The 144,179-nt window shown below is 41.7% G+C and overlaps 4 protein-coding genes and 1 long non-coding RNA gene across 6 annotated transcripts; 3 read left to right on the plus strand and 2 right to left on the minus strand.

Annotated features, from left to right (window-relative positions):
- Positions 1-22,066: 22,066 nt before the first annotated feature.
- On the plus strand, positions 22,067-52,329 carry LOC135557426 (5'-3' exoribonuclease 2-like). The gene is made up of 30 exons (XM_064990681.1): positions 22,067-22,279; positions 23,127-23,254; positions 23,571-23,682; positions 23,823-23,934; positions 24,072-24,130; positions 24,352-24,441; positions 24,928-25,000; positions 25,213-25,263; positions 26,410-26,567; positions 26,783-26,857; positions 27,064-27,197; positions 27,309-27,366; positions 27,642-27,749; positions 28,031-28,075; positions 28,464-28,607; positions 31,916-32,004; positions 34,571-34,706; positions 36,432-36,539; positions 36,666-36,755; positions 40,591-40,663; positions 40,834-40,917; positions 41,240-41,337; positions 42,710-42,789; positions 42,884-42,940; positions 43,673-43,741; positions 44,128-44,262; positions 44,980-45,098; positions 48,504-48,567; positions 51,760-51,943; positions 52,100-52,329. The coding sequence occupies exons 1-30, from the start codon at positions 22,205-22,207 to the stop codon at positions 52,160-52,162; spliced, it is 2,871 nt and encodes a 956-aa protein (XP_064846753.1). The 5' UTR covers positions 22,067-22,204; the 3' UTR covers positions 52,163-52,329.
- Positions 52,330-53,325: 996 nt separating this feature from the next.
- LOC135557427 (homeobox protein Nkx-2.4-like) lies at positions 53,326-55,189 on the minus strand. Its single transcript, XM_064990682.1, has 2 exons — positions 54,672-55,189; positions 53,326-54,493 (listed from the first exon to the last, which is right to left on the minus strand). The coding sequence occupies exons 1-2, from the start codon at positions 55,036-55,038 to the stop codon at positions 53,826-53,828; spliced, it is 1,035 nt and encodes a 344-aa protein (XP_064846754.1). The 5' UTR covers positions 55,039-55,189; the 3' UTR covers positions 53,326-53,825.
- Positions 55,190-55,309: 120 nt separating this feature from the next.
- On the plus strand, positions 55,310-64,993 carry LOC135557428 (uncharacterized). Of its 2 annotated transcripts, none has more exons than XR_010458210.1 (2): positions 55,310-55,607; positions 64,505-64,993. It is a non-coding gene; the product is annotated as an uncharacterized LOC135557428 (long non-coding RNA). The 2 variants fall into 2 exon arrangements; XR_010458209.1 differs by lacking the exon at positions 55,310-55,607 and adding an exon at positions 55,628-57,511.
- A 3,719-nt stretch (positions 64,994-68,712) lies between these two features.
- On the minus strand, positions 68,713-69,997 carry LOC135557169 (homeobox protein Nkx-2.2a-like). The gene is made up of 2 exons (XM_064990378.1): positions 69,754-69,997; positions 68,713-69,263 (listed from the first exon to the last, which is right to left on the minus strand). The coding sequence occupies exons 1-2, from the start codon at positions 69,995-69,997 to the stop codon at positions 68,713-68,715; spliced, it is 795 nt and encodes a 264-aa protein (XP_064846450.1).
- Positions 69,998-83,937: 13,940 nt separating this feature from the next.
- On the plus strand, positions 83,938-89,292 carry LOC135557429 (paired box protein Pax-1-like). The gene is made up of 5 exons (XM_064990683.1): positions 83,938-84,217; positions 84,750-85,376; positions 86,325-86,458; positions 86,633-86,837; positions 88,703-89,292. The coding sequence occupies exons 1-5, from the start codon at positions 84,214-84,216 to the stop codon at positions 88,789-88,791; spliced, it is 1,059 nt and encodes a 352-aa protein (XP_064846755.1). The 5' UTR covers positions 83,938-84,213; the 3' UTR covers positions 88,792-89,292.
- The last annotated feature ends 54,887 nt before the right edge of the window (positions 89,293-144,179 follow it).

Below are 144,179 nucleotides of genomic sequence, written 5' to 3' on the forward strand. Positions count from 1 at the left end.
TCGTGAGATAAGAGGAATAATAAACTGTGGTTGTGGAACGCTTTCAAGCAATGTGTCCATGATCACACTGCGGTCTCAAACGTTACATTCCCAGACTGCACAGCACAATGTACGTAAAAGGGGACTAGTAGAAGACCACGTTCAAAGAGCAACCTGTACACCCGGTCTCCGAAGCGACACAGCCGCGTTAACCCATGTTGGACCTTGTGCCCATACTTAGTTGACTTTCGAAACATAAATCGCAGAAACCTGGGATAAATGGGTGCAGAAAGGACATTACAGTGTTGAATACTTGAATATAGAACATAACGATTCCACTGGGCCTAATGCTCCAAGGCCACCTGACTGGAGCTGAATGTGCAGGGCACACAGACGGGGGAAGAAAAGGGCCATTACAGCTTCGATAGATAGGCAGCTGAAAGACCGTTATTGTGACAGACAGAGCGAACTTATCTGAGGCCTGAATGGATCCCATCGACTGCTGTAGAAAAGCAGCTAGGCACACAAAAGTTAATCAAGTGGATCGCACTACTATGCACAGATATTCATGAGTACACACAATGTGAAAGTAGGACTCGCATGCGCAAGCAGATACACAAGAACTCTCACCATGTATTGTGATCAGTTCTGCTTACTATTTTTTCTTGTTTCTGTTATTTTATGAAGTCTTTTACTTCCTGTAAAACGTCTGCTTAGCAGTCTGCTATTCTGTTTAATTCATATAATACGGCATATTATTTGGGGAATCAGTCACATTTTCCGACTTTACGATGTGGATTCCAACTAAAGCAAGATTCCTAAGGCAGAACCAAGATTCCTATCCCTATTCATTTAGGTGTGTGGCCTCACTCGAGTGGGGTTGTTGCTTGTAATCTTCTATGTGATTTCACAGTTTGGACTGAGCCCTAAGCTCCTCCACAAACACATCCGAGAGAGGACATCTGGGCAGCCCGAGATCTGTTGACTCTGTGCCGTATATTGACTGATTCATTATGAGACTGTTTCAGCAAGTCATCAACACTATACCCACCTCACATAGGAGATTTACAATCATGACCTTAGACAAATCAAATCTGCCCGTCCTCAGGGAGAGCATCAGTGACAATCCTCTGCTGGTTCAACACTCTACCAGGTGGGGGCAGTCTTGACCAAGGTTAGCCTATATGACTGCATTGACAATAACCACAGGCTCGTCTGGTATAAGGGAAAGGGATAAGGAGAGGGGGATACCAAGTCCGTTGTACAACTGAATGCATTCAACTGAAATGTGTCTTCCGCATTTAACCCAACCCCTCTGAATCAGAGAGGTGCGTGGATATATATATATATATATAAAGGCCAGAGTAGACAATCTTGTGAGCAGCAAAGCTCCTGCTTTTGTTGCTGAAAACCCCAACCTTGCCAGTGGCCGTGTAGTTCCCACACACCACCCTCTTTAAATGACTTGTCATTATTCATTATTGTTGGTAGTCAACCTTGTTTCAATTCGCACTGTAGAGGCCCAAATAGAAACTTAAATTAAAGGGATTTGCTCTCCGCCTCACAAGTCCCAAGGTCACAGTATTGAACGGACTCAATGGGGAAAATGTAAGCCATACTTTTTTCTAGGTCAGTAGTAACGGACTTCCCAATAGGCAGAAGTGGCAATTGCCTCAGGCCTCACATCATCGAGCGGCGTCATGAGCGGGGCATAACCTCCCTCCCCCCCAGGCAGAGGACATGTATGTGTAGCCCATAATTACAACATCCAAACAGTGTACTGTGCACCCACAAACTTTCCTTGATTTCGCAAGTGGCTGGAACTATCTCAACGGAGAAAGCATCTGAGCGAGCGAAACAGCGCCCCTCTGTCTTACTATATGTAGACCATGTATCTGATGCTTTCTGGCCAAAAAGACTATGGCATGTCATACTCTTTTTGGCCAGATAGCATTTTGAAACATCTACATTTTAAAAAGCCTAATAAATCCATGTAATATAGCCTACACCATTACAATAAATCCATTATTTCTTTTAGACGTGTCTAAAGAAACATGAAATGAAGAAAATGTAGTCTGTTTCAGAAGAACAGAATAGCATACTCTGAGTTATCCTTATGTTATCCAGTTGACACAATCTCAATCGCACTCCACACTGCCCTTTTCCACCTGGACAAAAGGAACACCTATGTGAGAATGCTGTTCATTGACAGTTCAGCGTTCAACACCATAGTGCCCACAAAGCTCATCACTAAGCTAAGGACCCTGGGACTAAACACCTCCCTCTGCAACTGGATCCTGGACTTCCTGACGGGCCACCCCCCCAGGTGGTAAGAATAGGCAACAACAGGTCTGCCACGCCGATCCTTAACACTGGGGCCCCTCAGGGGTGTGTACTTAGTACCCTCCTGTACTCCCTGTTCACCCACGACTGCGTGGCCAAACACGACTCCAACACCATCATTAAGTTTTCTGACGACACAACAGTGTAGGCCTGATCACAGACAACGATGAGACAGCCTATAGGGAGGAGGTCAGAGAACTGGCAGTGTGGTGCCAGGACAACAACCTCTCCCTCAATGTGAGCAAGACAAATGAGCTGATCGTGGACTACAGGAAAAGGCGGGCCGAACAGGCCCCCATTAACATCGACAGGGCTGTAGTGGAGCGGGTCGAGAGTTTCAAGTTCCTTGGTGTCCACATCACCAACGAACTATCATGGTCCATACACACCAAGACACTCGTGAAGAGGGTACGACAAAACCTCTTCCCCCTCAGGAGACTGAAAAGATTTGGCATGGGTCCCCAGATCCTCAAAAAGTTCTACAGCTGCACTATCAAGCGGTGATGGTTGCATCACCGCCTGGTATGGCAACTTCTCGGCATCTGACCTTAAGGCGCTACAGAGAGTAGTGTGTACGGCCTAGTACATCACTGGGGCCAAGCTTCCTGCAATCCAGGACCCATATAATAGGCGGTGTCAGGGGAATGCCCATAAAATTGTCAGAGACTCCAGTCACCCAAGTCATAAACTGTTTTCTCTGCGGTACCGGAGCGCCAAGTCTAGGACCAAGAGGCTCCTTAACAGCTTCTACCCTCAAGCTATAAGACTGCTGAGCAATTAATCAAATTGACTATTTGCATTGACCCCCCCTACTCGCTGTTTATTATCTATGCATAGTCACTTCACCCCTAACTACATGTACACATTACCTCAACTAACCTGTACCTCCGCAAACAGACTCAGTACCGGTACCCCCTGTATACAGCCTCGCTATTGTTATGTTATTGTGTTACTTTTTATCATTTTTTATAATTTTTTACTTTAGTTTATTTGATAAATATTTTCTTAACTCTTCTTGAACTGCACTGTTAAGGGCTTGTAAGTAAGCATTTCACGGTGAGGTCTACACTTGTTGTATTCGGTGAATGTGACAAATAAAGTTTAATTTGATGTTAGGTCCTGATCTGGCTATGCCATATGCCTGTAGGCTACACTATTTAATTTAGCAGACAAGATTTGCTTTATATTATTTTATAGTATGAAGAATACAATTGAACATATCTGAATAAAATATAAAGGATGTTTTCTCCAAACGATTTGGAGAAGTGCGCACATGCGGCTATTCTGTACTGATAGGTTAACAAGGAAACAGGTCCTCCTAAATGCTTTATTTAGAGTTATGTCACTTTAGTTGTGAAACAAACATTGTGCTATATACTTTACTTTATATACTTTTTAATACATTCTAAGGCTGCATGATGCAACTGTATTGAGGATTTGAAGAAGTTGCATGAAAGGCATGAGCTCTGCTTTGTGGGATGTGATAGATCCCAAATTAACACAACCACTAGCATCAAAACAACTTTTTTAGGTAATGAGGCTGTCGCAACAGATTAGAACATTTTAGCTGAAAATATTGATAAATGATTAGGCTATTCCTTCACATTATAAGCACAGTAATGCGCACATGGCAGTAGGCTATAAGCGCAAATGTTCCATTAGCAGGAATACACCATTCTCAAAAGTGACCACAAATGCGATTATGCATGTAATGCTATTCAGACTACTCTTGATTTAATCTTATCTTTACATATACTAAATAATATATGTGTGACATTTTTGGGATTTAGAATGGACCATTACCATGCACCTGTCTGGAAACACAGGCAGGGGAAAAAAATACTTGTAATCTATGCACTTAAATAGCGAATGGAGCACGCTATTCCCAAGGTACATTTTCATGCCAGCCAGGTAGGCTATACTCCTGTTGTAAAGAGAAGCAATGTGCTTAATATTAGGAAAGTTGAGAAAATAAATATAGGAGCCAGTTGAAAGCTGATGGGGTCCACCTCTTTTTAATAGAGACCATCAATGTTTACTCACACAATTGTGTTGCCTGTAGAAATGTTGAGCAACAGGAGCTCATGTGCTCCCATTAAGTGTTCGATTTTTCGATTACGTTTGCATTGATGTCAGAGTGATTAGAGGGACAAAATAGTGCTGCGTACCAGGCAGTTAGCAAGTTTGGTAGGCTACTAATGACCATCAGCAGCATCAGTGTGGTGGTAATACGGTCACCGTAACAGCCCTAGTCTTTACTATAAAACCCTTTTCCACCTTTTTTTTATGGGGGGCCCTCAGACTGGCCACGGCCTGGGGCCTCCAAATCACTATGTCCGCCCCTGGTAGTTGTACATCAAATGAGAAGCTTTAGTGAGCAGCTGAGACCCCACAGTGCTCTAGTGTGTTATTGTGATATATCCTCTGTTTGTGGGAAACTGCCCTGTTTGGAGCAAAGACAAACTAAAGCATAGGAACTGCTTCTCTGATCATAATTACTGGAGCTCTACTACTCTATGTATTTATATTAGTCATTAGGAAATAAATAAAGCCTCTTCATAACATTACCAGGCATGACAACATCTACTAGGTGAGATATTTGAGGAAAATGTACATACAGTATCAGAAGATTTGATCACCCATTGAAGCTCAGTAATTAACTTTACTGTGAACATTAAGGGATAGCCAAGTTCACTGAAACTACAGTACACATTTGGTGAAAGGGGAAGTTTAGTATTCAGTTCAATGCTATATGATAATATTGAGACAATCAGATCCTCTATCAATGCATACATCTAGAGAGCAGGGCACTAAGCACTGAGGAAAGAGAACATCCAGATGTGATGCACCTAGTAGGTCTCCTCTTTCTGTGGGACAAACAGTGAGACACTATCCTCTGTGCTTCAGACAGTCCTCCAGACAGTCACACAGGCCCTATTGTTGGTTATCGGCCAAGGGACCCAAGATGTGACCCAAAGATGATAACTCACATTTTGTTATCAGTACATGTTAACAGTGATATCAAAAGGGCACCCAGGACATCCATGGTATATATTCAAACATGAAAACAAGGGGATCTGTCATGTATCTTTTCATCATGCTTAATTGAAAAGGGTGGTTTGTAATGCCGCTCTGAAACACTCTCGGTGGGACGTAAAGCAGTTTAATTGGGCTAAATTGATCTGAATTGAAAGCACTCTGTTAAAAGCAAGGGAGGCCACTGGCAGTGGGCCTAGTGTGCCCAGTAATACGAACGCGTGAGGGCCCTTACCTGCCCATTAGTATGGAAATGCAGAGGATGAGCTGTGAGTATAAAGCATTTTAATAACAAACATGTTTCCCCCAGTTAGCCTTTTAACTGGAGTGTGATTCAATTATTTTCAAAGGAGTGTTTGGCATGCATTTGCAGTGCAGCATATAACTCTGTTCTGATCCCATTCTCAATGTCTGCCCCCTAAATGGCACCCTATACCCTATGTAGTGCATTACTTTTGACCAGGGCCCATAGGGCTGTGTTCAAATGAGCCCTGGGCAAAGTAGTACACTACGAAGGGCAAAGGGTGCCATTTGGAACATTCACCATCAATCACCCAGGCAGTCTGATAAGAGGATGCATGTGAAAAGGCAGACGGGACGGCTCGACCCTCCCCGATGCTGGTCCAAACAGCAATGTTTAGTTGCCAGTGCTCAGCACCTATGAGACATGAGTATGTTGTGAATTCATATAGCTACGGTTTTAACACATTTATGCAGTGAATATATTGAAATAGGTTGTTTGCTAGCATGTGCTCAAGGATCTCATCCTGCACAACAATGAAAACGTTATTTCAGGATTAGCGCTTAGCCTCCTAATTTACAATAGTCTTACCACATGTTGAATGTCACCGTAATTTCGTCTTACTTGAATGTAACCCCTGATACTATGTACAAGTAGCTGTTGGTGCCTCTGCAAAGAAAGCGTTATATGTTTGTGACAGATGTTGCTCAGTCAAATAAGTTTTAGTCTTTGCTTACTGTTCTCCAGGGAGGACCAGCAAGCGGCGCTGGATGGATGCTAAAATACAACCGGCAGAGAGTACTGTTCAAATTTGCTGAGTGTCAATGAGATAGAGGCTGATCTGTTATGCAGAGTATTTACTATTATTAGGACCAGACACAGCACAAGTGCCATTATTCTAGAAATCACTTCACACTAATATTATCAAGATATGCAACAAACTATTTCAGATATTTAACACATTTTACCTGGCCAGGAAAAAGCAAGCAAGGTTTTAGAGTACAATCGATGTGTCAACGCAAGAAGCCTTGAGCCTTTTCACAACCGTACTGCTCAGCGTCGAAAGCAGAGCGTTTATTCAGATAATGGGTCTTCCTTTTGTCGTCACAGAGATGGATAAATGGAGGGATTAAAGAATGTTAAGGTGAAAGGCAATGAGACATTATAGGTTTGTATTCCGCTACTAAGAGAGGAATGTGCAGCAGCTTGGTTCATCAGCACTGTAGGAACCCATGAAGCCACTCCAATGTATTCATTTCCATCAGGGCATTGCCAGAAATTGAATTCATGTTATAGTATAATTTAAATAATTTGGTGGGTGCTTATATTTGTCCTATTCCTGGGTACATCTTACCAACCTTCATATAAATACTGTAGGTGAAAGATAAACATGATTTATGAACAGCAACACGTTGGGTGTGTTTCCTGTTGAAGAGACAGCGGTGAATGGCAAAGCCATCACAAATCTTATGTCAATTCCATCCACATGATTGCTACTCTTTAACCTTGGTCATAGTAACACTTGTAAGTCGAGCTGCCATTTGAGAACACCATTGAGAGGATTCAGACGCAAAATACACATGGGACAACTGTCTGTCTATATGATCAAAACAACATATCCCTGTGGATTGAATCCTGTGTTCGTCAAACTGCCGTCTCTACTCAAAAGCTGGAGATCTTTAAAATAAAACGGAAATACTTGAGAAAGTAGACCGAGGGGCCAGGCTAGCTTTGATGTAAATACTGGTAAATTCACTTTGTGCTGCAGCACATTTAAGGGTTGACTCATTGAGAATATGAACAGAAATTCCCACTCTTCTCTATTTGCAATGAACTTGTAATACCATCCTTGCACTTACTGTATCAATTTAAAACTTTACACTGGTATGCTGGCTTTGGCTTCTTGGTATGCCACATTTTCTTCCATGTAGAGTCTGGCTACACTTTTAAAACTGCTACACATTGAGGCCAAGGGGCTGATTTGATACAGTTTCTCTCTGGACGTTTTATTGTACAGTAGTTCAAGTAGATCTTTGTAATGATGGTCTTGCATATCGGAAATCTCGTCTTTCCTCCTGCAGACCTAAACCATCCTCTGCTGCTGCAACCTATTGTACAGGTAACTGTGGCTAAAAGAAGGTGTAACAATGTACGCTTGAAAGTCAGGAAGCAAGTTTAGGGAGTGATAACATTTTATAAATGAACAGAACATGAACAGCGCACCGACATGATACAGGAACAATGACGACTGGGGAAGAAACCAAAGGGAGTGACATCAAGGAGGTGATGGAGTCCAGGTGAGTGTCATTATGCGCCTTACGCTGGTGATAGGTGTGCATCCTAACGAGCAGCCTGGTGACCTAGAGGCCGGAGAGGGAGCACACGTATAATTCCTCCTACAGATGTAGGATGTTAATTTGAAAAATAATCCGGCAGAAACTAATCCTGAAAATGATCCTGCAGCAACAGGAAATTTGAATTATTATGTGGGTTATATGCATAACAAGACTTCAAAAGCTTTTTTAAATCTCAAATACACTACATGTTTTAAATGTTCTGCCTTGCAGGAAAGTTCTTCTCAACAGGGTGATCAAATTAAGATCTGTATTAAGATCTGTTTGATCCCTCAAACATGATAACCAAGAAGAAACGGTATGAAAAGTATAGTGCGATGTAAAATATAGGTTGCACAGGTACAGAGGATGATCAAGGTGTACTTTTTTCTTTCTCCAAAGACATGTTTTGTTCTAGTAGTTGTTCAAAGTAGACTATAACTGTGTATGTGTCATGTAATGGAACATCGCCACTGGTTCTCTTTATCTTGGCGGAGCAATGAGCAGAAACCGATTCATAGAGGCTTGGATGTGTAGACATCTCGAAGGAGCTCGGGGCTCAAGGCCCCATCGGAACCTTGAAGACATAAATTCATTTTTTGTACTATCTGAATTCACACTGAGCTTTTCATGTGCAGGCATCCCAGCTCACAAATCTGCTAATCAAAAGAAGCAAGAAGAGAGAAATAGTTCAATGAAAAACAGCTTTGAATAACGTGCTCAACAAAATATCTAAACAGACAGTACTGTATGTAAAAAATGTACAATAAAAATATAGAATTTATGTCTTAAAGTTGTATTGTCAATATGGTTGTGTATTTAAATGCCACTTTAAACATGTACATGACATTGCAACAAAATTTTCCCATGGGGACAGTAAAGTCAGTATAAAGTATAGGAAGACTCACTGACTTGTTACTTTGATTACACATTCACTTACTTTGTTCACATTTTATTCTGTATTGAATAGTAAGTACTGTGTAGTGTGTATGTGGCATGTGATATTATTGCAGTATAATATGTCAACAAGTTAAATGGATTAACAAAGGTAATGTTGAGAGTTGCTTGAAATAAAATCTGTTCTATTTTATTTCCAATGTGTACATTTCTACCGGAACTGCTACTGGAAACCAATTGTATGCATTGTATTTGGCATAGAGGCCTCAAATTTGGGCCATGTCTGCTCGTGGATTCAAATCAGTGACCTTTCGGTTACTGGCCCAACACTCTTAACTGCTAAGCTACCTGGCTGTGAAATACAAATACCTGTGTGTCATCAAGTGTTGTGCTGAAAGCATCAACGTTTTTCTCTTTTCTTTTCTTGCCTTTGCAACAAAAGTCTATTTAACTGCACGAAAACTTTGACATAACATATGGTTTTGAGATGGATCACTTTTCAAAGTGTGCAGGTAAACAAAGCTTTACGTATCTTTACAATATGAGTCTAGAATATATAACATGCATCGCCAGTATAATTTTCCACAGGTTGCATTGGGTACCCAATTCTAGGAGCCTGTTTTAGACTTGTTTAAGCCCAGTGATTTTATTTTAAAATATATATTTCTATGAATTCTATGAATATATCAGTGGGATACCATCAGTGGGATACCATAAAACACCATTATCACGCACAGTATTTCTTGTTTTGGAGCATAATATTTCTATATGTAGCAAAACCTCTGCTGGCCCCTAATACTATCGGACACTAACAGATTATGTTATCCATATTAGTTTCAACATCTAACAAGCCTGGCCCAGTGAAATATAAATGCTATGTTCGAGAACACTGAGTCTGAAATGCCTGCAATGATTTGCAGCATATTCCCACATTCATTTCTGTGTGTCCGTCTCAGACACTCTGATCATTGGCTAAATCTTACTCAAATTCCCCACAAAATGAAACAGCGTAAATGTTTATGGAAATTGAGAATTGGAGTAGGATAGTGTTTTCCATCAATAGTCTTGAAATCAGTCCATTGCTTTCTGAAGTGGAACAGCTGATAGACTTTTTCTCCTGAAGGGGATCATGCAGAATAGAGAAGCTCCCATTTTCTTTCTAAAATGCTTTTGTAGCTATTCTCCTGGTGCAACACATTGTTATTGTTATAATCAATTTGGAATTGGCCCTAGATACAGAGGAACAGTGTGCTGCAATTTCACCTAGGCTATACCACAAAATCTTGAATTATAATTTTACAACCATTTTGTTTGTCTGGGTTATAGTTGTTTTGGTCTGTCATTTTGGTCTGTTTCTCATGTCTCAAATGCCTTAATCGTGACAAAATGACAAATTTGATTTGTATATGTTAGGAGTTGACGGCATGATGCAAAGTACAGGATGTGTCTTATAACAGATGTATTGCATTCAGAATAAGGCATACAAAAATAAGCACTATTATAACCATGTTACAGTGCCTTCAGAAAGTATTCATACCCCTTGACTTTTTACACATTTTGTTGTGTTACAGCCTGAATTCAAAATGGATTAAATTTTAAAAATTCTCAACCGTCTACACACAATAACCCATAATAAATGTAAATACATTTTTAGAAATGTTAGCAAATGTACTGAAAATTAAATACAGAAATATATTTAATTGATATAAGTATTCAAGCCTCTGAGTCAATACTTTGTAGAAGCACCTTCAGCGGTGATTTCAGCTTTGAGTTGTATCGGGTATGTCTGTATCAGCTTTACACATCTGGATTTGGAGATTTTCTCCCATTCTTCCTTGCAGATTTTCTCAAGCTCTGTTAAACTAGATGGGGAGCGGCGGGGAACAGCAATTTTCAAGTCTTTCCACAAATGTTCAATGGGATTCAAGTCTGGGCTTTGGCTGGGCCACTCAAGGACTGTCACATTCTTGTACTGAAGCCATTCCAGATTTGCTTTGGCTGTATTCTTGGGGTCATTGTCCTGTTGGAACGTTAATCATTGCCCCTTGTCTAAGGTTGTTTGTACTCTGAAGCAGTTTTCATTAAGGATGTGCCTGTGTTTGGCTCCATTCATTGTTCCCTTTATCGTTACCAGTCTCCCAGTCCCTGAAAAGCATCCACATAGCATGATGCTGCCACCACTATGCCTCACGGCGATGAGCTGTGACTGGTTTTCTCCAGACATAACGCTTTGCATTCAGGCCAAAGAGTAAAAGGTTTGTCTCATCAGACCACAGAATCTTTAGCCTTATGTTCTCAGTCTTTCACATGTCTTTTGTGTTCTGTCATGTGCCTTTTTCCCAGGAGTGACACCCATAAAACCCTGCTTTGTGAAGTGCTGTAATGACTGTTGTCCTTCTGGCATATTCTCCCATCTCAGCCAAGGAACTCTGAAGTCCTGTCAGAGTGGTCATTGGGTTCTTGGTCACCTCCCTGACCAAGGCCATTCTTTCCTGGTTGCTCAGTTTGGTTGGAGGTCCAGCTCTAGGCAGAGTCTGGGTAGTTCCATATTTATTTCATTTCCCAATGATGGGGAGCACTGTGCTTTTGGAAACTTTCTGTTTCAAATATTTTTATTGAACACACACAAGAATGGTGTATAGGTATAAAAGACAAGTATACCATTCTTATCTAAACATAAAAGAGCAGACAGGAACAACAAGACCCAGAGTTCTGTGTACAAAACAAATATTACAAAACAAGACATACAGAACAAGGACATGTGGAAAGAAAGAGGGTAGATGTCACCCCCTCACTGCGCGGGTGGCAGGACCAGCACATGCTGCCCAAAGGTAGATTAAAATATTACAATTGAGAGTGCGTTAATAAGTACAAATTCACAGCGCCGACTCGTCCAAGTAGGAGAGGAAAGGCAGCCAGATTTGATCAAATGTTGATAATTTATTGTTAAGAATATATCTAATTCTTTCTAAGTGTACAGTGTTTGCCAATTCACTGAGCCATAATTTGGTAGAGGGCGCTTCCCTCCTTGTCCAAAACAACAAGATTATTTTTTTTGCCGCAATGAGACTGTAAGAGATTAGTTGTTTTGGGGGGGGGGGGGGGTTGGTTAATCCGTTTAGGGAATCAGACACTCCCAGGATTATCAGAAGCGGGTCTGGGTCTAATGAAGTCTCCAAAACTTCAGAGAGGATGCCAAAAATTCCACCCCAATAACCATGCAAGCTAGAGCATAGGGCAAGGCAGTGGAGTAGTGTACCCTGAGCAGCCTGACATTTATCACACATAGGGGATGAATCAGGAAATATCCTATGCAGTTTAGTTTGGAATAGTGTAATCTGTGTAATAACTTGAACTGTATGAGACGATGTCTGGAATTAATGGAGCATGTGTGGATATTCTCCAAGCTCTTTTTCCTGTCTGACACCGAAATGTCAGTCCCTAGTTCTTCCTCCCATTTTGCCTTAATGGCATCTGTAGAAGTTGTGCTAACAGATTGAAAAGCATCATATAGATGCAATATCAGTTTGTCTGAGGTGGGGGCATATTTTTATGCATGGAAGGTTTAGCATTCCCACACGTTGGGAGGTGTTTTCTAACATAGTCTCTAATTTTGTAGGTATCTGAAAAAATTACTTCTGGGAAAATTATAAGTTTCCCTCAGCAACTCAAAGGAAGCAAAGGTCCCTTCTATATACATATACATACACACATACACACACATATATATATATAACATAGTAAGTACTGTGTAGTGTGTATGTGGCATGTGATATTATTGCAGTATAATATGTCAACAAGTTAAATGGATTAACAAAGGTAATGTTGAGAGTTGCTTGAAATAATATCAGTTCAATTTTATTTCCAATGTATATATATATACACACACACACACACACACACACACACATACTGTACATACACACCCACACAAAAAAATGCATATATAAAAATATATATTAAAAAAATATATGTATATGTATGGATGCAGATATACATATGCGCATGTACACATACAAACATTCATACCCCAGAATAACAATCTACACTGATTTAAAATATACACATACTAAAATGCTAAGAGAAAATAATAATAAAGTACAAATAATAATTATATGTACGCACACCTACACAGACACAAGCACTACAGAGGGCTGGTGGGAATCTAGTCGGGAGAGCGGCCCACGGCTAGACAAAGGCAGAACTGCACAAAACTTCAATTTGCTAACCAGGTGTCTGCGTCTGCCCCTTCCCAACCATCACCTCCAGTCCCCTGCAAGCAATAAATAAATTGTATGGTAATAAGAATAATGTAAGGATTGAAAAATAAATAACGAAACAAAAATGGGGGAATATAAGTATATCCATCCGAAAGTGTCAATGATCAAACCTGGAATGCCTCCCAAATATGCATCGCTCTGAACACAGCCGGGATGAAAGTGAACTTAACGTTAAATGAGAGCTCTGACCGCCATCCATTGGTCGGCTCAGCGTCTTACATGTTCTGTAGCCCTTGCTGAGTCCATTTAATACGGTTTCACCCGTTGTGGTATAGTATGGATTCGAGTCCATGAGCAGACCCTAACACGCAATGACAAGGCACTCTAACCTGTACGTTGGATTGGCATATATTCCCGGATAAACTTCTCTGCGTCCAAAACTGAGGAGAGCCAAATCTTCTCGCCGGAAGGCGGGGTAATTCTTAGTCGTGCAGGGAAGAGCAAGGCTGGAAGAAGATGGAGTGTGTAGAGTTTGGTCATGACATCTCTGTAGCCGGCGCGATGCTTTGCCACATCGGGCGCATAATGTGACAGGTTTATGTGACAGTTTGCCCCTCATTCGAGCTTCATGCAGGATAAGATCCTTGGTCTTGAAACTGTGACAGCAGATGATTACTGGGGGGCGAGGATGTTGGCCTGGTCCAGGCACTGGGACAAGGGAGCGATGTGCACGGTCCAGTTGGCTATCCGAAGCGAAAACATCCGATCCCATTGCATCCTTCAATAGCTTGGTGAAGAAGTCGGTGGGGTGAGAGCCCGCCTCCACCCCCTCTGCCAGACCAACAACACGAAGGTTATTACGTCTGGATCGGCCCTCCAGGTCAACCACTTTCACAGAAAGCCTCTGCACACTATCCTGCAATGATGTGCATAGCTTCTCTAACTCGTCGATCCTACCAGCGCTGAATTCAGAAGTTTTCTCAAGGTCCACAATACTCTGGCCATGCGAAGCAACCGTTCAAATGGTGCTCTCGATTTTGGTGTCCAGTTCAGCAATAGTAGCCTTAAGATCCTCAGCTATAGCAACATGTAGCTCCCCCAAAGCCCGGGTAAGTGTCATGTTGTTGCCTGTGCCTTCCGCCATGTCTGTCTCGTTGTTTAGTGGGGAGTAAGATGCTAGCTCCGCCCCCTGCTTTTGGAAACTTTCAACACTCTAGAAATGTTTTTATACCCTTCCCCAGATATACACCTCATCACAATTATATCTCAGAGATCTACAGACAGTTCCTTATGGTATAGTTTCTGCTCTGACATAAGTGCATGTGACACCAAAGAGCCTTCTAGAGTTCCATTGTTAAAATAGTCATGGACACGAGGGAAGGAGGATGACTGGCGCCTGGGAGGAACAGGCAACTCGGCCACGAATCCTACAAAGGAGGGTTCATACCAGGACAGCCTACTCCAAGCCAGTGGAGATTTACCGATTCACCACGCCCCACAGCGCCACCTGGAGGAAGGTGCAGTGCCTCAACATCCTGCACAGCGGCATTCATGGCAAAATGGATGGGCTGAAGAGGGAATGGCTGTGCATCTTGCCCTGTCGTGCCTTTACAAGCCCTACTAGACCTCAGCTCTGATCAGCAAAGGGATTCTACTGCCCTAACTACCACCTTGAGGCAGAGCTTTGGTATTAGAGGAGACCCCAGCGAGAGTATGCAGAAGAAGCTATCAGGCTGATCAAGATGTACTGGCCCTACATGCCTTCCTCTGGGCCTTGACACCAGAGAGGCTCCAACAGCATGTGCGTCTGGCCACATGGAAGAAGGCCCCGGATAAAGCAGGAAGACCAGAAAATGTCTTGGCCCTGAGAGTCGGGTTACCCCAAGGACACAGCAGATAGAAACATAGGTGGAGATAAACAGTGACTGCAATAAGGTGGTCTGTCAAGACAAGGTGTAACACCGGCAGCGGACTCAAAGATGGTCCACTTTGAGAGGTCAACGCCAGTCTGAGGTTCTGTTTCCACCGTGGGCAGAAAGTCCACATCGCTTGCCACCATGACGCCCCACCTCAGCCGTTGCCTGCTCCTGAGACGACGGGAAACACCAGTGGGGTGATGACGTGAGGGAAACATCATCCCAGTCCCCTGACCCCTTGTTGAACCGGCAATCGAGTTGGTCGTTTGGGCCAGACACAGGACCTCTACCTTCCATGCAGCATCAGCGGTGAGGCCTGCCAGGCATTGATTGACACTGGTTCCACAATATCCCTTGTTCGGGCCTGGTGTTCTTCCAGACACAGTGGGCCCTTCCCTTCCGGGTTGGACCCCTATCTTGGTAGGTCTTCACACGGTGGCAGGGGAGCTCGTTGACATGAATGGCCGGAGGTCCTTAGCGGTAATTTCTTATCCTTGTCTCATTGGAGCATGAGTCCTGGTTGGCCTATATCCAAGATGACTGCATCCTAGGGTTGATTTATTCAATCAAGCAAGGGCATGCCTAGATGTTGGAACACAGAAACTCCAGATGAAAGATGTGATGGAACTTTGGAACAAGGGAAGAAGACAATGGCAGCTGTAGGTGACCCGGCAGGAATTGGTGACAGACAGCCCCACAAAGATCCTTCCCCAACAGGTGACCAGAGGCACGGTGGACATACCTTCGATAGCTACCCGGCAAGCTGTGCAGGAACTAAAGATCAGAAGGGCTGGAGCCTGAGTAGCAGGATAAGTTGGAAGCACTGCTTGCAGAGTTTGCGGAGGACTTTGCAGCACGAGACGAAGACTGCCGGAGAACCAGTCTGGTACAGAATTCTATCGATACTGGCAACACAGCACCTATTTGTTTGCGGCCCCATTACTTGCCACTGGCACAGAAGATCCGGGATATGGCGCAGACAGGGTTCATCAAACCATTCAACAGCTTTTGGGAGGGCCCCGTAGTCAAGAAAAAGGACGGGTCATGGCACTTCTGTGCGGACTACAGGCAGCTGAACTATGGGACCAGGATGGATTTCTATCCCCTCCCATGCATAAATGATGCACTGGACTACATCCCAGTGTCATGGTAGTTCAATTCCCTTGATCCAGTGGTGTAAAGTACTTAAGTAAAAAATACTCTAAAGTACTACATAAGTAGTTTTTTGGGGTATCCGTACTTTACTATTTATATTTTAACAACTTTTACTTTGACTTCACGACATTCCTAAAGAAAATGATGTACTTTTTACTCTATACATTTTCACCGACACCAAAAAGTTCTTGTTACATTTCGAATCTTTAGCTGGACAAAAAATGGTCCAATTCGCACACTTATCAATAGAATATCCCTGGTCAACCCTACTGCCTCTGATCTGGCAGACTCACTAAATCAAATCAAATCAAATTTTATTTGTCACATACACATGGTTAGCAGATGTTAATGCGAATGTAGCGAAATGCTTGTGCTTCTAGTTCCGACAATGCAGTAATAACCAACAAGTAATCTAACTAACAATTCCAAAACTAATTTCTTATACAGTGTAAGGGGATAAAGAATATGTACATAAAGATATGAATGAGTGATGGTGTAGAGCCGCATAGGCAAGATACAGTAGATGGTATCGAGTACAGTATATACATATGAGATGAGTATGTAAACAAAGTGGCATAGTTAAAGTGGCTAGTGATACATGTATTACATAAGGATGCAGTAGATGATATAGAGTACAGTATATACGTATACATATGAGATGAATAATGCAGGGTATGTAAACATTATATTAGGTAGCATTGTTTAAAGTGGCTAGTGAAATATTTTACATAATTTCCCATCAATTCCCATTATTAAAGTGGCTGGAGTTGAGTCAGTGTGTTAGCAGCAGCCACTCAATGTTAGTGGTTGCTGTTTAACAGTCTGATGGCCTTGAGATAGAAGCTGTTTTTCAGTATCTCGGTCCCCGCTTTGATGCACCTGTACTGACCTCGCCTTCTGGATGATAGCAGGGTGAACAGGCAGTGGCTCGGGTGGGTGTTGTCCTTGATGATCTTTATGGCCTTCCTGTAACATTGGGTGGTGTAGGTGTCCTGGAGGGCAGGTAATTTGCCCCCGGTGATGCGTTGTGCAGACCTCACTACCCTCTGGAGAGCCTTACGGTTGTGGGCGGAGCAGTTGCCGTACCAGGCGGTGATACAGCCCGCCAGGATGCTCTCGATTGTGCATCTGTAGAAGTTTGTGAGTGCTTTTGGTGACAAGCCGAATTTCTTCAGCCTCCTGAGGTTGAAGAGGCGCTGCTGCGCCTTCTTCACAATGTTGTCTGTGTGAGTGGACCAATTCAGTTTGTCTGTGATGTGTATGCCGAGGAACTTAAAACTTACTACCCTCTCCACTACTGTTCCATCGATGTGGATAGGGGGGTGTTCCCTCTGCTGTTTCCTGAAGTCCACAATCATCTCCTTAGTTTTGTTGACGTTGAGTGTGAGGTTATTGTCCTGACACCACACTCCGAGGGCCCTCACCTCCTCCTTGTAGGCCGTCTCGTCGTTGTTGGTAATCAAGCCTACCACTGTTGTGTCGTCCGCAAACTTGATGATTGAGTTGGAGGCGTGCGTGGCCGCGCAGTCGTGGGTGAACAGGGAGTACAGGAGAGGGCTCAGAACGCACCCTTGTGGGGCCCCGGTGTTAAGGATCAGCGGGGTGGAGATGTTGTTGCCTACCCTCACCACCTGGGGGCAGCCCGTCAGAAAGTCCAGTACCCAGTTGCACAGGGCGGGGTCGAGACCCAGGATCTCGAGCTTGATGACGAGCTTGGAGGGTACTATGGTGTTAAATGCCGAGCTGTAGTCGATGAACAGCATTCTCACATAGGTATTCCTCTTGTCCAGATGGGTTAGGGCAGTGTGCAGTGTGGTTGAGATTGCGTCGTCTGTGGACCTATTTGGGCGGTAAGCAAATTAGAGTGGGTCTAGGGTGTCAGGTAGGGTGGAGGTGATATGGTCCTTGACTAGTCTCTCAAAGCACTTCATGATGACGGAAGTGAGTGCTACGGGCGGTAGTCGTTTAGCTCAGTTACCTTAGCTTTCTTGGGAACAGGAACAATGGTGGCCCTCTTGAAGCATGTGGGAACAGCAGACTGGTATAGGGATTGATTGAATATGTCAGTAAACACACCAGCCAGCTGGTCTGCGCATGCTCTGAGTGCGCGGCTGGGGATGCCGTCTGGGCCTGCAGCCATGTGAGGGTTAACACGTTTAAATGTTTTACTCACCTCGGCTGCAGTGAAGGAGAGTCCGCATGTTTTCGTTGCAGGCCGTGTCAGTGGCACTGTATTGTCCTCAAAGCGGGCAAAAAAGTTATTTAGTCTGCCTGGGAGCAAGACATCCTGGTCCGTGACTGGGCTTGATTTCTTCTTGTAGTCCGTGATTGACTGTAGACCCTGCCACATACCTCTTGTGTCTGAGCCGTTGAATTGAGATTCTACTTTGTCTCTATACTGACACTTAGCTTGTTTGATAGCCTTGCGGAGGGAATAGCTGCACTGTTTGTATTCAGTCATGTTACCAGTCACCTTGCCCTGATTAAAAGCAGTGGTTCGCACTTTCAGTTTCACGCGAATGCTGCCATCAATCCACGGTTTCTGGTTTAGAAATGTTTTAATCGTTGCTATGGGAACGACATCTTCAATGCACGCTCTAATGAACTCGCACACCGAATCAGCGTATTCGTCAATGTTGTTGTCTGACGCAATACGAAACATGTCCCAGTCCACGTGATGGAAGCAGTCTTGGAGTGTGGAATCAGCTTGGTCGGACCAGCGTTGGACAGACCTCAGCGTGGGAGCTTCTTGTTTTCTTATCAAGGCTCCAGTCCTGGAATACCTCAACACTCAGCACCCATTCATCGTGGACACAGATGCCAACAATGTATTCATTGGGGCTGTTCTTTCACAGGAGTGGATGAGGAAGGGTAGTGGCCTTCTACAGTCAGAGCCTCAACCGTACTGAGTGCAACTACTGTGTCCAACTACTGTGTCACCCGGCGAGAGTTGTTGGCTATGGTCAATGCACTCCATTTCCGACCCGAGCTCTACTGGACCCAGTTTCTCCTTCATACAGACCATGCCTCACTCACCTGGCTCCTCAACTTCCAAGAACCACAGTGCCAGGTGGATCCCTGGATAGAAGAGCTACAGGAGTATCACTGCCAGTTGCAACACTGGTCTGGTCATCTCCACACAAACACTGATGTGTTGTCAGTCATGGGAAGAGGAAGACTGGAAGCACTGCCCACGCTTGGAACAAAATTTGGGTCTCCTGCCCACAGTGGTGGCAATTCAAGTGGCAGACAGGAGCTCAGCACCCTTAGAGACCTGGAATGACCAAGACCTGAAGTGGAAGCAGGACAACTGGGAAGGGCTGGTTGGAGACCTACCAGTGGCCTACATGAAACAGTGTCTCACCCCTGTGCCCCGAAGCCAAGGCCTACTACTCCCAGTGGGACGACCTTGCCATTCACAATGGTGTGCTGTTTCGAAGATGGAGTAAACTAGCAGGCAACTCAGTGGTGTGGCAGCGGCTCGTGCCTCGTTCCATGTGTGCCCATGCCCTCAGAGCTATCCATGGGTCGGTTTGGGAAGTCTGCTTTGGGTACACAAAATACCCTCCAATGCCTCTGAGGGAAAATCTACTAGGCTGGCTGTCGTCAAGACACAGAACAGTATGTGCAGACCTGCGACACCTGTACTGCCCACAAAGGACCAACTGGATGCTCCCATGCCCCGTTGCAGCAATATCAGGTGGGGGCCCCCATGGAGCGGGTTGGGGTGGACATCCTGGATCCTTTCCCCATGACGGAGGAGGGCAACCAATATGTACTTGTGGCCATGGACTACTTTACCAAGCGACCAGAGGCCTACAAGGTCCCCGGCCAGGGCACCACAACTACTGCCAACAAGCTGGTGGATATGTTCTGCCGATTTGAAGCACCGGAAGAACTCAACAGCAATCGGAGGAGAAATGTTGAAGCTAAGGTGTTCAACAAAGTCTGTAAGACGCTGGGGGTACATAAGACAAGGACCACCTCTGTCTCCCCAAAGCAATGGGCTCGTTGAACGGTTTAATCAGAATTAATTGAACGGTTTAATTAAACAGTGCAGGATCCACTGGCAGACTTGTCCTTTGGAAGACCACCGGAGCCCGAGATTCCAAGAGCCACAGGCTTGGAGTACCTCCTCCACCTTCAGCAGCATCTGGACTCTCTTTACAGCATAGCTTGTTGGAAGCAGGAATCAAGCAAAAGAGCCCAACACTCATGAACCAGTGGGAAGGCCCATGCACAGTTCTGGAACGATTTTCTGACGTTGGTTACTCCTCCTCCCAGCCCTGGACCATTGGACAATGCAGCGGTTTCCTCACCCGAGTGGCAAGGTCAGAATGGGACCCCCCGAGGCCACCGTCGCGGAAGGCATCCGTCTTGAGGTAAGGATGGCAGCCCCCAAGACAACCTGGACGTCGCCATTACCAGCTAAATATTGTAATCAGATTACAGATACTTTTGAAAAACTAGATGATTCTTCTTAGATTACTTTTACATTTAGAAAGGACCTTCAATTCAGCATTGAAAAAAGGCGCAAGTATAAGTTTGTTCCACCTGAGCAAGTCTGACCACAAGTCAGAGACCACTATGATGACACACCAAACACGTTTGATGGATCCTTTTTGTCTTATTCTAATTCCTATTAGGGGGAAAGTAACTGAAAGTAATATAATTACGTTACTGAGTTTGGGTAATCCAAAAGTTAAATTAGCCTACTGATTAACATTTTTGACAGGTAACTAGTATAGGAAGTAACCTACCCAACCCTGGCCATTGTTATGTGAATGCAAGTTGAAAAGTACTCTGGGCCTTGCCTTGGATCCAAGTTAGCGCAGGTCCTCCGGAGCCATGGCCCAGTGAGACACGGGTGCCAGCCCATGTAGATGGAAACAGAAAAGTCTGAGCCTTTTGGGTAAAACACAGGGGTAAATCCTCAAAGGAAATGTTTCATGAGTGTACCATAATTCAGAGGCACCTGTCCTCTACCCTTTTACAGCCATAGAGATAGATAGAGGACTCTAGTGCCCAAAAGTCTGTTTTAGCATGGGCAGAGCCATTGAGGATTTTCACCATTTTGAGGTAGTCATCAGGGTGGGAAGGATTAAATGATTCCTTCCAGGTCATCAGGAGGTATGGCCCAATGCATCATGAACAAACATTCCAGTTGTATTTATTTAACTAGGCAAGTCAGTTAAGAACAGATTCTTATTTACAATGAGGGCCTACACCAGCCAAACCTGGGCCAATTGTAAGCCGCCCTATGGGACTCCCAATCACTGTAGTGATGCCTCAAGCACTGAGATGCAGTGCCTTAGACTGCTGCGCCTCTCGGGAACCCCATGACTGAAGCACAGGAGGCCGATGGTACATTGGGGAGGACGGGCTCCTATGGCTGGAACGGAATCAATGGAATGGTATCGAACACACCAAACACATGGTTTCCATGTGTTTGATACTGTTCCATTGACTCCATTCCATCCATTATTATGAGCCATCCTCCCCCACAGCAGCCTTCTGTAAACTGCAGGTGGCAGTAAATCACCAACCTTAGCTTTAATACCTGTTCAAACAACACACACAGGGTGACAGTATGCACCCTTTAAGTTTCATTAGTAGAACTCACTGAGAAACTCAGATTAGCTCATTGCCAACAAGCTGGTAAAACCCAAAACTAAAAGTACAGCTATCATGCTTGTAAACTAATTATAGTGTTCAAAAACCATACTAATACAAGTTCAAATTTGGAGGGGCGTTAGTGTTGTAAATACAACATTTCCACTTGGTTCCGAACGCAACATTTGAACGTTTCAACATGTAATACCTCAGCATTCTCCTCTTTATGGTTTGAATCTCTGAGGTATTTTGAATTCGCGATGGCGGCGCTATTCGATTCCTCACATGTGCAAAATGGCTCCCGGAAGATAAACCCTATAACCCGGAAATCAACCGTGATCAGTAGTTTATTTGGAAACGCGTAGCTAGCAAAACAGTTAGCTATTCCTCCAGCCGTCGTTTTTAACCAAGACGTTTTAAACATATGTAATATTTTATAGCTGTGTGTAGCGTATTGTGAAACTACGGGAGATGGGAGTCCCCGCATTTTTTCGTTGGTTGAGTCGGAAATATTCTACGATTGTTGTCCATTGTACTGAGGAGAGGGTACGTCTTTGTTTGTAGCCAGTTACCTGATTGGTAGCGCCAGCTAGTGTTGCGCATTTTTAAGGCCGTGTAATAATTATGCTATTTATTCCTGTAAACTGTTTGTTAGCGCAGGTACGAACATTACTGCACTTGAGATATAACATTACCTAACTAGCTATTAAATCTCCTAACTATATCAGTAGTGTAACATTAACATAGCCATTTTTAGATTGAATGAACAATGTATGGGATGCACGCAACTAACGTTAGCAAGCCAGCGCACCAGCTATGCTCCTTGCAATTTAGATGGCTACACATGCACATCATTATCACAGGGCCAGTCTTGCCTTGGGCTAAGATGGCCAACTCCATCGTAAATTGTGGAGTTTAACGGTGACTGGAGCTCCGACGTTACATACAAGGAAGTTTATCAAAAACTGACCTCAGCACCCCCAAAAAAATGACACATTACACAGAACAATGTCGTGTGTAAATTCTTTGGGCAATAAAATACGTTTTCATATTCACTTAATTTTGTTACTTCGGAGCTCCAGTCCGCCCAAACAAGTCGCCACTCAATTTCATCGTAAAACGTTGTTTAATTGTCTAGGGCTGAGAGAGCCCGGGGCCGAGAATAATTCATTGTGAAACGACTATTGAGTGACAAACTCGCGAGTCGAGTTGGCTTTCCATTGGTTTGCAAACAAAACTGAAACTAGACGGCCCATCGATGTTATGACTAGAGAACGTTTGACAGTCTTATGCATGGCGCAGCCAACTATTGTTACATAAATAAGGTTATCATTAGTTGTGTCATTGCAAGAATGTTTAATTAATTTTGGTTCCATCTTCCCTTTACTCACAGTCCAAGGAATGCAACGGTGTACGGATTCCTGTTGATACCAGCAAACCGAATCCAAATGAAGTGGAGTTTGACAATTTGTACTTGGACATGAATGGGATCATTCACCCCTGTACACATCCTGAAGACAAGTGAGTCCTCACAGAACATAGCATTGCCCCATATTCCCTTTATATCAATCAATCTTACAAATGTATTTATGAAGTCCTTCTTACATCAGCTGATGTCACAAAGTGCTGTACAGAAACGTTATAATACACTTTATAGTGTATTACTTTTGACCAGGTCCCATAGAGCGCCGGTCAAAGGTAGTGCAGTATATATACACTGTGCCATTTGGAATACACTCAATAGCTATGAATCTCTATGGTAGTACTCTTGTGTATTACATTGAGTTGTGATGTTGTTCTAGTATTAACCCCCTAAAACCCCACTTCACTTTCACAGGGCTGCCCCCAAAAATGAAGATGAAATGATGGTTGCCATCTTTGAATACATGGATCGTCTCTTCAACATTGTGCGGCCCAGAAGGGTTCTTTACATGGCTATTGATGGAGTGGTAAGTTCTGCTGCTTTCTTTTCATGGGAGAGAACCTTTTTTTCTATTAACCCCTTTTAAATATCCTACAGTTTTGTTCAAACAATATGTTGGCCAATGACCTGTGCAGCAGTTGTGACATTCTGTTTATCTCTGAACAGGCCCCTCGTGCCAAAATGAACCAGCAGCGGTCCAGGCGATTCCGCGCCTCCAAGGAAGGAATGGAACTGGTTGAGGAGAAATCCCGCATCCGAGAGGAGATCCTCGGGAGAGGTGCATATATTTTCAGAAAACTGTCTATACTTATCGTTCCATTCGAATTTAGACTAAGCACATTTAATGAGAAATATTTGCCATAACAGAATTACATACTAAATATATGACACAACTTTTTAATCTTTACCTTTTAGGAGGGTATCTTCCACCTGATGAAATCAAGGAGAGATTTGACAGTAACTGTATCACCCCAGTAAGTATTTGAGGCTTTTCTTGTATAATAACAATATTTTCTAAGGCTGTGTTACTGTCACCAATATTTTGCAGTGTAAAATGTCTTCATGACGGTGCACTAAAGTTGAGATCTCTGATTGCAGAGGAACTTGCCCTGGGTACTTTTTGACACATTTTTGTCAGGCTGCTAAATTGTGAATTACTGTTTGGAAATTCATTATTCATTTGAATATTCTCTAGGGCACAGAGTTCATGGACAACCTTGCAAAGTGTCTCCGTTACTACATTGCAGACAGACTCAGTAATGACCCTGGATGGCGTAACATTACAGTAAGTATTATTGCAAAAAAGGTGATAGCATCTCAGAAAAAGAACACAACAAATTCTAATGCATTTGTGGTCTTTAATTTATTTAAAAGCTGACACATTTTGGCCTCAAGCTGAAACGTTTTAAGTGTTATGTTGGTCAGTTCTTCAGCTCAGACATGTTAAGGCCTTAGAACAGGGGCTGCCCAATCCTCTTCCTGGAGATCTACAGTCCTGTGGGTTTTCAGTCCAGCCCTAATTTAATACATCTGATTCTACCAATTAGCTTTTGAACAAGACCTTAACTAGCTGAGTCAGATATGCTAAATTAGGGTTGGACTGAAATTGTACAGGACCGTAGATCTCCAGGAAGAGGGTTGGGCAGCCCTGCCTTAGAACATTCCTCAATATGTGCTTATTGGAAATTAAACCAAGGTCAAGTCTGACATGGTCATATGCATTGAATATTGCTATCATTGTTCATATGGAAACATTCTTTATTCGTTTTAGGTCATATTGTCTGACGCCAGTGTCCCTGGTGAGGGGGAGCATAAGATCATGGACTATATCAGGCGACAGAGAGGTATGAGCCATTTATGGTCATTTTCAATATGTGGTTATTTGCCCTTCTTTTTAAAGGTAATTTGTGACATTGTGATTTCTGACAGGCATATTACAAGGTCTCAAATGGCCTTCTGTCTTAGTGCAACTTTTTATTTCAAGCTCTGCAATCACACATGCTAACTATATGTAATGACTCATAATCCATCCATTTATCTTTTTTGTTTCTCACAGCTCAGCCTCACCATGACCCCAACACACACCACTGTCTTTGTGGAGCTGACGGTAAGCTTTGCACCACAAGGGTCTCTTAAGTATTGAAGAGTAACCAACAATGGGAGAAAGTTGAGCATCTATCGCAAGAGCTTTCCCCAAAGCTGTGTTTTATATATATCCTGCAACTTGTAGTTATGAGAGAGCATGATGGGTAAAGACACAAAAGCAAATTAGATGCCACAATTACTGTTAAGACTCTTGTCAAACCAACTTGAAGGTATGTAGATGCAGTGATTCATATTCAGGTTTTGTTGAGTAGTTGTCAATAATTGTAGGGGATACATTATCTTATTGAGCCTGACGGGCTCAAGGCCTGTGGTTGACAGTGATGGCGTACTTGCTTTGTTTTTCTAAGACTACGTTTGAGACGTCTATAAATTAAGTTCATGAGAGTGTATATTAACAGGTTCCTGGTTTCCAGTCCTTAAAAACAGTTAGCAATACTACTTGCAACTCTCCAACCTTGTACGTTGTTAGACGATAGAGCGTCACGGTTTTCTGCAGGCCTTATTGTTCTGCTATATTAATGGCCAGTTAGTTTTGAATGGGTGCACTTACACAGGACATGATAGATAAAAGCTTCAGCATTCCATGGTTCATGATGCACTTGGTGAGCAAAGGAGGGATTTTGTTGTATGTAATTAGCTTGAAGAGGAGATTGATACATTCAGGCTGTGTCACAAATGGCATCCTAGGCCTTACACTAGTGCACTACTTTTGACCAGGGTCAGTGGGGCTCTGGTCAAATGTTGTGTACTTTCTAGGGAAACGGCGCCATTTTGGGCGCAGCGCTCTTCCCCCTCCCCCCAAATGGATAAATCATGGTATTGTACGTGCATATTAGCATTTGTAGATGATAATGCAGGCATGGCTCATAATATAGACTAGGTCATTTAATTAACATAATGCCGTAGAAACCTGAGTTAATTGTCCCGGATGACAAAGCATGTATAAAATGCAGTACTTCAGAGCTATTTTCAGCCTTTCAATGTATTCAAGGTTTTCTGTTTGCACAACAATACTGATGAAGGGTCGAAACACGTGGGTTTTTACATTTTAACAATAGACGCTCTTTCACCAACTGCCACTGTTATCCAAGAGTTGCTGAATGTCCTCTTCTATTCTGTTTGCATATTTTATTTTGGATTTCCCTAGCTGACCTTATCATGCTGGGCCTTGCCACTCACGAGCCCAATTTCACCATCATCCGAGAGGAGTTCAAGCCCAACCAGCCCAGGCCCTGTGCTATGTGTGGACAGAAAGGCCATGAGATCAAGGACTGCCAGGGAGTGGCCAGGGAGAAACAGGGAGAGGTACATTGACATTATAGCTATGCCTCCAAGGGCCAGTTTCACAGACGTAGATTAGGCCCAGTCCAGGACTAAAAATCATTTTCAATGGAGCTTCTCCATTGAGTTTGATTTTTGGTCCAGCACTATGCGTTCAGTAAACCTCTCCTAAAAAGGTCAACATTCCGTTTTCTCTACGGCGATCAACAGCGTTGACCAATGTTGTGTTCTTATTGCAGCATGATGAGTTTGCAGACGCTATGCCGGCTTCTGAACAGGAGTTCATATTCATCAGGCTGTGCGTTTTGCGTGAGGTACGTTCTGTCATATCTTCTTGAATTTAAACAAATACTGCTAGTTGTGTTTTTGGACATGTAGCTAGTAATTCTCTGATCCGTTGTGTTATTGGTTGTATGTGTGAAATACGTCCTTGACTTCAGATCAAACATTGATAAGTTGTTGAGGCATGAGTCTCCCCGGTTTTAGATCTGCGTTTCAAGGTTTGTTTCCTTTTCCGTAGTACCTGGAGCGAGAGTTGACAATGGCCAGTCTGCCCTTTCCCTTTGACTTTGAGAGGACTGTCGACGACTGGGTCTTCATGTGCTTCTTCGTTGGCAACGATTTCCTGCCTCATTTACCGTCCTTAGAGATTAGGTAAGCCTGACTGAACTGAGATGATGCTTACGGTCTTGAAAACACCTTGACGACAATGAATTCTTGCTCTTTCCAAACATTTCAGTTGATGATACTTTTCGTGTCTTTCAGAGAGGGTGCGATAGATCGACTGGTGGGCATCTACAAAGACGTTGTGCACAAGACTGGGGTAAGTGTTTTCAGTGTAGGCTTAGGTATGTCCCCTAAAAGAAAAGTATTTGGTTCAGTTTCCCAAACACCGATTTTTATTTTGTATTATTTTTATTTATTTTTTAGTCCTGGACTAAAAATCATGCTCAATTGGAATTCTCCCTTGAAAAAGGTTTTTGGTCCAGGACTAGGCTTAAGTTGTCTAGGACACATGCCCTTAACAGCTGTCCTGACTTTCCTCCTTGCCCAGGTATTTGTTCATAGCCTTAACTTGGTCTTTGTCCCTCCTCACAGGGCTACATCACAGAGAATGGCTTTGTCAAGTTGGAGAGTGTTGAGTTGATCATGCAGGCAATCGGTGTGGCTGAGGACAACATCTTCAAGAAGCGCAAAGAGGATGATGTAAGACTAAGGAGGATCAGTAGCTTTCAGCAGGGAAAGTACTGCTCAATAGATTATATTCTTCTCTGGCTAAACAGTGGGCTGGGAGATTTTCCATATGATTTGCATTAACCACTGCATGGGTATTTGATTTTAAAATGGCTCGTTCAGGTAGGTATTTGACAGCGTCGTTATTTAAGATAATGTGGTTGATGCAAAAGTCAGGGAATTAGTCATTGTGAACTGAAAGCCATGTCCTTTTCCAGCTTCACTGTTTGTCACTAATGGGGTTTGTCTTGCAGGAGGGATTCAAGCGAAGGAATAAGGAGAAAAAGAAGAGGATGAAGGTGAGTGGAAAGATGTACCCATGTTATGGCTATTTGTTTGACGAGATGTTTTGAATTAAGCCCTCAGTCCTCACATTTTCCGTGTTTCTTTGAACGGACTATACAATTTCATTCGTTTCAATGGGCAATCACACGCACTGTATTTTTCATTTATTCTGAAACTGTCTATGTTGTAGCTCTGTATTGAAGATGGGAACTGTTTGAAATGTTCCCTCAATAGATGTGCACAACTCTGGGCCTTGAGGGCTACTGCATTGTATGCTAGTTCTTTATTTGGACCTGGGAAACCAAAAGTCTGCGAGATTTGGAAACGAGAAACCAGGAAACAAGTGGGGAAACTTACGTTGTTAATTGCCAGTATGTGTGTGTGTGAATTTGTGTTCCCTAGGCTCAGCAGCAGGGCCCATCCTACCTGACCAGCGGTCAGTTTGCCCCCCAGGCCCTTGGCGGCAGAGGCAGACCTGAGGTGGTTCAGAATGCCCGGCACCAAGCCTTTGATATGCGGATGCAGGGCAGGGACCAGCACAACAGGGTATGATGAGGGCTGATCATGGGGATATTGCTTCTGGTTAACTTGGTGCAGAAGGAAGACTCCTATTATTTACTAGCCACTAATGAGATGTTAGGGCGCAGCAGGCGATTATGGGATGTTTGTACAACTCTGTGGTTAGTGTCTGCTCTGAGATTGGGGGGTTCATTTCCCAACCGAGTCATACCAAGACCACTGCTTGGCACTTGACCCCCCCCCCCCCCCATTTGATTTTGTTAGTTACTCTCACTCATCATATGAGCATGGTGTAAGTCATGGCAAAAGGTGTAGAATTGCAGGAAATTAGCTTTAAAACTGCTTCATTTCTCTGCCCTATTGCAAAATGTGTGAAATTGCACAACATTAACTTTACAGTTGCAGTTTGTAGTGATTTGAAGACTACCAGAATGTATGGCTTGTATTGATCACATGCAGCACAGGAATTGTGTCCATGTTAAATTGTCTGTGTATATACAGTAAATGAGGGTTCTAGTGGCTCTGTTATGGTGTGAGGTACATTTTCCTAAGGTCCACTCAACCCCTTAGCGTGCAATGTTAAACGGCAATAAATACACCGCCATTTTGAGTGATCATGGTGAAGCACTTCTATCCTGATGGGAGTGGCCTCTTCCAGGATGACAATACCCTCATCCACATGGCATGAGTGGTCATTGAATGGTTTGATAAGCATGATAACATTGTATGCCATGGCCGTCTTGGTCATCAAATCTCAACCTAATTGAACACTTGTGGGCGATTCTGGAGCAGTGCCCGAGACAGCGTTTTCCATCAACAAAACACCAAATTATGCAATTTCTCATGAAAGAATGTCGTTACATCCCTCCAATAGATTTCCAGATACTTGTAGAATCTGCCAAGGCGCATTGAAGCTGTTGTGGTGGCCCAACGCCATATTAGGACACCATGTTGCATTTCCTTTATTTTGACAGTACCCTGTATGTATCCAGGGCTCTAAAGTGTGACCATTTTTGGTCTCATATGCTCCTAAATGTTTTGGTGTGTGACCAACACCCCCCCCCCCCCCCCCCACAACTTTTTGTAAATTTGTGCATGAAGCAGAAATAACGCGACTTGAGTTCCACCATCAGCTTGAAGACTGTCCCCTTTTTGGTCAAGGTCAGTCTCTGCAGCAGGAGGGAGAGCAGAGGGGTGGTGACCATCAGATTCAATCAGTCCAGTAAAAATGTATACATTCAAATAATTGAATGTATGCTCACCTGGGTGTACCTCACAAGTAATACAACTAATCTATTACCAGTGTGATCATAAACCTTAAGTTTAGCAGTATCATTTTAATATGGTCTGAGAAGAACAACATTGGCAACACAGGGCTATTCAAGCATAGTGGTAATGGATTGGGCCTATAGCCTACTGTACAAACCACATTGATACAGAACTGTTTATAATTGATTAGGCCAGACAAAGATGGTTTACTGTTTTAAACAGATATAGATTTTTGTCTGAAAAGGTGAGTTGAGTGAGCCAAGTTTTGTTGTTGTTGTATTTATCTGAACTCTCACATTAGTTCCCCTTTTGCTGCCCTAGCATTTAGTTTGATACGGCGGGGGTTATTCTAAGCCTCGCTGTCTGCATGTCCGACCTCGGAAACAATGTTTCACTTTCGAATTTCGATCTCTGTAGTACCTAGAGTGAACTGTGCCCAGGTAAATGGGTTGACTAGCCCTCCGCTATCGTGTCGTGCTGATTGGCATTTACCTGGGACTGTATTCAGGATACAGCCCTGCCTCTTGTCCCTGGCTGCTTAAATATTTGTTACATTGTATTCTTGAATTAGAATAAAAGCGTCTGCTAAATGAGATCTTTTTTCTTAAGTGACTTGCATAGACTAGGCCTTTACTTTGTAGATGGACAATCATTCAAGGTCTGTCATGTAGCATTGGAAAAAGTGCATTGAAATCCAGCCATTGTGTGGCATCTACAGAATACATTTATTTATTTAACATACGCAATTAGAAACGTCAATCCACTGAAGCAAATTTGAGCCCAGTCGGCCTATACAGTCAATCACTCAACGCATCCTCATCCGGCTGCCATGAAAAGCCCCCACCTTGGAGCCAGTTACCGCATCATTGTGGAGCTCCTGATCGGCACGTGCCACTGGCAATGCATTTTGCAGGATATGCGGGCTGTGTTTGGCAGCGCATGATGACAAAAGACTAAATTCATTTGAAGTTGTCTGTCGACCTGCTACAGGCAGAACCGGTAAAATGTAATTTATGAATCGCAAATCACCATGCAGCTGACACACTTCGATGTCATCGCTCATTTTGATTTCAATCTGGTTGTCCAATACTATCTGCTTTGCTAATGAATGCCCTGATCTCTGGTCAGTCATTTGGTTTGTTGACATTGTTTTTGGGTATTAATTGCTTCTAATAGGACATAAAATTAAGCATTTAATTGTGGATTTAACCAACTTTGTTTATAAAGAGGGACATCCTACATTTAACCTGGACACACGCATAGTAGGAATTTCCACCGCCTCAGCCATGCTGGCATGCTAGAGCAATGAAACATCTGCACGTACAGGTTCCAAGCGGGTGTCACTGTTCAATCTGAGGCCCTGAATGTTAACAAGCGTGTGATCTGAAGTGGTTTGGTCCTTTACTCTTGGGTATCAGCTTGGGAAATCCTCGAGTGGACAGTGCATCAATTGGCAAAAATAAAAGGTTGAGGGGCATCCGTTAAACTGTAAATCAAGTTTGTCTGGCCTAATTGTTACATAGGCTTACGTTTGTCATGTTACGAAAAAATCTGAGCAGTAGGTCATTACTACCAATTAAGAATTTTTATTTTCGAGCCCTGTATGTGCAGCATGTTACGTCTGAGTGTGGTAGCCATTTTCTATTGATGCCAGTCTTTACAAGTAATTTATTAAAGTTATGAATGTACATTGTAAGAAGCTGTTACAGTGCCTCCATTCACTCTGCTTTTGCTACATAAATGCATGAGAACAATAGCCCGAGTTTGCACATGATTGCGGTGTTCACAAGGGAAGCGTGGCAAAGGGGAAGGTCTTCACTCCCTACTTGAGGTGGTTTTATTTCAATAGGATCAGGTATGAGCTCTCAAACAAAGGAGAATATCAGTCCCAACCGCTCTTGCTTCCTCCGATGGTGGAGAAATTGTCCACGCGCTTTCATTTTTAAGTTGCTTCGTGGGTTACTTCTTGTCAGACTGAAAGATGACGTGGGTATATTTATTTCTAAGGATATGTCTTCCTTGTATGCTATCTCCTGACTGTCTTCTCCGTCTTGTATCTTGTCCAGGCAGGGACCAGTGATGGGCAGGATGGCCGGGGTGTGAAGCGGAAAGCCGAGGACAGCGACAGCGAACCAGATCCTGAAGATAACGTCAGGTAAACGCCTGTCAACCATCCAGGCAGGCATCTCAGCTAGGGAGATGGTGTGATTTATGCCTCTCCACTGCAGGGGCCCCTCTGTGGTTTCTTACCACATCCAACCACCCTCTCCTAGTCCATGCAAGTGATTAATATGGAAAGAAGGAATATTCTCAAATTCCTGATGCGCTCGCCAAAGCTGTTAAATCCATTGGGCTAAATTGGTATTCATGGAGGCTTTCCTGTTACTAGGCTGCTCTCCTTGTGGGCCAGTGTGGAGGATGGACTAGACAGATGCTGCTCATCCTTGATTATGTGTGCAGAATGGCACTGCATCGCCAATCTACTAGTATGTCGAAACCATTACACTACTACTTAAAGAAGCAAACTAGTTTGTCTCCCAAGCCTTCATAGAAATGGACTACTATGGTAATTACCAGATCCTGTATGTAAGATGAGGAAATGGTGCTCTATGTTACTCGGCATAGTGACAAACGATGCAAAGCCTGAGAATGGTTTTATTGATGAGCAGGCCCAAGGCTTTCATCCTTACTTGTTAGAAGGCTTTGTCACCTATACAATAGGAGTCGACAACAGTTAAGTAAAATTATATACTGTGCCTCTGGAAAGTATTCAGACCCTTGAATTTTTACACATTTTGGTACGTTACAGCCTTATTCTAAAATTGAGGAGGAAAACAATTGATTCAATCTATACTACCCCATAATGACAAAGCAAAAACAGTTTATTTGACATTTTTATTAATTTATAATAAAAAAAATTTTACATTTACATAAGTTTTCAGACCCTTTACTCATTACTTTGTTGAAGCACCTTTGCCAGTGATTACAGCAACGATTTTTCTTGGGTTTGGTGCTACAAGCTTGGAACTTGTATTTGGGGAGTTTCTCCCCTTCTCTGCAGATCCCCTCAAGCTCTGTCAGATTGGATAGGGAGCGTTGCTCCACAGCTATTTTCAGGTCACTCCAGAGATGTTAGATCGGGTTCAAGTCCAGGCTCTGGCTTGGCTGCTCAAGGACAATCCGAGACTTGTTACAAAGCCACTCCTGTGATGTCTTGGCTGTTTGCGTAGGGTCGTTGTCCTGTTGGAAGGTGAACTTTTGCCCCAGTTGGAGGTTCTGAGCGCTCTGGAGCAGGTTTTCATCAAAGATCTCTACTTTGCTCTTTTCATCTTTGCCTCGATTCTGGCTAGTCTCCCAGTCCCTGTCGCTGAAAAACATTCCCACAGCATGATGCTGCCACCACCATGCTTCACTGTAGGGATGGTGCCTGGTTTCCTCCAGACTTGGCATTCAGGCTAAAGAGTTCAATCTTAATTTCATCAGACCAGAGAATCTTGTTTCACATGATCTGAGAGTCTTTGGGTGCCTTTTGGCAAACTCCAAGCGGGCTGTCATGTGCCTTTTACTGAAGAGTGCCTTCTGTCTGGCCACTCGCCCAAAAAGGCCTGATTGGTGGCGTGCTGCGGAGATGGTTGTCCTTATGGAAGATTCTCCACAGAGGAGCTCTGATTGTCCATCAGGCTCTTGGTCACCTCCCTGATCAAGGCCTTTCTCCCCGGATTGCTCAGTTCCATTTAAGAATGATGGGTGCCACTGTTCTTGGGGACTTTCAATGCTGCAACAGGTATTTCTGTTGGTTTTTCTCATTTCAAATTTTTCCAAAACTTGTTTTCGCTTTGTCATTATGGGGTATTGTACAGGGTTGCAGTTTTGCTAGCAGGAGTTTCAGGCAGGGCCCAGTTAATACAATAGTTAATGCAGGACTGAGTTAATACAATAGTTAATGCAATGTTTCCAGTTCCTTGCAGACAGGCCATGCGTAGCCAATGTGATTTATAGGATATTCATATTCATCAGGATATTTTCTTCCTGTAGGCTGCAATGTTTTGATTTGTTGGCTTTATGTAAGTTGTTTTTTGCAAGTTACTTTTAGATTTGTTTAATTTTCATTTACAATTTTGATTAACCACATTACCTTTTTATTTTGAGATATAAAGACTTTATTATACCTGAGAAATGTGCATATGAAAACCATAACTGGCATGCAGATCAGTGGAAATTGTAGAGTAAATTGCCACTCCACACTGAAAAGGTTGCTGATCGCTGGTGTAGCCTATTACCGGCAAAGTCAGGAGCGTAACGGCAGCGAAGGTCAGTGGGAGGAGGAGGGTCGGGAAAAGATGTATAATCTCTCTCTCTCTAAAAAGAAAAATCAGTTTAGGCTAAATTGATCTCTGGCTTCCTATTTTTTAGAAATGCATCGTCATTTTTAATGTCAGTGCTTAAAGCAGAAAAGCTCTGCCTACATATAGTGGATTTTATTCAAACATAGTGTGTGTGTGTTTCTCTCTCAATGTTTAAGAATCGATTGGCCGAAAGAACAGATGCCTCTCGGTTGACCAAGATTTATTTATTGGGGCGCAGCCCAATGATAATTATGTTCCGGCACCCTGACACAAATCGTCCTGTGGCTGAATCTAGTTGCCTAACCCCCACAATGGAACATGAACACCACTCCATGTGCATGAATGGTGAAATGAATACGACTGTCCCTGTGTTAGGTTGTGGGAGGATGGCTGGAAGCAGCGATACTACAAGACCAAGTTTGACGTTGACGCGACTGATGATGATTTTCGCAAAAAGGTGGTCATGTCCTACGTGGAGGGTCTCTGCTGGGTCCTGAGGTACTACTACCAGGTACAACACTAACTCAAACCAACGTTTATTTGTCATATGCACAGGATGCAGAGTCACAGACACAAGGCCATGCTTTTAAAAGCTTAACCTGCACAGCTGAGAACTAACATCATAACGTCCCTCTCAGAATGGGCTTTAAAAAACCCCAAGGCCTGGTCAAATTGGATGGGTCATCTTTCAATGGTCAATTATTTGACTGACTATTGAGCAGTATTAAGTTGAAATTGGAGAGAAAAAATCTCTCTCTGAAAATGTACACTTCAGCCCATAATTTCAGGTCTCGTGGGATTACGACGTATTCTCTGGAGGTCTTTGTTCGGTATCTGATGACTCAAGCTGTCCTCGCTACTCTGTTTGCTTTGTCCCCGAACAAAAAAACAAAAAAAACGGTTTAAATGTTAGTTGTAGGTGCAGATCCTGATCTTTAACTTAAAATGTAATAATTAGGTGTTGGTTCTCTCCAGAAGATCCTAGTCTAAATAGACTGGTGTTTAGGGATTTGTCCAAGGTAATTGTAAGCCCTGTGCATGCGAGGCCCTTGTGTTGACACCACATGCTCGGCAATCAACAGCAGTCCCGGGGGACGGCCTGAATGTATTCATTACCCGGGCCCTCCATTGATGGAGACGTGTCTCGTAGTTTCCGCCAGACATTCACCGGGCTGGTTGTGCCACTGGAGTTCTGATGCGTGCACACATGTTGCCAAACGCTGTGGGAAAACGGAACGGTTTAGTCGGACGCCAAAACACAAAGCTTAAAGCTCATACCCATTTTATTTTTATTAGTAGGATCGCTCTGCATAACATGGCGTTACCTTGATTTGTCACGTTGTTCGTTTAAAAACAATTGATTTGTGCCGGAGAATTTGATTATGTATATGTTCTAGGACTATTTAAACATGGGTATTTGGCTGTTTTTGTCTGACTCACGCATTCTTATCCTGTGTTGGCACAGTGGGCCACCTTTTTGTTATTTGAATGAGTTACCTTTCATAATAGACTTGTCTGTGTTTTTTAAATTAGTTTTGCCAAGTCTGATGTGAAGACTGTTGAAATGATTAGGGGACCTCGTTCTCTACGAGAAGAGCTTTCTAACCAGCCAGCCGGCGACTGTCATTCACTAGCCGAGGATAAGCGTTTCAGGGTTGGATTCTTTGGGTTAATATTTTTTATCGCCTCTGCCTAATGTGTGTGTATATATGAAAATACATAAAATATTGGATGACATGAATTTCAGTGTTCATTTTGTTAGTAAGTGAAGAGGTAATAACCTGGTATTGGAAAGTGTTTTTGGGACATGTTCATGGATTTCCAAGTCCTTCCCACCATTCCTTCCTTACACTGATTAAACTTCATGGTTTAGCAACTTCTACTACTTCCATTTTCCAGTTTTCCCTGAGTATGCAATCTTATAAGATTTAAATGTCAGTCATACTCACTGGCAAATGTCACCTAGATTAGTGTCATGTAGGCTATATATAATTAAAATGGAATTTATTCACACTTGGGCATCCTTTTTAGTAGGCTATCTATTGACTATTTTACTGTTGAATTGCCATTTCCGCAAATGAATATTTACACGAATAAATGAAAGATGAGTAAAGTACAAATCTGCGGTGATTGGGCCCCAGTTAGCCAGTCATCTAGTCCACTGTCAGTGCAGTTGGTGAGGTATTGGAGGATTATTTGCCCGGGCCGTCTCAACTGTTTCTGTTGATTTTCACAGGGGTGCGCATCCTGGAAGTGGTACTTCCCGTTCCACTACGCCCCGTTCGCCTCAGACTTCAAAGACATCAAAGGCATGTTCACCGACTTCGAGCTTGGGACCAAGCCGGTAAGAATGGTCTGGCCTGCAGGCTTTTTTTTTTTTTTTTTTTCTGTCATTCCACTTCAGTCTTCCCCTGGTTTAAGCCTGTAATGTTCTGTGTGGCGTGTTCTAGTCTGTTGCTGTGTGTTTCAGTTCAAGCCCCTGGAGCAGCTGATGGGTGTTTTCCCTGCTGCAAGTGGAAATTTCCTGCCTGAAACATGGCGGTCACTCATGAGCAATCCAGTAAGTTTTTCACTTGATATTACACATTTTCAGCATAAAATGTTATCGTTGATGGGGTACGCAACTGTAGATCACACGTAGGAAACCATAAATATACAGTGAGCTCCAGCTATTGGAACAGTGACCCATTTAGTTGTTTTTGGCTCTGTACTCCAGTGCTTTGGATTTGGAATGCTACACTGAAGTGCAGACTGTCCTCTTTAAATGTAGGGTATTTTCATCCATATCAGGTGAACAGTTAAAAAATGTGCAGCACCTTTTGTACATAGTCTGCCCCCCCCCCCCCCCCATTTTAGGGGACAAAGTATTGGGACAAATTCACTTACATTAAAATAGTTTATTTGCTCACATATTTCTAGCACGCAATGACTACATCAAGCTTGTGACTAGACACATTTGTTGGATGCATATGCTGTTTGTTTGGGTTGTTTCAGAGTATTTATGGTACAGTTGAAATCGGAAGTTTAGCCTTAGCCAAATACATTTAAACTCAGTTTTTCACAATTCCTGACATTTAATCCTAGTAAAAATGGCCTGTATTAGGTCAGTTAGGATCACCACTTTACTATTATTCTGACATTTCCCATTCTTAAAATAGAGTAATTGATTTCAGCCTTTATTTCTTTCATCACATTCCCAGTGGGTCAGAAGTTTACATACACTAATTGAGTGTATGGTAGCATTGCCTTTAAATTGTTTAACTTGGGTCAAACGTTTCGGGCAGCCTTCCACAAGCTTCCCACAATAAGTTGGGTGAATTTTGGCCCATTCCTCCTGACAGAGCTGGTGTAACGGAATCAGGTTTGTTGGCCTCCTTGCTCGCGCACACTTTTTCAGTTCTGCCCACAAATGTTCTATAGGATTGAAGTCAGGGCTTTGTGATGACTACTCCAATACCTTGACTTTGTTGTTCTTAAGCCATTTTGCCACAACTTTGCTTGGGGTCATTGTTAATTTGGAAGACACATTTGCAACCAAGCTTTAACTTCCTGACTGATGTCTTGAGATGTTGCTTCAATATATCCACATTATTTTCCCATCCTCGTGATTCCATCTATTTTGTGAAGTGCACCAGTCCCTCCTGCAGCAAAGCACCCCCACAACATGATGCTGCCACCCCCGTGCTTCACGGTTGGGATGGTGTTCTTTGGCTTGCAAGTCTCACCCTTTTTTCTATAAACATAATGATGGTCATTATGGCCAAACAGTTCTATTTTTGTTTTATCAGACCAGAGGACATTCCTCCAAAAAGTACCATCTTCGTCCCCATGTGCAGTTGCAAACCATAGTCTGGCTTTTATGGTTGTTTTGGAGCAGTGGCTTCTTCCTTGCTGAGCGGTCTTTCAGGTTATCTATGTAGGACTCTTTTTACTGTGGATATAGATACTTTTGTACCTGTTTCATCCAGCATCTTCACAAGGTCCTTTGCTGTTCTGGGATTGATTTGCACTAAAGTACGTTCATCTCTAGGAGACAGAACGCGCCTCCTTTCTGAGCGGCTGCATGGTCCCATGGTGTTTATACTTGCGTACTATTGTTTGTACAGATGCACGTGGTACCTTCGGTCATTTGGAAATTGCTACCAAGGATGAAACAGACTTGTGGAGGTGTACAATTATTTTTCTGAGGTCAGAGGGCTGATTTCTTTTGACTTTCCCATGATGCCAAGCGGCACTGAGTTTGAAGGTAGGCCTTGAAATACATCCACAGGTACACCTCCAATTGACACAAATAATGTCAATTAGCCTACCAGAAGCTTCTAAAGCCATTTTCTGGAATTTTCCAAGCTGTTTAAAGGCACAGTCAACTTGGTGTATGTAAACTTCTGACCCACTGGAACAGTGAATTATAAGGGAAATCTGTCTGGAAACAGTTGTTGGAAAAATTACTTGTCATGCACAAAGTAGATGTCCTAACAGACTTGCCAAAACTATAGTTTGTTAACAAGAAATTTGTGGAGTGGTTGAAAAATTAGTTTTAATGATTCCAACTTAAGTGTATGCAAACTTCTGACTTCAACTGTATATAATGTATTGTGTAATTTTGGAGTACTTTTGTTGTAAATAAGAATAAATGTTTCCAAACACTTCTACATTAATGTGGATGCTACCATGATTATGGATGAATTGTGAATGAGTGAGAAAGTTAGTCATAGTGTATTTGTGCATCTAAGTATGTGGACACCTGCTCGAACATCTCGTTCCAAAATCATGAGCATTAATATGGAGTTGGTCCCCCCTTTGCTATAACAGCCTCCATTCTTCTAGGAAGGCTTTCCAATAGATGTTGGAACATTGCTGCGGGGTACTTCAGCCACAAGCATTAGTGAGGTCGGGCACTGATGTTGGGTGATTAGGTCCGGCTCGCAGTCGGCGTTCAAATTCATCCCAAAGGTGTTTGATGGGGTTGAGTTTGGGGCACTGTACAGGCCAGTCAAGTTCTTCCACACCGACCTCGATAAACCATTTCTGTTTGGACCTTGTTTTATGCACAAGGACATTGCTGAAACAGGCAAGGGCCTTCCCCAAACTGTTGCCACCAAGTTGGAAGCACAGAATCATTTACAATGTTATGGTATGCTGTAGCGTTAAGATTTTCCTTCCCTGAGGCCTAGCCTGAACCATGAAAAACAGCCCCAGACCATTATTCTTCTATGTATTGGGGCAGGTAGTGTTCTCCTGGCATCCGCCAAACCCAGATTCGTCCATTGGACTGCCAGGTAGTGAAGCGTGATTTCACTCCAGAGAATGCGTTTCTACTGCTCCGGAGTCCAATGGCGGTGAGCTTTACACCACTCTAGCTGACGCTTGGCATTGTGCATGGTGATCTTAGGCTTGTGTGCGGCTGCTCAGCATCGAAACCCATTTCATAAAGCTTCCGATGAACAGGTCTTGTGCTGACGTTGCTTCCAGTAGTGAGGTTTGCGACCGAGGATGATTTTTACACTTCAGCCCTTGGCGGTTCCGTTCTGAGCTTCTGTGGCCTACCACTCCACGGCTCGTAGAATTTTCCACTTCACAATAACATCACTTACACTTGCCCGGGGCAGCTCTAGCAGGGCAGAAATTTGACTTCCTATGCCGGTGCCTCGTTGAAAGTCACTGAGCTCTTTAGTGAGGCCATTCTACTGCCAATGTTTGTCCTAGGAGATTGCTTGATTTAAAAAAATAAAAAAATAAAATAAATTTAGACACCTGTCAGCAATGGGTGTGGCTGAAATGGTCGACATACTTTTGTGTATTTATTGAATCATAACCCCCCCCCCCCCACTTTTTTTAAAGTTACCTTGTCTGAGAGCATTAACAACAACACAAAGTTACACATGGAATAAACAAGCGTACACTCAATAGCACAGTAGGAAAAAAGTATATACAGTGTGTGGGAGGCAATAAAATAGGCCATAGTAGCGAAGTAATTACAATTTTGCAGATTAACACTGGAGTGATGGATGAGCAGATGTGCAAGTAGTGATACTGGTGTGCAAAAGAGCAGTAAAATAAATCTAAAACAATATGGGGATGAGGTAGGTAGATTGGTTGGGCTATTTACAGATGGGCAAAGTACAGCTGCAGCGATCGGTTATCTGCTCAGATAGCTGATGATTTAAAGTTAGTGAGGGAAATATAAGTCTTTTAACTGACTTGCCTAGTTTAATTTATAAAAAAAAAAATTGAGGACAGTCCCAATGCGTTTGCAGCTCACTGTAAATGATATTGTCTGTGTGGGATACTATCCAAATAATAGTGTGACCAATGTTGCCATCATATTAGTTGCTAAACTGCTACGCTGCTTCTGTTCGTCACTGATTTCCAACCTGGCACTTGTTCTCCAACAGGAGTCCTCAATCATTGACTTCTACCCTGACGACTTTGCCATTGACCTCAATGGAAAGAAGTATGCTTGGCAAGGTAAGTCGACAGGTTAATTGACCATTGACCTGAACACCTTGGCATGGCACTGAATGTAGGTCGGTGTGCTTTGCTTGCTCTTCCGGGTTTCGAACGGCTAAACACTCAAGCGCTACTGCTAATGTAAGAAACTTTGAAATGCGTTTTGACTGGTTTCACCTTGTGTGTAGGCGTTGCATTGCTTCCCTTCGTGGATGAGCGCCGTCTCAGGGCAGCCCTGGCTGAAGTCTACCCAAACCTCTCTCCAGAGGAAAGTGAGTAATAGGACTCTTCAACTTCAAGCCACCATTGTAAACCACTCCTTCAGAATATATCTTTTTTTAAGTGGTAGTCACAGTACTTTATTAATGAAATATTTGAAGTGTGAAAACCACTCCTTGACGATTAATGTCACACTACTTTGTTTCTGAAGTATTCCATGTGTGAAGTTTGCTCCCTGTGTTCAATTGGCAATGTCTTTTTCAATGACGGTTGTCAATGCCGATCAATAGGTTTAATATGTAAAGTACTCCCTTACAGGAATCCTTTTGTATATTGACTTAGTCGGTCCGCTAATGTGTTCACTCTTTGTTTCAGACAAGAGGAACAGCCTTGGCAGTGATATGCTGTTTGTGGGGAAGTCCCATTCTATATGTGACTTCATCCAGGAACTGTACCGTGGAGAATCTCACGAGGTATGGCAAGAAAGCATCATCCCTGCAATTTGATCACATCCTAATAAACTCAGTAAAAAAAGAAACATCCCTTTTTCAGGACCCTGTCTTTCAAAGATAATTTTGTTAAAATCCAATTGACTTCACAGATCTTCATTGTAAAGGGTTTAAACACTGTTTCCCATGCTTGTTCAATGAACCATAAACAATTAATGAACATGCACTTGTGGAACGCTCGTTAAGACACTAACAGCTTAAAGACAGTAGATAATTAAAGTCACAGTTATGAAAACTTAGGACACTAAAAAGGCCTTTCTACTGATTCTGAAAATCACCAAAAGAAAGATGCCCAGGGTCCCTGCTCATCTGTGTGAACGTGCCTTAGGCATGCTGCAAGGAGGCATGGGGACTGCAGATGTGGCCAGGGCAATAAATTGCAATGTCCGTACTGTGAGATGCCAAAGACGGCGCTACAGGGAGACTGGACGGACAGCTGCTCATCCTCGCAGTGGCAGACCACGTGTAACAACACCTGCACAGGATCGGTACATCCGAACAGCACACCTGCGGGACAGGTACAGGATGGCAACAACTGCCCGAGTTACACTAAGAATGAAGGAATGAGCATTACACCTAGGCCTGTACTCTGGAGTGGATTTGAAGATGGAGGGTCCGTCATTGTCTGGGGCGTTGTGTCACAGCATCATCAGACTGAGCTTGTTGTCATTGCAGGCAATCTCAACGCTGCGCTTTACAGGGAAGCCATCCTCCCTGTGGTACCCTTCCTGCAGGCTCATCCTGACATGACCCTCCAGCAGGACAATGCCATACTGCTCGTTCTGTGCGTGATTTCCTGCAAGACAGGAATGTCAGTGCTCTGCCATGGCTAGCAAAGAGCCCGGATCTCAATCCCGTTGAGCACGTCTGGGACCTGTTGGATCGAGGGGTGAGGGCTAGGGCCCCCCCCCAGAAATGTTTGGGAACTTGCAGGTGCCTTGGTGGAAGAGTGGGGCAACATCTCACAGCAAGAACTGGCAAATCTGGTGCAGTCCATGAGGAGGAGATGCTCTGCAGTACTTAATGCAGCTGGTGACCACACCAGCTACTGGCTGTTACTTCCCCCCCCTTTGTTCAGGGACACATTATTCCATTTGTTAGTCACATGTCTGTGGAACTTGTTCAGTTTGTCTCAGTTGTTGAATCTTATGTTCATACAAATATTTACACAAGTTTGTTGAAAAAAACGCAGTTGACAGTGAGGTTTTTTTGCTGAGTTTATTTGTGTAGTAGAACTCCCTTAAACAGTTACAATTACTGACAGAACTATCCTGGCTAAATACATAAACCATTACATTAAATGAACTTTAAGCAATCGTATGTCTGTTTACCTCAGGGCACCGAGATGCCGGCGGAACTATGCCATGGAATTCAAGGTATATTAAATCTTGACGGAGACCCTATCCTACCAGATAAGTAAGGAACATCTATTTTCTCATCACTCTTTTTGATATATTATTCATCTTTCTCTGGAGAGAATCATGGCTAACCTATGTGCTTTTGTTCTTAGACCAGTGGAGTCTCCCATCCCCATGCTACGGGACATTGCACAGAACAGTGCCATTGGGTAAGGATTGTCTTTTACCTTAGTCACACCAGTTGGTCTTCCCAGTTGGGACACGTGCACGTTTGTATAAAGACTGAATTTCAGACAAATGTTCACCTGAAGGGCCAGTTGACAATCCTCAGAGCGATAGTCGTAAGGGCACATTACTGCTTTACGTTACATGATTGATCTCGACCAGGAGGAGAAATTTAAGGTCATCTTCTGTGTGAAACCAATTGCAAGTTTTCCTTCAGTGGTCGACTTCAAATGCTCATTTACCGCACGATAAAAAAAGTCCTTGGATGTAACGACCCGCTTGGCCCTCTGGGGGTCAGCTTCTAAGAGGTGCTGAGACTCCCTTATTCTCAGTGGGTTTGTGTCCCAAATGGCACCCTATTCTGTTTATAGTCCACTGCTTTAGACCAAATATAGTGGTTAGGGTGCCTTTTGGGACATGGCCTCTCTCATTCACACTGGAAGTAGAGCAAAGCTGATGTCAAACAGAATTGATGCCATTTTCTACGACCAACGCTGGAGTATCTGATTTAAAATGCCTTGGCTCGCTATTTCTCCTTGGGGCAGGATGGTTATTAAATTCATTGCCAATGCAAGGCTTGGAGTCGGCTTTGCCTGGAGTTTCACCGAAATGTAAACTTTTTAGGGAGTACTGTTTTTTTTTGTTTTTTTTAACTCACAAATTCAATCATTCATAAAATAAATGGTTGTAAAATGATTTTTTTTTTTTCTTGGCAGAGTGAAATATAAGGACCCACAGTTTGGAGAGACCTTTGTGTTCAAGGCTGTCATTCTTCAGGGAGCAAAGTAAGTTATTGCAATGCATTGTTTTATAATTAACATGTTCCCATTGAGTCAGAGCTGTATATTATCTTACACCTTCTGTATGCGCTTAGACACATTGTTCTTTAAGCAATGTTAATATAGTGTAAAATCTATCTTAAATGTATACTTATTGCTACACCTTTAAAATGGTTTGTCAATTGAATTTGTACACCGTGTCTGATTTTAAAGAATGGCATCAAGTATATTTGTCATTTACCGCTCATGTCTCCCTGTCCCCTTTGAGAAAGTCATAGTGTGTTCATTGTCTTTTCATTTTTCGGTGGATCATGGAGCTCTTTATGACCAGTGTGGTGTTTCCTATTCTGCTACTGTTTTGTGTGGAAAAATAGTGTCTCCTTGTCTCTCAGGATTCCTGCCAAGGTGCTGAAGCCTGGAGACTGGGAGAGGGGTAACCGTGGTAGGGGTAACTGGAGGCCCCAACTGGGCTTCAACTCCAACCGGCAGCAGGTCCATCTGGACCAGTCGGCATTCAGGGCCCTGGGGTACGTACACATCTCTTCAGACTAGACAGCATTGACCATTTTAGACTTGCAGCCAGACCAACTTGTATGATACCCCTTCAATGGTCACCCTTTGATATATGATATCTAAGCTCTTTAACTTAGTCAGACATTCACAGAAGGCTGTTTGTTTACTGTTAAGTTGTTTACAAAGTAAATACAGTTGAACCAAGCTCATGGAAAGTCCAAGAATGGATGTACCAATCCCGGAATGCCCCTTTAAGGAACCTGGGTAATTGAACATCTGGCTGATTCTGGACTATAGCATGTTCAGGAATGAATTATGCATGCTGCCAAAGAAACTTGATGTATTCAGAAATGTTTTTTGTCCACCAAATTCTTAATTCTGTAATTTAAACAGTTATTTGCCTTGATGGGGCCAAATGGGCAGGTGTTTAGAGACTGGTAATTAGGAAAACCTGGCATAAATTAGTTATTTATTTTTCGCCCCCCCCACACACACAGAGTTTGGTATGCTTGTGTCGATGTGACAGCGAATGGTTAGTATTAGCAGCTATAATATATAAAAATGTATGTGTAGGCATCTGATGCACCCGATTTGTTACTCAATGAAGAAGCCGGCCACATTAGGGTTAGTAGTCAGCTATTTGACTGGCAGCTGGGGCTTAGGGAACAGTGTGTATGGAACAGCCTATAGCAGATTATTTCATATCTGTGACTTACGCTGCATGTTTTCAGTCACAGCATTAACCGACAGCAGCAGGGAGGTGGGCAGTACAGCAACGCTCCACCCCCTGGCAACTACCACCAGGGGAACTACAGCAGGCCCCCCCACAGTGGTGGTGGTCACTTCTCACGTAAGTCCTCTTACACACACACACAGAGAGTCAGGCCTTAGACAAACACAATCGCTGCATCTCCCATTTAAAAAAAGTCTTTACGTGTTCAATGCAGGTGTCGAGAAGTAACTATCTGAATAGGTGATAGGAAAGCTAGCAAAGATGGACAGTAATCTCAGATCCAAAAAGCCGTTTTGTTGCATCCTTTCTTACTTGCTGCTACATTTCACTTCCTTTGTCTTCGGCTGACATATTGTACCTCTTCTAAGAATAAAAATAACTATATATTATACAATTAAATGGCCCTTTTGTTCAACACTGGGGAGTTGGAATGGCGTAATCTGGAGTGGGCCGTTCTCTCTCGGTCTCCTAGCCCCTAATCAGAGGCTCCTGGTTGTCCCCAGGCCCCGGTCTCAGCCCTATGCTCCTCTGATAGCAGGGCTCTGCTCAAAAGTAGTACGCTATACAGGGAATAGTGAGCCATTTGGGACGCAGGCTCAGTTCTCCAATTTGACTTTGATGTTCCCATTTGCAAGTTGATGAATAATCTCATCTGGCTGCTGATAGCTTGTGGAGGAGCAGAGGCTATTCCAGTGGCACTTGATGCAAATAAGGCTTTTGGTTCCCTCAGATTGCGGCAGCCTCCCTTGGCCTCTGCTGTTCATCCCTGATGGTAAACTTGCCAATTAGCAGCGTAGGACGGACTTCATCCTCTTTCTTTCTATATTAGTTATTTTGATTAAGGAAATCAGGGTTAATAATCTGGCCCATCTGATTGTGGGCCTGTTTCTCTTCAAATTGTCACTTTATGTAACGGTGGGATTTTTAAAATTCATGGCCTTCTAGTCCTGACGATACAATTCGCCAAAACTGCAGGAATAATAAAAATGTAACAGCTTAATTTTAGCGTACTGTCCCTTTGACACTTGCCTTGAATAACCAACGGCACAAATTATATTTTCAATAACTTTTTTTTTTTACATTTAATTTTGCTGTTTGAAGCTGGTGTACAAAAGACTCATTTTGAACTGAAGAACGGGAGACATGGAAATGGCGCACGTAGAACAGATCTGCCTCTTTTTTACACTTTCAATGAGTGACTGATCTATAACTTGTTTTCAATGAGAATTAAATCCATAACTTGCATTTCTATTTGAATTTGGTCAGATTGCCACAAAATTGACATTGCAGCTTTAAGTCAGAGGGAAATGTACATCAAATAATTGCGTGTGTATATATTCCCATTCCATCCATAAGAGAATCTAGCAGTTTTAGTCAACCAATTTATAAAAGGATGCACAGATGAACTAGTCTATATATGGTGTGAGACGATATTGGTCCCAACAGCACAATTAGCCAGACAAGTTATTGAAACGAGACTACAAATGTGCCAACTCTGGGACAGTAGGGAGCTCAGCGCTCAAAGGCTTTTGTTGCTGTGAACTGTCTCTCAGGGAGGATCCACTAGGTTGTCAGTAATCACCCTGGTCAGGTTGGGGCCTTTTGTGTTGGGTTGGGGGTGGCTCCTGTGTCGCTGATTAGTGGTGCTGGCTGCACTGGGAGACTGCGGGGTGGTAATGAGATTGTCGAGTGCTTCTGGACACACTGGCCCCTCTGATAAAAGCCTTCTGGGACGATCCCATTTGATTGGATGTGTGGTAGACTGGAGAGGGTTGAAACCAAAGTTAACTTCCCCTTTCAGCGTGCCACTACCTCCTGCGGTGATGTGTCAACCGGCTGCTTCTGAAACATGCTGCAGGGTTTTGTTGGGCCTAATAAAAACAGCTGCTGTGTAATGACCCAACGGAGAGACACCGCCGGTGGCCATTAGTCTTCTGACGTCCAGTCACATTGTACTAGCAACTTTGTCACTGCATTATTAGAAGTTGCACTTTTAAGGCATTCTCGTGGAATTCAGGTGATTCTAATTTCAGGCCGCAAGGTCTAGGCATAGAACGTTGCCAACTGTTGGAAGAAAAAGGGAGTTGGTTTGAGCTTGTTGTTATCCCTTGGGTTAATACAGGGAATGTGGAGTGTACTGGGGGACTTTCGGCGTAATCGTTCGCTGTCTTTTGTGTCACATGGCTTGGAGCTCTAGACTTTTAGATCATTGTTAATTAAGGAGAAGGACAGGCGCCTAATTGTAATTTCCTCCTTTGACTGACTGCCGGTCATCAGGACAGAAGACTGATGACAATGTTACCGGAGTATAATTGGGGCCAGAGTGGGTGGTCTGCAATAAGGTTGTTGGTCCACAAGATTATTAACTGTCAACATTTACAAGTCCACAGATGCAACCTAATCACTTTGTTTGGATGAACAGTTATGCGTTGTTCGTCTGTTTTCAATTGTACGTAGTTCTTATCTGTAGAATTTTCAATCACTTGACAAACATCTATTGTGGTCAATTTTACTCCACCCCGCAAGTCAGACTGACCAGTCCATATTCTCTTGGTCATCTCAGACCATATTATTAAACTCTCTCTCCATAACATTGAGCATGGGCCTCAAAGTGAAACTTTTGTTGTGCTGTGCCAGCAGGCCAAATGCTTATTTCCAGATATCCTATCCCCTCCTATCAAACATTTTTTAACACCAACCTCCAATCCAGGTTTGTAAATGACTGGCTTTCCTTTGCTGAAGTTCTTTTCATTTCACCCCGCCCCCTCTCCTCCCGTCTCAGCCACTCACCAGGCCTGCCCCTATAAACAAACAAGTCCAGGGCTTGCAGCTGGTCATTGCCTTGGCAACAGCGGATCTGGAAGAAGCCGCTCTCGCTACTTTTTAAAAAGTGTGGCTTTGTGAAGGGGCTCGCCGCGATGGAACCAGGGGTACTTGAGTCATCCACAATGCTGCACGCTGAATGCTTATTTCATTTTGCCTGAGACAAGAAATGCAAATGCAGCATTTTTTTATTTTTTTTTTACCCCCACCTCAAATCCTATTGTGGTTTAGTGCTTGAATGGGCTTAATTTTATCATTGTGACTTTCTTTTGATCAGTTTTTAGGTTGAAATCTATTGGTTTCATATTGAGGTTAAGGCTGAAGTGAACTGGGTTAATTAACTTTTAATACATTTTTACATAGTCTGTTGTAGTTTCCGTTTTGATTCGCAAACAATTGCGTGCAACAGATGTAACTTTCGCTCGAAGGGATTTGCTTTGGAATGGATTCCTTGGAATCTCACTGTTTCAAACTAGCATTTTCACTAAACAGAAGTCTCATAGCTGGTTTTATCTATGCAATATGTACGGAGGTGTATAAAAATGACACTGATGGCAACTCATCAGAACCAAATTCTTAGGTAGGTACACCTTAAGTATTGCTGTTTTTAAAAGGGTGTATTGCTCTCGATAGGTTAGTAGCGTGTTAGGGACATTGGTTCCCCAGAACCACTTTCTGAATGTCTCTCTTTTGTCACAGATTCCAGGCAGCAGGGTCTTCTAGGGGCACCTCCCCCATTCAATCCTGTACAGCAATATCCAAGGTGAGTCTACGGCATTGTCTGCTTTTAATACATAGGCGTGTATTCGCAAGGCCTCTCATCCTGGGCCTGATAAGTAATTGATTGTTGCAGTGGCTTTTATATATACACTTTACGAACGGATGTTGTAGTATTTGTCCAAAGCCTTCACTGCAGCATAGGAAATTAACCATGGTAGTACTTTTTTATTTTTTTTTTATTACATGAGGTTTAGTGTAATATACAGTACCAGTCAAAAGTTTGGGACACCTACTCAGTCAACGGTTTTTGTTTTTACTATTTTCTACATTGTAGAATAATAAAGACATCAACAAGGAATAACACATGGAATCATGTAGTAACCAAAAAAGTGTTAAATAAATCAATTATTTGAGATTCTTCAAAGTAGCCACCCTTTGCCTTAATGACAGCTTTGCACACTTGGCATTCTCAAAACCAGCTTCATGGGGTAGTCATCTGGAATGCATTTCAATTAACAGCTGTGCCTTTATTAAAAGTTAATTTGTGGAATTTCTTTCCTCAATGTGTTTTGAGCCAATCAAGGTAGGGGTGGTATACAGAAGATAGTCCTGTTTGGTAGAAGACCAGGTTCATATTATGGCAAGAACAGCTCAAATAAGCAAAGAGAAACGACAGTCCATCATTACTTTAAGACATGAAGGTCAGTCAAAAAGGTTTCTTCAAGTGCAGTTGCAAAAACCATCAAGCGCAATGATGAAACTGGCTCTCATGAGGACCGCAACAGGAAAGGAAGACCCAGAGTTGCCTCTGCTGCAGAGGATAAGTTCATTAGAGTTACCAGCCTCAGAAATTGCAGCCCAAATAAATGCTTCAGAGTTCAAGAAACAGACCCATCTCAACATCGACTGTTCAGAGGAGACTGTGAATCAGGCCATCCATGGTCAAATTGCTGCAAAGAAACCACTACCAAAGGACACCAATAAGAAGCGACTTGCTTGGGCCAAGAAACACGAGCAATGGACATTAGACCGGTGGACATCTGTCCTTTTGGTCTGAAGAGTCCAAATATGATATTTTTGGTTCCAACTGCCGTGGCTTTGTGAGACGCAGTAGGTGAATGAATGATATCCGCATGTGTGGTTCCCACTGTGATGCATGGAGGAGGAGGTGCTTTGCTGGTCACACTCAGTGATTTACTTAGAAATCAAGGCACACTTAACCAGCATGCCTACCACAGCATTCTGCAGCGATATGCCATCCGGTTTGCGCTTAGTGGGACTGTCATTTAATTTTTCAACAGAACAATGACCCAAAACACACCTCCAGACTGTGTATAGGCTATTTGACCAAGGAGAGTGAGAGTGCTGCATCAGATGACCTGGTCTCCACAATCACCTGACCTCATCCAAATTGAGATGGTTTGGGATGAGTTGGACCGAAGAGTGATGGAAAAGCAGCCGGAATATGTGGTAACTCCTTCAAGACTGTTGGAAAAGCTGGTTGAGAGAATGCCAGGAGTGTGCAAAGCTCTCATGACAGCAAAGGATGGCTAGTTTGAAGAATATAAAATATTTTAATTTATTTAACTTTTTTTTATTTTTTATTACTACATTGAGTCCAAATGTTTTCTTTCATAGTTTTGATATATTCAAGATTATTCTACTTTGTAGAAAATGCTAAGTATAAAGAAAAACCCCTGAATGAGTAGGTGTCTGAACTTTTGACTGTTACTGTATGTGGTTAGTAGAGAATATTTTAGTGGTGACTACGGAATCACACTTAATGTCCAGGTAGATGACAGGCCTTCCTATATTAGTTGAGCCCACTGGGCTGCGCCATGGGGGGGCTTAGAGATGAATTAACAATTTGGGAGTGCTAAACAAATTTCTCTTGAGGTTTGGCCGACTTAATGAGGCATCACTAATACTGCTCCAGCGGTAACATTTCTGCACCACAGCCACTGTGTCCGCACAGACCCGCCATTGTTTCTGGCTCCAGACCTCTTGAAGGGCTAATCAGCTTCTTTGGTTCAAATTTTCAGGCCTACCAGGCCTATTGTGGCTCTCTGTCACCTTAGGTCACTAGTTATTAGTGGGCGAATTGAAAACAGTTTCTTTTAACTACTTATACGAACAGGACCGAAATGCAACTCATAAGGAACTTTGAGGAGGGATTACAGATTCCAGTGCTCTGTTAAGTCTGGCATTGGGGAAGAATGTGACATGGTTCAATAATGAGGGATGGGCCCCTCGACAACGGTTCCTACTTTTTCCTTGGCCAATTGTAGTGAATAAGATGAGACCTTAATGTGGTGGCTTGGCTTATGGATGGACACATTGCTGAGGCGTTATTCATGGAGACCCACTGTGTGCTCATCACACACAGGAAATGTGGTGTCCTCATTTCAGGGATGAATGCCGTTCATGACTCAAGCCACATGTAAATGTATGGTTTATTTCATACTCTGGCATTAATTTAATATTCTTATACTTTCAATCATGTGAAATGGGTGGCCCTTTTCTTCTTTTTTTTAATGAATTCAATCTCCAGGTCTATACCAATTAGCAGGGATGTTGCTAGGTCACCACGGTCAATTTTGAAGGCTGCATCAATAGAACTTGAAACATATATATATATATATTTTCTTTTTGCTCCTGATCAGGTGCTCTGACATATTTAGACTAAATGGGTAGGACAAATGCAGGGAGGGCCTAAAGCCCAAATTGTCCAGCATGGCAAATGTGTTTTTGTAGCTGTCAATTAGGAGGAAAGACTGAACTTTCTTTAGAATTCAATACAAATTCTGATTTGTTTATTTGGGTAGGGCCGGGACGATACCAGGATCGCGACAAGGAAACACGAAGTGGATTGAACTTTTGTTGGAAACTAACGTTATGTCATCCAGTCACGTATTTTTTTTTCAAACTATGGAACACAATATTTTACATACAGCAGGTTTCTAAAGGACCGAAGATTTTAGTCTGCTTCGTGTTTTAATTTTCGCCATGGAAAAGATATTGCGATACTGGTATCATTCCGGCCCTAGTCATTAGCTAGATGTTTTAACTTCATGTTTAACTAATCTGCATTGTTTTCGAATCAAAGGCAAATTGGCAGTGATGTTGTAGAAGATTACTAAAACTACATGGCAGTTAAGAACCGAATTGCAATGTAGGCATACAGTCCATAAATGTAAAATCCAAAACGACAATTTTAATGTTTGTTCCCCCGCAGGCAGCAGTATAGTGGTAGTGGTGGGCACGGCTGGGACCGGTCGATGCAGTCCCAGGGAGCTGCCTACCAGCAGAACATGCAGAGAGGAGGCCATGGAGGGGGGCAGGGTCAGGGTGGCTACCACCAACAACGTGGTCAGGATGACCGTAGAGGAGACCGCAGAGACGACCGTGGAGGACAACCGGTAATGACTTGACTTTGACCATATCCACCTGAAGAGGAGGACACCTCCAGATAATTGACGCATACTATACTGCACTAATGGCTGCCGTCTTTGCCCTTTATGCTTTGTTTATTGTGCAGCCCTTCTGACCGGTTTGGTCCTTTCTGTGTTTTACAGGGATACAGCGCTGGACGGAATTACCCCTTGCCACCCCCAGCAAGACGATACAATTGGAGTTAAATTTAGACTTAGATGGGCAGAAGGCGAATATGATTTTTTTTTTCGCTATATTTGTCTTTCAGGCTGTTTTACTTGTTTTCTTTTAATAATTCTGGAAATGTTCTTATGTACTGAATTTTTAAGAATAATGCCTGTAAAACTTGTGAAATACAAGTGAGTCAAGACAATTGTGTCATTGTCAGTTTGTTTGTAAAGTTGATATTGACCCTAATTTAGAGTATTATTTTATTTCAAATGTTCATAAATTTAGCCAAATTAAACGATTCAGCTATTTGCATCACATATACCTTACATTTTTCAAATCATATTCCTCCTATCAATCCTCACAATCGTCATAAGCTTTCTGATGTGAAGCACTCATTGAAAAATGTCAACTAAATATTCCTAAATCATGAACATAGCATATCTTTGGACTATGGTTGAATTATTTTCGAATGTTTTTGTTTTTTTGTCAATTCAAAATTCCTTGGATTAACAGCTCCATAGCAGTTGCATAGAGGCTTTGTTTGAGACATAATTACATGGCCTAATCAGAAACCATATCTCATTTCCTACTGGTTTTAATAAATCAGTCTCTCCCAGTTTCACAGGTACCAAAGTAACTTTATGGTTCTTTAAATAGATTTAATTTATTTTATATTAAATAAATATACTTAATAGGCCATTCAGTGCCCCTTTATTTAATGCGGACCCTATTATTATAAACTAGGCAAATTTATCACTAATAGTTTGCATTTTTTCTTGCTTATATTTCAAATGTTCAAATCAGAGCCCACGAATAACAAATTATATTTATTGAAAATGTGAAACAACAATTGAGCTCCAGTTATTACAGTAGTTTGAAAATTCTCGCCATTCATCTTTCTTTTCCATTGTTTGGCCAAATCAGTCATGGTCCAATTTTAAATATCCTGCAAATAGTCTTGCATTTTGGGACTTTATCATGCTATAGACTACGTGCTTAAATATTTGTTTACTTAACCAGGCCTGCTTGTAACGGTAAGAAATATTGGAATTTATATGTTGACTCTTTCGTTCAATAATTGGGTGATAAGGACTAATAACAAATGTAATTGCATTAGGCCAACGTCTTAATCAAAATTGCGCTATAACCTACACGTGAACTTCGTTACATCCGCAAGTGCCACATGAATAAGCAGATATGCTTACATGTCAAGCAATTTATTGTTAATTCAACTGGATTGTGATGTGTATATATGTATGCTATGCAGCCATCACATTTGTAATTTACAAAAAATGAACGAACAAATATTTCGTTTAAAAACAATCACTGTCACATTAAATGTGTTAACTATATATACAGTTCAGTTTCATTCATCGAAATATTACAATACTTTGGCCTGATACCCTCATTGTGTCCTTAAAGAATTTAATTCCAACAAATAAAACTTAACTCCCTTCACACCGTCACCGAGTGCTTGGAGTCTCATTTTTTTTTTCTCAAACTCTTCAAAAGTAAAACACGCACGGTCGACTTTCTTAAAAATAGGTGGTCTATGCACCTCTCAAATGTCAAGGAAGTATGGTCCTTCTGTTGTCCATGTCACCAACGACCACTGTCCTTCTCGATGTTTTTGTTCGTTTTAAAATCCACTTGATGTATTCTCCAGAATGAAAATATAAAATGGCAGGTTTCTCCCTTTTACCAAGTTCTGCCATAAAGCAGGTTTGAACTGACCATGTTATTGGTGTACTCGAGGAGAGCCGCGTCTGTCTGAGCCATGTTTATCTGGCTGTGTAGGATAGGGGAACTGGGGGACATTTCCTCCAATTCTTCGGATGATAACGGATTATTCACCTGCTGATTATGGTGATTAACCACCGCACTTCCCGATGCCGTCATCGCACCACCGGACACGTTCTGCTGCTGCTGCACCTGCTGTTGCCCAGACGTCGTTATGCTTGACCCGTTCTGGCAGGGTTTGCCATCCTTCACGAGAACCGGGACTGCTACCCGCCTCGGTGACTGTTGCTGTGGGCACACACTGCCGTTCTCCTGTTGAATCTGCTGGTTCGCTTTGTCCTTTGCCTGGCGTTTCATTTTGTACCTGTGGTTCTGAAACCAAATTTTTACCTGGGTCGGTGTCAGGTGGATCATGCTTGCCAGGTGTTCTCTCTCGGGTGCCGACAGGTATTTCTGCTGCTTAAAACGCCTCTCCAGCTCGTACACCTGGGCCTGAGAGAAAAGCACCCGTCGTTTTCTCCTGGGCGCAGAGTGTAATGTGACCATGGATTTGGTGGCTTCCATCCCTGCCATTGTCCCCATCCCGGTCATGTTCATCCCAGTGGCAGCCCCCATGAATCTAGAAACTTCAATGGCACAGTTAAATAAATGCATATTAGATACCGGTTTAGTTTAACATTATTTGAATTTAATCGTGGTGCGCAATTAAATTCATCACCATTTCAAGTTGTAGTTTACAGTTAAGTTATTCAAAACGAATTGCATTTCTTAAAAGTAACATCAAAGGCTACTTGTTCAACTTACTTGTTGGGTAACGGGGTTCGGTGTTTGCGCTATACCACGCAGTTGCTGCTGCGCCGTTTCTCATTGTGTCTTGGTAAGACGGGAGGTCGCCCATATTCCCGATGCTCCCATTACAGTAGCCTCCTATGGCACTGGAAAATTGGGAGACGCTGTGTGGCATGTGATAGGTGCTCCCCACCCCGGTGTTATGGCACATGGCGTGCTGCTGGATGCCCGGTTGAGACACCTGAGTTTGTCGGTATGCGCCCAGCGAAGACGCGAGGTTCCCTGTACTGTCCATGCCTCCAAACTTTCTGTAGGTCTCCTCGATCGGGCTTAAAATATCTGTCACTGAGAAAGGAGTTGAGTGCTTTGGGCTCAAGGACATGGTTTAGCCCGCAGGTGAATTTGGCTGAACGCGGAACAAGTCCGACCGTAGTGTTGTGTCTCTGCTGCAGGACACCTACAAGAGTACTTGTGAGTCCGTCTGAGATTTCCAATGGATCGCCTTGGAGAAGGAGGGGAGCCTTGGGCGCTCTTATCTTGTCTTGACTCTAGCCAGGCGCCAGGTTTACGACAAACACGAGGGGCGGAGCAACGAGCCAAACATGCCAACAATGGGCATTGACATTTTAACCGGGTAATTTAGTAACATTTTAATTTTGAGTTAAGATAAGCAAGATGTCATTTAGATGGTTTAAACGTTAACTTGATAAATGCATGTGATATGGAACTAATTCGAAAATTATATATTTTTTGATTCTTTGGTCGGATTTCAAGTGAGGCAATGGGCTATAGTTTTGGTGCATTCGGGTAAAGCTGTTGATCCAGCCAAAAAATAAAATGGCAACCTTTTTCTTAACTCGAGAGCTCTTCGAACAGACACCAGAGACCGAATCAGGCACCACAATGAAGACTTTCTTTCACCATCCAAGCTGTCACATTTTGCATTTAAGGGTGTGATTATATATATATTTTTTCAATTGACATATTGGTAGGCTTGCATTACCCCATACAATAACGATCATAAAAATTATATTATTTTTGCTTCTTTACAAAATGTAATCAGACAATACAATGGATTATTTTAAAATAATACTTTATTCAAATCGTATTTAGATGTGAAAATAACCAACCCTATGTTATTAATCGCGTTAAATGTGTCACTCATTGGAAGACAAACAAATTCCACTTTTGCTTACTTGTCCAGTCATCCTGGTACTTTCCAATTTAGCCTATTTAATTGTGGATATGGGAACGGATAGAGTAGCCAATGTCCTACACCGCAAAGATGGCATGGATTCAAATCAAAGTAGAGTCCTTGATATGAACGAGATTCATCAAAGACAATTAAATGTGTATTAAGTCCTTATCTATTTTAAAATCAAAAAGATGGATCACCAATAGCATGCTAATTGAGTTAATAACTCATTGTTGCCATTTACTTTGATCTATAATGGTCATTTATCTCTGGTAGACCACCGGACAACGGCAGGTTGAATCAACGTTGCTTCCATGTCATTTAAACAACAAAATGTGGGTGACGTTGAATGAAGGTGGAAAAGCTGTCAACATAAGCGATTTTTTTTTACCCAACGTTTAACCTAAATTCAATGACATGGTGACATTTTGTTGATTTTACATTGAATGAAAATAAGTTGACAGCTCAACCAAAAACGGTCTTTAAACTGACGTCTGTGCCCAGTGAGAAACGAGTTCACCTGCTCATCCAATGCTTCAGAGGTAGGCTATGCGAGCATGCAGGCTAATCTGAACATTTTAAAAAGGTAAAATATAGGCCATACGGTGATTTCGCGATTTAAGTTACTATAAAACTGTCTAAATCATTTTTAGGCTACCTCGAATGTTTGAGAGGTATTGACTTGACAACAGGTGAGTTGATTTCCGTGAAATTATCTTTTGTCAATCTGTTTTAAATGAATTATACTTGATAATTTCTTATCCGTGCAGATAGCGGTAGTCTATATGCTAAAATCCCTGTGGCAGAAAGAGGTGGCAAGACCAGGAAATGACAAGTGCTGAAGCACAGTCACATTTGTGCAGCCCACACACATGCATATTCAACATTATTTTTTTTAGAATTAAATAATTGTTTTGTGAATGTGAATTTTTCAGATTTTAGGCCAAGTATGGTAATCATAAATCATATAGAACGTATTTTCTTGATAAATGGCCTTGTCTTGATTCTGTCTGATAGGCGATCTTGCTTCGTCAAGATGTAGGGTTAGGCAATTGTTTTGTAGACCACTTTTTAAAAATCTGATTGGCTATAGCCTAATGTCATTTATCAACTATTTAATTTGAATACCATTTTGCTCTTTCATTTTTTTTGTTAGGCCTAGGCTACATCAAAGTTTTCAGCCTAGCACAATTGTAGCATCGGCTATAATGCTCATTGTTAAAATATGTTCAGCTCGGATAAAATCTTAGTTGTCTGCTTTCCGTAATGCATCTGTTGAATGAGCCATATAATAAACGAATTGTATTGTGGTGGATGGCTCTTTTCGGTCTTTTTCCTAGATGTAGCCCCATGCAAATAACCAAACCGCTCAATCTTGTGGACCTTTCAAAGGGTATGGTTATGACCTACTGCACTCAAATTTCTTCCATTCCAACCACGTTCCCATTATCATGACTGCACAGAGAAACATTCGATAACAAAAATAGCAATAATGACTTCGGTCTTTCTATTGAAACTTGCATGTCTCGGGACCATAAATACATAGGCCTATATTCACAAAATGTTTTTCCATTTTCTGTACCACTATCGCTTGTGCTGGTATATAGCATGAAAAGGGAATCTTTCCAGCTCGGGTCTGTTGAATTCCAGCTTATTGCAGGTAACTTGTTTTTGTCTTGATGTTTTCATTTACTGTAACTTTTGAATGAATGTTGATTTGATCAATGTTAATTCAACCGGTAAAAATAGACTCAAATTGTTATGCTAGATTGGTGTTCCATAACCCAGTCGTTGGTGTAGCTATGGAAAACCGATAGGATAATTACGGTTCTTCTTGACATGTTACACCATTTGTTTATATGTATACAAACCTATAATAGGTCAAAATCGTAGCATATAGGAATGTATTTTAGTGTTATTACATTATTAGGCTACATCATTATAGAAATATACCCCATAGGCTATCTATAGGCCTATAACTTTCGTATTATGAAACAAGTCCAAGTAATGTTCCATTAAGACTACATACTGTTGTCCACTAGCTAGTAAATTCAGTATCACTTGTAATCAGATCAACATTTGCACCGTAATTAATATAGCACAAAGCAAAACAGACATTTTGATTGGGAATAGGAGACGCTCGAGCACTAATCAGAACAATGACCCTCAATGATAGAGGCCTGTGTTTGGACTTTCCAGCAATGACCGATTCTCTTGAGGTGACTGTAGCCTTCAGTAACTAACTATAGTGTGAATTCGGAATGATCTTTGAATTGTGTTAACGTTGTGCTATTTACTAGCTCTATAATTTTGCATCACCTCTCTATCCCCCATAAACGCACAGCCTACTTGCATATCGAAAATTTTGAGATAATATACAAAAAAACGCAAGCAACTCTTTTGAGGTTATATTTGAAAAGATCCCGAACGTCTTGGAGTAGAGGGATGGCATATTTGCTGTCAATGGGGCACTTGATGCATTCCGCCACCACTGGCTCAATAACATGAGAGAGATTTGGAGAGGTCAGTAAAGGGGTTCTGCGCTTAGAGTGAGGGCCCGGGTCCTGAACCGTTCCTGCTAATGCACCGGAGATGTAAGTGAAGCAAATGAGCTTGTGTGGAGTCCGTGCTTGTTAACCCAATTCAACAAAATGAAAAGCTATGATCTCAACTTTCATGTCACGGTGAGGGCAACAAGAAAGAAACAAGATGGATGGAAATTATTCACTGGAGTATTTTTGTAGCAAACACTGTTCGACGGTTTCAGAATGTTGGACAATTGTGGTATATTCCTTTCTCAGGCGAAACACTTACAGAAGTGGAATCCCAGCTCTTCGCAAGACAAATGGCAGCTGTATTAAGCTACGCGCCAGTGCGGCAAGCTACCAAAGGCATCGAATCGTGTTGCAACATCATTCCATGTGCACCGGACGATGGAAAAGGCCCCCCATGACCACAATCAACCTGTAGGCCTGCTCTCTTTGTTTGGGCAATGTCTTATGAACGATTAGTTCATTTCAATTACACCAAAAGCTGTGGGTGTTTGCTCAACGGAGGGCCTAGGCTATTTTTGCCGATGACACTGTCTAACATAATTGTTAATAATGACAATATGTTTCAAAAGAGAAGTCACATTTACATATTAATGTTGCACTGCAGGTGCACGGTTGCTATAACTTGGAGGTCGGCTAGCCTATAAACCCTATCAAAATAGCTTTTTGAGCATGCACGAGAAAAATCGCGTTGGTGGTCTGGAGAGGGCAGTGGTAGCCTAAATTAATAAATCAAGAATTGGAATATGAATTTAGTTGATACAGTGGTGAATTAAGTGTAGTCTACTAATCAAAATGTTGACATTCGGAAGAAACATCATGGCAAAATGAAACGTCATTGCTTTGGAATCAAATGTAGACAAGCCTGTCACCAAAGAATGATGGATAATAGAGAACTGTTTTAGCTTATGACATATTAATATATTATTTCACAAACCTGTCATATTTTTTATTGATATAATGGAAGCACTTCGGTAACTTGTAAAGAGCATTTTAAGCATTGCGAAGAAAAAGTTGTATTATAGACACCATTGATGCCTACTGTGTGCCATCTTTTCCAGAAAATTGTATAGGCTGTATACTCACTATATAAAGTGCTGACAGCATAATTACTACTATCCTACTGTAGCAAATAATTATAGTATAGATGTATTATTAGAATTAGATAGGCCGAAAGCTTGAGAAAAAGCTGCTATCGGCGGCTTTAATTGATTGCTTTATTGTTTTTAGATTTCGCCAATGTGAATTTCAGATTATTGCACCAAACTGTTTAATCTTCTTTCATGAGTAGCATAGATGAAGTGATAAACGTGTGTGCCAAGCCTCCTCAGTCAAGACCCTCTCATCCACTCCAGTATTATTTGTATTTTAATTCATGTTTCTTATATTATAAATTAAATGATGCTTATATGTTAAGGGGGACGGGGGCTTTAGCATTGGACCAAGTGTGGATTTAAAGTGTACTTATTAAAAGTGCGATTTGATGATATCAGCAGCCGATGTGATCAAATCAATTATCGTACATAGGCTTAATACTTTAGATAGTTGGGAGGTCTTTATTCTATCAGAATAAATATAACTATTTATATATACACCTCCGCCAAGAAATGTCGTGCATTAACAATTAACAAAACGGAAACTTTACCGTTCTAAGCAAATGTTCCTTGTGCGTTTAAACTCTCTTTTTTATGTAAAAAAATATACATATATTTTAGATTTCGCCAATACGTTGAACAGTGAACATATACATATATTTTTTAAGTGGAATTGGTCGAATGCCATAATCTTTTTGTAAATGGGTTTAACCCCCCTTAGATTTTCCTGTCCTTTGTTTTATTGTCGTTATTACAAATCTTGGAAGCGACTGACACGTTCGTCTATTCAGTTATTTGGGTCTGTTTCTCGAAAAGAGTGCCTTTTGCGTCCCTTTTGAAATTTTAAGTAGTAACCATGCACCAATATTTTATTTTAGAAACCTTTTATATTAACTGAAGTCATTTTTAATATTGACCACAGGGTATTTTAATTAATCAGATTTGTTATATGAACAAAGGTTTGCTAAAGTGCCCTCCGTCAACCCTGTGTCACTTCTCGGAAGATTTGAACTCATTTAATCCCCACATTGTAAAGTTTCCCCATCATTGTAAAAGCCCTAGTTATTTTGTTGCTTTGACAAAGTTATTTCTGAAGATTATTATTTCGGCTATTTCATATGATTAGTGATTCATTTAAGTATGTCCCGTATTTTAAGGTCAACCATGTAACGTGAACTAAACTCTAGTTTTCAATAATATCCGCTTTAGCCGATATCCGCATAGTTGATGTTGGAGGTGGAACTGCATTAGAGCTGTCAAATCCCACAAACGGAGATTGTTATTGGCTGCACTGAGTCGCATTGTTTCCAAGTTTGAATACCGGAATGTGAGAAGTCATCTACACCTTGATTAGGATTAAAGAAATCCTCATTATTTTGTTGAATGATTTTACAATTTGAGCGTAATTTTCTATAGCATACATTCTCTTTCTGAAAGTCTAACAAGAGTGGGGCAGGTGTGGTTTAGCGAGAATGATCGCTAGAGCAGCTGCTCACTGATTTGATGGCTCCAGCACAGTTCCACCGCTGACATCGCCAAACATCCGCTATGCTGGGTGTGTGCTATCGCAGGTTAACGCTTGATCTGATTTAATCTAGGCCTAATAAAACAAAACAAAATTCAAAGAGACATTGCACATCTAATAGTGAAATCATCGCGTAAAAGCGGTGAGCTAGTTCTACTATTTTTATGGCCAGACAGGTTACCCGTGAAACAAATCAGTGTTAGACGTCCATACATGTCTGAGGACGTCGGGAGATGTCATGGAAACCGTCCACTAGGGGCAACAATGAGCACTGTTACCTTCAAGTAGGTTTCGTTTTTTTCTCGGGCGTTGCGGAACGGGAATGACGGACAGGAGTAAGGATCCTCTGATTCCAAAGGTTGCATGTTGGAATCCAGCGATAGAAAGTAGTTTATTTGTATTTGTTTACATTTCTGTTTTAAGCCTATCCCAAACCGTAACTCTAACCTTAAGAAGTCTGAGTTAATGCCTAAACTTAACCTTAACTTGTGACGGTCAACCCAGTTACTTTATTTAGCACTTAAAAGTCACTTACTGCAGATATATGTTTTTTTTTTTTTTACCAAGTTACACTTCTTAAAAGGCACAGGAATAGTGGAACGACCCATTTGTTATTCATCCATATAAAACAATGTTGTCCACCTGTGATAACAAGAAAAATTAATGTTATAGGATATTGTATTTGAATTGCACCAGCAATCACCAAATAGCCTAGTAAGCTGTTAGACGAGTTGCACCAATGACCATAATGATGACGATAGGCCTATATACGCCTATACTGTAGCTATATAGCCTATCACAAGGTCATCTTTCGCAGGTGTTTCTGTGACACACAAATCAATATCAGGTCCAATCACCTAAAGAGCACACACATCAATATGTATAGACCCTTTTCCAGTTCTGGGTATTTCTCCATTTATCTCTCTCCTAGATGCTGGATACCAGACATCCCAGCAGAAATATACAGCAGCTCTTTTGATAGCCTATGTTTAGTCTTAATGTTTTTGACACCTTGAGGCAAAGCATCAATACTGGTTTGATAGGGAATGTGGATATTTAATGTATTCTATACCACCTTCTTCAATGTCCTTGTTAAGCCAATAAATCGTTTATATTATAACAAATATAAACGTATATGCGTGTATATACTGTATAAACATGTTCTATTGTGATTCTTTCCCCTATTGCCAAAACAAATTGAGAGCTTCTGTGGTGAAATATTTACCCATTCTTATTCCTGCACATGTGGCTCGAAAACATCTGTACAAAAACAAAGATCCAATGAATATGAATCTGCAGTCTATAATTAAAGGGCCACTTGGAAAGGCATGAATATGCAAAGACATCCACCAAGAACAAGGAAGATGTTTGTATTCTGGGAAGAAGACCACTTCGCTGGACATGGCTGATCCTTGCCCTGGTGCATTGTGCATGTACTTCAAATTAACTGTGATTGTGCCTTTGATGTGAGTCATTGTATCATTCTGGCAAATTTAGAGTTTGCAGATGCAGGGTGTAATGTGACGGCTGTACACTACAGCCTCACACAGCTGAGCCGTAGCCCATAGCATGTTGTGAGGAGCATGAGAATAGTCTTTAAGATGTACTTCTCTTCTGTGGTAATGATATGTACACTGAACATAAATATAAAAGCAACATGTGACAATTTCAAAGATTTTACTGAGTTACATTTCATATAAAGAAATCAGTCAATTGAAATAAATTCATTCGGCCCTAATCTATGGATTCCACATGACTGGGCAGAGGTACAGGCAGGGGTGCAGGCAGGGGTGGGCCTTGTAGGGCATAAGAATGACGTTGGAGGAAGCTTTTGATAGAGGAATGCACATTCATATTATCTGGCAAAAGCACTGGTGTACATTCCTGCAGTCAGCATGCCAATTGCACGCTCCGTCAAAACTTTAGACATCTGTGTTGTGTGACAAAACTGCACATTTTAGAGTGGCCTTTTATTGTCCCCAACACAAGGTGCACCTGTGTAATGGCTATGCTGTTTAATCAGCTTCTTGATATGCCACACCTGTCAGGTGGATGGATTATCTTGGCAAAGGAGAAATGCTCACTAACAACGATGTAAACAAATTTGTGCAGAACGTTTGTGAGAAATAAGCTTTTTGTGCTTTTTTCATTTCAGCTCATGAAACATGGGATCAATACTTTACATGTTGTGTTTATATTTTTGTTCAGTGTAGGATATACCCATTGATTCTTGAAGAATATACCTTATAAATGCCTTATGAGCATAGTACAACTTTATATGCTGATGATATATTAATTCTATCATGTTGAATATAATGTAATATGTAATATGATGGATATTATCACTATTTCAGTCAGGTTATTCAGGTGTAACATGACTTTCTGCCGCTTGATCTAATACACTGTAATAAAAAGCACAGCCACAAAGTGTCCAACAGCGAGTATAAAGATAAGTGGCACTTTGCAGTGTTGGTATCTCAATTAAATTGATTTTCTCTGGCCAATTCTTTAGAAGTGCACGTCACAATTCATTTAGCAAACCACATAAACACTCAGGAGAGTGATTGCATTTTCATCTAAATCACCCATATCCCTGTCCCAGATAACCGAAGAAGATTGCCCTCAGGAAAAATGCAGTATTTGAAATGAGGCATTGATATTATGAGACTAATCACGTTGTGTGTTCTCTTTTGTGTTAAGGAGACACCGTCATTATGGTGTGAAAAGACAGTTACAGTGGATTTCCACCCACCTGGCAGAACAGTTCCCAACAGTTTATCCCTCCTGTTAGAGACATCATTAACACTCATGATGTCTACAGGCTGTAATGATTTTAGTTCTTATGTTATATGGAGGATCTCCCAATAGAACCCTTGGCAAATAGACTCTGACCTCTATGTGGTTAATTGCATCCTAAGATCCTTTTTGTTGTTGTTGTCAGGGCCATTCCCCTCTATGTGTTGTCCCTTGTATGACTCCCTACGTATTATCATTAGAGTTCCTAGCATTGAAGCTGTAGGAAAACTAGTACTTTTGGCCAAAGGTTTTTCTGCGGTTACTTCTTCACTATAAGAAAACCTTTTATACCAGGTAAAGGGTGCTCATACCACAATTGAGCTGAGGTGAAAATGTACATTATGTTCCTATTTGAATTCATATTTAATCTCAAATTTCAAAAATGCTGTTTTGTGAAACCCATCCATTCTCACAAACCTGGTGCACGTCTGTGTGGCATTGGCCTACTATGTTTGCTAGACAATCTCAATTTACCCTCTCCCTTATATTTCCAGTTTTTCAATTTCCACCTCTTACACTTTCACTTTCTCTCTCTCTCTCTCTCTCTCTCTTTCTCTCGCTCTCTCTCTCTCTTTCTCTCGCTCTCTCTCTCTCTTTCTCTCGCTCTCTCTCTCTCTTTCTCTCGCTCTCTCTCTCTCTGTCCCTCATTCTCTCTCTTCTCCATTTAATCCCCTGCTCTTGTGAAGAGCAATGGGACAAGCAGCTGTGCTCCCGGGGCTCTTGGAAAGGCAGCCACTCAAGCCACTCACAGGAGGGATCCAGACCACCTGGCTCCTGTCCTGGCCAGCCCAGCTTCCATCTCCCAGCCAGGGGAAGATGGGGCTGCCGTTAAAGACTCACACTATAGCCGGGGTGGGGGATGGGGAAGAGTGATCGTCGACCTCTGACCCTCAGTACTCTCCCAGTGTGTCCCGATGGACACCATAACACACAACACAGACAAATCTATGGAATCTATGAACAAAGTACATTTTCAGTGCAATGCAACAACAAAAAAATTGATCCAACGCCATTGAGTTATGTTGCATCATGTATTTAACAGGATATATTTCCCTACACCATGTCAAAAAAAGAAAAGAAAAAATACTTTAAGAGAACATTCGTGTGTTGAACATGATGAACAATGGGTCCTACATCTGGGTATATTTAATCCACAATAAAAGCCTGGCTCTGTTTGGTTGTGTTATTGAGTTCAGCTGCTCCCCCCTTGCACAATCAAATCAAATCAAATGTATTAGTCACATACACATGGTTAGCAGATGTTAATGCGAGTGTAGCGAAATGCTTGTGCTTCCAGTTCCGACAATGCAGTAATAACCAACGAGTAATCTAACCTAACAATTCCAAAACTATAACCTTATACACACACAAGTGTAAAGGGATAAAGAATATGTACATAAAGATATATGAATGAGGGATGGTACAGAGCAGCATAGGCAAGATGCAGTAGATGGTATCGAGTACAGTATATACATATGAGATGAGTAATGTAGGGCATTTAAACAAAGTGGCATAGTTTAAAGTGGCTAGTGATACATGTATTACATAAAGATGCAGTAGATGATATAGAGTACAGTATATACATATACATATGAGAGGAGTAATGTAGGGTATGTAAACATTATATTATACAATCCCTCCATCGCTCAGGTCCGAGGTCAAGACTACGCCACAATGTCTCGCTCCATACAATAGTCAAAATGCATACTTTTTTTGGTTTTGTTTACCACAGACATTGTCACTTTCGCATCGCGTTACCCCAAGGACAGCTGTGGTTGAGAAGCAAAGTAGCGTACACATGCATTCTACCCAGGGCATGTCCCAAATGACACACCATTCCCTATGGGCCCTGGTCAAAAAATAGTGCACTATAGAGGTGCCGTTTGGGACACCCACCCCCAGTTTGGCTGTGTGCTTGGACTGCGGCGTCGGTCGGATCCCTAGTGAAGAGCTCTCGAGAGTGTGTGGGCGACAAGCAGCCAAGCGAGGCCACGCTTAGACAAGTAGACAAGACTTCCAGAGCGCCACCGTGCTGTGGGTATGACAGAGGTGGAGAGGGCACTGAGTAAACATGGGGGTGTAGCCATTGTCCAGGAGGGGTTGGATGATGACTCATAATGTTCCTTCCAGAGGATCAGGGCCCGGTTGCATGAAACACCACAGGTACATTTTCCCCTTATCTTCTCCCTTAAAGTTCCTTAAATGTAAATAAGTTGCACAAAACACGTTCAGGTGAATTTCCTCCTTAAATTAAGTGAAAAAGTTAAAGGTGCCCATGAGGTCCCTTAACTGCGTCATTCGGTATAGATATCAACGTAAACAGCATTTGTGGAATGTTTCCTTCATCTGCCCTGGTTTCCAAAGGAAAACATCAACCAGCTAGCTACTTAACTAAACAGTGGAAGGTGCACAGTCCATGGCTACAAAGCTAGCTGGCTTGTTTTTTTAAAACCTTTATTTAACTAGGCAAGTCAGCCAATAACACATTCTTATTTACAATGACAGCCTACCCCAGCCAAACCCAGCCAGAACTGGGCCAATTGTGCACCGCACTATGCGACTGCCAATCACGGCCAGATGTGATACAGCCTGGATTCGAACCAGGGACGGTAGTGACACCTGACGCTGAAGCCACTCGGGAGCAGCTAAACACTCTGTAAACTACTCCGTAAACCAGCCGGATGTGCTAGAAAGTGATAGAAGCAAGTTGATTAAAAAAACGCCAACCGCTCTGAAAGACACAAATTCACATACAGAGGTTATTACTGCATGTCACTATTACCCCCCACCATGACCTCAAGCAGGTTACAATATCGCTAGTAAATGAGAACGTTCGTGTCCTCATCCAAAAACTTTCGTTGCCCAACTGCTCCGCTCTGTGGACAAACCACTCACTTCACTGCTGTCCCACGTGCCCTTGCTGCCTGCCCTGGTCTGAATAAGGTGTTTGTTCAGCAAAATTAGCTTTTAACAGAGACACCCTAGTTGAACCATTATTTGTCTATGCAACTAATCAATTAATATTCAAACTTTTAACCTCTAAACATAAATGATTTAATTGGATATGACGCATTGTCTATTCAAATCATCTCGTTGATTAAATACCTACACCTGCCTTGTAACACTAACTGAACATAAAAAACATTTGTCTAAAATGCTCAATGCAGAATAAACAAGTTATAAACTGCTTAAATTATAAACCATTTGTGATTTTGGAACTGGGAGCAGTTATGGTCTGTCCCGTATAATACAGATCCTTCTTCATCAAGGTATATACTGCCATCTTGTGGTGAGAAAGTTGTTTGACGCTCAGTTGCTGAATTACCCAATGAGGAATGCGAGTAGCGTTATAGTTTACACGCTATCATTTATTATTTATCACTTCAACATTTGCTTGAAGTACATTGTGAGTACAGGTGTCCACTGACCCGTGTTTTAGATGACTAGAGTGAGTACAGATATTTTTTGAGCAAAGTATTTGTAAAACTGGTTTCAAATATTTAGAGAGAGTATGAGAAATAGAGCGGGGCGAAATGGAGTGAGAAATAGAGAGAGCGCGTGAGGGGTTGAACAGAAAAACCTTAGGATAAGATCTCCCTGTTCTAATATGTGAATGGGGTGTCTTTGCTCAGAAAGGATACCACATGAATTTGTAATGATTTTTTTTCCCATTGGGAGGAAACAATGGCATGTTTGAAAGCAGAACAAGTTGAGTTTTATTAGCGATCCCCTTCACGAGGCCAGCTGCCCATATGGAATACAACGTGTCCAACAAGGGTCACAAAAGAGCCAAGTGACAGCCTTTACAAAACCCCAGAGATACTTACTCCTCATCCTTACTCTGAGATGAGCTGACCCGACTGACAGCCGAATAGAAACAAAAACGTCCACAGCTCTCCATCCACCACTGCCACAACATCCCCTCTCTGTTCTATTCTGCATGTGCAAACCCCTAAAGATCCACAGCTGCACTCAATTCTATATTTGGGGTTTCTTTGTGAATTGATAAGCAATGCTGCTCTGTGAAAAACAGAGTGAGACATTTTTTTTAATTGGTTTATATTGACTATAGTTAATTTGATGTTTTAGCAAATATTGTTAATGAGAACTGAGAATATATTTTTGTTCTAGCTTAATTGGTCATTTGGAGTGCTGTAATAAGCCATGCATGCTTTTCAATTAGGAAATGTAAGGAAAACATCACAAAACATATATATATATTTGTTGTAGACCTTTGCACAACTCGAAAAAGCCCGTTTTTACTTTCGATATGAACGAAATTGTCCAGACTGTGTTTGCAAGATATTCTCTTCAGAGTTATTTGTTTCCATTTTTGCTTTGTGACCCAACGTAAACCCTGAACCGAATTAGATACAGGAAGTAATTAAACAGGTTTTGCACGATCTTCTACTTTAAAAAGGGAACACGTTTTCATCTAGTTCTGTGCATAATGGCATGTATCTATGTAGCGATTTTTACGAATAACGAAACATGTATATCCGTGGTTCTGTTCGATTCCCCTTACTGGGCCGGTATAAAAGTAATTTATTGTAGGTTAATAAATGAATAATAACCACATCAAACTGTCTTAGGTCTATTCACTGCCATAAATATTCAAGATCAATCAACAGTCCACCCAAAAAACATAAATTAATTCATAATATGAGCATTTTGCGCACTTTACAACAGAAATAACATTCCTTTATAACATGAATTTGGCAAACATTATAAAAAGAACGGAATTTCAAGAACCCTAACATTGTCCAGACCTCATGGGCCACAGAATAATTAGCTCTGATATGGGTAAAATAGAGATCATAATATCGATACAATTTCAATCCCTTTCTTCAGATTGTATTTTTGTTGAATCAAAGTTATTTGGAGTATCCATCGTCTACCAAGTCCATTGGTACATTTGCGCCATATGATGCACACTGGGCAGCTGTGAGATGGCGTCGGGGCTGTAGTGAGAGCGCATATGCAAGTGATGGAGAGAATAGGCGCTATACGCCGACAGAGGTATTCCAGCACTGAATGAGGCCTCGAGTTCCTGACTTTTGTTAGTATCACATGGCTTTCCATCCCGAACCAAAACCGGAATGGCCACCCGTCTTGGGGACACGAAATTAACCATCTCCATACCCTTCTCAGCCCGTGCTCTCTTCATTTTATACCGGTGATTCTGGAACCAGATCTTCACCTGAGTCGGTGTCAGTAGTAGTGCATTTGCAAGGCGCTCCCTCTCCGGCGCCGAGAGATATCTCTGTTGTCGGAATCGTCGCTCAAGTTCGTAGGTTTGAGCTTTGGAAAACAGCACTCTCCGTTTCCTCTTCTTTCCAGAGTCGCTGCTGTCACCTGTGGCGTCCCTGTCGACATCTTGGGATTCGTCGGCGGACAGCTCTGGATATTTCGGTTCGTTTCGAGAATCAACTGACAAACTATGCACTGTTTGGAAGGAAACAAAGTGGATCTGGTAATCAACTAGGGATGACAACAAACGCTATGAAATGGGTGTACATTAATGTTTTAATTTCTAAAAACAAATCTTCATCATATAGCAATTTGTTGAATATAAAAAATATTGAAGAGACTACTAATAATCGAAAACAATGGCCTATTGGTGACAACAATTTAAATACTTTGATCAGGCTCTACGCATAGATAGGCTAATTAAAATGGCATTACGAACGGATAATTTTATAAATTCTGATTGGACATGGATAGACTAATACTTTAATGGTAGCCTCATAAGTTAAAACAATACACGTTTAAATGAAATCGTGACGTTTTGCATAGCAAACCAAATCATGAATGCAAATGTTTTTAATAATGGCATAGGCCTATAACTTAACGGATGAGCTATGACTAGGAATTAGGCAGATCAATGAGTTCTATACCTCGATGTTTACGAAACTAACTTTTTTAAGCTACTCACATGAATATTGGATGGTGCTGGAGGAGGCAAGCCATCTTGAGTAGGGATTACCACCACCATCACACAAAAGGCTCTTGTAGGGCACATTTCCAGTGTTTTCAGAAGATGGATTTTGCGTCAAAGTCTCAGTCGTTTCCACCTCGTTCTCATCTTCAGTCTCCTCCGTTTCAGAACCTCCATTGGTGTCAGGAAGATCCAGAATGTCCTTTACAGAGAAGCCCGTCTTTGTGTTGCTGAACGACATGGCGTGAGAAAGTATGTGGCGCGCACTGTAAACAAGAGTTCGTTTTTTCCCCCTGCTGCTGTTCTGAACCAGTATAACTGAATAAGAGTACAGTATTTATAGATGAGGTTTTAAGATGTTCAGGGTTATGTCCTTTGGGTTAAGCTAAACGGAGACTTAATCGGCATGCAGTAGTTTACCGTTGGCTCGTCGAGAGGACTCCAATGTGCTGGTCATGGAGGAGCGCAGGAGTTGGTGGAGAGGCTCACGGATAAAGCATGGCTAGGAACACTGGCATAAAGGAAGCTGTCTCCAGACGGATTGGTCCATATAAGGTTCGTTGAAACACTGAATCTGCAATGGAAAATGAATCGGAATAACGGAGAAAGACAACGCGTGTAGGCGGGTCCTTGGAGTCAAGTGGATGAAGACTGTGGGTGTGAAATGCTCGGGTTTGGGGACATCCGAATCTCTGTCATTGGTTCTTCAGAAATGTGATGACTGGTATTATGGGACAGTTAATCACCGAGATGGGGAGGGACATTTGTGCATGTAATTTCCATATAAACCATTAAAATATATTGCTTCAAAGCGTCATACAAATCATATTTATTTAAGAGCAAAACCGTCATTTTGACATGTATTTTATTACCCTAAAGATCGAAATGTGAATTTTGGGGGTGTAATATGGGTAGGCTAATTCATGAAATCCATTTAGGTCAATATTTTGGTTCAGGCTTAACTCAAGTAGCACATAGGCCATACTCATAGATTAGACGTAACATTGCAAACGGAAATCCGCCACACTCAAATTTGTATGATATGTTACGTTTGGTAGTTTTACATAAGACAGATGATAACTTAAAGGCAAAAAAATAGGGTCGTTGGTCAGGGTGGATGGGTGAACGTATAACGCTAAAGTAATTACATACCATATGAAACACAACATTTCATACAAAATGGATTGTCTCAGATGAATTTAAATAATCATATGAAATGCTGTGAGACCAGGTTGCAGCGCAGCCTCCATCCGTCCATGCTTCACCTGGCATGCCCATTGCAACACAATGTAATACAAGTATATCCCTTGGGAATATTAGCTTACAATTTCTTTATAACAATAACAATTATTTTATTGCAGCAATTGGTCGTGTTTAATTCACGTGGGAAATCGAATGATAAGCTCTTGGGTCAACATAAGACGCTGACTATCATGTTCATATTATTTCCTTTTTAGATGTTTTTATTCTCCCCTTCTCTATGCTCCAATGCCCTCATCTAGTATGTGATGTGGGTGACAATGATTCTCGTTCTCAGCGAATCCTCCGGGCGTCCTGGGTGGTCGTACTAAGCAAACACACGTACAAACCGATTGCTAAGCTGCGGACAATGATGGAAATGTAGACAAATGTCCTGCTTCTTTTGGAAGTTTTTGTGCAGGCTGAGATTTAGCATTTATTTCGGGGGCAAGATAATAGATGATTGACGCCCCCCTTACAATGCGCCGTAACTGTTTGGAATAAATCCGTGGCTCCTCCTGGTTGTCATGGTGTTCAACTGCTTTCAATGAACTATCTCTTCATTCATCTCTGACCCCAGCAGCCTCTAACACACACACACACACACACACACACACACACACACACACACACACACACACACACACACACACACACACACACACACACACACACACACACACACACACACACACACATTATTATTATTATTGTATTATTACTTTGGTAACACTTGCGTATTTGTTTGACCAGTAAAGCGGTTCTCAAACACATTTAGACAGGGCGAGAGGCTATCGCTTACAAGACCACTTCACTGATATTTACATGTTTACTCTCTCACTCACAGTGTACACACCATAGAATTACAATCTCTATGGTACACACTGCTGCCTATATGGCCTAAAGAGTCGAATCACCTCTCATTGTGCCCATGCACGTTCTGATTGCCTGCTTCTTGAGATATAATCACTCCAGGAAGGGTCCTTCCTTCAAATGTACGCTGCTTTATTTCTGGACAAATACGACGTTTCTGTAATTGATATACGATTGATTAATGGCTTATTAAAGCACACTTTGTAGCCCAAAGCTTTGTAGCCCAAAGGCAATGTTTGCCAGATTGTGAACCTTATTTGTCGTTATTATCAACACATCATGATGCTACTTGAATTTGGCAATTCCGGATCAATTTTCAGCATAATCAATTGGGCTCAGTCCAAGAGAGAGAAATCATGACATGGCCAAGCAGAAGCTTCTCTGCTTTCTTAAAGGAGCAAACAAAGAAACATCCCACATGTCCATTCCCAGCAGGTTCTCAGATAGAGCGGTGTTGGTTTATTCTAACCTTTCGGGTCCGAGCACCCCAACAATCCTGGACATTGGACACAAAATAAACATAATTCTTGGGGCAAGGGGAAAAAACTATATTGTGATGATTCTGCTATTTCTTTATGCAATACTGTATAGATTCAGAACAGCTAAATTATATATCAGATATATTCTGACATTAAAACATGTTAGTGATCCCTTCATGTGCCAATCCCTTTATCAGGATCGATTTGACAACAACCAGTGAAATTGCAGAGCGCCAAATTCAAATGACGGAAATATCAATATTCAAGATAACCGAAAATATAAGTGTAATACATCAAAATAAAGTTTAACTTCTTGTTAATCCTGCCGCAGTGTCAGATTTCAAAAAGGCTTTACAGTGAAAGCAGACCATGCGATTATCTGAGGACAGCGCCCTGCATACAAATACATGAAAATTATTTTTCAACCAGGCAGGTGGCGACACAAAAGTCAGAAATAACATTATAAAAAATGCTTTACCTTTGAAGATCTTCTTATGTTGGTACTGCAAAATGTCCCAGAAACATCACAAATGGTCCTTTTGTTCGATAATGTCCTTCTTTATATCCCTAAAATGTCAATTTACTTGGCACGTTTCATTCAGAAATACACCGGTTTCAACTCGCCCAACATACCTACAAAATATCTAGTTACCTGTAAACTTGATCCAAACACTTCAAACAATGTTCCTATTCCAACCTAAGGTATCCTAAAACGTAAATAATTGATACAATTTAAGACGGGATATACTGTGTTAAATATCGGATAAAAAGAACATGAAGCGTGTTCCAGTTCACGCACACCAAACAGTAGAGTCCACTTGGCTTGACACTCACAAAGAACAGTTGTACTTCTTCATTTCTCAAAAGAAAAACATCAGCCAATTTCTAAAGACTGTTGACATCTAGTGGAAGCCATAGGAACTGCAACCAGGTTCCTCTTAAATAGGGCTTTCAATAGAAAACCAATGGGAAATATTATGACCTCAATTTTTTTCTCTCTGGATGGTTTGTCCTCGGAGTTTCACCTGCCAAATCAGTTCTGTTATACTCACAGACATTATCTTAACAGTTCTAGAAACTCTAGAGTGTTTTCTATCCAAATATACCAATTATATGCATATCCTAGCCTCTGCGCCTGAGTAACAGGCAGTTTACTTTGGGCACGCTTTTCATCCAGACGTGAAAATACTGCCCCCTATCCCTAAGAAGATTTGTTAAGGAGTTGTAAGCAGTTGTAAGCAGATTAATCAGGCAAAAAGTTTACTTCCTGGACATATTTAAAATACTTTAGTACCATAGTATTCCAAATGCATTACAAAAACCCTTAGTTTCACCCTATTACAGAATCGATTTGCAATAGGCTACATAGAGAATTGTGAGGCATAAATAATCACATAAATAATTCTTAGGGCAAGGGGAATCATTCTTTACTAATCATTCTTTATGCAGGCAGATCCCTGTTTTAAAATGAAATCAGCCCAGACAGAATATTGAGAGAAGAGAACCAGTATGAAGTGGTGCCAGAGTGCAGAGCACCTAGGTGGAGCTGTCACACTGTTACCACAACATTGGTGGCGGCACGAGGGAGGAGTAAGCATACACAGGTAAACACACGCACACGCACACACATCCACACCCACACAAAAAGCCTCAATCAAAAAACCAATCCCATCATTGCTCTCAGAAGTACTTCTTCGTCAAGAGTGTCACCTACTGGCACTCACTGACACTGGCTTACATCTACTAGTAGTATTCCCCATCAAACTGTGTTCCATTTGAGTTAGCAGATGGCATCATTTAACTAGACTAGAACATGTTCTACATGCCAACATTTCAATCACCAATTTAAAGATGACAAGAGATGAAAAGTATATGAGGTCACTGATAAAGTGACCAAATTGGTGACAACACAAGTGCCATCAATAGGAGATGTGTCAGGCATAATAAAAGTCAGCACACTTGAAATACGAACACTGCACCTGCAGTTCAACCTGCCACGTCTGCGAAGCATAAAGGTATGCAAATGAGCCTCCAATAGCGTGTTCAATCCAAAACAATAGGTCACGCTGCTGGATAAGGACTGTAATGTACATGTTTGTCCAGATGGTGGCGCCTTTGTATCAGTAATCAAGCTGACAACAGAGGTTAGAGGCGTTCATCAACAGGAAGAAAACGGTTTGCTCTCAAGAGGACTGCACAGCAGTCAAAGGTATGAATTGATTTCACTCTAGAATTCACTGACTTTTCAGCCCCCCCCCCATTTCCCCCCCCCCCCCCCCTTAGTGGGATGCCTTTCTTCTTTTGAGAAACTCTACAACTACAATACATGAATACTAACAGTCATACTGATAATATATATATTTGCCTCAAGTATTTTTGCATCATCTATAAATATACATTTTCAGGATTTGCGGTCAACTGAGTATGAGAGTGCATTGTCTCTGGCCTGTAGAGTAGGATAGGACTTTACTATACTCACCGCTAACCAGCTGTCTCTTACAGTAAGTGTTGATATAATGCACAATGGCCACCATGCAGTTCTGCGGGACTGGAGAGACTGCAAAGCTGCTGCTCTTGAGAATAGAATATAATTTATTTTTCTTGTAAGGGAACAGAATAATTGTCAAAAGTCAGACCTCCATTATTATGATTTTTTTTTAAACCTTTTTTATTTATATAAATGACCTCTTCTGTGGTTTATGCAGTTCCACCCAAAACACATGTGCTTTTGTGTTGTACGTAGTAGTGCACAGGGACCAGCTAAGGTCATCGTACTGATAGAATAACTACCATTGCAGAAAAATAGGTGCCACCTACACTGGTTCATAAGGAGTGTGTATCTAAGTGAGGATCCAGCAGTATGCAAAATTATTCTGTAATGACAGACTTAAATGTCCATCCTTTCTCTTCCCATTACAGAGTAATTATGTATTTTATTCATATTAGTGTAAGACCTATTCTTCAGTGACGACTTTCAAGATTGTGACTTGAATTGTTCCTTACAGGCTCTTTAATGGTCAGATGTTACTATATGAGAGAACAACATGGCCATCCAATAATATAAATAGGCGTAACACTCATGTGGGCTTATTGTGCATATGGATATATCTGACATCTACAAAAGAGAATTTAACAAGTTGTGAGATTAACAAGGTTGAAGTGTCTGGGCAGCTATAATTTACACTTAGTCTAAGGCTAGGTCTAGTCTGTGTACAGGAAACTGGCCATGTAGGAACATGGTAACTTAACTTTAATGCAGAATAAAAAATAATTCTCAATGGAGACTCTCTATTAAAAGTGCTTGTTATTCTTAGTCCAGGAATAGGCTTAATCTATGTCCGGGAAACTGTCCCATAGAGTCTAAACCATCCATAGCATGGGCACCATAGAGAACATATAAATGACTGTGTTCTATATACATGTAATTCTATGATGTGCACAGCCTCATCTGGAGGATGCAGAGAACTGCACAGCCAAGTCCTGGCAGCAGGGTGATCCAGCCAGGGGCCCCACAGACAGGCTAATGCGACAGGGAAAACATGAGATGGAGCTCACATCTAACAACAGAATATCCAGAAAGGAAACATTGACTGTCTTTCGTATTGTAGACTGCATGCAAATTAGTGTAGGATATTTATGTGGAATTGTCAATATTATTGAAATATTTTCTTGAGAAAATAGACTTGAAAAATGAATATCTTGCAGAAGCTACATTTCTCTACTGAATGCATCACACCTCATCTCCAACCCCATATCAGATCAAGCCAAGGACATGGATGTGCTCTCAACTGTGATCAGCATATCGATTTACAGAACTCTACAACCAAGTCACATGTGCTTGGCAGGCAGCCTAGTAGTGTAGCGTTGGGCCTGTAAACAAAAGGCCACTAGTTCAAATTGGCCAATCCCAGAACTGATAAGGTGGAAAAATCTGTTGATGTGCCCTTAAGCAAGACACATAATCTTAATTGTTCCAGGTTTGCTATTGAAACATTCAGTGAAAGTTTTAAGGATGTTATTTAAAAAACTCTAAATAACTTATAATTTCCTTTCTCAGAGCTTTAATAAAGCCTCCCAGGAAAACTTTCAAGGAACAGAGTTTTAAAAAATCAGTTTTACCAGTCCGGAAACAGATGGTTTCATTCCCACAACCGGTAACATATGTTCCACCAACTTCCAAGGAAGCAAATGTGCTAGCTGGGAAGTGTGTATTACTGTTTATGCATGAATTGGAAATGTGTTTTTTGCAAATCGCAACTCTTCCTGAGACACTCTATCTGTGCTTGGAGTTCAAAAAAGTTAACCCAAAATAAGTTAGCAGTGTTATTAAAACCCATTTCCAAAGGACACATGCTTATAATACACCCTACCGAGCTAGAACATTTGGTTCCTTGAAAGTTGTGAGAACGTCTGTTATTGGTTGTGGAAACAAAGCCATACTTTTCCTGACCAGTAAAACTGAACATTTTTTAAACGTTCTAAGAACAGAGGTGAAAATGTTTCCTGTTCTGGGAATGTTTATTTCTAGGTTGCAGAGAGGTTCTGAGAATGTTTTACTCTGGTTCCTTGAAGGTTTTAAGAACTGAAATGATTTTAAGTTATCCAAAAAACTTCCTTAAAACTGTCACTGAATGTTTCAATAAGATTCTTAATAACACTGCTGGGTTAACTTTTTTTTAAAACTCGAAGCACGAATAGGACATATGGAAATTAAGTTCCTTAGGCAATAATCATGAAAACACATGTATTTATTATTGTGACAGTGAGATTCAAAACTATCATCTTCTGTTCGCCATCATGGAGTTAATCCACTGCGCCACAAGGATGGAGCTGGCATGCCAGGTTTTTTTTAATGCAATACAAAGCTATTCCTTCTAGTCTATTCAAACAAAACCCATTTAAAAGGAAATAAGAACAACTTAAGACCAGGTCTAGCCAATTATTGGGCAGGGCCAACACACCTGAACACACCTAAAATCTCAACGCAACCGTTTTTATATCAATAACAAATAACTTCTGGGTAAAAAATTAGGTACCCTCCTGTAATAGATTTCCATTGAAATGGACAAAAGTAGCTTTATAGCAAAAAAACGATTCTCAAGCAAGAATTCTACTAGTAGTGTCTCGGAGTGGTCTGAGTGGGGAGGGAGGGGAAAACTGAAAACTATGTTATTGGCAGAAAAGTTTGGAACTCTCTTTGTTATTGGTCTATTAACCAGTTGAATGCATGGTGATGTCACCATGGAAAGCCAAAACTCCCACCCATGCAAACCTTCTGATAAGAAGGTCCTGTGTAGATTGTATTTTCAACCAGAAACTATCAAGAGATAACACTGATCCATGTTTTCACACTTTTACAGTGTTAGTTCCATTAGCTGTTGTAAAATATGATTTAAAAACTGAAAAACTGAATTTTGACTGTACTGGACCTTTTTTGTTGATGCTGAGAACGAAACATATACAGTACCAGTCAAAAGTTTGGACACACCTACCCATTCAAGGGTTTTTCTTTATTTGTACTATTTTCTACATTTTAGAATTATAGGTACGACATCAAAACTATGAAATAACACATATGGAATCATGTAGTAACCAAAAAAGTGTTAAACAAATATAAAATGTTTTAAATTCTTCAAATTAGCAACCCTTTGCCTTGATGACAGCTTTGCACACTCTTGGCATTCTCTCAACCAGCTTCATGAGGAATGCTTTTCCAACAGTCTTGAAGGAGCTCCCACATATGCTGAGCACCTGTTTTTCCTTCACTCTGCGGTCCAACTCATCCCAAACCATCTCAATTGGGTTGAGGTCAGGTGATTATTGAGGCCAGGTCATCTGATGCAGCACTCCATCACTCTCTTTCTTGGTCAAATAGCCCTTACAAAGCTTGGAGGTGTGTTGGGTCATTGTCCTGTTGAAAAACAAATGATAGTCCCACTAAGCGCAAACCAAAAGGGATGGCGTATCGCTGCAGAATGCTGTGGTAGCCATGCTGGTAAAGTGTGCCTTGAATTCTAAATAAGTCACAGACAGTGTCACCAGTAAAGCACCCCTAGAACATCACACCTCCTCCTCAATGCTTCATGGTGGGAACCACACATGCGGAGATCATCCGTTCACCTAGTCTCACAAAGACAACATCTCAAATTTGGAACCATCAGACCAAAAGGACAGATTTCCACCAGTCTAATGTCCATTGCTTGTGTTTCTTGGCCCAAGAAAGTCTCTTCTTCTTAATGGTGTCCTTTAGTAGTGGTTTCTTTGGAGGAATTCGACCATGATTCACACAGTCTCTTCTGAACCAGTTAATGTTGAGATGTGTCTGTTACTTGAACTCCGTGAAGCATTTATTTGGGCTGCATTTTCTGAAGCTGGTAAATCTAATGAAGTGATCCTGTGTAACAGAGGTAACTCTGAATCTTTCTTTCCTGTGGCGGTCTTTCATCATAGATCATAGTTTTTGCAACTGCACTTGAAGAAACGAAATTCTTGAAATGTTCCGTACTGACTGACCTTCATGATGAACTGTTGTTTCTCTTTGCTTATTTGAGCCGTTCTTGCAATAATATGGACATGGTCTTTTACCAAATAGGGCCATCTTCTGTATACCCCCTTAACTTGTCACAACACAACTGATCGTTTTGATGTCTTCAAATCAAATCAAATTTTATTGGTCACATACACATGATTGGCAGATGTTATTGCGGGTGTAGCGAAATGCTTGTGCTTCTAGCTCAGACAGTGGAGTAATATCTAACAAATTACACAACATATACCCAATACACACAAATCTAAGTAGGAATGAATTAAGACTATATACATATGGACAAGCGACGTCAGAGCGGAACGGACTAACATACAGTAGAATAGTATAGAATACAGTATATACATATGAGATAAGTAATGCAAGATATGTAAACATTATTAAGTGACTAAGATACAATAGAATAGTATAGAATACAGTATATACATATGAGATTAGTAATGCAAGATATGTAAACATTATTAAAGTGACTAGTGTTCCATTCCTTAAAGTGACCAGTGATTCCTAGTCTGTGCCTATAGACAGCAGGCTCGAATGTGCTAGTGATGTGCTAGTGACAGTCCTTTAACAGTCCTGATGGCCTTGAGATAGAAGCTGTTTTTCCATCTCTCGGTCAGCTTTGATGCACCTATACTGACGCTTGCCTTCTGGATGATAGCGGGGGGAACAGGCAGTGTTGAATGCTGAGCTATAGACAATAAACAGCATTCTTACATAGGTATTCCTCTTGTCCAGATGGGATAGGGCAGTGTGCAGAGTGATGGCTATTCCATTTTCTGTGGATATATTCGGGCGGTAATAAAATTGAAATGGGTCTAGGGTGACAGGTAAGGTAGAGGTGATATGATCCTTGACTAGTCTCTCAAAGCACTTCATGATGACAGAGGTGAGTGCTACGGGGCGATAGTCATTAAGTTCAGTTACCTTTGCCTTCTTGGGTACAGGAACAATGATGGCCATCTTGAAGCATGTGGGAGAGATTGAATATGCCCGTAAACACACCAATGAGCTGGTCTGCGCACGCTCTGAGGGCACGGCCAGATATTCCGTAAACTTCAAAGTGTTTATTTTCAAATGGTGCCAAGAAAATTGCATATCCTTGCTTCAGGGCCTGAGCTACAGGCAGTTAGATTTGGGTATGTAATTTTAGGTGCAAATTGAAAAAAGGGACGGATCCTTATTATTAATTAACAGTCTTGGAACAATTTGAGAACATGACTTTAAATAGAATTATGAGGAAGCCAGTAGGAAACGTTATGCTGAAGTACTGAAATTCCCACAGAAGAACGTTGTTTCTTAACTATTTGAGACTGTTCCCAATGTCAAACCAGTTGGAGAACATTCCCAAAACATTCCCAAAATTTAAATGAAATGTAACCATGTTTGAACTTTTAGGAAATGTTCTGCTGGAAGTATTAACAGCGTTTTTGTTTTTGTCAAGTTCCTTAAATATGCTGAGAATGTCCCCAAGCCAAGTTACTATTCTACACCATTCCCACAAAGTTGTGGGAAGGTTGTATGCAAAATAACTATAGGACCACCACGCTCTCACCAAGCTCTATGGTTCTCACAACATTATGTGCTAGCTGGGTTGTAAGTCGACATGTATGAAATAGGACAAATATTATCACCCACCAAATGATTATTAAATCACAAAACCAGGTGTCTTTTTATGATCTATGTGCAATAAATACAGCAAGCTGCCTATATCAAATTCTTATAAAAAAAATATGTTATGCACATGCAGGTGTGGATATGCACTGTAGCCTATACTATTTTCAGTGACACCTTGCCTTGCACGAGCCTTGTCTTGATCAAGTCCTCTGACTGAACGATGAGATCATTATCCTCACAAACATTCAATCAAAAAAAGCAAGAAATGAGAACAGAAATGTTCTCAATAAAAGGAAGAAAGAAAATTGAAACAAGATTTTACCAGTTTAAAGGGTATAAACCGCTACTTTCAGGGGTAATCATTTAAATAAAGAAGTAGTCACCTCGCAGTACTCCTATGGCAGAAGCCTAGCTAACAAAAAACACAACAAAAGTTTCATATTTTTGATTTTAATAGAAACATATCAGTGCAGATAATTTGTAATCAATTTGAATGAATATGTAAAACAAATATACATGTAGTGAATAAAACAACACCCAAACACCTTCTTGCTGATATTATGGCTATAACAAAAGAAATGTTGCATTTGTTTATAGGCAACTAAGAAATAGTGTGGCCCAATAAACTATTAACATAATTATTCAGAGAAAAAGAGTGGCAAAGACCAAAATACACAGTATGCCTGCATGCCAAATATGTATAATGTAACCACTGTAACGAGCTGAACAGCAATCAGAAAGTATTCACACCCTTTGACCTTTTACACATTTTGCTGTGTGACAGCCCGCAATTAAAATGGATTAAATGTAGATTTTTTTTGGTCACTGGCCTACACTCAATACCCCATAATATCAAAGTGGAATTATGTTTTTCGAAATGTTCACATATTAATTACAAATGAAAAACAAAAATGTCTTGAGTCAATAAGTATTCAACCCCTTTACTATGACAAGCCTAAAGAAGTTCAGGAGTAAAATTGTGCTTAACAAGTCACATATAAGTTGCATGGGCTCACTCTCTGTGAAATAATAGTGTTAACATGATTTAAGTAATAACTACCTCAACTCTGTACCCCACACATACAAGTATATGTAAGGTCCTCAATCAAGCAGTGAATTTCCAACAGAGATTCAACCACAGAGACCAGGGAGCTTTTCCAATGCCTCGAAAAAGAAGAGCACCTGTTGGTAGAAGGGTAAAAAAATAGACATTGAATATTCCTTTGAGCATGGTGAAGTTATTAATTAAACTTTGGATGTTGTATCAGTACACCCAGTCACTACAAAGATACAGGCGTCTTTCCTAACTCAGTTGCCAGAGAGGAAGGAAACCGCTCAGAGATTTCACCATGAGGCCAATCGTGATTTTAAAACAGCTACAGAGTTCAATGGGGGATAGCAGAAAACTGAGGATGGATCAACAACATTGTAGTTACTCCACAATACTAACCTGACTGACAGAGTGAAAAGAAGGAAGTCTGTACAGAATAAAAATATTCAAAAACATCCATCCTGTTTGCAACAAGGCACTAAAGTAATAAAATAATTTGCAAAGCAATTCAAGTTTTGTCCTGAAAACAAACTGTTATGTTTAGGGTATATCCAATAGAACACATTACTGAGTACCACTCTACATATTTTAAAACATGGTGGTGACTGCATCATTTTATAGGAGTGCTTGCAATCGTTAAGGACTGTGGAGTATTAAAGGACAAAAAAGAAATGGAATGGAGCTAAGCACAGGCAAAATTCTAGAGGCAAACCGGTTCAATCTGCTTTCCACCAGACATTGGGAAATAACTTCACTTTTCAGCAGGACAATTTTTTATTTTTTATTTTACCTTTATTTAACTAGGCAAGTCAGTTAAGAACAAATTCTTATTTTCAATGACGGCCTAGGAACAGTGGGTTAACTGCCTGTTTAGGGGCAGAACGACAGATTTGTACCTTGTCAGCTCGGGGGTTTGAACTTGAAACCTTCCGGTTACTAGTCCAACGCTCTAACCACTAGGCGTAAAAGACAAGGCCAAATTTACACTGGAGTTGCTTACCAAGAAGACAGTGAATGTTCCTTAGTGGCCGAGTTACAGCTTTGATTAATTATACTTGACAATCTATGGCAAGACCTGAAAATTGTGGTCCAGCAATGATCAACAACCAATTTTGACAGAGGTTGAAGAATTATGAAAATAATAAATGAGCAAATGTTGCACAATCCAGGTGAGGAAAGCTCTTGGACTTACAAAAGACTCACAGATGTAATTGCTGCCAAAGGTGGTTCCAACAAAGTATTGACTCAAGGGTGTGAATACTTCTATAAATTACATATTTATTTAATTTTCAATAAATTTGCAAAAATGTTGCAAAAATGTTTTCACTTTGTCATTATGAGGTATTGTGTATAGATACGTGAAAGGAAAACACATTTAATCGATTTTGAATTCAGGCTGTAACACAACAAAATATGGATTAAGTCAAGGGGTATGAATAGCTTCTGAGCTTTAAAAAGAGACTCTTACAGTAAACAATTTTTTTACAGATGTTTGGTCAACTTCTGTGGATTCAAAAACGTCTAAATAATTTGAATTATTTTGTTGGTGTGAGGAGTACATTATTCGTATGCCTACGTGTGTCTGATAGGTATAGACCTATCATAATCAATAGCTATACAATTTGTTTGGAAACTGAAAGGGTCCAACGTCATTAAGCATGCAATCAATAGTCTTTAAATACTACAGAAACTAAAAGGCTCCACATGAAAATAATACATCAGCCATGCCGTCAATGTATCAGCTAGCCTTAGCCATGGGTAACCAAAGTAATCATCACTCCCTTAATCAAGTACACCAGGGATCCATCAAAATTCATTGTTAGAAATGGTTTGTATTCTATTAAACTAGAAATATTATGAATTGAGTATGGTTTCCATATGGTCATTGTGCACATGCAGATTAAATTATTTGCAATGATGGTAGAGTAGGTATATTCAAGCACAATTGGCAGATTTTCGGTGTTTTTAGCACATGTCTATATAGGTCCATGCCTTCCAGTCCACGTTTCAATGACTGCAGGTAACTATTCGGATGGATAACAATGCAAATTAACGTTATATTGCAAACCTATATCACGGCCGAAAACGTGCACATCAGCACCAATCAGTAAATGCATTAAAAATAACTGCTCCTAATGGCAAGTTAATGCTAGACATTATTAATAAAAAATATTTAAACAGAGACGTCCTTGTCATAGAGAATAGCTTTCGTTAGATTTTAATTTCCAAGCAAGCATGCTCCGATTACCAAGAGTTCTCGTCGGTGTGACAAAGGCCCTCTTGACAGAAGTTCAACTCTAAAACCCGGAAAAGATTCGGTGAAGTAGCCTGGGCTAACATACACGCGAAGGAGGAGACCAATGAAATGGGGAAATAGTCTTGAGCCGCAGCCAACGAGATTGACGTAATGGACGCGTCAAATGAATCTCCGCACACTTGAGCCTTCGGGATGGACAAATTTTCCCTTATGGGACAAAAATCACTTCAGTACCTTTGCCCAAACTCGCCGTCTTCGGTCATCTTACCAGAAATGAAAGGGCAGAGCTAAAGGGAAAACGCACAGCAAAACGATTTTCCCCATCTCATGTGCAGAGGGGAGAGACCGCACTTTTCGGCCATTCTTAACTGCTAAAGGACAACATCTCACACCAAAGGCAATGGGTAAGCTCTCCCTACTGGGTACACACTGGTTGAATCAACGTAGTTTACACGTCATTTCAATGGAATTACGTTGAACTAACGCGGAAAAGATGTTCAACTGAGTTATGTGCCCAGTGTGCCGTAATTAATTTGGCATGGACTCATCAAGAGAAAATATTTGCATAAAAAGAGATTTAGAGGTTTTACCATTATATTGCACTATCCTATTCTCAAATGCGTGCATCCATGTATCATTCCATTGGCAGCGTCCATGTCTTTGTTTCCATTTATTTTTAACCCATATTTGGATTGAGCTGCTTTCCAAAGTTTGAGATCATTATAGGTTATTGGAAATTGTATTTGAAGGCCATAATAATACTAATGATATAGGTTAGATCAAGGATGGGGAAGGGTGCTTTCGAAACGTGAGTGCGCACTGTGCATTAAGCCATAAACTACAGGCTATTGTGGTTATGCTATTTGTTTAAAACACGGTTACACTGATCTGTCGAGTCTATGCACCTCAATGCAATTCCTTATTTGTTTCTTGCAGATCATACATATGGAGAAGTAAACCAGCTTGGCGGGGTATTTGTCAATGGACGCCCCCTTCCAAATTCGATTCGGATCAGAATCGTGGAATTAGCTCAACTTGGAATACGACCGTGTGACATCAGTAGACAGCTTCGAGTCTCTCATGGCTGTGTGAGCAAGATACTAGCGAGATACAACGAGACGGGTTCGATATTGCCCGGTGCCATAGGAGGAAGTAAACCCCGGGTCACAACACCCAACGTGGTGAAAAGCATAAGGGATTACAAACAAGGAGACCCTGGAATATTTGCTTGGGAGATCAGGGACAGGCTTCTTGCAGATGCAGTGTGTGATAAGTATAACGTTCCCTCCGTCAGCTCCATAAGCCGTATTTTACGCAACAAAATAGGAAATCTTTCACAGCCGGGCCAGTATGAGAACAGCAAGCCAATCCATCCTCAGCTCTCCTACAACCACATGTACCCGTACTCATACCCCAGCGCAATGTCGCCCACTGGGACAAAAATTGGCAGCGGTCCCGGTATACCGGTCACGCCGGGCCATGTCAGCCTCTCCCGCCATGGTTGGCCTTCCGTGCACACAGTCAGCAACATTTTGGGCATCCGAGCCTTCATGGACCCTGCAGGTTGGTGGCAAAATTGAATTTGAATCTTGTAGCTCAGTTGTTTCTTCAGAAACTGCATTACTGAGTGCATACACAGTTCTCAAATTGGCAATATTTCCAGATGCATAATAGTTCAATATTTACGAATCAGTGTTTCTTGTCAATCAAACAGATATATCATACAATTCCATATGAATGAGAAACAACGTAAAACAACCAACTTATATTAAACGACATAGATTGATAAATAAAATAACATTATAGGTCTAACTGTAAAATAGTGAAACGGTATTATGGGCCTAATAGGCTACGCCTAAAATAGCACTATACGTTAGTCATACAACTAATTAAAAAAAATGCCTATTGATAAAGGAGCCAAATTACACATCTGATATATATATGGACGCTAAATCCTCTTGAAATGTGTCAATGGTCAAATAAGCCTAGCCTATCGGTGTGAGGACTACTTTGTGGTTTGGCTATTCGTAGGCCTACTCATAGTTCTACATCGAACCCGTAGCCCATTGTGAACGTTAATGTAACGTAATGAGATATCATTGTTTCCATTCAGAATATGCGTTATAATGTTATAATGTTATAATGCCTCTATAAATCGAAGAGGCAAACACTGTAGGTGTCAAATAAACAAGAATGTTTAAAATATTAAATGTTGTTCTAAAATTTCATAGACATTTAGATCTTACAAAAACATGGCATTGAACACATTGTGGCCAAAAACATTCGATCAGATTTTAGAAAATAAAGATTGGTTGAAGTGTGTGTTTAACGAAGAATTTCCACACGAAATGACCTAAATCAAAAACAATGTTAATCATAGCATGTATTTGTGCAAGAGGAATGTTGTCATCAGCAGAGGTGTATCTGAAAATATCGATACAAATCGAATAAAACCTAAAATGGTTTGTAGACTTAATAATGTTACATTCTACACTGAAACATTTCCCACAGCCATCGCTGGAGCTGAGGGGTACCCATCAAAAATGGAGGAGTGGGCGAGCGTAAATAGAGCGACGTTTTCCTCTGCCCATGGTGTCAACGGAATAGAGAAATCCTCCCTAGAGGCAGACATCAAGTTTCCTCAGGTACATTTATGAATCAAATACACAAACAATACACAAACAACGAATATGTTCATAGTTTGATCAGAAATCCGTTTCCACTACATTTCCTCTGTAAATACAATGCACGCATAAACGTGTTAGGGCGTTTTGCTTCTCTGTGCTTAAAATGCTTTATTTTCTTGTTTTCCTCTCCAGTCTTCTTCAAACCTATCTAGTTATGCTTGTGCCTACTCTCCCCCAAACCAATATGGGGTGTATGGTGGACCAGCAGGTAACTATATGACAACGGGACACCACTGGCAGTCTCAAAGCACAAGTCTTGCCCACCCCAACAGCGAAGCAACGATGCAAGGTGGAGACCTCCACATGGCGATGTCCTTCAAACACTCAGCACGAGAAGGTAAGCCATGCAGTCTCTGTACTTAGCTACACGTTTTTACATTTCAAATATGCAGGTGATATTTGAATGCAGAACAGTGGCAGGCGCGGCTAAAGGCAGCTGTCAATCAAACACCAGCAATTTGTAAATGCACTCGTCAAAAAAATAAAAATATTAGGGGTTGTGGGTCGAAAGCTAACGACCCAACAGTAGGTGCCCAATTAGGGGGTCTAGGACAACAGTTGACATTTAGAGAATGTCTGAACAGAGCAGGCGCTGTTTTGTGCGACTCATAAGGAAACCGTTAAGTCCTCTGGGAGAAGGCTTTGGAAGTGTAGGCTACTGTGCAAGTCGTTTTGGTCTATAGGTATTGCACAGCAGTACCCACTCAGGTGATGACTGTAGGCCTGTAGGTTATCTTGAAGAACCCATTAATAATATTTTAACAGGCCTATATGATTACTATAACGATTTCGACCTTACTCTTCAAAACTTTTAGGCCTACATATTCTTAAAAATATAAAGTTGCAGTTATGATGTTCAAATTATGTTTATTCAAATTTTCGAAGAAATGTTAGGCTATCTTATGTTCCTATTTGCAAGCTTTTAGTGCGTTGGCTTGACGACTAGGCCGATTTGGAAGGTTTTTATTTTTACAGATACAAATGTCAGAGGTAATTTAATATAAATGAGAACAACCATGAAATTAGCGATGTCAATTCATTCATTCGACTTATTCACATTTTTAAAAATACGTCATGAAGATATAGCCTGATAAGCTAATTAATGTAACACCAATGAGCACCATTCTACATTAAATACTTGAGGAGGTCTACATGATGCTGATGTTTATCCAATCATTTTGATGTCAGTAGCTTGGCCTATGTCCCTATTATATTTTTGTGAAGAAAGATTGCTACATATGCTGACCAAAAATATAAAAGCAACATGCAACAATTTCAAGGATTCAGTTTTTCCCCACAAAAGATTGCTTAATTAAAGTTTCATCACCTGTCCTGGTGGGTGATCTAAGAAGATGCCGCAGGTGAAAAAGCCTGACGTGGAGGTCCTGGGGCTGGCGTGGATAAATGTGGTCTGCGGTTGTGAGATGGATTGGACATACTGCCAAATTCTAGAAAACGAGGTGGCTTGTGGTAGAAAGATGAACCTTCAATTATCTGGAAACGGCTCTGGTGGACATTCATGCAGTCATCATGCCAATTGCATGCTCCCTCAAAACTTGAGACATCTGTGGCATTGTGTTGTGGGACAAAACGGCACATCTTGGAGTGGTATTTTATTGACCCCCAGCACAAGGTGCACCTTTGTAATGATCCTGCTGTTTTATCAGTCTCTTGATATGCCACACCTGTCAGGTGGATGGATTATCTTGGGAAATGAGAAATACTCACTAACATGGATGTAAACAAATTTGCTCACAACATTTGAGAGAAATAAGCTTTTTGTGCATATGGAACATTTCTAGGATCTTTTATTTCAGCTCATGGGACCAACAGCTGCGTTTATATTTGTGTTCAGTAGTATATTTGGTCTACAATACAATGGACACATATGATTCCATAACCACTTGATAGGCTACTATTGACAGTCCAATAACCTTGATCTATGTCAGATGAGACATCGAAGACTACTCTGTCTAGATATCTCAATAATTAAAACGGCCAGCCCATGCCATATTTCTGTTGCTGCAGTTATGGTGAGGTATTGTATGGCGTTTTCTTTGGAGATTGTGTAGCGATATCTGCTCTTCTTGCCACGGCTTTGGGACCTACATCTAACACGCCTTTGTGTTCCCACTGTTCTGATGATGGATAGAATTACGATTTATTTGTTCCATGACCGTATCTCTTGTTTGTTTTTCGCAGGAGACAGAAAACCTCCCGGTCCCTTGAGCAAGCACCAGCACGAGGCGTTGAGCGTACACGGACTATCTCTCCCGACCTCCGCTTCCTAACCCAACGAAACCAACGGACCGTCAAGATCACAGGCAATGTAGCCGAAAGAAAATGCGTAAAATTAAAAGATTTCAAAAAAATGCATAATCTACTAGTAGAATAATCGAATGTCGACATGAATGGTGGTGCAGTCTTGTTCACCTGCACCAATGCAGCGGTGTTGGGTTGATTAGGACATCATTATTATATATTTAAAATTCCACTCATTCAAAACTCATCCCAATCGAAATTGTGTAACACGAATTATGTAGCCAGCCTACAAGTCTCGACAGTTCCAACGCATTGTTTCTCACAACCGATGATAATCCTGCATGCTCTCTGGGTTCAAACAAACGTGAACCATCTCTATTTGTTTGGGCCTCTGTCCGAAAAGGGACATTTAAAAAACGTTAACAATATCATGTAGGCCTATTTGTAATTTTGTAAATTATATCTGCAGAAGCTGTATTATATATTTTTATAGCCTAACTGTGCTTAATAAAGGCATGCTAAACGGGAAATGCCTCGTTCATATGTTTGGATTTGCCTAATTCCTGTAGATTTATGTTGTTGGCTCCTGGTAAAATGAAAATGATACATTTGCAGTTGGTAAAATAACTTCGTATAATGATTCAGTATAACAGCTTTTTTTCCCTGATGTGTCACTCACCATGCCTCCCTTCAAATTCGTGCAAACCAAGCTTTTCTGGAGTTAATGATGCTTCGCACTTTTCGGCGCCTTGCAAGATGGTATCTCTGTAGGCCGATACCTTTGGCCAGATGCCACCGCCAGGCTTGCCCCCCCCCCATCCCCCCCACCCCACCCCATCTGGGTAAGGAGGCTGGCCGCAATAGCTACCCAACAATCAGTCAAGAATAAAGACCAACACGCCCTTATTTGATATAGGCTCCAGACCATGACAAAAATCATACAATGACACATCTATTGGATAGCCTATTCCAAGACAAACACGAAACACCCGATAATCCAACATACAGTATCAGAACCGACTGTACACAAACCTCTGGAGCCCCTGATCAATCCAAACATCACGCAGAGATAGATGCAAGTCATGCGCACCGTTTGCATCAATAATCATAGAAAGATACAAGACAGACGTGTGGTAAAGCTAACGCGAATAATGCTATATGCCGAGAGGAGCATTAAACGACGCTTTAAACGTGATATATTGTAAATGTACCTCCATTTGGGACTGCATATCGTGTTGACCTTCAGAAAACATTCGAGCTTGGGCTTGATCAATTGTTGACCGTGAGCAAACTATCACTGATCGATTAAACCAGACTGCTCACAGTCACAGCTACACTTTTCCCTCTCTGCACTTTTGTTTTTTATCATTGTTTATTTCAGTTTACAGTGTACATATGTTCAACTGAATTCTGATCGAATGGGTTTTCGCCCATCCAAATATTTGCCTTGGAAGTGTAGAGATCATGTGCCTAATCGAAATTAGATTATTGTTAGATTATATTTATTATATTATATTATACTAGTATGAATGATAGGCTACCTTGGACAGAATATATTTTGATATATTGAAATTAATCCACTCAAACCCTTCTTGAAATATTACAAAGCTACTGTAATTCATTCTAACTACAATAAGGAATTATGAATATGAACACGAACATGAATGTACAGTATGTATTAAGATAATGCTTATATGTTGATATTTCTGTATTAATTTTAGAATCTATATTATAAAATGCGTGGTTTGAGCCTTGAATGCTGATTGGCTAAAAGCCGTGTTATATCAGACTATATACCACGGGTATGACGAAACATTTATTTGTACTCTTCTAATTATGTTGGAAGACAGTTTATAATAGCAATAAGGCATCTCAGGGGTTTGTTGTATATGGGCAATATGCCACACACCCTCGGGTCTTATTGCTTAAATATAATTTATTCATTATTATCATTATTATATATATTTTTTAGTCTTATTTAAGGATAGCCTATATGTTATTCCCCTGCTGCATTCTAGAATGACCTAATACATAAATTCAGAATACCTATAAAAAATTGTCACTACATATTTTTAAAATTATTATTATAATAGAAAATTATTGTACAACGCTAAACAGATATTCATTATTATCTGGTTATGTAATGCTGCATGAGATAGAAGTATTGAGTGTCTCTAAAAATTATACTTGTTTAAGGCAAGGGAGTAGACAACATTTCAGGATGAATACAGAGGCCTATTTGGGGGGTTTTGAGGCGTAAACAGAGAGCAATTTAGGAATTTTTATATCTGCATAAAGGACTAAAAATACTAACCAAGAAAACCTTATGAAAATACAGTTAGTGGAAGTGGAAAACATAGTTTGGTTAAGCGCTTACGTTTAACAATCCTCAGAGTACAGTTTGCCTGTGTGGTGGACATAACCCAGCCAAGCCAAGCCACGGACCTCTCTCTCAGATGAGGACACGTGGGACTTTCTCAACAGAAATATACAGAACATTCTAAACACAATACAGATACTGGTAGTTCAGCTTTGTTGTTTGAGTTTTTTGTTTTATCCTTACACTATCCATATTTTGTGAAATGTAGTTTTCATTATTCAAATGACCATATGTAGGCCAAATGCACTCCAAAATGTTGATATTGGATTGAGACAGATGTGCTGAAGATCATGTATAAGAAACTGACTTTAACAAAAGGTTTTGGAGGTCGTTCTATTCAGGGGTGCGCAGGTTTGTAGTCAGAAAGTCAAGGTTGCGTCTCAAATGGCTCCCTATTCCCATATTGCCCTACTTTTGACCAGGTGTCATTGGGCTCTGGTCAAAAGTAGTGCACTTTTTAGTGAATAGGTTACCATCTGGGACACACCCAGGAAGTTGTTAAAAGCAGGAGCATGCAGCAGAGAGAGGGATGTGTGTGGTAGGGTTACCATGGACACCTGGTGATGGACATCAACAAAGGGACGGGGAGCTGCAGCATGCAGCTTCCTCCATCACACAGTCCAGTGTGTCTCTTCTGCAAACGACCCCCTGCAAACGACCCCCCCCCCCCACCACCACCACCACCACCATGTACTTTAAAACCCTGCCCGAGACACATCCCACGGGGCGCAGACGTCAGTTCAACGCCTATTCCACGTTGGTTCAACGTGATTTCACTGAAATGACTTGGAAACGACGTTGGTTCAACCAGTGTGTGCCCAGTGGGATAGGACTGCGTACCAAACGGCACCCTATTTTCTATTTAGTGCACTACTTAGTGCCATTTGAGACACACACATAGGACTGCTGAGACAGGCGGAGGCCAAAATATAGGGTGTGTCCTGTCCTTATAGTCATTAGTATTTTGTGTTAGAGCAGGGTTGTCAAACTCATTCCATGGAGGGCCTAGTTTCTGCAGGCTTCTGTCTTTTCCTTTCAAGTAAGACCTAGACAACCAGGTGAGGAGAGTTCCCTACTAATTAGTGACCTTAATTCTTTAATCAAGTACAAGGGTGGAGCGAAAACCCGCCCACACTCGGTGTATTACGGTGAGAGTCTACACAGAGATCCAATACATTACTTATAGAATTGATAAAATCAGGGATTCTACAGGATATATAATACTGAGAGTCTATATCTCCTTTAAATGTACATGTGCTTAAATTCATTAACCAAATTATCTGAACCTGAAGTAGGCCTATCAGAATTTATGCAGCACCTTGACCTGAGGGACAGTTCTCAATTTGCATGTTAGTATTTAATTTCTGCTAAGCTGAACTAGAAAAGTGCAACTGTTGTCATCGCCAGTGTTGAGGTTAGTACAGACGAAATGAAAATAAATATTATCTAACATTATCATTTCCTGATCATAATGTTTATTTGGCTAACAAGTAGTAATTCTGCAAAAATACAACAAATATTTACGGAACGATTAGCCCCATTTGCAATAGCATTTTTACTGGAAGTGTGTGTGTACAACACTCCATGAGCCCCAATAGCCTCGACGGCAGGAGAAAACTGTTTGACTTTGGACCTATATATTCAACATTTTCTCACCATTCAAAGGCTATTGGACTGTTTGTTTGCTGAGGCCTGCTGCAGACAGATAATGAGCAATGTAAGGTGATCCTCTAGCAAACAGCTACTGCTGAATGGAGATGTGCCATTACTGGGACAAGTCTAAGCCTTACTGAGCACAAGTCTGACAGAGCAAACACTGGGCCTAAAATGAGCCTTCAGTTTGATGGCCTACCACCTGGACTGACTGATGGCTGACTGACGGCTGACTGACTGACTGACTGATAGCCCGCACAACTGATCACATCATCACTGGCGGTTATTCTGAGAACAGGCCCACATCAATCTGCTCGCACCCTCCCCCTACACACACACACACACACACACACACACACACACACGTTTGTATTGTACACACAGTCCAAATGAATGTATCATGTGAGTACATCTAAAAGCTTGTCTAAAGATGATTAATAGCTATATAATATAAGTTAATTCACTAGCTTGTGAAGTAACTTGTTATGTTTTGCCTGCTGTCATATCAATTACCATGTACCTTTATGTACGGTTGTAAGGAAACTTGTTATGACTTCCCCAACAATCAGTTTTTCTCCACACGCCCTGAGGCAGGGCCACATTCATCTCTGCCGTGTCAAACATGTATTATAGTACAGAACACACCTCCATTCCAAGACACACCGTCTAAATGTCACCCACTCAGCAGCACGGAATCAAGGTGCCAGGACTAAGACTGGAGGCAGAGCAGGAAACCACAAGCGACCTTCTGCTCCACGTTAGAAGACGCAGAGTGATGTACATGCTACTCTCAATCTGCACGCATGGGTCCGACTTGAGTTATTAGTCAAAAGTAGAAAGTGATATCATTTGAACAAAAGCAAATGAATTCAAATTGAATTTGTTTCAGTATACTGGCATACAAAACTGTGTACATTCACTTGCACACAAAACATTGATATTTCTAAGGTGGATAGTGTGTTGTGTCCTTTGCGTTAAAAAGTGGTAAACCTAAAGCGATATCTTATCTGAGGGTCAAGACTTTTGAAGCAAACACACTCAGATGCAAAAAGAGCTTCTTCATGGGAAAGGCTAGCAGCATACCGCCAGCCAGCCCCCACCTTCGCAAGTGACCATGGCTCGGCTTGGATTACCTCGTTCATTCTCAGCCCTCAACAAAAGTGTCAGGAGAGCTGAGGAAGTGCTCTGCTGTCTGTCCACCTCATCCTGAGTCCCTTTCAGAAGACTCCCGACGCTCAAAGTCAGCCCTGACTAGCCCCTCTTCTTATTTTACCCCAGAAATTTCAGGAGAGAGCAGATAAACACAAATAAATGATTACTGACAGAAATCCTGAAACCAGTGGTCAGCATTTTGACTGGTGTTTGAGATACAATGTTGTCCCACCCAATCTCCCTCATGAATTATCCCTATTTTTGGATAATCTGTCAATATATCACTATCCTCACATTAGCATCCGATAAATAACAAAAGCTAATGGGGAATCTGGACGTTTTAACCATGTGTCTGTAATAATAAGTTGGTGGGTACTTATATCGCTCCTGTTTCACAAAAGTGTGTATTAATACGCATGTGTGAATTGGAAATGTGTTTTTTGTACATCCCACTCTCCCTGAGACACCTTCGGTGAGTGGGGTCACGGCCAGGGTCTGCCAATATCAACGACGACCCTGGAGCAATTAGGGTTAAGTGCCTTGCTCAAGGGCACATTGTTGGCTTGGGGATTCAAACTAGTGACCTCTCAGTTACTGGCCCAATGCTCTCACCGCTAGGCGCTGTGTATGTGTGAACGTTTTTGAGTGTGTGCTTATGTGTCACTCCTATATCACTCCCATACTCAGCAGAATTGCTCAATTTGTAGTGTCTACTGTAGACAGACTGCAGAGCTAGTTTGTCTAGGGGGGATGATGTACTTGCTTGTAGTGAATGATAGGTGCGTGACTAAATGGTACGCAGTTCCGTCTGAATGCATGGCTGCTTCTCAGTCAGAACTAGAATACCACTCAAGAGATGAATCTACCCCAGAGTTCCATATCCACGACCAAACACCTCTCCAACTAATTACTCTGAAATGGCAACATAATTTTGTGTTGCAACCTCAGAGCATCAGGTATCAATTATGACCGCTTAACCTGTCAGACAAAAGACAACTCTCACACTTTTGTTCGCCACAGATGACGCCATCTTAGTTTCTTGAAATATACCGCATTGCCTGGCTACAATACCAGAGGATCTCAGAAGTGTTCACCCACCACCTATAGACATTTACACATAATAGCAGCTTTCTTATGGAACAAACAAGGGCATGAATCCTATTTGAATTTTCATTTTTTAGACCTGTGATACAGTATGTAAGAAACGAGAGTTTATGCTCTGAGACGACTGTGACTTTGTCTAACAATTCTCTCAGCGTTTTTACATGACAGTTTAGTCTCGTTGAACACCGAGTCGAGCACCACCCACTGCACTACACCTCCCTCTCCCTCCCTCCAATGACTAGCCCCACTTCTGGGTTCCATGCATGACATCATTTCCTCTCAGCAGTCTCAGAGAGTCCTCTGATCTCTTGTTCAGATACCAACGTCCGTCCAGTTAAAGATGCGCCAGTGTTGGTACTTTCCTACCAGGGCTTTTCCTTATCTAATGAACATAACAAGACACATTTAAGAAAAGAGTCTGAACTATTTTAAGAAAGAAGGCCTAAGCAATTTATTAAAAGAAGAGTGAACGCACAACTAACCAGGAGATAATGAAACTACATAATCCAATTTCATAGCTTAATTAAGTATCTTACAGTTCAGGATCTAATTTTTGACCTTTTAAATATTTGGTGAAAATACTAAGACAATTTCAAAATAAATCTTAATTAAAAACCTGTGGGTTTCTGGAATCTAAAATGAACTGTATTTATAATGGAGTATCAAACATTAAACTTGATTAGGTTTATTACAGATTCAGAACTAAAGAGAGAAATACAGTGCCTTCAGAAAGTTCTCACACCCCTTGACTTATTCCACATTTTGTTGTTTTTCAGCCTGAATTCAAAATGAATTTAATATTTTTTTTATCTCACCCATCTACACACACAATACTCCAAAATGACAGAGAAAACATGTTTTTAGACATTTTTGCAAATGTATTGAAAATGAAATAAAATGCACCCACTTTCCTTTGATCATCCTGGAGATGTCACTACAACTTACATTTACATTTAAGTCATTTAGCAGACGCTCTTATCCAGAGCGACTTACAAACTTGATTGGAATCCACCTATGGCCAATGCAATTGTTTGGACATGATTTAGAAAGAAACACACCTTTCTATAGAAGCTCCCACAGTTTCCAGTGCATGTCAGAGCAGAAACTATACCATAAGGAACTGTCCGTAGATCTCTGAGAGAGAATTGTAATGAGTCGCATATCTGAGGAAGGGTATAAAACCATTTCTAGAATGTTGAATGTTCCCAAGATCACAGTGGTCTGAGATGGGAGAACTTGCCAGAAGGACAACAGTCTCTACACCTATCGGGGCTTTATGGGGGAGTGGCCAGACAGAAGACAATCCTGAGAAAAAGGCACATGACAGCATGCCTGGAGTTTGCAAAGGGCGTGTGATAGACTCTGAGTGCGTAAGGCAAAATATTCTGTGGTCTGATGAGACAGAAATTGAACTATTTCTTCTGAATGCAAAGTGCTATGTCTGGAGAAAACCAGGCACAGCACATCACCCATCTAACAAATCCCTTCCATGAAGCATGGTGATGACAGCATCATGCTATGGCAATGCTTTTCAGCAGCAAAGACTGGGAGACTGGTAAGGAAAGGGAACAATGAACTGAGCCAAATACAGGCAAATCCTTGATGAGAAACTTGCATCAGAGTACAAACGACCTTAGACTGGGGCAAAAATGTAAATTCCAACAGGACAATGACCCCAAGCATACAGCCAAAGCAATGCTGGAATGACTTCCGAACAAGAATGTGAAAGTCCTTGAGTGGCCCAGCCAAAGCCCAGACTTGAATCCCATTGAAAATCTGTGGAAAGACTTGAAGATTGCTGTTCACCACCACTCCCCATCTAACTTAACAGAGCTTGAGAAAATCTGCAAGGAATAATGAAAGAAAATCCCCAAATCCAGATGTGCAAATTTGTTACAGACATACCCAATATGACTCAAAGCTGTAATCGCCGCCAAAAGGTGCTTCTACAAAGTATTGACACAAGGGTGTGAATACTTAGGTAAATGAGATTTAATTTTCAATTTACTTGCTAACATTTCTAAAAACATGTTTTCACTTTGTCATGATGGGGTATTTCATCCATTTTGAATTCAGGCTGTAACACAACAAAATGTGGAATAAGTCAAGGGGTATGAATACTTTCTAAAGGCACTGTACGTTGTTTACCAAAAATGCTAACTTTAGTTTCAGTGATAACACATTGCGAGCTTAAACACCCTCTACATAGAGATATGCTTCATAAAAGTACAATGTTACCACAGTATTGATATTACCAAGAGAAGCAACTTGAATTCTCATGCATCATGAGGTTACAATAATGTGGTTAAAGCCCCCATGCAGTCTTTATAATTGCATCACTCTATGTTTAATCAATCACCGTGTGTTTATTTAGCGAAAACAACCTCAAAATATATATTTTTATCATATATTTCCCTGAGCCTTACTTGGCCCTTTAAATGCTCAGTTTGATCGTGTGGGCGTTAGAAAACAAATTGGAAGATTTTTACATACACAGATCTGATTGGCTGATAGAATGGGCTAAAGCCCACCCCCTTACCCAGATGAACAGCATTAGTCTTGTATAATCAGGTCACATTGCAACGTCATGCTGTGGGCCCAAAGCTCCATCCCACTTGAACAGGCTGAAATTCCAAAACATTTTTTTTCAAACATCTCTTACACAAAATGGCATCATTATTTTCTCAATTTCAGAGTGTTATTTTGACCCCATAATGTAGAAATATAATTTAAAAAAGGGAAAATCACGTTTTTAACTGCACTGCCCCTTTAAGTACACAATGAATGAAATCATTCTTCTTTTGTTCCAACAATGTGGTTTAATCTGATCTCTCAACAAGACGTATGATAAGAAAGTCACTAAATTATGAAAAATAGTTGAAGTTGATTCTTTTTAATCAGCTTTGTTTTTCATTCAGGAGGACATAACCTTTGCAAATACTTATTGCATGAACAAACCAAGCCCAACTTGTTTTTCCGGCTGTTCAAATCACATATACATAGCAGACTTTGGTAGCTCGACTGAAGTTACCCTTCTTGTGTGCAAACACAAGATCGGAGATGGTGTCCATTGATCTCGCCTTGCTGACTTCCCCTGAAAACCCTCTCAAATGCCTCTGCCATCTGATAGCATCTTTAATGAATAGATGCATGTACACAAAGTGCTGACTGATAGCCATCACAGGAGAGGGAGGGGAAAGAGTTCACATTTTCAGGACAATCACAAATTCCATCTTAACTATCTGGATGTCTTCCACATTGCCACACGCCCTGCCAGTGCCCCCGTAATTGACCTCAAAACTCCCCAAATCATTCAGAGCCAGGAGCCACCACCCAGTGTTCGCCCGCCAAAAAGAGAAAGATCCTTATTTTCTGCTATCAGCACCTCTTTGTTTCCATGCCGATAGCAGTTGGAGATAGTGCTGTGTCAGTGGCTAGCCCCCCATGGCTTGATCACCATAGGGTACACACAACCATGGTACACAGCTGGCACACGAGTCGTGTCTCCAAGGCTGTGCTCCAGATGGCACCCTATTCCCTTTATAGTACACTACTTTTGACCAAGGCCCATAGGGCCGATAGTGCACTATATTGGGAATAGGGTCAATTTGGGATGCATACCAACTCAACAGTGTAGACCATTTAACACACTCCCAAGAGGACATTATCACTGACTGGAGCGAGAGACTGTGAACAATTAGCCCAATACTACAATGACATTGTAAATGGAGCATAATAGCTGTGAGCTTTGAGTTTCTCTAATGTTCACGGCAGAAAGAGAACTGGAACCAGAGTCAGCATTTTGTACGTCACCTTAATCATCAAGCAGAGGAAAACAGAGGCTCTTACAGCTATGGCAGTAGCATAGCTAGCACAATATTTCTTCACGGACTTCTACAGGAATGTATTAGCCGAACATTCTGCTTCCTGGATGATGCTTGAAGTCAGTCATAGAACCAGAGCTGTTATGACAGAGTTAAAGGATTTGGCCAATCGCAGAAAAGATAGAGAGAGCGAGAGAGCGAGAGAGCGAGAGAGAAAGTGAATGATAACCATGGTGATTAGTGAACATCAGCTGAAAGGCAGATCTTGTCTGCGTCCCAAGTGGCAGCGTATTCCCAACATAGAGCATAGTGTCCCTATGGGCCCTGGTCAAAAGTAGTGCACTATATAGGGCATAGAGTGCAATTTGGGAGGTAGATCTTCTCATGGTGTATGACAACGATACCAGCAGCTACATGCCCGATGAGAATGAGCTGCACAGCGATAACTCCTCACGCTTTGTTTGGCCTGTAAGAAGTGCTTCGCTGGAGATGGCTGAGTTATCGGACCTCGGGGGAGATTAGGGATAGACCCTAGAAATGTCCACAACGTTGGGGAATAGGTAGCCATTTGGGACACAGACAGGGGCTTTGCGTTACCTGTGTCAAGAAACCTGAGAGCTTCACGTGGCCGGAAGAACAGATCCTCATCCTCAACTATTTTAAAAGCTTTGCGCTCCTCCTAATCCCCAAGCCACATATTACAGCTTTTGTGATGCCACAAAGCTGAGATCCTCCAGTCGATCCTATGGGCGGGTTAAAAGATCAACAGCCCAGGACAATGATTTGGTGGTCCTATTGGACAGAGGTCAGGACTGAAGATCGACCAATCCCATAGCCAAACATGAAAATAAATGACAGGCTGGATCTACTCTGTTTACATTCATCTTAAGTTCGAGAGCTTCATTACAGGTGCAGAGCTTTGTAAAAGACAATCTGGCGGTGATACAGATCTCTGTTGTTTGATTGATCTTCATGCCATGTTTCTTGATTCCTCAAAAAAGTCTTGTATAATCAGGTCACATTGCAATATCATGCTGTGGGCCCAAAGTTCCATCCCACTTGAACAATGGTTCCTAAGCTAAACACTTTATGCTCCAGAGCAGTGGTGGAAAAATAACCCAATTGTCATACTTGAGTAAAAGTAAAGATCCTTAATAGGCTCAAGTAAAAGTGAAAGTCACCCAGTGAAATACAACTTGAGTAAAAGTCTAAAAGTATTTGGTTTTAAATACACTTAAGTATCAAAAATAAATGTAATTGCTAAAATATACTTACGCATCAAAGGTCAAAGTATAAACCACTTCAAATTATATTAAGCAAACCAGACGGCACCATTTTCTTTTCTTTTTTAAAAATTTACGGATAGCCAGGGGCACGCTCCAATAATCAGACATAATCTGTCTATCTGTCTATCTGTCTATCTATCTATCTATCTATCTATCTATCTATCTATCTATCTATCTATCTATCTATCTATCTATCTATCTATCTATCTATCTATCTATCTATCTATCTATCTATCTATCTATATATCTATCTATCTATCTATCTATCTATCTATCTCTCTGTATTAACAGAGATGTGAAGCCACAGTGTGTGAACGTTTCCTCACAGATCACCAGAACTGAATGGACGTGGTGTACAGACTGAGGAAAAAGGCTGACTTATCTGAATGAGGGTCCATTTAAGATGTGGGGAGAGGATTAGGATGTTTTCATCTCCAAGCCATCCCACTTGGGTGGTACAGTGGGAAGCACTAGATGAGATAGCATTGTGAGTTTGAAAAGGTAGCCTGCTACAAAAGTAAGTTAGGAAGTAGGAGAGGGTGTCTTGATGAAAACATAAAGGAGTGTTTTTGCACTTCTCTTTCCAAGCCTTCTATTAATTTGCTGTTATGACGTGCAATATGAGGCGGTTTAGTAGAGCAGACCCTCATGCTAAAGGCTTCCTCACACACACACACACACACACACACACACACACACACACACACACACACACACACACACACACACACACACACACACACACACACACACACACACACACACACACACCATATCCCATATTTGGACCACACAGGTCAAAGCAGACTGTCTTCACCACTGTGATTCTGTCTAACTTACTTTTCAATGCTCCCCAGAGGAAGTGGGGTCATAAGGTCAGATCCGGGGCACAGATGAGCCATACAGTATTTTCAGAATATGTGACAGGGTGATGGAGCACTAATGTTTCCAAAACAACAACAGTCTTCATAATGGTGCTGAGGCTTCTATCATGTTTGTCTCTATGAAGTTCTTACAGGTTGTTAATGCCAGTCAAAATAACCTGTAAAAGAGTCAGGCAATGATCAGTAAGTCAGTTTGCTAGATAGGGGGAAAAAGTGTTACAGTGGCCTTGCTGCCGATAGAGAAAGTGTGTGACATGATCAGAGGGAGATCTTCCCAACACACATACATAGGACTCACATAATACAGTGACAGCTCACCCCATTTCCCCCTACGTGTCAAAAGTAGTGCACTATGTAGGGAATATGGTGCCATTTGGGACGCAGGCCCGACGTGCCCTCGTGGTGCGTGGGAAGTGAGCGCGGTCAGGGAGGCCAGACCCTGGATATCCACAGCTGGCTGCAGACAGAGGGAAGTGCCCTCCCTCCGCTGCAGGGGAGACATCCATGTGGCCATAGTATCTTCCCGCTGTCTTAGTCCCTTCACATCCACTGGGGATTCCATTCCGTCATGCACTTGTTGGGATAACTTCATTGTTTATTGCAAACGGTTCTTTTAAATTGCAAAACGGACTGCGAAAGGACACTATGATTCACTGTAGTGCTAAAATGTTAGTGTTTAATGCCACTGAAGTGTAAAGAGCTGTTAAGACAACAAGACGTATCGTTACTGTCAAAAAGGGTCTGTGACAAATGTGTACAAATGTGTCCTGTTCATTTCCACACAAATTGTTTTCACCAAAAATGAACTAACCTCAGCACTTAAGCACTGCCTTCACTTCGCCTCAAAGGGTGGTCTGCTTTGAACCACAGCAATCATCTTGTATTAAACAATCCCGGCGTCAGATAAGAGTTGTAGTCAACAGAGTAGAGAGCACTGTTTACTTCTACAATCATCAAGCCATGATGTTACCACACACACACATTGCCATGAGGCTGAGAGAAATTAGAGAAAATGTTGCTATTTTAAAGCCAATTTCCTGCAACTCTAAACATATTGCCATGAGGCTGAGAGAAAAATGGGCAGTTTTATAGCTAATTTCATGCTATTCTACACATTTTGCCATGAGGCTGAAAGACAATGTTGCAGTTTTACAGCTAATTTCCTGTCATTCATATTTTTTTGCCATGGCTTATGACCTGTTCGTACGCTATCTGGAGAGGGGGGGGTCTTACCTTGGGCCTTCCGGCCCTGAGGGTGGGCTGCAGGGGGGGTTCTCTAGTGGACAACGTTCTAACAAGATGTTAAGCTATTTGCTTTCGCATATATCTGATTTCTTCTGCTGACTTAACCCCATGCCACCATTGGTCACTGTTAGTGGGGCAATATGTTTCCCTCCACGTGCCCTCTGGGTAGCGCCCTAAGTGGCACCCTACTCCTTAAATAGTGCACTACTTTTGACCAAAGTCCTATGGACCCTAGTCAAAAGTAGTGCACTATAAAGGGAATAGGTTGCCATTTGGGACTCAACCCTGGTCATGTCCATGGCCCTGCGCTGCCCTCTCAGGGGTCACCAGGGGAGAGAAAACAGATGTAACCGCCCTTCTTTATGAGTCTCAGTGTGGACGACCAGGTCCCTAAACTCATGTTTAACATTGTCTGTTTGTTTTCAGAAGTTCCTCAGTGCTGTTCACAACTCTGTCTGTCCAAGGTGTTTGGATGTCGGTGGAGGCAGGGATACCTCAGCTTAGCAGCTCCAGAGCACAAAATCTTTGCGTGTGTACGCGCGTGCATAGAATCAAATCAAATCTAAGTTTATTTGTCACGTGCGCCGAATACAACAGGTGTAGTAGACCTTACAGTGAAATGCTTACTTACAGGCTCTAACCAATGGTGCGAAGAAAATAAAAGGTATGTGTGTGTGTGTTGGTAAGTAAAGAAATAAAACAACAGTAAAAAGACATTTGAAAAAAAAAGCAAGGCTATATACAGACACCTGTTAGTCAGGCTTATTGAGGTAGTATGTACATGTAGGTATGGTTAAAGTGACTATGCATATATGATGAACAAAGAGTAGCAGAAGCGTAAAAAGAGGGGTTGGTGGGTGGTGGGTGGGACACAATGCAGATAGCCCGGTTAGCCACTGTGTGGGGGCACTGGTTGGTCGGCCCAATTGAGGTAGTATGTACATGAATGTATAGTTAAAGCCACTATGCATGTAAGATAAACAGAGAGTAGCAGCAGCGTAAAAGAGGGGTTGGCGGGTGGTGGGTGGTGGGTGGTGGGTGGCGGATGGCGGGTGACGGGTGGCGGATGGCAGGTGACGGGTGACGGGTGGCTAGTGGCGGGTGGAGGGTGAAGTTCATGAGTCATAACTCATCATTTTTTTGTACAAACAGCTGTGTTTTCAGTCATTCTTTCCTGCTGCAACAGACATTAGAGCGAACTCCGCCATCCGAGGTCTATTTCAATCTGAGTAAGAGCAGCCAATGTTGTTCAGCCGTATGTCATAACTTTTAAATGACCACTACTTATTGCTGTTATTATTGCACTTTACACACAAGGCAAAGCGAAACTATTGCATATTTTTCTCCCCGCCTCAGCATGAAAACGTCACCTGATCGAAAGGGTGGAAAGGTCATAAAAATTCCTGACCTACAGTAAAGGGTACAGAGGCACTCGTTAGCAAATCATTCAAATACAGTTAAATATAACCTGATGATATATCTATCCCACTTACTACAACTTGTCCCTCTTTGTTCTCCGATGCTACGAGTCCTGTAACTGTGTCCAAAATGGCACCCTATTCCATATATAGTACACTACTTTTGATCAGAGCCCCCCCCCTTTCAAAAGTAGTGCACTATATAGGGACTAGGGTTCCATTTGGGATGCACAACCCTGGGCTGCCTAAGAGTGTCTTCAATCAACATTTGAACTGGACATGGAATGTAGTGATGCTGAAGGATCTTTACAGCCTTTTAGACTGGGTTTGTTAGCCCTCCTACTTGGACAAAATGAATTCTCAGAGTTCCTTGAAATAACTCCTAGAAAGTTACTCTATGATCACGTCAAGGGGAGACTGAATCTAGCTGACAAAACGTTCCAATGTACAGTGGGCTTGAGTATGAAAAAAGCACTAACTGGAACAGAAAATGGACACAAACGACATTAAAGCCTGTGATTCCTGCTGTCTTTAAGGTGTGTTTCGAGTTAGTCCAGACTCTATTGACCAGTTTTGCCAATGACTTTATGTACTGCCAGAGACAGCGGAAGAGCTAGTGTTCCCAACACACAATGAGAGACAGACAGGTGAGACAGTATGCCTTATAACGAGCATTAACTGGACATTTACCAACGTCTTTACAACACAAATATACCCGAACCTGACTCCCTGAAACTCAGCGGGGGAACGAGCAGTAAAACATACCGTCAGACATTAAAAGAGAGGGCAGATTAACAGCAGATGAAAAGAGTGACACTCTGGTCCGATGTTGCATGTCACTGGTTTTAAATAGGTGGGTGAAGCGCAGTGATATGGCGCCATTTATCTCATAAAACCACAGGGCATTGATTAACCACTGGACGTGTGTGTAGGTAGCATTGTATGTGCTGTCGGCAGCTCGGCATCTACAAACTCAAAGAGGGGGTGAACATTTAACCATACTGATTGCGGTGCCATGGAAACTCCCTCAAACGGGACAGTGCCTAAAAGCATAGAAAAACATTCATAAGAAAAGGCTGTGAGGTAGCATGGCTGAATAAATACAAAATATAATCCAACATGAAAGTATATGATGTATTGTGACGATACAAAATATCTGTAAAAATGTTTCTTTACATTTTCCCAGTTGTTTGTAATAATTCCATCCTCAAAACCTGCTAAATCACCTGTAGATGGTAAATCACCAAACGATGGCGAGAGAGAATAAAATGCTAATATAAGGCTTCACCTTTGCAACTGGGCAACATGAATAAACTCTTTAGAGGAGCATCTATCCAAGGACAGACAGATTTGCTGCCTACATTTCTCTGCATTTATGATACACATTGTGCTCATTGCTCATTGGGGCGGCAGGGTAGCCTAGTGGTTAGAGCGTTGGACTAGTAACCGGAAGGTTTAGAGTTCAAACCCCCGAGCTGACAAGGTACAAATCTGTCGTTCTGCCCCTGAACAGGCAGTTAACCCACTGTTCCCAGGCCGTCATTGAAAATAAGAATGTGTTCTTAACTGACTTGCCTGGTAAAATTAAAAAATGTTTTTTTGCAATGATATGTATTGGAGAGTCGGGGCAGACAGAGACCACCCACCCCAGCCGTGTTGAAACAGGGCCCACAGAGGGCAATTAAGCTGTTTCCCCGGGTCACTCAAGTCCGACTTATTAAATTTGTGAACTTGGGGAAGAGGGGTATGTGGGGGACCCCGCTGGCGAAGATCCAAGAACACCAGGCCGACACTGAGCATGCATTCCCAAATGGCACCCTGCTCCCTACATAGTGCACTACTTTCGAGCAAGGCCCTGGTCCAAAGTAGTGCACCGTATATGGGGAATAGGGTTCCATTTGGGACGTAGCCTGAGAAACACGGGCCAGTGATATTTCTGTCGGTATTACGACGGCTTCATAGACCACATAGTGTCTCACTAATGAGCTAGTGAACATTATTCAGTCATCTCCTCTCATGTTCCCTATGTGTGAATGATCCCTGTGTGGATTCAGGATAAACTGGGCCTTTCAGAGTGGTCAGGCCAGGACCATTTATTATGTTAAATGACACTTCACATATTCATGTACAGAGTGGCAGGAAGCTTAGGGGTGAAGAGCGTTGGGCCAATAACTGAAAGGTCGCTGGTTTGAATCCCAGAGCCAGCAAGGTGGCAAAATCTGCCGTTATTGCGCAAGGCAGTTAACCCCCAACAACTGCTCCCACAAAGGGGTTGGGTTAAATGTGGAAGACATTTCAGGTGAATGCACTCAGTTGTATCTCCTTCCCTATGTCAATCTGAGGGACAGAGTTTATTAGTAAAGTTCCTATGCTGTTTTAAAATCCAATCTTGCGTGAGGCATATTTTTCAGTTATTTCTGTAAACTGTTGTTGTAGCTCTAATCCTGTTCTAATCCAAACTGTGACTGGTTGCATCTTAAATGGTGCCCTATTTCCAATATAGTGCACTAACCTCTAGGCCCTGGTCCAAAGTAGTGCACAAAATAGGGAACATGGTGCCGTTTTGGGACGTAGTCTGTGAGTGGCAACACAGACCCATTAATATCAGCTATGTAGAACACAGAGATTAGTTACTATAGTTCAGGGACAAGGGATTGCTGGACAGAGATGGCATGTGAAAATAGCTTCAGATAACTACTCTCCCCTATCCTCCATCCTTTATAGAAAATATCCAACAGAAAAAACAGTCCCACTGAGCATTTCTCTAAACACCATGACCTTCCCTCCGTGAGAGAGGGGAGAGAGTTTTATACCGCCAAGACTAAAGGTGACTGCCTGTGTTCAAATCCACTGGGCATTCGGCAGTGTTGCAACAGTGTAGCAGATGTAGCCTAGACTCAAGAACTGTAAAAACAAGATGGCTTCCAAATTCTCATGGTGTTTCTTACTTCCGCAGTTCTAGGTCCTGTGCGTGTTCTGTGTTGAGCACGGAGCCAGAGGTGAGGGGGCGAGACAGAGACAGTGATAGATCTGAAGGGCTGGCCTCGCACTGAGGGGATTTCTCACCCCTCTTTTGTTTTGGATAAGATCGTCCTCACACACAGACATCAGTGACTGGCCGCTCAGTGGTTGACGTAGGCGGAGAGGGTGTGGTCACGGGCCAGGGCGAGGAGCGGCACATTGTTATAACTGGGATCAAAGAGACTGCAGTGCAGCTCTCACCCGCTGGGCCACTCAGCTAGCAGACAGTAGTAACACACATGGGTGGAACCCAGCTCATTACATCACACTCGAATACTGGTGACGCCAGTCACGCTCTCCTCTCTCCCTTCATCTCTTTCTTCAGCAAAAATAAGAAGAAGTGAGAAAGAACTGTGGCTTTTAGGGGTAAAGGTTTACCAAACACCTCTCACTCCCTGCTGGAACCATCAATTGACGTTTGCTGCAATATTTAAATGGTCCTTTATTGGCAGACTTGTGTGAAACCATAGCCTAGACAAAGGAGTCAAACTGTTGTTAACCTTCCATCTATGGTTAATCCTCACAGAAAACACTTACGGCCTGTGGCAGTGTGTTGTTTCATACAGCAAAACCTCCCGAAATGCCTCCAACAATGGTGCCAGGTATTGTTGTGTCAAGTCTGTCAACATTTGCAGTGTCATTGTCGGTCATTTGTCACGATGCAACCAGGCATTCCTGTCACTCTTTCTCCTCAGTGTCTGCTTTACACCCACATACTGAACTGCATTAAATAAACAAAATGTGACAAATATCAAACAGCACTAAATTCAGTTGACAATAGTATATGGCTCTCAATTGCACAGAAAGTAATGGAAGGATGATACACTGACTTGATTTGATCTTTTAAATTGTGCCTACACAGTGAAATGGACCATTGGAATTGTCACAAATCAACAAAATGAACACTATGGGCTTGGGAAAGCAGAGTTCATTTACAGGCCCTGTTTAAAACACAGGATTCCCACGGTCCTCAATCACTATCCCTGCACACAATCTGACACCCATCAACTCATCGTGTGACTGCAATGGCCGATAAGCATGTGATAAGAAGTCAACGTGAGAGTAATGCCGCACGGCGAGTTGTACCACATACTGTATATTCACCGTCTACTTGCATTGAGAATCGGCTCTCAGAAAACGTGAGCTACCTGTGCTGCCTGCTGTGCAGATCGTTTGTAATAGGTGTGCTCAACCTCCAGACCAATGAATTGTGTGTCCTGGTTTCACACATTTAAACCAGATGCTGCATGATTCATCATTCAATTGTGGCACTCAACCCAAACTCTGATCTCAATATCCCAAATGGGATATTGTATGTCCCAAATGGTGCCGTATTCCCTAAATAGTGCCATACTTTTGACCAGTGTCAAAAGTAGTGCACTAAATAGGGAAAGGGGTGCCATTTGGGATTGAGACATTATTTGGAACCAACCCAAAATCGTTGTATCTTGCCAGTAGGGTTGAAGGTACAGTGCAGAACAGGGCATGTTTGGTAGATACAGCCCGCACTAGGGGGTGAGGTGGTGACGTAAATGGCCCCTTTCCCTCCCTTTTTTTCAGGTGGAGGTGAGAAAAGGAGGAGGTAAGCCACCAGCATCTCTGTCTTGTTTGTAAGCACAGTGAGCAGCAGACAGATAATCTGTCCCTGAGAACTAGGGGCTGCTATAAATTACTTGCAGATGAGAGAGATAACCCTTGTCAAAACCACCTCCACTCTTCCTCCTCCTCCTGAAGTTGAGAAAGTGCTGGAAAGATGTATCACGTTTGAAGTGATACATCTGAAATAAGTCTGGTTGACTTAAGGGTTAAAACAATATACATGTACACATTAAGAATAGTTCTTCACTTGGGAGACAGTCTCTTGGTACCACTGAACCTTTACAAACTTAACTGGGGTCAAGCCACTTTGTGTTTTGTATCTAAGGCAATATGGTGTACCTGACCACTCTGAGCAAGGTTGTAGGCATCATACTAATATTTACTGAACACAGTGCGGTTTCTAGCCATAAAGGACATACGCGGCAGCTTAGGGCCCTGCAGCCACTAGTGGGTCCCCAAACCAATTGTATTTCAAAAAACATATATTCAATCAGATTTCAATTTAGCTTACTGTTGGTTAGGAAAATAGAATACACAACGTGCAATTTCGAAAATGTAATAGTGAATTATCAGTTCTCCTCTTTGTTAGTCACTGACAGTCACTCAGTTGTATAGATTTCTAGGTAAGTTAGTCCAGCCAGCGATCTAAACCGTGTAGTATACATGGCCAAATTATTGAACAGGCATGCAAGGCACGTGCCCAGGGACCCTGACCTTCAGGGGGCCCCCCATTAATTTTGTGAGTAACTCTCACAACATGGAATAATGTTCTCTCCTTCCCACGGCAAAATGTATAGAACTGCAGAAAATGTATAACATAACACTTTATAACATATTTTTTCTCTCTCTGTCCCATGGAATAATGAATAAAACAGCATGACATTTGTTATTAAACTGCTACATTTTCTCTCTGCCCCACTGAACCTTTTTGGGAATTGCAGAAAATGTGCGTTAAAAATGCAGCATTTTCTTTCCTCCATGGAAATATTTGTAGAATTGCAGGACATTAACTCAAAAATGTTCTGTTTGCTGCCAAGAGGGAGGCGTGGCCCCCAACCAAATCTTGCTTATGGCCCCCAAAACACTAGAAATGGCCCAGAATGAACATACCAAAATGTCTAGAATTTTCAAGTCACTCCCTTGAAGGAAAAAAAAAATCATAACCAAAAAATCAACAAATCCCCCACAGTTCTGGCACAATCAGCTCTGACATTTTAACTGTTTAGCTCATCAGCCATTTTACATAAGCCAGAGTTCATAATTAACACTATCGTTACAGATGAAAGCAAATAGTTGATTCAAAATGGTTCCAATTGCTGCAATTAAATAACTGTGGCTACATGATAGTATCTTCCCACCCTCTCCACCCTGAAAAGAGCAAGGCATTAAATAATCAACTTTGATGTTGTTGTTTTGTAAAATGGCGGAGGTCCATTAGGGGCAGAATTGCCATGGCAGTCTGTCTGGGTAGGCGCCGGTCCTCTACACTACCACACAGGCCAGAGAACTAACTGTGTGGCCAGGAGATTACTGACTAATATCACAAATGAATGATGAAAATTATAGCTGTGCAATCATGTCATAGAATAGGGAGAATAGAATAGCCTAGAATAGAATAGAACACAATAGAATAGATTAACTTTGTTTTCCCCATTTTTGGGATACAAAGCAAGTTATAAGTGACTTAGCTGATAAACTCAATGCCTTCAGTGAATCTTCTATATGACCTCTAACATAAGATCTATTGTGGTCTTGATTGAACACTATCTGTAATATGTGTAGACTAACCCAGACCGTGATGGAAAATAGTTTGTACGTCTCTCTCTGTTGTTAACATCTTGTAGGATGCGAGAACCATGGAATATGATGTATAGCCCCACCATAACCCAGGGAGAAAGCATTTTGTCTCAGCAATTTAGTCTAATTTCATCACAAAGTACATACTTCAAACGTGGGTTTGAGTTTTCAAGATCTTCCAGGAAACCTCCCATTCAACATGTGAGGACATCTACAAATTTGGCAGTCTGGCAGCAAAACCCACATGGCCTAGAGACGGTGGCAGAAGTGATGATCCACACCACAGAGCACATAACCACATCATCTGGCTAAGAGCTGGAGAGGCAGTCAGAAGAGATAACCAACCGCCTGATAGACCAGGTTGTGCATCCCAAATGGCATCCTATTCCCCATCGTGGTGCACTATAAAAGGAAAAGGGTGCCATTTAGGACACAGCCCAGGTCTGATACAAAACTGAACATTAGCCTTTCCCCTCTGCCCTTGATGCCATTGCCTTTCCTCTGTCCTCAGTCCTTGCCCATCTGAATAGAGTGAATAGTGTAGAGGAATAAGCAAAAGAACACAGAGAACCATAAGAGCTAGTTAAATGTGTGGTGCCAGGACAACAACCTCTCAGTCAACGTGATCAAGACAAAGGAGGTGATTGTGGACTACAGGAAAAAGAGGACCGAGCACGCCTCCATTCTCATCGATGGGTCTGCAGTGGAACAGGTTGAGAGCTTCAAGTCCCTTGGTGTCCACATCACCAACAAACTAACATGGTCCAAGCACATCATGACAGTCGTGAAAAGGGCAGGACAAAACCTATTACCCCTCGGGAGACTGAAAAGATTTGGCATGGGTCATCAGATCCTCAAAAGGTTCTGCAACTGCACCATCGAGAGCATCCTGAAGGGTTGCATCACTGCCTGGTAAGGCAACTGCTCGGCCTAAGACTGCAAGGCAGTACATAGGGTAGTGCGTACGGCTCAGTACATCTCTGGGGCCAAGCTTCCTGCCAACCAAGGACCTCTATAGCAGGCTGTGTCAGAGGAAGGCCCTAGAAATGGTCAAAGACTCCAGCCACCCTAGTCATTCTCTCTGATACCACACAGCAAGCGGTACTGGAGCGCCAAGTCTAGGTACAAGAGGCTTCTAAACAGCTCCTACCCCCAAGCCATAAGTCTCCTGAAGATCTAGTCAATGGCTACCCATACTACTCACATTGCCCCCCCCCCCCTCTCCACACCACTGCCACTCTCTGTTGTCATCTATGCATAGTCACTGTAATTAACTCTACCTACATGTACATACTACCTCAACTAACCAGTGCCACCGCACATTGACTCCATACCGGCACCCCCTGTGTATATATATATATATATATATATATATATATATATATTTATATATATATATTTTTTACTGCTGGTCTTTAATTACTTGTTACTTTTATCTCTTATTCTTATCCGTATTTTTTGAAACTGCACTGTCGGTTAGGGGCTCGTAAGTAAGCATTTCACTGTAAGGTTTCACCTGTTGTATTCGGCGCATGTGACTAACACAATTTGATTTGATGTTCATGATCCAACTCTGCATGATTTTGAGTGAGATTAGACAAAGCAGCAGTTCAAGTTTATTATTGCCCAGGTCTGTGTTGGTAATCTTATAATCTAAAATTGGGTTCCCTTGGGATTGGCTGCTAGCAGCTACTGTAAAGAGAGTGGTGGGCAGTTCCAGCAGGGTAATTTCCAGCCTGTTTACATAACCTAGTCAGCTATTTGGATTGTTTACTCCAGGGCTTACATGTGGGTCACAGCAGTTCACTAATTCGGGCCACTTAAATGTGTAATAGGGTTATTTGAAAACTCTGTTTATTTTCATTGAAGCAGTATCAAACGCTTTGAAAATTACAGTGGACAAATATACAACATGTTATAGCTTAAGTGAGAGGAGAAGTTGGTCTGAAAAATACCAAAAAGAAAACAATTTTGCATATGTGAAGGTGGTAAGATTAACATAAAACAAATTCGAATTTATAGATAAAAGAGCTTTTACCAATAACAATGGTTGAATAATTTTATTTGGAAAAACAGAAAGGTATAATAACTCCATGTAATAAAGTATTTATAATGGATTAGTGAATCCTTGCTGATCATTTATTAATCATTACATTGATAAGATGTTTAATATAGGTCCTTATAAACCATTTACTAATCATTAGTCATCATTTTTTGCGTGGCCTCATCTAAAGTGTGGGCTATTTATACTTTAGAAATGTTTTGAGTGACCAGTGTAATTTCTTACAAAAAGATGGCCATGCCATTGGTGAACAGCAGTAACTGATACTCCTTATTAAGGTCTCAAAATAAAACATACACTACATGACCAAAAGTATGTGGACACTTGCTTGTTGAACATATCATTCCAAAACCATGGTCATTAATATGGAGTTGGTCCCCACTTTGCTGCTATAACAGCCTCCACTCTTCTGGGAAGGCTTTCCACTAGATGTTGGAACATTGCTGCAGGGACGTGCTTCCATTCAGGCAAAAGAGCATTAGTGAGGTCGGGCACTGATGTTGGGAGATTAGGTCTGGCTCGCAGTAGGTGTTCCAATTCACGCCTAAGGTGTTCGATGGGGTTGAGGTCAGGGCTCTGTGCAGGCCAATCAAGTTCTTCCACACAGATCTCGACAAACCCTTTCTGCATGGACCTCGCGTTTCCACTGCTCACACAACGCAGGATGTTAAAGGAAATCTATTTAACATTTTATTCACAAAAACTGTTGTGAAGATTCCACAACAAAACTATATTTTGGTATTTGTTTCATAAGTCAATTGCTGATATAGTCCCAAAATATTTTGCATGATTTTAGTTCAGAGTTAAACTGTTCCAAGGAGTAATTGCAATCCACATTTTTGGTTTTGGTAGAACAATCACTGCCAAGAAAAGCTTATGTTAACATTTTCGAAACTTTAATTTACTAAGCATAATGAGTCTGAAGTATTAGAACAGTGTGACTTAAAACAAAAAAAATTCAATAAAACTTTTTTTTAAAATTTCAATAAATAAATAAATATCTATATATATATATATATATGTTTTCTTAAACTCAGCATTGTGTGCTCATTGTTTAGGCGGAGGCTACGAATACGGAGTTTTCACCCCCGCCCCAGTCCCGCTCCTCTGGTCTCGAATCACGTTCTGCGCATGTGTTATTTTACCCACATTCATGTGTTTCTCTTTGCTCACCATATTCTGAACCCTCTGTGGCCTATCTCTCTGCCTCGTATTTCTGAACAGCTGCAAGTTGAACGAACATTCCAAAAAAATATATGAAGGCAACGACCTCTGTTGTAACGGATATTGCCATAGCACAAGCAATACGCTGTTTTCACATTGCAATGGAGCAAAACGATTAGCGTCTTGTGTGATGATGTATTGTTTATTGTTATGCTGCCATAGAGCCAGCAGTCTGCCTCCTGTTTAGCCAATGTTTGCAACGATGACTAAAAATTAACATTACATCGCTATTGACCGCCTGTCTGTGTCTTGCTTGTATGATATGCTGTGAATGCTATACAGTAGCTTGCCTAAGTAGCTGCATGTAACTCCCCTCCTGAAAAAAACAAACATAGACAACCGGTTTGTGTCGTGTTTATGTTTGTAATAGAACAACGTTGGAACTGTTTTGTTTACAAGTGGCATCGGAGTCACGGAGAGACCGAGCACTGAGCAGCAGCTGAAAGGAGGTGGGCTAGTGGATCCCGCATATGCAGAAATCTCCATATTTTCTGCAACAGCAAGTCTAGTTCCAGAAAATCCGTAACCGCAGCCTCTCCATTGTCAGACCTTAATTAAGGAGCATCAGGTACTGCTGGAATGTCTACTAATGGCATGTTCATCTTTTTGTGAGAAATTACACTGGTCACTCAAAACACAAGGTATTTAAAACGTATAAATAGACCACACTTTAGATGAAGCCTTAACTAATGATTAGTAAATGGTTTTATGGATCATTATTAAATACTTTCAAAGTTGTTTATAAATGTGTGACTAACTAGGCTACTAACATTTAAACATGTGAGAGTAATGATTAATAAATGATGAATAAACTATTCACTCAACCATTATATATGCATTATTACGCGGAGATATAAATATGATTCCAAAGGAAATATATCTATTTACCAGGGCTGCCAGAGTTTGAGGAATAATCCACTCAACAACTGTTTAGAAGTTTTTTTTTGCTATTTGTTCCATACAGTCCCAAAACGTTGTGCATGTCAGCAATCAAACCTTCAAGATATAGATATTTCAAAACGCTAATTGTCACAGCCTGTGTAATGCATTTTGCGTCATATGATGCAAAACTCTTCATACCGAACGGCATACCGAACGGAAATGACACCGCGAATCGATTGAAAATCGCTCAGAGATGAGCAAGAACGATATAATATTCAAAACAGGTAAATATTTCCTTTTTCAGTTAACTCGAGTTAATGTTTAGTAATTATAGTGTACCCATTTTTTTATTGTGATTAATTGCATTGGCTGAAGCATTCAAAATGCAATAGAAACATCCAAAATATATCATCTATACAGCTGAAAACAACAATGCAATGTCAAAACAAGTTGACATTGAGGTTAAAGAAAGTGTGCTTTATTCTGCTAACTGTTACTTTGGACAAAATCAAGACGTCAATATTTTTGTTATGCTTTTTGTATAAAAAAAATCTAAAGATGCAATAAGCAGAAATAACACCAGCATTTCCTGGTTGCAAAAATTCTATGTGACAAAACAAGCAGCCATTGTGTAGAGTATCATTGTACCATCACAACTGCTGTGAAATATGTTTTCCATAACCAAATATTATATTTTTCAGCTGTTTGAAACTGGTGTACAAAGTAAAAGATGCAAAAACGAAACTTAAGAACAGGAAGCATAGAAATAGCGCACATAGAACATATCTACTGCTTCTTAGACTTGATTTATTTGAGAATGACAAATTTCTATGTGAATTTGATCGGTTGCCCAAAAAGTTTCATATTGCAGCTTTAAATTAAAGCTGAATTTGCGAGTAATCATGATTAATCATAGCAAATCCTGCGATTAACTTGATTCAATTATTTAATCGGTTACAGCCCTAATTTCAATATAAATATTATCCTGCTCTAATAAGAAAGTGTGTAGCTAAAATAAAGCTTGAAGAAAAAATAAGACCGTAGTCAACTACAGTATGAGTCACATGTACACATGTTGCAAATCTGTGTGAATTTAAAGCATTCCATGACTTTTAAGGGGCCCATAAAAAGCCATCTACAGTATATCAAGACTGGGTCCTACTTCTACTCATTTGATGATGTTTGAATGATGGTTGAATACATGGTACATCCACATGTTTCTCATTGCCATGCAGTGGTGTGTTCAGGTAAGAGGCAGCGTTTGAAAATGAAAATCATAAGGGATACTGTCAAGTCAGACTATTCCTCTATCCTGATCACTGTAAGCGTTCAACTTCCAACATTATCTTGGTTAGCTAAATCAACCCTAGATCTGGTCCAGGGCGTTAGTTTGTCCAGAGCTAGGCTCCGCAGTAGCGAGCCACACCAAGGCCCTGGACCAGAGCTACATCAATCCCAGTGCTCAATGACAGCTGAAGACCATCATGACGGCTCTATGTGATGAGTATGCACATCCAAATCACCCACGGATGATCTCACTGCACGTAGTATAAGTACAAATTAGTATGGGGCATTCAATATGTTTGCTGTACACTCATACAGAGTAGGATGCTTTGGCTATGCTCATTATGCATTTGGTTGCAAACCGTGCATTTTACAGCAACCTGTAAATTAAAGATGAACATCCTGTCCTCATTCAACAAATGAAAAGTATTTATTTTGGATCTTCAGTCATTCCTATTAAAACAGAGGTCTGGTGTCTTGTATAATACATGATCTCCTCAAACTGTTCACTCCAAGATTAGATTTAGAGTTGGAATAAAGAGCAGAGCTCTTTAGTTTCCATAACTGCATCTCAAATGGCACCCTGTTCCCTATATAGTGCACTACTTTTGACCACCACTGTTTTTCATATTGACAGTGCCCCGTATTCTTCAGGCCGAAAACCTTTAAGCTATGTTAAGCCTTTTGGAGTTGTATTTTATCGTGAATGAATGCCTTTTGTCCTACCTTTGAGATATTCATATTTAATACTAAGTCTTCAGTTGCTTCGACTGGGGACAAAATGATAAGGTTCAGCATAAGAGAAGACTGCAGTTTTACAGTACAACATTGCACAGCTTAATAAAAACATAGTCCATACTCTAGCGATGCTAAACGAAATACGTTTATAACCAAAGATATTTAGACCTTGCGTGACTAGGGTGGGTATTCTATGTTCCTTTTTCTATGTTTTTGTATTTCTTTGTTTTTGGTCGGGTATGGTTCTCAATCAGGGACAGCTGTCTATCGTTGTCTCTGATTGAGAACCATACTCAGGTAGCTCTTGCCCACATGGGTTTTATGGGTAGTTGCTTTCTGTTTTGTGTTTTGCACCTGACGGAGCTGTTTCGGTTGTTCTTTTTGTTACTTTGTATTTAGTGTTCAGTTCTATTTATTAAACGACGTACACGTACCACGCTGCGCTTTGGTCCTCACCTTCTTCCACCAACGGCCGTTACAGAACTACCCACCACAAACGGACCAAGCAGCGTGGAGAAAAGGAGGAATGGACATGGGAGGACATTCTGGACGGGAAGGGATCCTACACATGGGAGGAGATCCTGGCTGGAAGGGATCGCTTCCCATGGGAACAGGTAGAGGCAGCCAGGAGAGCGGAGGCAGCAGGAGAAGGGAACCAGTGTTACGAGGGAACACGGCTGGCGAGGAAGCCCGAGAGGCAGCCCCAAAAACATTTTTAGGGGGGGGGCACACGGGGAGTGTGGCAGAGTCAGGTTGGAGACCTGAGCCCACTCCCCGTGCTTACCGGGTCGAGCATGTGACTGATCAGGCCCCGTGCTATGGGGTGATGCGCACTGTGTCTCGGCCGAGCATTCACAGGCCGGTGTGCTCCGTGCCAGCGTCCCGCATTTGCCGGGTGGAAGCTGGCATCCAGCCAGAACGGGTGGGGCCAGCTATGCGGTTGAGACCGCCAGTGCGTCTCCACGGCCCTGTGTATCCCGTGCCTCAGCCAAGGAAGAGGTCGCTTGTACGTCTCCCCAGCCTGGTGAGTCCTGTGCCTGTTCCCAGAACCAGGTCTCCTATGTCTCCCTCCTGTCCGGAGCTGCCAGAGTCGCCCTCCTGTCCGGAGCTGCCAGAGTCGCCCTCCTGTCCGGAGCTGCCAGAGTCGCCCTCCTGTCCGGAGCTGCCAGAGTCGCCCTCCTGTCCGGAGCTGCCAGAGTCGCCCTCCTGTCCGGAGCTGCCAGAGTCGCCCTCCAGTCCGGAGCTGCCAGAGTCGCCCTCCAGCCCGGAGCTGCCAGAGTCGCCCTCCAGCCCGGAGCTGCCAGAGTCGCCCTCCAGCCCGGAGCTGCCAGAGTCGCCCTCCAGCCCAGAGCTGCCAGAGTCGCCCTCCAGCCCGGAGCTGCCAGAGTCGCCCTCCAGCCCGGAGCTGCCAGAGTCGCCCTCCAGCCCGGAGCTGCCAGAGTCGCCCTCCAGCCCGGAGCTGCCAGAGTCGCCCTCCAGCCCGGAGCTGCCAGAGTCGCCCTCCAGCCCGGAGCTGCCAGAGTCGCCCTCCTGTCCGGAGCACGCCAGAGTCTCCCTCCAGCCCGGAGCTGCTAGAGTCTCCCTCCTGTCCGGAGCACGCCAGAGTCTCCCTCTAGCCCGGAGCTGCTAGAGTCGCCCTCCAGCCCGGAGCACGCCAGAGTCGCCCTCCAGCCCGGAGCACGCCAGAGTCGCCCTCCAGCCCGGAGCACGCCAGAGTCGCCCTCCAGCCCGGAGCACGCCAGAGTCGCCCTCCAGCCCGGAGCTGCCAGAGTCGCCCTCCTGTCCGGAGCACGCCAGAGCCGCCCGTCAGTCCGGAGCTGCCAGAGTCGCCCTTCACTCCGGAGCTGCCAGAATCGCAGCCCCTCAGTCCAGAGGCGCCCCTCAGTCCGCCCTCTACCCGAGCCACCGCCATAAGGAAGGCCCACCCGGACCCTCCCCTTTAGAGTCAGGTTTTGCGGCTGGAGTCCGCACCCTTGGGGGGGGGGGGGGGGTACTTTCATGCCCTGGCCATAGAGAGGCTTTTATTCTCTATTTTGGTTTGGCCAGGGTGTGACTAGGGTGGGCATTCTGTTCCTTTTTCTATGTTTTTGTATTGGTGCTCACCTTCTTCCACCAACGGCCGTTACACCTTGGAACATATAGGCTAGCCGCTGCAACACATTCACATCTAGATAATACATTCCCCTGTGATTTAGAGCACTTCACTTTTATTAAGATATATACAATAACTAGCATGACCAAAGGCATAGCATGAGCTTTATAAGGAAAACTGATCCCGCTGTTTCTAATAGGTTTAAGATGAACTCTCCCTTTTAATAAGCAAACATAATTTGCCAGTCCAGCTGAATGAAGCAAATATACATCTGCTCTTGCAGCGCTCCCGATAGAGATCATAGGAGTCACACAGAGTCAGTTAACCTAGTGGGAACGTGGCCAGCGCTGAAGGCAGGAGTGTGACTGATGGCCACCTGGTCCAAGGGGAGTACACACACACACACACACACACACACACACACACACACACACACACACACACACACACACACACACACACACACACACACACACACACACACACACAAACATCAATAGAAAGTTGAAAAGCAATATACTATGAACTTGTTGTAAAAGACACATTTGATTTGCTCAAGGCAATTGGTGGGTGGAGGAAAATGCACTTTAAAAAAAAACGACGAAGAGCAGACAATGTTGTCATCCATAGAGAAATTGTGTTTTTAGTTCAACTGGCCATAAGAACATGAATGGCTTCATTGCTATAGTTAAATAAGAGTACAATCTTAACCAGAAGCATGATGAAAAGTTTCATTGTCTATTCATTGTCTATTATTACAGTAGTATTAAATTGAATTATATACTTTATTTGATATATTCGTATATCTGGCCTAGATGTGCAGTTAATTGATAGTGCCAACCAGGTGACGTCATATCATTAGATCAGAGACTTGTCCTCGGCGGACACACAGACACAGACAGTCCATCCTTCGTGACAACGATAAAGGAAACCATTTTTTAAAACAATGGCCGAGACAGCTAATGTTGCTCATTTCTACGCTTGGCTACCAGTGAATGGCCACATTTCCCTGTGCTAAAAGGCTCCTCCCAGCCAAATAGCTGCTGAGCAGAAGCAGGACTGGCGCCTTCTGTCTCCGACCCCACCATCGTCTCACCTAGCCTGCCACTCACTTTACTGAAATGTGGAACCAAACTTAGAGAACTGCAAGGTGACTCAAAATAAAAACAATCTCTCTAGGTGCTCTGTTGGGGTGCTTCAAAAGTATTTTGTAAACATATTGTGAATGAGAAAACGGGTTGCCTTTTCAAATCCTGTTACAGAAAGGTTTGAGAAATACTAATGAGCCTCCATCCCATCAAAAATGATACAAACACTTTAAATAACCTTTTCAGTTACATTTCAGGAATAATTGAATGAAAAATGTAGTGAATTTATGAACATAATTTCGCTCTACAGTATTTCTTCTGGGTGAAATTCTGTAGCCTAGTTCTTTTACCATACATCACAAAACTTCGGCCAAATGATAAATCACTATTACATCCTTATATGGCTGTATGTTTATTTTCAAAGGGCCGGATTAGAAGACCATTTTGTCGTAAAGTATGTAGACGTGCGAGATAGGAATGTATCTCTTATGAGGGTTTGATTCCAAATAATTTGGTCTGGACATGTAGGGCTTTTGTTTGACGTGGTGCGGAGATGCTTTTTCCATTTTTCAGGGACAGTCATGCATGTAGCATTTCACCCTATGTGGATAATCTGATCCTTGCCCCAAATCTCACACAGAAGAAGTGTAATGGATAAGATGAGAAGTTTTTACAGTGTTTGTCATGTGAAAAGGCTATGGTAAAACATGCTAAATATTGCTTTTTTACCCTAAGATTGTCATTTGTAACATACATGCCTTAAATGCAAATACATTTTCATTGAACGACGGAATCAATATTAATATGATTGCCTCTTTTATAAAACACATAATCGAAACACATGTAGGGCTAATAAATAATCAAGGTAGACATTATTTAATTGACACAAATATACATACACCACAATGAACACTACACAGAAAGCAAATACTGTTTCCAATGGAATACAACACATTTTTCAACAGGAGCATTTCGACAGTGACCTTTTACTTTGCGATCCAAAATTCAAAGTCCCCAATTGACTAATGCTTCCTCCTGACCTGATTTTCCTTCCTCAAAAATGCTGTTTATCTTTTCATTGAACAACAAACAAATGACTTCATAGGAGAGAGAGTGCAGCTCCTTTTTCCACATACCAAAACTCCATAGGTGCATCCCAAATGGGACCCTATTCCCAATTTAGTGCACTGTGTAGGGAATAGAGTTTAATTTGAGACGCAGTCAGAGCCCTGCAGGTGAGAAGAAGGCCCTGCTGCCAACACCAACATGACCACAGAGCTGCTACTGGAAGACTGAGCCCAGCTCCAGAGGGCCGCAGCCTTCTGACAGCACTTCAGACAGACAACCCCTTAAACAGTCCTAATAGGACCTGAACCAGACTACAACAGCATGCTCTAAACAGCCATTTCTCTGAGCAGAATTTCAAAAAATAATATAAGGTAATATCTGGCCAAAGCGTCATTCTTTATGGTCAGAGTGTCAGGGTGATTTAAATTGAACGCCCGCTTAGGTGGGATGTGTGTCATTCCTCTGCAACACTGCCATCTACTGTTTAAAGTTATGGCTTCAGATTGTCCATCTCAAGTCATCCTCTGCATTGTGCGGAAAATATAAAAACTTGACAAATGATAGACAGATTCAGTACACAAGATCTTATGATATAAATGCATCGGATATAAATTTAAAATATATATATATATATATTTGAAAGAGAGATGGAAATCATGGAACACAGTCTATATATATATTCCAGCTAATAATACAAATCATGTTAACATATGCCTGGTTAGAGGCCTCAATGTTTTTTGTTTGGTAACACTTTGGTGGGAACCTAGATCTGACAATGTGATACCTCTGTGGTGGACAATAACTATTTGTCCAGAGCTTCAGCAGTGATAGGCTCTATTGGAGTTTCTAATGCTTTAAAAGACATGGCTAAACGCCCAAGGGACCTGATGCTTGGTCGGTTTGAACTCTCCCAGGCAAATGCTCAATTAACTCAGGTAAGCTCCTGGAAAATCACTTAATGTCCCTCTGGCAAAGGTAAAGACCTCTGCGCTCAAACTTTTGTATTCATTCCTATTTCTTTCCACTTTTACAGATAGAGACGAGACTCCTGAGAATATTTTTTTTGCTTTAAATGATTGAAAGTATTATCCCACTATTACAGGAGATCCTATTTGTACAATTTCTACTATTCCCAGAATGGTATAAATAAAACATAAAACAGTCAGCGCAGTGCAGTGCAGGAGGGACTATTTCGTTCCTTCGTAAGAGGACTGTGATGATTGAGCTTATTAAACGGAAGTAAGGTTGTTACGAACTTGTTAACGTGTTTCACAGTTTCGTTACTGACATATAACATGAGTTAGCTGACAAAAGGCACCTGCAGCAAAGCCAGGCAGAGAGACAGAGTACAGGGCAGGGGAACATCTTGTGAGGGCCGAGCGGCCTTTCTTCACATGCAGTCAAACGATCCGTGAGGGAAGTAAATGGAAGTTGTAAAAATAGATGGAGAAAAAAAAGTCCCTGTTCGGCCGTTGCGGTGGTCTCTACTTCTCCCGGGTGAATAGTCTACAGCTGAAAACACTGAAGATGTTTGTGTTTAGAGGGAACATTTCACATCTATCATTCATTTGGGGGGGGGGTAACCGGCGGTCCTGTTTCCACAATTGACATACCTCTCAGTAGAGCACGAACAGCAGAGGGACGGAGAGGGTAGCATAGAAGGGTCTCATCTTACAGCCTATTCTCTTTATATTCTTATTGATTTTCCATACTTATTATTTTCACTTATAGTTTTCACCGGGGGCTCTGGGAAATACTGGTGCCCTCGAGCCAAAACTTGAAAACCCCACCCACATTTTGAGCACAACATAAGAGGGTTGGCAGCATTAATAATCAAGTCCATCAACAAATGAGCAGGATTTCAGGAGTACTGGTGCCTTCTGAATGACAACAAGTCTTGCCCTCTTACCTGTTGTGGATATTAAAAGTCATTTCTGGATACTTTGCCTCTTTCTATTGGGCAAATAAACACAGTACCCACCAATATCCCAGGAGTCTTCATCATGGGCCAAGTCCACAGACAGACACGGCTTGTTTTTAAACTGAGGCCTGAGATGAATACGTGGAGCTCATCTGTATATAAAAAAAACGAAAGACATAAAATTTCACAGAACTGGAGTGTACAGTCATCTGCACAAATATCTCGCCTGAAACTGCATGGGCGAATCCAAATTGTATATTTTACTTGGCCTCAAAATGTGCCCAGGGTGTAATACGTTGTGTGTCCTTTGGTACTATTTAATGTAGAAACTCCAAAACTCACAAATGCAGTATAACCAAATGGAATGTTCCAAATACAAAACCAATATGGCAAACATGCCGTATATCTTCCCTCTTCTCCGAACACAGATCACCCTCATTGGATTGATGGGTAAATCCGTGCCCATATTTTCTGTTGCTCGCTCGCTAGAGTTCCTACTGTTTTTCAGTCTGTTGGTGGCCTAGGCTCTAATCACCTTGGCCTCCCTTAGAGACCATAAATTGCTCAGATGAGATGAAGCCCTTGTGTTTCTCGCACAGGCAAGACAAAATCTGCCGCGCTGTGTTTTGACAGCCCCAGGCTTTAAATCATTGTTTTATGACGGCTGGGGAAAACGTGTCCATGTTCTCTGGTGCTGATTTATGCTCATTGGAGTCGGGAGAATATTATAATTTGGCCCCAAACAGATGGATAGAGAGATACCAAAAGGCATTCTATCCCAGACATCTCACCACGGGAGACAAATGGAATCCACATGCTCCAAAATGGGAACATGCCTCTATAACATCTCTGTTCATAATACATGTGCTAATCAAAGGCAAAAGACAAGCGATGGGGATTGGGATGGGTTCTTAAAACATGTTCATGGGCAAGGAAATTCCTGTTAAACAAACTAACTTCCCTAAATGAGGCCTATAAATGACAGGTCAAATATTTCATGCAGTAAATTTGATCGTAGTTGCGAGTGTGGTCTGTGGGTGTGGTCCGTCGTGTTCACATCACTCTCTGCGGTGAGAGTTACAATCGGGAATTGAAGTGATTCATCAAGAACTACAAAACACGAATACATGTCAATCTAAGTGAAGCACCGAATACGACTAATCACTGCATACTGTACCACCAAAGGACAATTCATGAAAAAACAATGAGCAGTTAGCCTACTAAATACCATTCCTTTCCTCTTTGGACATAGAATATTCTGACATGTTAAATGCTGTAGTCGGGGGATGTATGTGGCCCAAATAACACCATATCCCCTCTATAGTGCACTACTTATGACCAGAGCCTTATGGGTCCATCGGGATCTGGTAACAAAAAAAGAGAGTAGTGCACTATATAGGAAATAGGGTGCCATTTGGGACACAACTAAAAAAGGTCCTAGAACAGTCACCTACAGTGTTTCCCTACATTGCTAACTGAGACACTGCCTACACCTGGAACACCTTGGCAGTGTTTGGAGGCGTGCATGCTTCAGGAGTGTGACATAATCATACACACCAGCACCATGTGAGCCTCCTGAATGATTTACAATAGCTCTGTGGGATGATCTCAGTGAAAACGTGGGGTTGGCAGACATTTTTGTTTCTTTTCCATGCCCCCTTTTTTCAACTGCATGGGTCTCTGAACATTATGAGGTCAGTTGGATTGAAGGCTTGGTATTCAACAAAAGTGTGTGACAACTCAGCGCGAGTGTGTGTGTGTGTGTGTGTGTGTGTGTGTGTGTGTGTCCACCGTTACATCCAATTAGAATTATTTGTCTATGACCTCATTGAAAACCTTAATTTATAGAAAACATATTCTATGGAAATGAATTAGATGCATTTACTAACAGATTGGAGTGGGATACTTGTGTAATTTTACTGTGTGAAAGGTCCAAATCTATCTCCAGGAAGAACAGAGATGGACAGACCCTGGAAACACAGAGTACCCAATTCACACTGGGAATGATTCCCTTCTCTAAAAATCTCCATGTCCAATTCACACTGGGAATGATTTCCTTCTCTAGAAATCTCCATGTCCAATTCACACTGGGAACGATTCCCTTCTCTAGAAATCTCCATGTCCAATTCACACTGGGAATGATTCCCTTCTCTAGAAATCCCATGTCCAATTCACACTGGGAATGATTCCCTTCTCTAGAAATCCCATGTCCAATTCACACTGGGAATGATTCCCTTCTCTAGAAATCCCATATCCAATTCACACTGGGAATGATTCCCTTCTCTAGAAATCTCATGTCCAATTCACACGGAATAATTCCCTTCTCTAGAAATCTCATGTCCAATTCACACTGGGAATGATTCCCTTCTCTAGAAATCTAATGTCCAGTTCACACTGGGAATGATTCCCTTCTCTAGAAATCTCCATGTCCAGTTCACACTGGGAATGATTCCCTTCTCTAGAAATCTCATGTCCAATTCACACTGGGAAGGATTCCCTTCTCTAGAAATCTCCATGTCCAATTCACACTGGGAATGATTCCCTTCTCTAGAAATCTCCATGTCCAATTCACACTGGGAAGGATTCCCTTCTCTAGAAATCTCCATGTCCAATTCACACTGGGAAGGATTCCCTTCTCTAGAAATCTCCATGTCCATGTGTTGGGACCTAGATATGGACAGTAAACAACAGAAACCAAACCATGTCTTGGGTCATGTGCCAGATGTCAAATAATGTCAGAGGGCAGATCATTAGAAATACATCATTGTAAGTTGTTGGTAAGGCCAAATAAATATGATATAGGAATTATTATTGTCGTTGGTTGGAGCCAGGGTTTTGTTCTCAGATATTGTGATGCTCTGACCTCCAGTGGCCCTATGATCATTCCACATAGGCCTACTTGTGATGGACTGTGGGCTAGGCCTGGACGTGCCCCACATTATCTAGCACAACAGTGGCTCCCAACCTTTTTCAGTTACTGTACTACCAAACTGAATTTTGCTCTGCTAGGAGTACCCCATCATGCACTTTACCAGGAAGCCTATGGGTCTCATGAGTCTTCCCAAGTACACCCTGTGGATGAGCCGATTACCCCCAGGGGTCCTAGTACCCCTGGTTGGGAACCACTGTACTACAATATGAAATCTTAGGAATGTACCTCCTGGTGGAGCATGTGGCAGCCAGGCTCAACACTGAAAATCAGTCAGGTCTGACCTGAAATTCTGGGAGTTTTGGTATCATTTTTTTGTTATCTTTTTTTGTTAATCATTTGGTATTTCGTTTGAACTATTTATCCTTTCAGTTTTTGTTATTTACAAAAGCAACTATTAAGCTAACACGATCAATGTCACGCCCTGGCCATAGTTTACTTTGTATGTTTCTATGTTTTGATTGGTCAGGGTGTGATCTGAGTGGGCATTCTATGTTGGATGTCTTGTTTGTCTATTTCTGTGTTTGGCCTGATATGGTTCTCAATCAGGGGCAGGTGTTAGTCGTTGTCTCTGATTGGGAACCATATTTAGGTAGCCTGGGTTTCACTGTGTGTTTGTGGGTGATTGTTCCTGTCTCTGTGTTTTGTACCAGACAGGGCTGTTTCGGTTTTCGTACGTTTTGTTATTTTGTCGTGTATAGTTTCCGTATTAAATAAAATGAATCACAACTACGCTGAATTTTGGTCCGCTCCTCCTTCCCACAACGAAAGCCGTGACAATCAATGTCGTACTTTTGTTGTTCTTCCACTGAAAACGTTTTGTTGATGATGCTCACAAGGTCTCGTGTCCCTGCGCCACCGTCTTCTCTTTTATTCATAAAAATTCATGAGCCCCTTTCATTGTGAATTTTTCTTGACTTGTGTCTGGTCCTACAATCCTCCAGCTGTGTGTGCAAAAATAACACAAAAAAAATGTTATTTTACAATCCCTCAAACATTTCACTGAGACACAACCCAACACAAAAGTTCCATTGGTGGGGATTTTCCCTTCTATGTAGAATGCATTGTGTGGGCCCTCACAGCATGGAAAGCCATTTAGTAGTAGGCCCTGTGTTGGTGGCCACCCATGTCTAGCTAGGGTTCCTTGGCCAGGCCTCTGCATATGCACTTTCCTCATGAGTGGCCTGCAGACAGCACAGACTAGTCCAGCTCATGACAGAGTCCAGGTATGTGTCCCAAATGGCACCCTTTTTACTTCATTATGCACTACTTTTAACCAGAACATATTACTGCACAACCCAAAAAAAGGAGTACACTACATAGGGGATACGGTGCAATTTGGGACGAAGACGAGTCCATGATCACTCCGCCACACCTTGATCCCTGAGAGGATGTAACATCTATTGATGGGGTCAAAGGTGTAGGAAATGGGGATCCAAGCTGAGCACTGGGTGTAATCTATGACCACTCAGAGACAGATACACTGTGTGGAAGAGAAGTCTCAAACTCAGATCTGCTCTTAGATCAGATGTTCTCTCTCTCTTTCCAGGGTGGGTGGGATGCTAGCGGACCTCTGTTATTGTTAACCATTGATGTATTTCAAATGGAGTGAGGAACAGTACAGACAGGTTTGTGGAAAAGGGGGCATGGTGTGGACAGAGGGGGAAGTGATTTGACTGTGAGGAGGTCTGTGATTTTGAGCAATGCTTAATCTGCCACCACGTCCCTGGCTGTCATTGCTTCATTTTAGTGATGTTTTCTCTGTCATATTTTACAGAGCTACTGTTCTTGTGGATGAGTGTGGCCTCTGAGGAAAGAGACAAATGGGCTGTCGAGAGGAAGAGTTTGTCATTTTAGTCTCCTCCATACACAGGGTCTATCTTTCAAGGTTAGTAGACTACAGTACAGATGTAGGATCGTAATTTGATCATCTTGTTGCAGGATAACTTTTAAAAAGGCTGCTGAAGTCTGTAATTTCCCCTTTGACATTTCAGACATGATTTTTCCTTACGAAAAATGTATCATCCCCTACAAAATGTCCATTAATTGTAATCCACATAAAATATACATTTCCTGTTGCTGCAGGACCATTTACCTGTTGTTAGTAAACTGGCTCAAATCTGTACATATGTCAAACACTCTACACACATCAAAAAAAAACTATTATAAAGACAGACATTATTATTATTATCTTCACTCTTGCGATACAATTGTGTGCCGGTAGACCAAATAGACCTCCAGTAAAGTACAAATATCCTAAAGGAAATTGTTATGTTATATTTATTCACATAGATATAAATACACAACGTCGCATTATTCTTTCCCAAGCCTTAAGCAAGCAAGCACTCATAAGCAAGCACTCACAAAAAGGGTCTTCCCTAGAGAAACTGGAAACAATGACACACTAAAAACAGTCCATGAGAAGGGAGTTTGTATGACTGCCTTTTTCAACAAGGGAACAGGCTCTTTCCATGAGTTAAATATTTATTATCAATCTTTTAAAAGGTTGCCCACAGTCTCCCCCAGGCAATTAGCCTCTGCTTGCACAAGCGGGAGATCTGTCCCATACTGTGGGAATAATAACATATTTTAATCTCAATGATAATGCACATAATATATCATATGTTCATAGAATACATTGTGTAATAACTCTTCCCCTGAATAATATTATTTTTTTTAGTTTAGAAAACATTTATGACCAGACTATTATAAATCAACTATTTATTAATTTACTATGGTTAAAGAGGAGGGATTATGGGGAGGAGTAGAAGGCGCTCGACCAATGTAAGACGAGGTGCAACCAAAACTCATAAAAGCATTTGGAAGGAGAAGGCTAAACTCTCACAATTCAAATCGTAATGCTTTATTCCTCTAATTCAAGTTCAAATTATTACATTTCAGTCTTCATCAGAAATAAAGAGGAGACATTATTATCAGAAGTCTAATTAATGTTTGTGGCTCAGGTTGTTGAGATGATAAAAACCTATGAATTACCCATAGACCCATGCAGACTCATGCCTCTGCAAATACACAAAATCCTTACTTTGAGGAGTGCTGATAAATATTTTGTCTCCAGGACACCTGTGACTACTTATGTTTGCGCTGTGTGGAATATCATCAGAGTCATGAAATATCGATGTGAAAACGGAGCAGTGACTTATTGGCAGATACAGAAGCAGGCCAGGGCAACCTGCCCTCTAGCTAGAGCTGTCTCTCTCCATTGGTGTTGTGCATTTATTTGCTCCATTATGAATTATTTTACAACTGTGCTGTAGGATAGGAATATACTGTGAAAAGCATTTTTCACTTTTGGACTGAAAACACCAGGTGGCGCTACGCACTCAAACAACTCTCCTCAAGACTCTCCTTTAAGACCACAGGAGGTTGGTGGTACCATAATTGGGGAGGACTTGCTCATAGTAATGACTGTAGCAGCATGAGTGGAATGGTATCAAATACATCAAACACATGGTTTCCATGTGTTTGATGCCATTCCATTTTCTCCGTTGCAGACGTTATTATGAGCTGTCTTCCCCTCAGCAGCCTCCGCTGTGTAAGACATAAGTAAAGTATTTAAGGACCAGTAACACAACACATTGTCAACAACATAACATTTAAAATAACAACATGTTCCATAACAAGTGTTTAGGTCTATAATAAAAATGAAGAATTCCAATTGCATTTAGCCACCAACAAAGTCACTCAATCACCACACCAGGGGGTGCTCTGGGTATTAGAAATTAGAAATTGATTTAGAAGCAGACAACTCATTTCTACTATTTTTACGCTGTTTGATAGTGAGTCACACTCACACGAAGAAGAAGATCCACTGCTATAGTTTTTACATAATCAGTCTTCCTTGAAATGTTGGTACTCTTTGCCATGTCTTGCTTAAGTAGCTTAAAGACTTCGTCCCAAATGGCACCCTATTCCCTATAAAGTCCACTACTTGTAGTCAAAAGTTCCTCAGTGTCCAAATCACTAAGGATCTATCATGGTCCACACACACACCAACACAGTTGTGAAGAGGGCAAGACAACACCTCTTCTCCCTCAGGAGGCTGAAAAGATTTGGCATGGACCATCAGATTTTCAAAAGGTTCTACAGCTGCACCACTGAGAGCATCTTGATTCGCTGCATCATCGCTTAATACAGCAACTGCTTGGCATCCCAATGCAAGGCGCTACAGAGGGTAGTGCGTACAGCCCAGTACATCACTGGGCCAGAGATCCCTGCCATCCAGGACCTCTATACCAGGCAGGGTCAGAGGAAGGCCCGAAAAAAGACTCCAGCCACCCAAGTCATAGACTGTTCTCTCTGCTATCGCACAACAAGCGGTACCAATGCACCAAGTCTGGAACCAACAGGACCCTGAACAGCTTCGACCCCCAAGACATAAGACTGCTAAATAGTTAGTTAAATAGTTGACCAAATAGCTACCAGGACTATCTGCATTGACCCTTTTTGCACAAACTTTTTGGTCTCATCACATATGCTGCCGCTACTGTTTATTTCTATCAGCATGATAATTAAATGTGCAGCCAAAGGGAAAAAAACTCTGGACCACTTTTACTCCAATCACAGAGACATACAAAGCTCTCCCTTGCCCTCCATTTGGCAAATCTGACCATAAGTCTATCCTGCAGATTCCTGCTTATAAACAAAAATTAAAGCAGGAAACACCAGTGACTAGCTCAATAAAAAAGTGTTGAGAATGCTATTCATTGACTACAGCTCGGTGTTCAATACCATAGTGCCCTCAAAGCTCATCAATAAGCTAAGAACCCTGGGACTAAACACCTCCCTCTGCAACTGGATACTGGACTTCCTGACGGGCCGCCCCCAGGTAATAAGGATAGGTAACAACACGTCTGCCACGCTATTCCTCAGTCCCTTCCTGTACTCCCTGTTCACGCATGACTGCGCGGCCTGGCGCAACTCCAACACCGTCATTAAGTTTGCTGACGACACAACAGTGGTAGGACTGATCACCGACAACGACGAGACAGCCTATAGGGTGGAGGTCATAGACCTGATCGTGTGGTGCCAGGACAACAACCTCTCCCTCAATGTGATCAAGACAAGGAGATGATTGTGGACTACAGGAAAAAGAGGACTGAGCATGCCCCCTTTCTCATCGACGGGGCTGCAGTGGAGCAGGTTGAGAGCTTCAAGTTCCTTGGTGTCCACATCACCAACAAACAAACATGGTCCAAGCACACCAAGACAGTCGTGAAGAGGGCACAACATAACCTATTCCCCCTCAGGACACTGAAAAGATTTGGCATGGGTCCTCAGATCCTCAAAAGGTTCTACAGCTGCACCATCGAGAGCATCCTGACTGGTTGCATCACTGCCTGGTATGGCAACTCCGACTGCAAGGCACTACATACGGTAATGCGAACAGCCCAGTACATCTCTGGGGCCAAGCTTCCTGCCATCCAGGACCTCTATACCAGGTGGTGTCAGAGGAAAGCCATAAAAATTGTCAAAAACTCCAGCCACCCCTGTCATAGACTGTTCTATCTGCTACCGCACAGCAAGCAGTACCGAAGCACCAAGTCTAGGTCCAAGGGGCTTCTAAACAGCTTCTACCCCCAAGCCATAGGACTCCTGATCACCTAATCAAATTGCTACCCAGACTATTTTCATCGTCCCCCCTTTACACCGCTGCTACTCTCTGTTGTTATCATCTATGCATAGTCACTTTATTAACTCTACCTACATGTACATATTACCTCAACTAACCGGTGCCCCCGAACATTGACTCTGTACCGGTACCCCCCTGTATATAGTCTCTCTATTGTTATTTTACTGCTGCTCTTTAATTACTTGTTATTTTTATTTCTTATTCTTAAACATATTTTTTAAAACTGCATTGTTGGTTAGGGGCTTATAAATAAGCATTTCACTGTAAGGTCTACACCAGTTGGTACCCCATATATATAGCCAAGTTATTGTTACTCATTGTGTAATCTATTATTTCTCTATGTTCTTTCTTTCTGCATTGTTTGGAAAGGGCCGTAAGTAAGCATTTCACTGTTAGTCTACACCTGTTGTTTTCGAAGCAGGTGACGACTAACATTTAATTTGACTTGAAATTGGATTTGATATTATATTACCAAATGAAATCACAGCACCTTCCTGATTGAGTATCGGCAGTTTGCCAATTGGCTGAAAATTTTGTATCGCTAAAGCTAATGTGACAGGCTGTTATAAAAACATACGTAAAGAAATGCCCTTTCCTTGGCTGAGTGTCTTTTCCCCTTGCTATCTTTCTCAGATTATACGTTTGTCATCTAATCCTACTTCAATGATGTAGGCCTATATGAAACAAGTGGTTGTGGAGAAGGAAACAAATTTAGTAGACTGACTATTTTTGTACTATTTTGTATTTTTTGTACTTTATTTATAGATTTTCAGATATGAGAACAGAAAAGCAGTACAACCCCAACCACTCCCTCCCACCCATTCATCCATCCCTCCCTCACTCCCTCATGCATCCCTCCCACCCCCCTCCCTTCCTCCCTCCCATTCATCCATCCCTACCTCCTATCACTCCACACCTCCCTCCCATCCCACCCATTCATCCCTCCATTCCTCCCTTCCATCCCTCCACCCCTCCCATCTATTCATCCCTCCCTCCCACCTATTCATCCCTCCCTCCATCCATTCATCCCTCCCTTTCTCCCTCCCATTCATCAATCCCTCCACACCTCCCTCCCATCCCTCCACCCTCCAATCAACCCACCCGCCCACCCACCAAGGCATCATACAAGGATAACATAGAAAAATGTATTAAATAGGACAGAAACAAACAGTAATAGAAACAAAAACAGTGGAAAAAGTTCATTCAAAATCGGTATCATAATTACAGTTAAATCTTATCAGCACAATATATGGCCACAAGAACTGCTTACCAAAATATGCAAGTTATGCTAAGTAAAAGACAGGCTCTCCACGTATTGTATTAATGGGGACCAGGTTAAGTTAAACTTTTGTCGGGACCCATGCACAGTGTACCTAACCTTCTCCAGAGGCAGAGATGGCATCACCTCCTTAACCCACTGCATAAAGTAGGGCGGCTTTGCAGACTTCCAGTGAAAGAGGACAAGGCGACAAGCTAGTAGCGAGGCAAATGCTATCTCATTCGCCTGATGTATTGTAGCATTCTGGTCTAGGAGAAGTACCCCAAAAATGGCAGTGAACTGGTTGGGGCTAACAGTTGTATTACACATATGTGAGAATGCCTCAAAATGGGGTCCCAGAAGCCACTCAAAGATTGGCATGACCAAAACATGTGTCCCACAGTCGCTGGACACTGGTGGCATCTCAAACACTTGAATATGTTTTTGCCAATCAGTCATGTGAGTAATGGAGACAGTGCAAACCCTCAGAGAATGAGACGAATGTGTTATCGACAAATAGGTCACAAAAAAACAGCAGACCCTTCCTATGCCAGAACCGGAATGCCGTGTCAATCTGCGACGCTGCAAAGAGATGATTAGATGTCAATGGAGAGAAGCAACTTCATTGTTTAAGGCTAAAGTGATTTCGGAATTGAGACTAGATTTTAAGGGAGTTCTTGACAACGGGATTCAAAACATGGGCGCCTATGTTCATGGGCAGTGGGGAGCACAGGAGCGAGACAGGAAAAGTTGGAAGGCTTGACTGTAACTCGATGATGGCCCAAGTTGGACCATCCTTGTTCTCAAATGTAGAAACCCAATAAACACATTTAGATATATTTGCTGACCAGTAGTAGTGTAGACAATTGGGAAGGCCCAGCCCGCCTGCGGGCTAAGGTCTCTCTAGATATACCTTTCTCATTCAAGGATGTGACTTATTCCAAATGGAAGTTGGAAAGGTAGCTGTCCAGTTGTTTGAACATTGACTTTGGCAGAAAAATGGGAATCATTTTGAATAAGTACAAAGACATAGGTAGTACAGTCATCTTAACAGAATGAATGCGGCCTGCTAATGAAATGGAAGAGGCGACCGCCTTAGGAAATCCTGCTTGGTGCGCTCCAGGAGTGTTTTGAAGTTATGTTTAAACAGAGCCTTAAATGAGCCTGCGACTTTTATCCCCAAATAAATAAAGACCTGATGCTCCACCTTGACTGGGAAATTGGCATACCCAATTCCTTCTGCTAACTGATTAATGGGGATGAGGGATGATTTTTAGGTTTAACTTATAACCAGAGAATGTCCCAAAACCTTGTAGCATATCCAGCAGATAGGGTATAGACTCCACAGGGTTAGAGATGTATAAAATAAATTGTCCTTATATAAGGACACCTTCTGAGTTATGTTGCCCCTTAATCCTCTCCTCCGCCCGCAGGACGATAGCAAGAGGCTCAATAGCCATATCAAATAGGAAAGTGGAGAGGGAAGTAGCTGGAGGTAACATTGTTGGTGCGAACAGGTTTGGTAAGAGTTAATTATATTAGGCATCACTGTCTCTTAATGGCGCGAGAGGACCTTAGTGAGAATTGTATGATCGCAGCACAAAAGGCTTATAGGGCGGTATGAGCCACAGACCAGGGGATTCTTGTCCTTTTTAAGCAAAAAGTGTCTGGGGCAGTTTCTGACTAGAAAGGATTTCATTGTACATTGAGCTGAGGATAGGGGATAGTTAATACGTTTTATAACATTCCATAGGGAAGCCATCAGGGCCAGGAGCTTTATCGCTCTGCATGGACTGGATTGCCAGAGTAGCTTCATCATCACTTACTGAGGCATCCATGTTAGTTTGTTCATCTGAATTGAGACAGAGGATGTCCAGATTGTCTAGAAATGCATGTATACGAGATGTCAGGAAGAACCTGTTAATGAGTAAAGAACAGAGTAGAATTGCTGAAATTGATTGTTGATTTCTTTGGGATTGGTAGAAGTTAAATCAGCTGAAATACAGATTTCAGGTATGGTGCTGCTAGCAGCAGATGTTCGAAGCTGGTGAGATAACAACTTGCCAACTTTCTCTCCAGGTTCATAAAATGTCTGCCTCGACTTAAACAGAAGCTGCTACGTTTGTTTAATGGAAAGATTGTCAAATTACGGTTGGTGTAGCAGTCGCTCTTTGTAGAGTTCAGGAGTCGGAGAAGAGGCATATCTGTTGTCCACATCTAGAAAGAGTTGAGATAGCTCCGATAAGCATTTAGTGCGCTAAATTCTCATTTAGTGCGCTATAAGATGATGATGTTGTGATATTGGCTATTAGTTACAAAAGGAGGAATTCTATTGCCCAGCAGGAAAATGTCAATCCTGGAGTATGGAGGGAAAAAAGAGTACTGTTTAGCAGTGAGATTGCTCCTCCTCCATGGATCAGACAAATTATAGGATTCTAGAAATGAGTTGATTACTGCACCTGATCGTAGGGCTTCGGTCTGGATCTGTCTAGACATGGATGTAATAGATAATTGAAATCTCCGCCCAGTATCAAATTATGACGGTTAAGGTCAGGAAGTGTTGCAATGAGGTCTGAGAAAAATTTGGCGGAGAACCAAAACACTTTTTTGGTTACTACATGATTCCATGTGTTATTTCATAGTTTTGATGTCTTCACTATTATTCTACAATATAGAAAGTAATAAAAATAAAGAAAAACCCTTGAATGAGTAGGTGTGTCCAAACTTTTGACTGTTACTATATATGTCCAGTCCCCCCCCAACCCCATCCACTTGGGATGACTTCAAAAATCTTTTTATATATATATATATATATAATATGTGGAAAACAAACCCAGTACAATTCAACATTTGTAGAAATCTAACCAGTGATGCCAATTTAGCAATTTTGTTGCTAGATTTTGCAACTTTTCAGACTACCCTGGCAACTTTTTTTTCAAACAGCACCTAGCAGCAAATTTAGCTACTTTTAAACATTTATTTTGAACTTTTAGCCTTTTTTGAAAAATGACTCAAAATGCTAAAATGCAGACATTTTCCCTCTAAATGACACAAAAAACGATTTTCTCTGTCACACACTCAGTCACAACACGTGTGCCTGCCTGCAAAAGTGCATTGTAACGTCAGCAGCAGGCGCTCAGCTCTGCACAGGCAGCAGCAGGCCAGCAGCAATTTCAGAAAATTGCAAATCATTGTTGGCTGACTGCAGCAGCAGTAGTACGGGTTCGGAGCCAAACCCAATGAATATAGTTGGTCACGAATGTTTGATTTGACCTTGAACAGAACTTACAACATCAATCAACATGTCTCAATAAAAATTGTACAGTCAGAAGAACAGAAAAGAGTGGGAGTCTGTACCTGAACAAATGTCAAATCATATTTTTCACTGAGATGGCCAGGCAATTTGAGTGACGTTACTGTGTATTCTACGTAATGACGCAGTTTTACGTTATCATGCAATGCCATCACAAAGTCATTTAGCAACAAATCAACCTGCCTCTAGCAATTTACCCTGAAAATTAGTTGGCAACACTGAATCTAATCCAGAACACCGAAAAATGACTGGCAAACGCTTGGTAATTAATACCCGTCCTGCGGTATTAATTACCAGATGTACAACCTGCGGTCCCGTGCCAGCAGACATTAAGCACCAAGGCGGACCCACTAGTCAAATAGTAAAGAATAATACACGTGGTCCTTTGGGAGTACAAACTTCTAGGTACTAAACATGCTCAGAGTATGTTAGTAGAGTATCCTATTTAGGCACGGAAAGAGAGAGCTCAGTGGCTAGCCTTAGGTAGCGATTAGTTCCGCACCACCTGGCTGTCCAGACGCAGCTAGTTGGTAAAAGCTAATTGTGCCATGTACTGTAAATAAAATACTAATCAAACTATATGGTCCTTGTGAGAACATGTCACCATATACGTACCATCATTGTTCATAACGTTAAGTCACTGGAAGAATATTTGTCCTTTTTTGGCAGCAGGGTGGCGGCACGTTTCTAATCAAGAGATGAGCTCACTAGTTGGTCCTCACTCGTGTTAGCATGGCTAGTAAGGGGTTCAGGGGTAGATTATGGCGAGTTAGTCGTATGTCTCCTGTGGATGTAGGTGCGCGACGATGTACTGTTTGGCCCTGGTTGGGTCCAGGTCTATTAGCCTACAAGCGACGCCCAGTCCATCAATCAGGAGGAGAATGGTGCATTAAAATGTCAATGTTTATTACCAGCTTTGCACAGTTTCTGTAATCAACATATCTGCATTTAGCTATTCATTACAGTAACTAACTAACTATGGCCCGGATCCGACCCGCAAACCCATTCAATCCGGGTTGCGGGAGGTTTTACTAAAAAATATATGTTTTTGTGAGTTTTATTTAGTATGGGTTAAAAAAATATATACTCCAGAGCAACCTGAGTGGCGCAGTGGTCTAAATCACTGCGTTACAGTTCTTGAGGTGTCACTACTGACCTGGGTTCGATCCCAAGCTGTGTCACAGCTGGCTGTTATTTTGGAAAGCCTATGGCCCATATGAGGACAATGGCCTATGGCCCATATGAGGACAGTGGCTTAGTCCATAGTCCACAGTGAGCAGAAAAGAGAATAACAGCGTTTGTATGGCTTTACTAAGCTGTACACATCCTGGCAGAAGATTCCTTTGTTGCTTTGAACATTAATATATGATTTGGATGGGTGACACAGCAGCTGGTGGTAATAAAGAGCTGTCTAGCCCCTGATCACTGCAGGGGTAATGACTTCAAGGATTTCTCAGCCAGATTCCCATTTGGTACACCAAGGAAAGTTGAGAGCTCCGAGTATGTTGTGTGAATGCTAAATGCCAAGTTGTCGAGAAGGGCACTTTTGCGTCACCGAAATGTATTACATTGTGTAGCAACTGCAGTTTATCAGTATGACCACTTCAGATTTATTGTGAGTTCATAGAACAGATTCATTGTGAGTTCATAGAACAGATTCATTGTGAGTTCATAGAACAGATTCATTGTGAGTTCATAGAAAAGATTCATTGTGAGTTCATAGAACAGATTCATTGTGAGTTCATAGAACAGATTCATTTGCATCCATTGTTGTAAAAGAAAAGAGGGAAGAATCAACAGTCAAGGGTTATTGCCATCTCTGCAATACATAAAACGTGTGTTGCAAACACCGCCATTTTATGATGACTACATAAGCAAGAGACGGTAGTTCTAAAATGTTCTCCAGAAAACACATCGTTCACATTGTTGTCCGAAAGGACCTGGGAAATTTGCTAAGCATGTTTTGATTACTATTCCTTTTCTTTTCACTTTCAGGCCTATGAATAACAGCACTACAAGAGATCACTCCTCAGGTATGTTTTCTGATGTGGCTGGAGAGTCCCTTTTTCAATGTTCCATAAAATAAAGAGGCATACAAACATTATGTGGTAACACAAGGGCTGTGTCTGAAATGGCACCCTATTGGCAACCAATTTCCCTATGGTCCCTGCTTAAAAGCAGCGCACTAGTAAACTACTATTTGAGAAGGTTAGGTCACACAAATGTCCTAGATGGAAAAGGATATTGTAATTTATCAGCGTAGTAACCAGTGGTGTAAAGTACTTGATCTGGTGGACTCACTAAACAGAGAACGTCCCTGGTCATCCCTACTGCCTCTGATCTGGTGGACTCACTAAACAGAGAACGTCCTTGGTCATCCCTACTGCCTCTGATCTGGTGGACTCACTAAACAGAGAACGTCCCTGGTCATCCCTACTGCCTCTGATCTGGTGGACTCACTAAACAGAGAACGTCCTTGGTCATCCCTACCGCCTCTGATCTGGTGGACTCACTAAACAGAGAACGTCCCTGGTCATCCCTACCGCCTCTGATCTGGTGGACTCACTAAACAGAGAACGTCCCTGGTCATCCCTACCGCCTCTGATCTGGTGGACTCACTAAACAGAGAACGTCCTTGGTCATCCCTACTGCCTCTGATCTGGTGGACTCACTAAACAGAGAACGTCCCTGGTCATCCCTACTGCCTCTGATCTGGTGGACTCACTAAACAGAGAACGTCCCTGGTCATCCCTACCGCCTCTGATCTGGTGGACTCACTAAACAGAGAACATCCCTGGTCATCCCTACTGCCTCTGATCTGGTGGACTCACTAAACAGAGAACGTCCTTGGTCATCCCTACGGCCTCTGATCTGGAGTACTCACTAAACAGAGAACGTCCTTGGTCATCCTTACTGCCTCTGATCTGGTGGACTCACTAAACATAAATGCTTCCTTTGTAAATTATGTCTGTGTTGGAGTTGACCCTAGCTGTCAAATAAAAGTAATTAAAAAGGAAATTGAGCTGTCTGGTTTGCTAAATATAAGGAATTTGATGTATAGCATTTACTTTTACTTATACTCAAGTATGACAATTGAGTACTTTTTCCACCACTGTACTTGAGTAAAAGTCTAAAAGTATCTGATTTTAAATGTACTTAAGTACTATTTGACTGGGTTACTTTCACTTTTACATTAATCATTTTATATTAAGGAAATTAAGCAAATTTACTGCAATTCTACAGATATTGCCACGTCTTTTATGTGTTCATGTGATACCGAGTGAATCCGCAAAATGAATAGGGACCCCCTGGGGCTCCTGGGCATGCAATCTGGGCATGATAACTAAGATAGCTGGTTAGCCTAAATTAGCCTTCTAGCTAACATTGTCAGTAGTTAATCAACTGGACAATTCTGACAGATTATAAATAGCTCTCTAAGGTCTTTCAGTGAATGACAAAACAAGATGAAAAATGGCCATGCACTACCAAATGAATTGCACCTTGTGCAGCCATTCTACTATTACAGCTCTCAACTGCAGTAAGTTGAAAGCCTGACTGAGTTCCTACATTTTTTCTTTTTAAACGACGATCAATGGTTTTCAGGGGTGGTCATTTGAGTCATGGGCCTATATGTCATTCAGTGTTATGCTGAACTGAAGCCTCACCAACGCATTTCAGTGCTGAAAATAAAACATTTATTATAAGACATGATAGTTATGCTCTCCAGCTGCAGTGTCTGTAGCCTTGGTGCTGATGTAATGATGATAAATCTTTGGCTATCAATTTGAATGACAAAATGTCCGAAATGCGTTTGTCTCCATACAATAGCCGACAGTTGGAAAAGAGAAGTGTAACTCTGTCAACTTTCCACATAACAGTCATTCATCGGAGTAAGATGGAAGGAGCTCAATCTGAACCAATAGTTCCCACCGCCAAATAACGTTGATTTTCTGCTGTGCAGCGTTCCCTTTGTTTAAAATTGTAAGGTTAATCAAAGAGTGTACTTTAGGCTGTTGACCAACTGCCTTTTTATGGTGCTTGAATACTGACATATTGTCTGTGTAAATTCACAACTAAATTGTTGTGTTGCCTTGTACTGGCCTATAGATGGCAGCACCAGTTTACTCTCAACTCAACTCGAGTGCACTAGTGTTATTCATCAACTTTGATCCCAGTGTTCTAATAGGTACAGTAATCATGATAAAACCAACACTTCCATCTATTTGTTCTTGATGCAATGTCTTTTCTAATTCACCTTAATTTATTACAGAAATATTCCAATTCTGACATTCAATAGAAATTACGCAAAAATATTTCTGACAATAGTCTAAAGCACATCACACAAATACAATAGACATTTGTCAAAATTGACTTCCAGGACAAGGCTTACTCTGTGTTTTTATATTTTGGGTTATAAGAAGTGGCTGAAGCAATATAGAAGTTAAGAACACATTCTTAATTACAGGTTTGGCCGGAGCAGGCCGCAATTGAAAATAAGAATGTGTTATTTACTGACTAGCCTAGTTAAATAAAGGCTAAATATATATATATATTTTTAAATATACAAATCTCATACAATGATTATAATGGTTCTAAGCAAATAATCATCCGTATGCAATCATTTATTAAATTAATACATTTCACCACCAACAACAACAAAATAACCAAAAGGTGTACTGTATCAATATAGAAGCATTATCAGTGTTGCATTTATTTTCATCCCTGCAAAATGTGTATTAACCCTGGTTGCCAAGTTACCTAGGATTTGTTTACAAGTTCTACTTGTGCAAATTGTAGTAGAAAACAGTATTTTCTATTCAGCTCGTTTGCATCTGCTGCGGAAAGGCCGGTTTCATATTCTGCTGAAATAATAGTGACACTCGAGATAAACAGAATGTTTACTCTGCCAGCGTGAGCTGAAGCTGATATGTAAATCCAGTCTTATTCTTTTGTCACGTTTGCGCTCACCCTCTTAACCAATCACCATGGGACTCCAATCCAAACAACTTGAATGATGGACACCTCTTTAAGGCCGACTGCTATGCTGGTGGAAAAGGGAAGAGCAAATGGGACGGGGATAAAAAAAAAAGAAGGAAGGAACCACGAAACCTCTTGTCGCACTGTTAACAATAATTGCATCACGTTTTTTGTTTGTTCTATCCCTGTCTAAAAAGGCAGTGTTGTGATGCTTCAGTGGTTGACGTGCGATTGCACAGCTTTTCCACTATTTATCATCGCCTTTTTTATCTGCCGCCGCCAGCCCTTGCCTTGACTGTGTTCGGCTGGCTGCTGTTGCAGGTCTTGCTATCCAAACAAGTTTAATAACTAAAGAGGCCCGCCTCTTTGTAACCCTATGTGGAATCGCCTGTGTCTGAAGGCTATCCTGAATGTTAATTTCTATTGCCATCTGAAATTTGAGAGATGAATTCAATGAATCCACACTTACATTTTATTGCTACACTGCTGGCTTTCTTCTCATTTGATTTGTGTAAGGTTTGTTGAAATTTAAACAATGTTCCAATATTAATTTATCAGCCTTTGTAAAAATTTAAAAAAGAGTTTCATTTTATGAAAATGTGCATGCTGTTTTTAAATCCTCTTTCATTCCTGTTACCATAGATAGAAGAGCTTTTAATTTTTATTTTATTTTTACCTTTCAGTAATGCTCAGCAATCAACACAGTGTTGTTTCATTGTTGAGGCCAACCACACAAGTAGTACAGCACTTTACCAACTGGCAAAATGTCTTTACTGTGTCCTTGAAATGCATCAACAATGTGAGCTTATCATCACAGTGTCTGAGTGCTTAATAAGTGCTCAGATAATAAAGTGAATGGGCCTTAAGAATTTAATCCTAATATGTTAACTCAATAACACTGTGTCCAAGTATTTTGTTGCCCATAGGGATTTTAGCATTACAAAAACCACCCCTGCCATCTGATATGTAAAATGCTAATATTGACATCTCACAGGGAAAGTTTCTCTGAAGCTCATGGGAGTCAGACAGGAGCTATATTTTGGAAAGCCAGAATAGGACATAAGAACAGGGAGAGAGCAAGGAAAAGGGTAAAGGACAGGAGGCATAGACTAGTCTGGCTATACCAGAGCCTGTAACTCCTCAGTGAAAGGAGAAAAGAGGGAGATTTTGGTCCTCACTGGGTAACAGATGGAATGTAATCTTTCTCACCTCTCCGTTATCTCTCTGTTCTCTCTCCACACTCTAATTCACAGGCCTTGGTTTTAATGCCAAAGCTAATGTTATATATATACAAGTCTTGCTTTGAAATATTTCTTTATTTTCAGGGAAGTGGCTCCTACATCGAATGGTTGCATGGATGCAGGGAGGGAGAGTGAATCAGCTCTTCCTTCTCCCCCCTTCCTTCCTTCCTTCCTTCCTTCCTTCCTTCCTTCCTTCCTTCCTTCCTTCCTTCCTTCCTTCCTTCCTTCCTTCCTTCCTTCCTTCCTTCCTTCCTTCCTTCCTTCCTTCCTTCCTTCCTTCCTTCAGTCTTCCAGGCAAAGGTTCCTCCTGCCGTTCAGAGAGCTGGCTGCGCCCGCCATGCCACACACATTCTGTTTGTTCTTCATGAGCAAACAGATTGTAAACTGGCTGATCATTTTTGTACTGACAATGTCATTTACGGCTGTCAGCCCCTCTCGTCTTGGCCTGTTTGCTTTATTCAAATATGAGGGGAGTGGACCTCCCTCTGAATTAAAATCACATCGGGCCCACTTCCATTCCTGGCCTTATCGCAAATTCATTGGAGGCAATCACTTGGTTGACTGATTGCTTTGCTGTTGCCATGGAAACAAAAAAAGTCTTGCAGGGGACTTCAAGCGGGTACTACGGACATCTTGGAAGTCCTGAAGTGGCCATGCAATCTCTTTGTGTCTGTCTTTCACTGACTCCTGTGGCACTGATAACGTGTCTAATTTCACCTGAAATCAAAGAATTTCCTCCATATTTAAAACTGTACACAATATGTGATGTTTGAAGAATAATTATAGATGTTTTTAAGTGTGCGTGTATAACAAGAGAAATTTCAATTATAGGCCCTCCTCGGTTGTTAGTTGTGCATCGAAGGGAATAAAGGAAGGGATTAAAGGGCGATTGCATGCCAAATAACACAAATAGTTGTCTATGTAGTGGCTGTTTATGGTGAATTGTGCTGAGCGATTAACCAAACTTTCATTTTTTGGGGGGTTATTAAACAACTAATTGACTGACTGCGGTTCAATCACTTGAATTCCATTTAGATTGTATTTTTTTTGTGGGCCCAACAGCCACTTCTCTAGAGAGAAATCAAATAATTTGCAAGAGAAAACAAGTCGAGAGCTATGTGGGACGCTGGGCTGAAGGGAGTTGGAGATTTCATTAAGCACATATTCAACCCAGTTCAGTTTTACGCGTGCTACTCATGCTACTGACATATGACATTTGTTTGGTAAAAACAGTAGGATAAATACACATGTAGGTAGAGTCCATTTACGTTTTTTGCTCAGCACTAACAGCGAAACACTCACTGCAGAAGAGCGGGCTGCTACGTGCTGACAGAGTAGGTCTACTGCATTTTGCCTTCCCTTTTACATTGGTATCTATGAGGCAACTAAACCATTGCTGAATGCAAAGATGTACTTGTTGTTTTTAGGTACAGGTCTTTCTGATTCCACGGTAGTAGGCATTGTGTCATCACTGTAGAACCAGCCTACCGAGTTCAGCTTGTAATATATCACTGTCATTGTGCTCCCACTGCTTCCATTGTGTCCTCTGTGTAAAACGGTCCATTTTGATGGGATTAACTGTAGCTAGGATCCCTGTCATAGTAGACTTAGTTCACTAAATGAAGGCTTTATGGTGTTAGTGGGAGGGGGCTTAGATAGCAGCGGCCACCCAGGTTCTTTTGGATGTGAGGACTGCCTGCCAAGCACAAGGCTGCAAATGAGACCTCAAAGTCTGCCAGAGCTTCGTATTTTTTGAAGCTGTGAACTATAGCTACCTGGCAAGAGTGGTAACCATTCATGCCAAATGGCTAAATGAACTGGCATATTTTAAATGAATGGCTTGCATGGCAGCCAAATAGCAACACTGAAAACAGCAGCCACTGAAATAACTTGTTCGTGTTTGATTAGCAGATTCATGAAATGGTTCAAGTCTTAGACATTTACATTTACATTTAAGTCATTTGGCAGACGCTCTTATCCAGAGCGACTTACAAATTGGTGAATTCACCTTATGACATCCAGTGGAACAGCATTTGCCAAAAGTTTCATGTCACGCCTGAGCACTGTTACTACGTTTATTTTATTTATTTGCATTAGCACACAATCTTTTACATTTGATTCTGCCTTTTTTTCAGACCATGTATCTCTCGAAATGGATGCAGGGTATCTATTTGTATCAGACCGCATTGTGTTGTTCATGACAGCTCAAGCACTGATCATTAGGTCCGCCATCCATTACAATTGGGCCATTTAGCCGATGATAAGATATAGATTAGATACACCACGCCTTCGACTAGATTTAACATAGAATAGCCTGTTATCTGGGG

The sequence above is a fragment of the Oncorhynchus masou genome, chromosome 16 (assembly GCF_036934945.1).
Source record: "Oncorhynchus masou masou isolate Uvic2021 chromosome 16, UVic_Omas_1.1, whole genome shotgun sequence".
NCBI classification, from domain to species: Eukaryota; Metazoa; Chordata; class Actinopteri; order Salmoniformes; family Salmonidae; genus Oncorhynchus; species Oncorhynchus masou.

What these genes read in the sequence shown, in the direction of transcription:
- LOC135557169 (XM_064990378.1), bottom strand. Translation starts at nt 69,997, where the DNA reads ATGTCGTTCAGCAACACAAAGACGGGCTTCTCTGTAAAGGACATTCTG. An exon ending in CAGCACCATCCAATATTCAT is followed by an intron (nt 69,264 to 69,753) that starts GTGAGTAGCTTA and finishes CCTTCCAAACAG; the next exon opens with TGCATAGTTTGTCAGTTGAT.
- LOC135557427 (XM_064990682.1), bottom strand. Translation starts at nt 55,038, where the DNA reads ATGTCCTTGAGCCCAAAGCACTCAACTCCTTTCTCAGTGACAGATATT. An exon ending in CGAACCCCGTTACCCAACAA is followed by an intron (nt 54,494 to 54,671) that starts GTAAGTTGAACA and finishes GTGCCATTGAAG; the next exon opens with TTTCTAGATTCATGGGGGCT.
- LOC135557429 (XM_064990683.1), top strand. An exon ending in AGCCTTCATGGACCCTGCAG is followed by an intron (nt 85,377 to 86,324) that starts GTTGGTGGCAAA and finishes CATTTCCCACAG; the next exon opens with CCATCGCTGGAGCTGAGGGG. An exon ending in CAAACACTCAGCACGAGAAG is followed by an intron (nt 86,838 to 88,702) that starts GTAAGCCATGCA and finishes TGTTTTTCGCAG; the next exon opens with GAGACAGAAAACCTCCCGGT.
- LOC135557426 (XM_064990681.1), top strand. Translation starts at nt 22,205, where the DNA reads ATGGGAGTCCCCGCATTTTTTCGTTGGTTGAGTCGGAAATATTCTACG. An exon ending in AGAAAAAGAAGAGGATGAAG is followed by an intron (nt 28,076 to 28,463) that starts GTGAGTGGAAAG and finishes TGTGTTCCCTAG; the next exon opens with GCTCAGCAGCAGGGCCCATC. An exon ending in TGGTGGTGGTCACTTCTCAC is followed by an intron (nt 45,099 to 48,503) that starts GTAAGTCCTCTT and finishes CTTTTGTCACAG; the next exon opens with ATTCCAGGCAGCAGGGTCTT.